At 33.8% G+C, this 144,179-nt stretch overlaps 9 protein-coding genes and 1 long non-coding RNA gene across 15 annotated transcripts; 6 read left to right on the top strand and 4 right to left on the bottom strand.

Moving 5' to 3' along the window:
- The first annotated feature begins 3,870 nt into the window (after positions 1 to 3,870).
- On the top strand, positions 3,871 to 6,074 carry LOC130613119 (uncharacterized). Its single transcript, XM_057434445.1, has 4 exons — positions 3,871 to 5,285; positions 5,371 to 5,509; positions 5,597 to 5,830; positions 5,931 to 6,074. Exons 1-4 carry the CDS (start codon positions 4,174 to 4,176, stop codon positions 6,015 to 6,017), a joined length of 1,572 nt encoding a protein of 523 aa, XP_057290428.1. The 5' UTR covers positions 3,871 to 4,173; the 3' UTR covers positions 6,018 to 6,074.
- Positions 6,075 to 13,777: 7,703 nt separating this feature from the next.
- Positions 13,778 to 15,758, bottom strand: LOC130612443 (synaptic vesicle 2-related protein-like). The gene has a single exon (XM_057433755.1). The coding sequence runs from the start codon at positions 15,287 to 15,289 to the stop codon at positions 13,952 to 13,954; it is 1,338 nt and encodes a 445-aa protein (XP_057289738.1). The 5' UTR covers positions 15,290 to 15,758; the 3' UTR covers positions 13,778 to 13,951.
- A 12,861-nt stretch (positions 15,759 to 28,619) lies between these two features.
- LOC130612540 (uncharacterized) lies at positions 28,620 to 39,512 on the top strand. The gene is made up of 2 exons (XR_008975485.1): positions 28,620 to 28,982; positions 29,363 to 39,512. It is a non-coding gene; the product is annotated as an uncharacterized LOC130612540 (long non-coding RNA).
- Positions 37,276 to 60,082, bottom strand: LOC130612533 (coiled-coil domain-containing protein 171-like). 3 transcript variants are annotated; one of them, XM_057433852.1, is made up of 28 exons: positions 59,930 to 60,082; positions 59,257 to 59,317; positions 58,687 to 58,763; positions 57,372 to 57,546; positions 56,384 to 56,585; positions 55,974 to 56,014; positions 55,650 to 55,744; positions 53,791 to 53,883; positions 53,452 to 53,546; positions 51,494 to 51,698; positions 51,280 to 51,388; positions 50,667 to 50,761; positions 49,948 to 50,037; positions 48,973 to 49,134; positions 48,211 to 48,249; positions 47,860 to 48,018; positions 47,245 to 47,349; positions 46,632 to 46,739; positions 45,625 to 46,123; positions 45,179 to 45,298; positions 43,484 to 43,677; positions 42,980 to 43,174; positions 42,515 to 42,666; positions 41,951 to 42,136; positions 40,905 to 41,091; positions 40,462 to 40,647; positions 40,208 to 40,272; positions 37,276 to 37,397 (listed from the first exon to the last, which is right to left on the bottom strand). In XM_057433852.1, exons 1-28 carry the CDS (start codon positions 59,972 to 59,974, stop codon positions 37,367 to 37,369), a joined length of 3,771 nt encoding a protein of 1,256 aa, XP_057289835.1. In that variant the 5' UTR covers positions 59,975 to 60,082; the 3' UTR covers positions 37,276 to 37,366. The 3 variants fall into 3 exon arrangements, with proteins under 3 accessions (XP_057289835.1, XP_057289836.1, XP_057289837.1); XM_057433853.1 differs by having other exon boundaries at positions 58,687 to 58,758; positions 59,930 to 60,051; XM_057433854.1 differs by lacking the exons at positions 37,276 to 37,397; positions 40,208 to 40,272; positions 40,462 to 40,647; positions 40,905 to 41,091; positions 41,951 to 42,136 and having other exon boundaries at positions 42,531 to 42,666; positions 42,879 to 43,174.
- An 861-nt stretch (positions 60,083 to 60,943) lies between these two features.
- LOC130612534 (hexosaminidase D-like) lies at positions 60,944 to 65,735 on the bottom strand. Its single transcript, XM_057433855.1, has one exon. The coding sequence runs from the start codon at positions 63,459 to 63,461 to the stop codon at positions 62,016 to 62,018; it is 1,446 nt and encodes a 481-aa protein (XP_057289838.1). The 5' UTR covers positions 63,462 to 65,735; the 3' UTR covers positions 60,944 to 62,015.
- Positions 65,736 to 67,686: 1,951 nt separating this feature from the next.
- On the top strand, positions 67,687 to 79,099 carry LOC130612535 (cytosolic sulfotransferase 3-like). 3 transcript variants are annotated; one of them, XM_057433858.1, is made up of 3 exons: positions 67,749 to 67,820; positions 71,555 to 71,632; positions 77,944 to 79,099. In XM_057433858.1, the coding sequence occupies exon 3, from the start codon at positions 77,949 to 77,951 to the stop codon at positions 78,825 to 78,827; it is 879 nt and encodes a 292-aa protein (XP_057289841.1). In that variant the 5' UTR covers positions 67,749 to 67,820; positions 71,555 to 71,632; positions 77,944 to 77,948; the 3' UTR covers positions 78,828 to 79,099. The 3 variants fall into 3 exon arrangements, with proteins under 3 accessions (XP_057289840.1, XP_057289839.1, XP_057289841.1); XM_057433857.1 differs by lacking the exon at positions 71,555 to 71,632 and having other exon boundaries at positions 67,687 to 67,779; XM_057433856.1 differs by lacking the exon at positions 71,555 to 71,632 and having other exon boundaries at positions 67,688 to 67,820.
- Positions 79,100 to 79,230: 131 nt separating this feature from the next.
- On the top strand, positions 79,231 to 82,794 carry LOC130612537 (sulfotransferase 1C1-like). 2 transcript variants are annotated; one of them, XM_057433860.1, is made up of 2 exons: positions 79,231 to 81,874; positions 82,067 to 82,794. In XM_057433860.1, the coding sequence occupies exons 1-2, from the start codon at positions 81,787 to 81,789 to the stop codon at positions 82,663 to 82,665; spliced, it is 687 nt and encodes a 228-aa protein (XP_057289843.1). In that variant the 5' UTR covers positions 79,231 to 81,786; the 3' UTR covers positions 82,666 to 82,794. The 2 variants fall into 2 exon arrangements, with proteins under 2 accessions (XP_057289843.1, XP_057289842.1); XM_057433859.1 differs by having other exon boundaries at positions 79,231 to 82,794.
- Positions 82,795 to 89,505: 6,711 nt separating this feature from the next.
- LOC130612538 (uncharacterized) lies at positions 89,506 to 91,228 on the bottom strand. Its single transcript, XM_057433861.1, has 4 exons — positions 90,647 to 91,228; positions 90,450 to 90,527; positions 90,190 to 90,363; positions 89,506 to 90,093 (listed from the first exon to the last, which is right to left on the bottom strand). The coding sequence occupies exons 1-4, from the start codon at positions 90,851 to 90,853 to the stop codon at positions 89,872 to 89,874; spliced, it is 681 nt and encodes a 226-aa protein (XP_057289844.1). The 5' UTR covers positions 90,854 to 91,228; the 3' UTR covers positions 89,506 to 89,871.
- Positions 91,229 to 97,461: 6,233 nt separating this feature from the next.
- LOC130612539 (uncharacterized) lies at positions 97,462 to 98,469 on the top strand. The gene is made up of 2 exons (XM_057433862.1): positions 97,462 to 97,533; positions 97,801 to 98,469. Exon 2 carries the CDS (start codon positions 97,849 to 97,851, stop codon positions 98,410 to 98,412), a length of 564 nt encoding a protein of 187 aa, XP_057289845.1. The 5' UTR covers positions 97,462 to 97,533; positions 97,801 to 97,848; the 3' UTR covers positions 98,413 to 98,469.
- Positions 98,470 to 102,129: 3,660 nt separating this feature from the next.
- On the top strand, positions 102,130 to 104,137 carry LOC130613103 (uncharacterized). Its single transcript, XM_057434430.1, has one exon. It carries the CDS (start codon positions 102,345 to 102,347, stop codon positions 103,455 to 103,457), a length of 1,113 nt encoding a protein of 370 aa, XP_057290413.1. The 5' UTR covers positions 102,130 to 102,344; the 3' UTR covers positions 103,458 to 104,137.
- Positions 104,138 to 144,179: the final 40,042 nt, after the last annotated feature.

Raw genomic sequence — 144,179 nt, forward strand, 5'->3', positions numbered from 1 at the left:
ATCATCACGTTTTCTAGCCATATGCAAATATGAAACAAACCAATTTCCAGATTTTGCAAGCTAACGTAGATTTTAAGGCAGCATCGCGCTAAAGCCAGCTATCTGTAGCTAGCCTTATTTATTCTCATTATTTTAAGGTTTGGTATATTATTATTTATTTTTATGTAGGGGTTGTGGCTCTCTTCTAGCTAGCTCTTCTGGCTGAAGAGTAAAAGAACCTTAATGCAGTTTTTGGCTAGCTACAACAAAATTTTTAATCAATATTTCTTATTCTAAATGCAGTTAGTAGGTAGCGACAACTTTTCTTTGTGTCATGAAAACTTTCTCCGCAAAATAGAATTGCTAAGTGATTTTTTTAGCTGTACAGGGTACCGACAGTCCGTTTTCCCTTGTTCTTAATTTAAACCGAAGTGCAATAAAGTTTTTTTGAAAAGGGTATTACGCCTAAACGCATTGATGACACAGTTTACCTGTACTAAGCGCTTAATCCAATGTTAACGATGGTTGTTTCCTGAGTTTCTGTTTAGCCGAAGTAACCATAAAGTTTTTTTTCAAAAAAGGGTATATTATGTTTACATGGATATGTGACATTGTTTGCCTGTACTAATCCTCAGTCCAGAGTAATATTTATTTTTGAACTTTTAGAGGTAACGTTATTTGAAAAATAAAAAAGGTTGGCCAACTGTTTTTGTTATAACAGGGTAGCAACGATTTGTAAACAGTGTTTTTATTTCAGCTAAAGTTGTGAAATTTTGTTTTTTTGAAGAATATATTACACTGGAAAGACCATAACATTGTGCGCCTATTTTTTGTTTAAAATATATTACACCGGAAACACCATAATGTTCTGCGCCTCACTCAATTTATGAAATACTTATACTAAAGCGCTTCACCTGAATGTGTGACACAGTTTACAGTTCTTAATTGCTGTAGTTCCCAATAAAAACACAAACTTGGAGTAGAAAATTTATTTTAATTTTGTAAGAATAAACTGAGGATAATTTGGCGGAATCGGGTGAGGATGCTAGGCTGGAGAGAAGATATTGTCTCAAGCTCACGTGCGTGTTCCCAATAAATTCGCTCTTCTCTACTACATCCCAGAGCTCTTCTCCTAGTAGTGTTTTATGGCTTAACTAATCTCTTAATCACATCCGGAGCTCCTCTCCTGTGATTCCATTTCCTCTATCATACCTCACAAGAACCTACTCTTTATGAGCTCTAGCTTCTTATGCATTTCAGACCTGTTATTAACCTCTTGGTGCCCCACCTCTGCCTGTCAGCGCCGCATCCCCCTGCTGTTATTTCCCCAGTCATCTGTCCTGTTCGCGTGGGGTACCGTCTTTCATCTCCTCGCACCTGTACTTAATGCACCATACTCTTCCAGGGGTACACGCACATCTCTACACTTTGTGGCTGCCCAGGGCAGCCCAGCACCCCCAAATTCCCCAAATGAAAATTCATTATCTATGAGGTAATATTGTTGAAGAGAACTGGGACGAGATAATTCAACATGCCATAACAGGCTTAAGAAATTGACATGAAAAAAGAAACTACATGCAAGTGCCTATAAATTAGCCTTTTACAATTATATAAAGACATTATAACGCAATTATCAGAAATTGACATCCCCCAACTTAGTTACCGCATCAAGGTGAGCCATGTTGCCACTCTACTTATGCAAAGCGCTATTAGATAAATGGATATATCTTCTGTAACAGTCACTGGACCACCTGCCAAGTGTTTTTATGGCTGAGTCAGGAATGCCACACGAAGCTGCTGTAGAGGCCCCACCAATACGGAAACTATGGGTATTTAAATGCAAACTATCATTTAGACTAACGAACAAAAATGCTGAGACGTACTTCCGGGTAATAAAATCTCCATTTGATAAAACGAACACGAAGCTGAAATAACAGGTAATTTCTTAAAGCTTTTACTGGGCAAAATTTTTGTTCAATCATTGCAAGAAGAATTGTGGCACCTTTCCTAAATGGATCTGTTTTGGATGCCTTGATGGTTAGCTTTACGATTGTTGCCGAGGAAGAAAATTCAATGTCTGAAGGTGACAGGTGAATTTTAGGATCAAAAATATTTTTCGATGGTGTAACAAATTCGGATACACGCAAAAACCCAAAAAACGCAACAAGGATGAGAGCAGACCATAATACTTTGTCATGACAAGTAAATTTAGATTCACGAATAAATTTTAACATTTCGTGCAGATGAACAGGTGTAATAGGCAATCTCGTAGTACGGGAATGTAGATGGCATCTGCGGATACCTCGCATAACGTAAAATAATATAGCCATTAAAGATATGTTTTCTTTATAGCCTTGCATCTTGCTATGATATTGTATGCCAGACAAATAGACTTTTATGGTTGAGAATTTAACGCGATCTGCCATGTACGACAAAAAAAATTGTAAAGTTAACTCTTTAAGAGGAAACATAGGTACCATGACGTTTTTACAAAATTGTTGGAATGCTCGGATACCAGAACGATAAGTTAGTCTTGTGTTTGGTGAAGTGGAAGAATACAAGTAATAATTCACAGACTTTTCAATAGATTCCAAACAGATGAAGGAATGGCTGCGGGACAGAGAAAGTAAATCTGCATAAATATTAGAACGACCTGGGACATGACAAAGCAACAGATTTCTGTTACGTTGAGTGGTAAAAAAGAATAAGTGACGGATTAATGTCATTATATCTTTGTATTTGCACGAGCCTGTGTGCCAGATTTGCACAATAGCTTCATTGTCTGTGCCTAACACCACATCGTTGTCTGTCCAACCTTCTCCCCAACAAAACGTAGCTATAACGATGGCTAACAATTCAAGGAAACTGATGCTATATGTGCGCTTAGATTGAAAGGGCAATGAGAACCACTGGCCATTATAGTATCCCCCTAGTTTTACTCCTGAGGCATCAGTGGACAGGTCAACTTTGCTAGACAAAGTGGTGTTTGTGTGAAATAAAGCGACCCCATTCCACGATGGTGAGAATTCAAGCCACCATTCTATGTCTTTCCTAGCCTCTGCACTAATGTCGATGTAACCTATCCACTTTGGTGGACAGGTCAATCAAACGTCGAAGAAAAATTCTGACACTCTTGACTACTTTGCAAGCGAAAGAAAGTGACCCTATTAATGATAACAAATCCCTTTTTTGCAGTTTTTTCTGCCGTGCCATTTCCACAACTCTGACATGAGATTGCAAAATTTCTGATAAGGTAATCTTAGAACTAGATTGATGGTGTCAATTTCAATAGTGAGATAAGTGATTACTAGTACTGGTCGAATAATTTTTTCTTCTGCCAGAGAGACACCGATACCAAATAATGAAAATACATGGACAATGGCATCAACAACATATTAGCATTGAGATTTATTGCAGTGGACTGTGATAAAGTCGTCAAGATAGTGTTGTAAATTAGTAACAAGTATAATAACAATTCAAATCCATGTTAGAAGATCCGCAAAGTTGTTAAAAATGAAGGGTAAGGATCTTCCATCAAAAGAGAGAACCACATCATAATAATACCTGTTTTTCCATAGGTACCCCAATTGATGCCAATCATTAGTCCAGTCGTTAAGTGTTTTGACCTGGAAAAAAATGATATAGAGCTGAAACTTGGCACACTTACTCCATTTTATATGTAGATTACCAGAAAAAAAAGCCCCATCGATAGCATTTGTAGAAAATGAGATATGCGCCATTTTTAAAAATGGTGGATTTCCAAATTTTTCAGAAAACGAAAGCTGGTAAATTCGAAAACTAATTAAACTATTGAAAAGAACTTTCGATTTGGAACAAAAAATATTATTACATCGACTTACAAAAATCATTAATTGTGGGGGGGGGGGGGGTTAGGTAATTTCACAAGTTTAGAATTTATCGAATTCTAGTTTCGAATGTTTCGTTTATTTAGTGATTAAGATAGTTGGTAAAAGACTGTGCACGTAGAAAACGGAAGAATTGATAGATAAGAATAGAATATAAAAGAATAGTTTTTTAAATAGAAAACTGAAAAGTATAGACGTCTTCATAGATTGGCTACGACAAAGAAATCCGTTTGTTTATGAAGACACAAATCTTCATTCGCTTTCTTTGGGCTTGACGTCTGATGAAAATGATGGTATCAACTGTGAAATTGCTGAAGAGATCGGAAAAATGATACAAGCAAAGTTGGACAACCTTTCAATAGTTGAATGCACAATCAAGCGGAAGGACCAGGTTAAGCCCATCATTACCTTGCAATCCAAAGTCCAATTGAATAAAGAATCTGTCATTGTCAATCCAACGATGCTGTTCACACGATTGGTAGCCATAGCGCAAAGGGAAAAAGAAGACATCGAAGAATTTTTTGCTTTCGAACTAACACAAGAGCCAATGTCCCTCTTTAAACATGGCTTAATGAGAAAACCTGACAAGCCCTCATTACGTAAAGCTGTGATGAAAGATGATGAAGCAGTGGGAAAAAATCAATTACAAATTGATCCTTATTTCGTAGTCGATGGCGGAGCGCTATTGCATAGAGTCCGTTGGATCAAAAATTCTACTTTTGATGAACTATCCCAAGTTTACGTTAGTTACGTTCGACGGCACTATAAATCTTGCACCATTGTCTTTGATGGATATGATGGTCCTAGCACGAAATCAAATGAGCACATGCGACGAACAGGTGGTGGAAAACGATGCCCCAATATTGATGTTGTTGGTTTTAACAAAGTATCTTTTACCCAAGAAAGTTTTCTGAATAACAAAGATAACAAAACACGTTTCATCAGGCATATCAGCATAAAACTTCAGCAAGACGGGCAAACAGTGAAGATTTGTGAAGGTGATGCTGATACAACAATCGTCTCAACAGCACTAAAAGAAGCCGAAACAAACAACAAAAAAGCCGTTGTAACAGTTGCCGATGATACCGATGTCGCAATGATGCTTCTATACCATTGGCAAGAACATCATGGAGATGTTTACTTCTTTCAAGAGAGGTTGGATAAAGCCTGGAACATGAAAGTTGTCTGTCAGAAATGGAACCCTATCCGACAGCATATTCTTTTTGTACATTCGTTTTCCGGCTGTGATACAACATCGGCACCTTTTGGAAAGGGAAAAAATAACTTGCTGTCATTGGTCACAAAGAACAAAACATTGCAGATTGTCTCAGACACAATGGGTGATGTTTGGGCAGACAACAGAGATGTCGAAGAAGCTGCCATCAAAGCGTTTCAAATCATTTATGGTGGTAACGACTTGACTGATTTATGCAAACTTAGGTGAGTTTCTTATATAATATAACATTTATTCACAATACAAAAAGGTTCTCTTCATTTAGTATAATCTCAAAGTGCATTTTTGCAGATACCGGAAATATCTCGATATGTGTTGGAAAGGAAAAATTGATCCTGAAAAGATGCCACCTACGGAAAGTGCTGCTATTCTACACGGTTTTCGAGTTCATCTACAGATAATGAATTGGAAGATATTAGAGGAAGAAGAGGTATAAATTTTAAACCACACAAGTGTCCAAGCAATGTCAGTTAAAGTAGCAATTTCTCAATTTTTATAACAATCTATTGTCTTATAGCTTAAGCAAATTGATCCAAGCAAATGGGGCTGGAAAATTGAAAATTCTCAAATGATGCCAATAAAGACAGATAAACAAGTCGCCCCTGATAGCCTCCTAAAAATCATTAAATGCAACTGCAAGGCTACTTCGAAGTCACCCTGTTCAACAAATTTGTGTTCATGCAGAAAACATGGTCTGAGCTGTATGCAGTCTTGTGGAGAATGTCACGGTGAAACATGTGAAAATAAAGAGGTCCGCTCTCTATAATTCTTCATTTTTAAAGGCAAATCTCTTATAAGGAGTCAGTTCAGCAAAAAAGCCAGCCTTTATCTTATTAATCACTTTTTTTTAGGTATTCGATGGTGATAGTAACGTCGAAGATGATTTGGAAGATAAAGAAGAGAATAGAAACATTTTTGATATATTTGATGCATTTTGATTTTACATAATTTGTATACAAATATTTACTTTTTTAAGATGAAAACTATTAAAGAAAGTCCATGACCTTAAAAATATTGATTTTTGAGAGTTGGGTTGATAATACTTTTGTTCTAAATTGACTGGTTCTCGAATTGACCAACTTTCGTTTTCTCGAAAATTTGGAAATCCACCATTTTTAAAAATGGCGCATATCTCATTTTCTACAAATGCTATCGATGGGGCTTTTTTTTCTGGTAATCTACATATTAAAAGGAGTAAGTGTGCCAAGTTTCAGCTCTATATCATCTTTTTCCAGGTCAGTGTGTTTTTTTTACTTTAACGACTGGACTACATCTGCGTGTACGGGGCATAAACGAAAGGCGTGTTTTATGTCTAATTTAGCCATGTAGCAGTTCGGGCCTAAAGATTTTGAGATTAACTGCTTCATCAAATGATGAGTATTGTACAGAGAAGTCTTTCTTGCTTATCCTGTCTTTGACAGAGAAACCTCTGGGGGGAGATAGGTCAAGAACTACCCGGACAGTGCTATCTTTTTTAGGTGCTGCGCCCAAAGGAGAACAGTGGAGGTTATCCAACGGCTTAAAGTCAAATGGTCCTACAGTGTGGCCTATGTTTAATTCCTTTAAAATTGGCTCATTAACCAAATTCTCATAAGTAAAACCAGATTTGTTATTTCTTGTAGCCGAGGTTAAGGGATTGTTCTGGCTGCATCCTAACCTAAATCCGTAGGTAAAACCTGATATAATGAAATCTACAAGATCCTTGTTGGGGTGGGATAACAAAAACTTATTTAGAACCCAAACCTTAACCGGTGGGTGCACAAATGAGGATATGGGGAAAAAATAGTTGGGACCAAGCTTAGAGGACCTGGATGGGCAAAAGATAACGGAATAAATCTTCTGACAGAAGTGGCAACAGTGGGTAAAGGAACAGTTTTGTCGGCAAGGAAGTGCTTTGTTGAAGGAAAAGCAAGCAGGTCTGTCTGGTGGCCATGATTTGCTTGGGACATTCCAAAACTGTGTTGATGATTCTGCTGGACCGGTGGATTCATTGAGGCATTGCGCGGCAAAGTGCCCAGAGCCCTGACACCTAAAGCACCTGCCTAACATGGATGGAAGTGACTTTGTGAACCACGATGATGGCTGAGCACCCCTAAGATTCATTAAGCAAAGTGTCGTGAACTACGTCCCATCTGCCGCCAGCAGGGTTGTTGGCCAGTTGCATACGATGCAGTTGATCATATTCGTACACAGAAGAGAAGACATATTGTGAAGCAAACTGAGTTATTACGGTTTCATACATCAACATTTGATGTACAAGATTGGGTTGAAAACAAACTACACACCTCAAATAATTTGTCCATGCTGACACCCAAGAGTTAAAATATTTCACCCACCCTTTCCCACTGGTCTTCTGGGCTAACGAAATCCTAGGAGTACCCTCCATATTACTAATGTTAATGTGAAATTCCCCACTCTCACCCATCATGGGAAGAGAAGCACAGGAAGACGCAGCAGAAGGTGGCAGAAGAGAATCAAAATTAATGTACTCTCCTTTCTTAATCTTTTCTACAAGATGTTTGGGGATTGGAGGCAAACTAACAGTGGCATACATGTCAGAGTTAGAAATCTTAGTACCTGCATAGAATGTAGCCCCAATGCGAGCAGTTTCGGTTACGTCTTGAAAATCAATCTCCGTCATTATTTTTTTTTTTGGTAAGTGATGCCTGCGCACCGGCAAACGAAAACAAAGATGGCGCTTTGGCAGTGGGCAATGGCGTTTGGCTTGACGGCTGAACTTTGTCAGGTTTTATAATTTGTTTTAACTCATGCCTTAAAAATGTTTTCATGTTGTTTGAAAATTTATGAAGTTAATATGAGTGTTCTTAGGTTTGATAATCCTCCTATGTTCTGTTCTTAATGTAGTGCTGGCTTTCTTCTGCCATTTCATCACTGCTTTCCATGAGGTCTTGTCCCTTGCCAATTTGGGGAATAGTATTGTCAAGGCTAGCTTCTGGACGGTCATAATTTGGCAAAGTGCTTGGACCTTGTCCATCAAGATGATCAGAATGAAATTTTTAAAATAAGGCTTGTGCCATAGTCATTTTTGATAGTCCTTCAACTGGCATGTTGTGTGAATTAGAAGTTAGGGATTCTTTACCGAGTTTGCCCAATTCCTCCACTATTCGCATTTGAGGCTGCCTCACAACATCAACAGGCTGAAAAAGTTTTTTCTTAGCGCTTCCTTGATTATTTTCCTTTGTAGACATAATTGCTGCAACACAGGATGAAGGGTAGCAATGTCCAAATACGAAAATTATTTCAGTTAAGCAAGTTATTGCTACTACTGGTGATAAACTAAATCAGAGTAACTCTCTCCTATTTATAGGGGGCCCCTAGATTGTTGATTGGCTAACTTAAAACCACCTAATATGGCCGGACTATACCCAAACCTTTAGCCCCCTACTTTAAAGTATCAACAACAAGAAAGTTGCTTCAAGTTATGACACATGGCTTTGATTTGGTTAATTGAGACAAAGATGCCTTGGGTGAGCAAGACAACCTTGTGTACCCTTAATGATGCATCTGCATAGCAACTATCAAGTATTGGGAACTGCAATTAAAATGAGCTAAACTGTGTTTAGCTCCATTTATCAATCGCTCTTCAAGGCGTTCAACGCCAGGTAACTCAGTTACTTGTGGTTTAAGCGTTTCGACTCAGGTCCCCCGGCAAATCTAAATATTAATACCACGGAATCGCATTTTGGATTTAGTCTGTGTTGTTAATTCTATAACAATGAACGTAGTCTTAACCTTTAACTTGTAGGATCCAAATATCTTGGATATCTTAAACTTGATAACGATGTTAGTTATGTCACAGGTATAATAAAACATTTCCAAAATATCGCTACACCTCAAGCAATGATTTTTAATAAATGGATATGCTAAATCGTCTTTATTTCTTTCTTATAAATGCAAACTGTAGTGCAGTATTGTTAAAGTATTATTTTCACAAACCACTTTTTGTATATGTGTACTACATAAAATATTTTGCAAGTTCAAGATAATACCATGGGATAATACATTTATTTCAAATAACAGAATAGCATTGTAGAAGTTCTGTAAAAAACAGGCTACTGGCGACTTAGGTATAGGGAACAAAATCGCACACGAACAAGAATCCGAAATCTTTTAGCCTGCAAAGGCTTTTCATTTACTTTTTTTTCCTTATCGCCTTTCAGGATTAGTTATTATTTATCAACTGCTTCGTTTTTTGAAAGTTGTGAGGGGTATATTACTCAATTTATTGTTAGCATTTGGTTTTATAATATTTATTAATTGCTCTTCTTTTCCGTCTTTCATCGTGCAATCGCTATTGAGTTTATTTATTTGTTTATTCGTTGCTCATCGTTCTCTTTTTCCCTTCACATAACCGTGCTATCATTACAGATAGGGTCATGATGCAATCGGTGGTATCAAAAAACGCGCCAAAAATTGATTACGAAAAATTAAGCAAAGAAGCAGCGTGAAACAAAAGCAAAACAAATAGAGCTACTGTCAAAATTGCAAACAATGTGAAACTGAGAAATAAACTGAGCCGTTGAACACTTAAAACTATAGAAATAACCTGCTCTTTGTGCGTTCTTTTAGCAGTAGTGATACGATATGATATTTTTACTTCGTTGAAACATTTGACGTGCTAACTACAACTACAAAACTACAGCACCTTTGACTTTGAAGGAAGCTTAGTAACCTGCACATACGCATAGATAAAATATTATTTCTTCTCGTTGAAGCTCGCCCCGTTTTTGTTTCATCAAGTCGCTAATAATAACTTCACAATACACGAGATCTTTTCATGGCATTTCATCTATTTTTTGCAGACAATTGTGTACACAACTTGAGGTTACGCAAAGACACCAATGATTTTCAGTCTATTTACAATGTGTCAAATATGAGGGACGATGACACGTTATTACGCTTCTGTGCTAATGTACTTATTTTAATGGTATAATATTCTTAACATCTGTTTAATGCTTATGCATCTGGTTTAAACTGTTATCGGTCAAAATTAAACCAAATCCATATTCTACCTTAAACGTATTAATTTTTGCGCGTATTAAGTTTCGTAAATCGAAAAATTTAACCTATTTCGCGTGTACTTAATTTCGCAATTTTCCATTTTTGATATTCCTAAGAAAGACGATAAAACACAAAGAATTAAAGCAGATGTGTAATTTCATGGAAATATTCTTAATATTTTCTTTGGGTGTATGATTAAATCACTAAAATACATAGTGATGTTGAAAGTCATTTCTGTAGTTTATTTTCTTTTATAAAGTCCAACCCAGGCAGTAAAACAATCAAGGGAACAGTATATATGTCAAATTTCGCGATTTTTTAATTTTTAAAACTTTTCGCGTGTATTTTTGTTCGAATTGTGCTTCCTTGTTGAGGTTACATTTTTTTAACGACTTATTGATGGTCCAATTATGTTTTATGTTCGTCAAGTCTCTCAAAGGTTTTGATGCGTTGGTGATTTTGAAAGTGGATAATAAGAACCATGCTATGTCATTTCCAGTTCTGTGAAATCTTTTTTGACGCCTTGAACTTTTGGATAATGCCTCTATCTCTTAAGTTACTGGTTTAAAGCTTACCTCCCACTTGAAAGCAAGTTGGCTTCATATGAAAGAGCTTGGAAAGTTGTCTAGGAATCTTCATTATTATCTCTCATGATATCTAATGATTTTGAGGTCTGTGTATAGATCACTGTTATTTTAGTAAGTATGTCTTTCTTAAATTACAGACTGCAATTTAACACCAAACATTATACTTTTATCGCAGCCTCTATTACATGGGTTCAAACTCAAACGCTAAAATGACTTTTGAGTTAACGTAGGTTAGACAAAAAAGGTGGAAACTGGTAGTAAATTTAAATATATTTTGTAACTTCAGATGTTCTCTGCTTTCGCTACTACAGCTTACTTTTTCTGGTCAATCGATCTACAGTTAGCTCCCGGTATTTCGAACCTCAAAGTGACTGAGAAAAATAGTTCGACAAAGACCCCATTAAGTCGAATTTAGTCAAAGTTAGATAATTGTCCAAGTTAAGGCCATATTTTAAGTCTCGAGTAAAAAGTTGCAGTTATTCAAAAAAAGTAGCCTAAAGGTTCCAAAAAATGGGTCGAGTTAAAAAATATTCAAGTTATCCGAGGTTTCGAGGTTGAATGTTGTAAGGATAGTTTAAGGGACACAACGGAATGGTCTGACATGATGAAAGTCCGATTTATTCAGTTACTTGGAGTTAACTGTAGTTTGCCTCTATATGTAAGAAGATAAGCATTGAATCGATAGCACAGTCGGTAGAACAATCGCTTGCCAAGCGACAGAACGTGGGTTTAAGTTCCACTCACTCCATCATCTTTGCAGAACTTGGGAAGATAATGTGTAATCCTTACTTATACCAATAAAAATAGCAAAACAAAAGTATAGTAAGAATGTAGCAAAAACGTTTGATGTATTGTTTGAAGCCAGAGCAAAATAAATGCAGAAAAAGATGGTACTAAGAAGTTAAAAACAATTTGCTTTGATAAAAATAAAAATAAAAATAGAGACCCCCGGTAAATTCGATTCCTTCTTTTTACATGGATCATTATTGGTAAAAATTATTAAGTTCATGTCATCAAGGCCGACGGCTGAATGATGGATGAAAAACGAATTTGGCGTTTCACAAGTCATCCAACATTATTAAATGTTTTGCTCCCATTTATTCTAATTTTCATGGAAACGGACAACGTATGGAAAAAAGGAACAATTCTAATTAATGAAAATGGATTCTGATAATAAAAAAGCTCATTGGTGTAAAAGGGACTGGATAAAAAGAAGCAGTGAAAGGTTACCATTGCGAAGTTAAAATTAGAAGATTAGAATGGGCAAGACAGATTTCATATACATATTAAGTCAGATTTCTGACACAATCTGACAGGACTAATCCGATGAAATATGCAAACGATTTCTGCTCACCCTTCGTTATCTTGCTACAGTTGAATCACCAAACATACGAATGTTACAATCAAGCATTCGAAAAACACCCCATTGTGTATGTTTGCAATTAACGCAGTGCTAAAAGGTCAAATGATGCATCAAACTACCGTAATTATCTGAATTAGCGCTCCCTTCAAATTAGTGCCCCCTTAACAGCTGAAAAATCCAATTAGCGCCCCGGCTTAAATTAACGCCCCCTTAATATCTGGAAAGGAAAAAAACGGTCACTCAGACGCCTAAATCTGATTTTTAATAGAGGGACGTTTATTACAGGGAGACATTGAAAAGGAAAGGTGTTTTTTACAGGAGTTACGGTAGAAGAAGACATATATCTTTAGTCAGATTTGTTTTGTTTTCTAAAATAACAAACGCGTACCGTAATAATGCTCTCGACAGTTCAGGCTGAAGAATATTTGCCATTGTTGTATTTCGTTTTTCTTTTAAAATCATCTAAGTGATACGGTACTTTATATTTGTTTTTTTATTAGCGCCCGGCTTGAATTAGCCCCCCCCCCCCCCCCTTAAATAAGCGGCCCGTCTGAAAGGACGAATATTAAATTAGCACACCGGCGCTAATTCAGATAACTACGGTACATACCAAACGGGTCCAACACAATTTTTTGATGTTGGATGAAAACAATGTTGGATAAAGTTTAATCAAGAACAAACTATATCCAACAGCATCTAGCTTGATTTTTTTCTTCTTTTTTTATGTTTCAAAATTTTTGAGTAAACGCAAACCTATACAACATTTCATCCAAACTTTTCATTGTTGGATGCGTTTTTTTATTTTTTTTTTGTATTAGAACAACTTTATAAGAACACGACCCTCAGCGAAAAAGTAACAGGTTCAGTTTGTTAAAAACATTGTTTCTACAGCTAAAGGAATACACATTTGAATTTTAACAGAAATCAGAACTTCTTTAAAACAAATTCCCTAAATAAGAATAAAAGAGGCTTAATTATGACGTTTTGTTCTTACTGTTAGGACCAAATAAGAACATACAGGGCAAAAAAACGCTCGTGAAATAAGAATACCTGTAACAATACGTCCTTAACTTCATTAGAACTAAGAACTAGTGGCTGGTTTCTTTCAAGCTTTCTTGTCCATTACTTGTCTCTAACACACCTTCTGAAAATTTTAATCTATGTTATATATACTTCTTTAATTAAATCCTTGACAAAAAAAAAACAATTCTGGTAGAGTTCTTAAAACCTTTTTTCACTTTTAATGCCTTGTTTTAATGTTCTCACATAACGTGAGAACATAAATTTTTGCGAAAAATCAAATTTGCCAAGAGTTTGAGAACATTTTTTTATTATTATTCTAAGTTTGCGTTGTAAGAAATTGATTTTTTTTTTAGTCCACCCTCATTTTAAGAAAATTTCTGCACAAAATTAAATCCACGTGAAATGTAACAAAAGCGAGGTTGGGTTGCAAAAATTGAATCCACAAAAAAATGTACGGTTGGTTTATTAGCTCTCAAAAATCTTTGCTACCAGAAAATCCTGCAAATCGCTTCATTCGCAAAACTTTATAGATATCACAAATTTTCGATTTGCTTACGCATTAGTTGGCAAGTCCTAATCTCAAATTTGAATTTCCCTAAAAAAGGGGACTTGGTGACATTTCTCCATTTACAGGGTTTTTTCAGGGGCTTTCGTGTAGTAGACCCAAAATAAGGAATAATTTTGGTAAAATTGACAAAAAAAATTCTCTTGAGGTATTTATATTTGCTTTGAAAAGAAACACTCTTGAAAAACACTATGATAATTTGTAACTGGAAATTACTAAACTACTTTTTATTTCCAAAGAGTTAATTTCGCGACTAAAATGTCAGTTTGCGGTAATTTCTGTTTGCAGGAATTTCTGTCATTAAAGTAATCGTCACGATTTCTGCGAAGCAACATTCTTCTCTCTGATCAAAATAATAGCACTACTCAACATGTTGATCGCAATGAAAACAAATATGGTTCCTGTAAATGATACGTGCACCAAATATTGAACTAAAAGAGGAACAAATATCAATGCCCAACGCCCAGTTCCGCTGCATAGTCCCAACAATGTGGCCCTATAGCTTGTGGGACTGCTTGCTGCGCTATATAACCAAACTATTTGAAGTGATGATGTTGCTGTCCCTCTCAAGATAAACATAACAAACGTTCTTACATAAATGGAAGTGTAAAACTTCCACAAGACAAGCAAACCTACTGAAATTATCGCGAAAGCAGAAAGGAAGGCTGTTTTATGAGACACTTTGTCCACGACCAACATAAAAACCAGCAAGCCAGGTACTTCACCAAACACAACAAACATGTTCTGTAGATATTCCCTATCTGTTAGGCTGCGGCAGGTACCCGTCTCTTTGTGATATCCTGATTTCTCTTCCAGCTCTGTGTTTAAAAGGACGACACCGAAATATGTTACCATAACAAAAACAAAAAGAAATATCAGCAGTAAACTATTTCCTCTGTCTTTTTTAACAAACACTTTCGATAAGCTTCCTCTATCCTTGACGCGTTTGCGGAATACTATGTTTTTTGGAACACGCATTTTGTGTTCCAGTGATATCACACGTAAAACTTTCATAATTTTGTCAACAGCCCCAATGTTTTCCAAGTAATGCACTGATTCAGGAAGCCAGATGAACAAAGGGAATGTAAATGCAATTGGTGTTGCAGCAAGGAAAACAAATACTCTCCATCCGAATCTATTCATCACTGCATAGGCAAGAAATGCAACGTAAAAGTTCCCGAAGGCGAAGAAGAACTGTATACCAAGCATAACCTTTCCTTGATAGCGTCTGCTGATCAATTCAGTAACATAAATTGGCGATAATATGATACTGCCAAGGCCAATTCCAACAAAGAAACGCATCGCCATGAACCATGCAAAGTTATATGTCATTGTAGTAAGCAAACCAAAATAAAAAATAACAGCTGTTCCAAGAATCGAAAAAGGTTTCCGACCTAACTTATCAGCAAGTTTACCCCAAAATATTGCACCACTAGCCATACCAATAAATACGCTGGCTGAAGTCATGGCAGCCTGAAAGGAGGTCAAGTTCCACTTACATTTTAGTTGAGGAGCTAACAATGATATCAATGTTATCTCTATGCCATCAAGAAACCAAAGAAAGCCAACCACAACTGTAAGTTTTAATGAAAAGCTTCCGTAGCCAAAATAGTCAATAACTTCTATTAAGGATGTTTCTCCTCTCTCCATATTGTCTGTTTAAAGCTTAAAACCTTCAAAACTAAAAAAGAAAAGAAGATGATTTCCTAATTTTCTCAACAATTTCCTTCTATTAAACAGTTGGGACAATAAAAGTAGCTAAGAAATATTCAAAGCTTAAAAAAACAGTTTAGCAGGGGATCAGTTATCTTAAATTCCATGTTTCGTAAATAAAAAGTAATAAACACAAATAGAAAGAGAAATCTTAATGACTTAATTTCAGTCTGATTCCCAAAAAAGTTATTTTGTCACGTTGCAAATGGAATTAAAGGAAATATTTTTTTTTTCGAAACTTGAGTGACCATACCCATGTTCCCACTACATGCTGTTACACCCATCTAATAGCTTGATGTCGATACATAACTCCATATAAGTAGAAGATACGCGTGTTTTTTTGAGGCCACCAGTGAGAAGAAACTTATTCAATTCGGTACAACTTAGACAAGATCTCAATCTAAAACATTTCACAATTGTCTGCCACTGTAACATATGAAAAACCTCAAATGGCCTACTAGTTGTATTCGTTACAGACTACCTGTTTTGAATTTGTACCATGATCAATTTAAGAAAAACCAACCTTTTCATATATTGACCATTCTAATTTTCTTTTATTTATTCACCAACTGATCAAATTAGGTATATAAAATTACACATTTTTTGATAGTTATATAAATTGGCTTTTAAAATAATTCATTCACATTTGGAAAAAAATCGCAAATAAGTGCGAGAATTCAAAATTTCAAGTTTCAACTAATTTTTAGGTTAATTTTAAATATTCAATTTTCTTTAAATAGTTGAAAAAATAATAAATATATCACTGGTATAAAAACATAAAAAATAACAAAGTTTTACTTATTGCTAAAACTTTTAAAAAAAACTTTTGGCAAACTTTTTGTTTCTGCAATTAGAAATTACATAAATCCCTCAGAAGGCACTAAAAATTAGTATATTAGAATTTCTTTATTCAAAACCTCTTTCCTATCAAAATGAGCTCAAACTGCAACGATCGGAAATAAATAAAAAATCCTATCTACATTATATCATTGAAGCAGTATGTAACGGGCTCGGCTGAAAATACAGAATTTACCTAAACTTGTTAAAAATTGTTACAACTAATCTAAAACAGGAAAGAATTAGCCATTCCAGTTTTTTCTATGTTCTTTGTGTTTTGATGGTCCTTCGATGTGTTTTCTGTGCTCGTCATTTTACTTGTCACGACGGGAAGTTGTGTCGTCATATGGACAACACGACTTCTTCCCGACCACTTCCTCTCTTTGTCTTACTACTTTTTTTTCTTTTTTAGTACGGCTACTTCTGATGGCACTAACACGGTTAAATGACCAACATTTATAAGTCCCCGATATAGACAGGTTTGACTGTAATTAATCCTTGTTGATTATTATTATCGCTAAGAGTTAGCCTGTATCATACCACTTGACAAGTGTTACCTGTTGTTCTTATGTTTTTAATGTTCCAAAAGTTTAGGAGTTTTGGCTGGTTTGGCTGGTTTTGTGTAGGTAAAAATGATAGTTTTAAACAATAGTTTGGGGAAAGTTATGGCAGAGTTTGATTAGCTTAGGAAACACGTAAAGATTGGGAATACTTTTTATTGCACTTGTAAATTTTTTTCATCACTTTTTAGTCCTGTAACCACAATTTTAATATTGGGGGGCATATATAGAAAAATTAGTTAGTTATATGAATTCACTTTATATAGTGGCTACTCGAGGCGCCGCTATGGTGGGTGGCGAGTGGAAAATATTTAAAATTGACATCTCTAGATTGGCGGAAAATGCCCTTCTAGACGTCAACGATCTCATGGCTCAAAGTTGAAAATCACGATGGAATGTTTCGATATTTTTGTTATCTAGAAAAGCTGCATTGGTTAACTGGCATCAAAATTTAGATAACAATTTCCATCAGTAATCAAAAGATAGAAAGAGATACATCTTTACATTACACGACTACAATAATATAAAAAAATGATAAGAACACACTAGAAATTTTTAAAAGTGCTAGCACTTTTTAGAAAGTTTACATCGCATTTGGACTTTTTAAAATGTGCTGCCACCCCCTTAAAGCATTCAGTGGTTTTGACCATGGGTAGAACATTGTTTTATGTTTTTTATTTCTCTCTGTCTTTCTGTCTCTTCCTTTCTTTTCTTTCTTTTTTTTATAAAAGGAAAATTAGCACAGCCTCCCTCCCCAGCGGTTACGCACTGCTCTTTTTGTAAACACTGCTTGTGTCATACAGGCTTTTTTTGTAACGAATATTGCGTTTTGTTTTAACATGAATATTCTTAACTTTTGAGCAAAAATCATCTCGTTATAATTCTTAGTATATTCTTAACAAAGTTAATAAAATTTCAATCTTAAGATAAGCCTATTTCTAGGATATTCTTAACTTTTTGCATTCTCGTCCCCAGAGCTGTTGGGCTAGAGAATGGATTTTTTGTCTAATTTCATCTTGAATATTCTTACAGAGTATATTCTTACAAGACACATGTAGTTATCAGAAAAAGTACTGCCACTAACGCAAGGAAAATCGACTTATAGTTATATATTTTCTATGTACCTGACTTGAGTATCTGGCGGTACATTTACAGAAAAACAAAACAATCAACAATACAAATCGTGCAAAAAAATTTCTTTTGACATGGGCGATAAATTACGCACTTACGCCTAGAAAAGCGTTTACTTATAGGAATAGTTGCAAGTTTTGCGGGAAATTTCAATTTGTTAAGCTTTTATAAAAGGTTTACGGGCTTGCTGATAACACTACCGCAGTTTTCTTCTTGCCCCTGCTATTTTTAACTACTCTAGCTGCACCTATTGATACATGGAATCACATATTTCTAGATTCTAGAGATAGAAAAATGTATGTTCTGGCGCAGTCGCACATCACGCGCACGCACATCTCGCACACGCCACACTCACTCCCCAACAAATCCCCGATCATCCAATACCATGCTGTGCTTAGTCATACAATTCAAAAGTCTCTATTATACCGTCCTTAGTCATGCATAACGATGTAAAGTCCCTAGTATGCTGTGTTTAGTCATGCATATCAATGCTGCAAATGAGTAAAAAGAGTTCTGGCGCACCTAGAGGTAAATCCCCCTGCATACTGCTGACGTCATCAAAAATCAACGCATGCGCAGTAGCTGTGTTAGTTTTTGACCACTATGAAATCCTCCGACAAAATAAAATCCATTCAATAAATGGACACACACACTGTGAAACAATTACGTGATGTCGCGAAAAGCCGTGGACTTACGGGGTATTACAGGCTACGTAAGGCTGAACTGATTACTCTATTAAAGAAGGTACCACAGAGGCCACCTAGAAGAGCTGGGTAACGAAAAACAGTGAGACCTGTGACTATTGTACCAACGCCGAACCAAGATGTTGGAATGGTATAACTGGTTAGTTGATGCTGTTCCCCAACCAATAAAAGAGGGAGTTAAAAGAACTTCTGCAGCCTTCAAGCGTAAGGTGATGAATCTCTATGATAGCGCAAATAACATCATCGCGAAACCTACACTTAATGCTGAGGTCGAACAGGAGGCCGAGAAAGACTATCTTCCAGATATTCAAAATCTATATGATCAGCCGGAGCAAGATTTTACACTCCATGAACATATGCATGCGCTCCACAAGGCCTTTCGAAGTTTTCGAATTCCTGGTATAGAAGGACCGACGTCAATGGGTATTTAAAATCTAGGTTGAGGAGCAGGTAGAGGAAATGGGATCGGCACAGCTGCCCCCGTGGATAATGTGGAGGAAGAAAATATTACCAAACTCGGAGGAGGCTAACGACGAGTACATTGAGGTGAAGAAGGCCTTCAATAGTAATATGACAGAAATCTTCCAGGGTAGCGACGTAGACGACATGCTGGATAGGTTGTTTGCTCAAGTCAAGACACACGTGGAACATCCGGCACTACCTCAGAGCAGAATCACAATTGGTCAAATTCTACACCTTGATGTAGATTTCCATAAGCTGCGGTTAAAAAGGGGTTCATCATATATAGAACACCAAAAATTTATAGCTGCAAAAAAGGCCATCATCAAGCCAAAAAATGATGACGAGGAGTGTTTCAAGTGGGCTGTTATAGCATGCTTATATCATGAAGAGATTTGAAAAGATGTACAAAGAATCACTAAGCTGAGACCCTACATAAATCTCTATAATTAGGAAGATATAGAATTCAAAACAACTATTAAGGATATATCCAAGTTTGAAAAGAATGACATGGACATTGCGGTGAATGTCCTATACATAACGGGGAAGAAGATCAATATCCTGCGGCGATCTGAGTACAATATTAAGCGTATCAAGCAGGTGAACCTGCCGCTTATCACAGATGGTTCAAAGACCCACTTTACAGCCGTAAAAAGTCTATCTAGACTCCTAGGTAGTGAGACTTCAAAGAGCACAAAATCAATGCATTTTTGCCTGAACTGCAACTATATGGCAAATGGTACTTTGAATTGTTGATGACGGAGTTTATAACACTTAGGGCCCAGCTATATGCTTACGAGAGTCTTACAAAAGAGGGTGGTGACAGAAATGCGAAGGGTGTAACTCTTTACACCCTTCGCATTTCTGTCACCGCCCTGTGTGACCAAGAAGAACATCACTTTTGACGACTATAGGCGATGCTTGGAGGAGGGCGTAAACATCTACAAAAGCCAGGTGTTAATTCAGAAAAAACCCATCAAATCTACACCCAAGAGGTGAGCAAGTTAGCGTTTAACAGGGCAGATGACAAGGCTTGTACAACCTGACCAGATAACGACGCTGGCCTGTGGCCATTGCCGCCGGTCCGGCACTTGAGAATAACTAAATAGACATATGCCTACTAATTGCTGTAATACTACCCTATACCCTGACAGCGTTTTGTTTTTTTTCGTAACAGCCGTTCAATAAAGAGAATGAGTCAGCCTGCTACCATATTTGATGAAGCCCCTGCAGAAATTTTGGTGACATTGATAGCGTTGATGATTTACGTAAGGACATTAAAGAGTACCCTATTATCCGAGATGCCATGACAGACCACGGGATCCTTGTGTACTGCACCATTGGTAGATGTCTGGCTCAAATTTTGGTGGCAGAGCATACCACGAGGCATATGAGCAAAAAAGAGGATGAGGCGGAGACCAAAGAGAACAAAGATGAGCAGCGGGTGTAGTGTTATTATCAATCAGCAACAACCTGCGGAAAAGTTGTTGAAGTAAACAAAAAGCACCCTGGAAGAGTTGCCCAGGGGCACCAGTTAGCGGCACTAATGAGGGAGAGGAAGCTTGGAATAGCTCCACCAAAGAAAGAAGCCATGACCTTTAGGGAGTTCGTGAGATTCTTTGAGAGGGATCTAAACACCCCCGAAGCTATACTCAAAGGGATAAAAGAGACTATGGAGATCCTTGAGGATCAATGCCTCACTATCCATCTTGTAGTAAAAAAGAAGTAATTTGTTATAAGTTTTTAGACTTATAACAAACTAACTAACCAAGTCATCACCAAGAAGAACGAGGGTCGTGTTGCTGCTGGCAAGAGACTTGCGGAATGGAACCGAAAGAAGAAGGCCGATTTACAGAAGAAAAAATGCAAAGGTTCTTCACCAGGTAATCAAGAACCTGTTGCAGGTCCTCACAAGTCGATGGACAATGTCTGCATGTACGGTGTATGGACTTTGCCCGTCCTTGTCATAGGAGTTGGTATATGGTACAAGTTTGGTAGAAGCAAAAATGAAACTCACAAGTCCACCCCTGAACCTCAGAAAGACAAAGCGCAGCCACAGATTAAAATGTTCAAAATGTTATAATATAAATGACTACAAGCAACGTAACACTAAAAGAGAAGGAGATCCTGGATATGCTCTATAAGACCGTTTTAGGAGGCTAAAAATTATTCAAAATGCAAACTCTATCTCCCCTTGAACCATTTCAAGATCAAGTGTAACAGTCAACAGTGAATCAACAGTGCAAGGAATGCCTTGCTGCTAACAAGGCGTCAAGGGAACGCACAAGGTGCCCTTTTCAAAGGGTGAGATGCCATTGTAAAGACTGTAAGGGAGGTGGGATTTGCCCGCATCATCGTCAAAGATACAATGCAAGGAATGTGGCGGTGGTGATATCACTAATGTTAATCACCCCAACAACCAGCCTCTATATGAAAATAATTAGCTAAGGGCAACACTACGGGCTCATGTTGAAGCCCAGTTTTCTGAAAGTATGACCTGGGAAGATTATAGGTTCTTACATATTCATCACAAGGTACCATATAGGTATCAGGCAAGTCTCCGACGCTTGCCGATGTTGCTAGGGTATTATACCAACACCGATATGTCCCGGAATAGGCTTGTAAAATACAAATGGAGAAGGAATGCTCAAAATGCAAATAGCATCTTTCCCTGAACAATTTCAGGACGAGCGGGATAGTCAAACAAAAAGTTGCATAGATTGCCTGGATGAGGCGAAGGGGAAGCGGAGTGTCAAAAAACAAGTACCGTAATATATACGACGAAGTAGACCCTCTTAATATTGGCAGGGAAATTAGAGGGTTTAGACAGGATGAAGATTACCTACTTCTCTATACCCTGTTTACATGCGACATTATAGCTCAGTACGCTGAACTGTTACCCATCGGAACACCCTTCGAGTCATACCATATCAGCCCGCAGAAGGCACGGCGCATCAAAAGGTACCACAAGGCATTGCGATGCCTACAGGGAAAATTTACATATTCTCCTCTACCCCTTGAATATCATACTCGAAATACTAAGTTCTGCCCTGACTGCCGGGGGGTCTTTGGTGAACAATCACGGCGGTGTATGGATTTGTTCTGCCTGTGCCGCGATATACCCTAAAATAAGTAATAAATGGTCCTACCAAAAAATGTTAGATGTAGTAAAAGACTCCCATACGGCAATCTTCACGGGCCCGACATCATGCGAAAAAACACAACGTGTCCTGGATCTTATGGAAATTGAATACAGACACCAATATCACAACATACTGATATTATGCCCTACCCTGCAATGGAATAAGACATACCCTAAAAGGGCCTCGCTCTGGAAGGATACTTATGTGTTTTTGATAGACCCTAAGGAACAACTCTTTAAATCGATACAAAAATAGTCCTCGTTACTAGTAGGTGAGGAGAGTTTGTTTGTCATCGACGACTGTATAGCCGACGAGAGCCTTGACAAGCGGCGACATTCCCTACTTGAATTAGCTATTTCAAGTAAGCATAAGAAGCATAGTTTATGGCTCTTAACACAGTCTTATACTGCTTTGCCCAAAAATTTGAGACGACAGAAAAAAGCCCTGTTTATGTGGTATCCAAACGAACAGTCGGATATGAGGATGATCGACGAAGAGACGAACATGATCCCCGACCGGGATGATATCAAAGCTGAGTTTAAAAAGTCGAGACACGTGTATCTATGCGTCTATACATGCGTCTGGTCACTCGAGAATCTAAGATTCTCGAGTGAACAGACACAATTTTGAAACCCTCTGGCCTACGTTGATATATTAGAATTGTTTTCCCAGCTTTCGCTATTCAACTCCGTGCCCGCAGGAGCCATTGAAACCCTGCTGTCTAGCAACCATAATCAGCCTCTATTCAAGTGTGCTGACCTGGGGAGGTTTTTAGGCATCGGCGATATAAAGGCACAATACAGAGACGTGAAAACCATACCTCGCCGTGATATCATGAGGGGTGCGGCAGCCGCACCCCTTAAAAAAGGCCAAAATGAACATGATCCCTTATGACATTAGACGATGCATCGGAGATCGTTCGTCGTTCCAGGAAAGCAAAGGCTGTAAGGGTCATCAGATGGCTGGCCCAGCAGGTGTTCAAAAACTACAAGATGAACTTGAGAAGCAGCGGCAAGCCCTCGAGGACATAAATATTGACATCGCCATTCTCGAGAACGATCTAGACGATAGTGATAACCAACTCATGGCGTTGGGGGATGAGATTGATGAGCTCCAGGACCAAGTAAGAATATTACAGCAACGTACCGTGCCTAACCTCGAAGATCCCGGAAAAGGTTGTGATCCAGAAGAACAACAACGATCCTTTTCCATACCTTGCCATTTGTGGCCAATAAGCTTGTTGACTACCCCAAAGGTGAGATTGTTGTACTAGCAGAGATCCCGAATTCTATTGTGCACTACAAATGGCTTCGGGAACGTGGATGTATTGAAGTCCACCCCGAGCGTGTGATACATTTCAGGCTTGGTGAACACTATAGACATGAACGTCTCCTGGAGCTCGCGGAATGATATGACTTAAACGTGGACTAATTTTACTACTCTTGTGGCTAGTAAAATTATCATTTCTGACCAGTTTGGCTGTATGTTAAAAGCCAGTGAACTATCAAAAAGGTGGAAGCCTATGTAAAAAAAATCAATTTACAATGAACTACAATATACAAGTACCCGTACTACGCTGTTGCATCAAGCCAGCGTGTGTGACTGGTTGTCCTACCTGCCTGGACAATTTTAGGTATTGAGATGGATTATACTACGAAGGATTTGAACACCCTACTGACGAAGAGCTTTTGAATAGGGTAGCATCAGGGGAAAAATCATGGGGGACATTTGCGACAAGTGAGATCGACGAGAATCTAGAGGATGACATTAAACGTCTATGGTTGCATATTGTTGATATTAAAGAGAAAAACTATAGCGCAATCTGTTATCAGGTCATCAAGGATAAGGAGTTGAAACTATCGGATTTGGCCAATATATCAACAATAGGCGACATACTCAACTTTCCGATACCAGATAGACGCTTGGTCGATATTGATTTGGAAAATGAACCAAATGTCATCAAAGGTATCGTCTATGGATACCCGTTTTATACCCTACATCCTTTGGATTATTTAAAGGATCCTAATGAAGATGATGATGATAACGAGGATGAAGTAGATCTGGATGCTCTAGAGGAACGAATGAAGAACTATTACCACTCCTTGATAACATTCGGAGGTACCTGAACATCTTCAGGAATAAGCATCAATTCCTCCAACACGAAGCTTCTTTCAAGCCTATCTTTCAAATAGTACAAAATACGGCTATCTGCTACTATACGATCCAACCTGTAAGTATGTTTGCTGTAAAAGGCGTCAGTTGCACATCTTTTAGAGTCGTCATGCTCCTCCTCCGGCTGTAGCAAATAGAGGTACAGCCCATCTTCGGGTAAAGCCTTTTCCTCATGATATTGCTGACTTTTCGCGAGCGGTACTTCATCCAGTTTGATCGCCCTGTTAGGTTTCATGCTAATCATGGCAGTCTTTGTATTGTTGAGATTTTGTACGATAGCGGATAGGTTTTTCACCCAAACACTATTAGTATCCTCAGAGACCAACTCTTGTGCATGCGGGGTTTGAAGAGTCTCTCAGCAAGTACCTTGTTGCAGCTTTCTACAATGGCCCGGTGGCCCGTTTAATCTCGACACCTTTACCCTCTAACAATTTTGTTACATTTGACTTGAATTCAGAACCATTATCACATTGACAAATCTTAGGGTAACTCAGGGGTCCTGCTTTATAAATTTCCTTGATCATGTCTGCGACCTCGCTTTCTTTTTTGGTATGCAATGGTCTAGCTACCTTGTATCTTGAAGCCACATCTACCCCTGTCAATATGTACTTGTAGGTGTTACCATATACCCTATCGTTGGGTATATACAGTAGATCAAATTGATGCATCTCATTGGGTGTCGTAATGGAAGAATGGGGGTAATTGATACGTTTCGGGACCTTGATGTGTCTCAACCATAGCAGTTGCCTACTCAGCCAATGAGTAACCTTCTTTTTTGAATAGACCGCTCTCCTTCGCGAGCAGTTTGGTGGCCTTGCGTCCGGTCCACAGATGTTCTGGCATGTAGTGAATTTGACCTAACTTCTCCGCCTCTTCTTCAGTAACAATATGTAATGCTTCTAACATGTCTTTATTACATGTTAAAAACGTTCTTACAAATACATGTACGCCACACATCCTAGCAAAGACAAGGATCTGACAGTGCACCTGAGTTCCCCATCTTTTTAATTAGGAGAAGGCGTATAGTAATCAGAAAATTTCCGGACCTTATCATTCAATGCAATGTAGTACTTGTACATATCATCTTCAAGCTCCCTTAGGCTCTTACCAGCCTTTATTTGCAATTCCTTTTGCTTACTAAACCAGTCTATTTTAGCCTGTCGGTCCCGTACCCATTGGGACTGGGCGTTTTGTAGTTTCTCCATAGCTTGGTCGTGCCTTTTCCTCTCCGCATCTCCATCTCCTGAGAGCTTAGAAAACAAGAAGTTCGTGCCGCTGAATGGTAGTGCGTTGATTGCTGCGCTTGCAACAAGAGCAGCGACAGTTGCCATTTTATTAGTACAATATATTCAACTGCACATCCTGAAGCAAGTACACATACCACCTGAAATCCTCACTTCCGTCGGCTTTCTTGGTTATATGGAGGGTAATTCCGTCTGATAACTGTTGTAAAGGTCTCCAACTACCATGTATAGTATGATCAGGAGAGGCTCGGAAATCGATAAGCAACACATATCTCTCGTTAAAAAATTGGCCTATTGTGACATTACTATCATCACTGCTGAAAAGGTGGACGATGTGTTCCATGTGGTTTTTGGGAAACATGGCATACATGTTGTTGTTGTTGTGGGGGTTGTTCAGGAGACTGTATAGGAGGCGTAGCGGCCTAGGTGGTGTAGGGGTATACTATGCCTAGTGGGCGTAGTATACTTAGGAGGTTTAGGGGGTATGGCATGTTTGGTAGTTATGGCATGTTTGGGAGGTGTAATATGCTTAGGGTGCATGGTATGTATAGTGGGTATAGTATGCTTGGGAGGTGTAGTATGTATAAGGGGTGTTTTGACAGCCCTCTGTATGCTTCACAATAGGCTTCACACTATTTACATCAACTTGAACCCCCACAGTTACGTCGGCGGGTGCTATGAGGATATTGTTGTTGTACCCCGCAATTTTACAGATACGCAGGTTCATATCAGAAGGCAGCATGTACACGCTTGGCATGATGGTGAAGTTAACGGGAGTCCGTGCATATTGCAACACTTTTTGGAGTTGCGTAATGTCATTGCCCACGTTTTCGTCCTTACTCACCATGGCTTCAAATTTTTGTAAGAAAATCTGGCTTGCTGTGTAGTTGTCAGCACCAGACCCGATTAAGGATGCCTCAGCCCCTGCCTTAGAACCAAGCAACAAGACCCCGTAAACCCTTATACTTTCACTTAGCTTGGTCAGACCTTCCGACGTCAGACCTTGGAAGGTTGGAATCACCATAAACCTGAGGCAACCATGAACCATTGATGAGTGATGACATGACAGCCTTGAATTTGTACAAATCATTAGGGTTAGCACCATACTCGCGGCATACTTGCGGACATCCAGAGGTTGAGTAGGGATTTTTGTACTGAGCAAAGCCATCGTCATACGGCATGGGTACCTTCATCGTGGTAAGGATGCGGCGCATGTGGTAATAGACATGGAATTTGAAGATCGAGTTGACAAGGGGTACGGAATCCGTCATGTGTTTAGCAGAGATGCCCAAGGCCGTAGTTGCGCAATGGGTAGCGAAATTAACCTAGATATTCCAGTAGTCCAAGGCCTGCCCTGTCTAACCCACTCAGACTCGCGGAATCAAAGCTGAATTCCATCGTTGATCTTATCTCGAAGGCTGTAGAAAATGAGGTTATGAAATCAGTCTAATTATACAAGAGAAGCAAAAATATATGCTATTGAAGGAACAGATGAAGCAGCGGCTTAACCGTATTGTTGATGCCATCAATGTACAGGAGCGTGCTTATGTAGTTGCGAAAGGTCGGGAGGAAGGGAGAAATGACGTTTTAAAAAAACTTCAGTGTGTACAGTATGCAAGTGCTACGTAGAATCACCACCTGCTTACAGCCCTTAATTTTGTATGTTTTATAGGCCTTGTAAAACATATGTTTTTTTTAATCCTCACTCAGCAACCATTCTTTTTTGAAGTCCTTATACCGACATTCCACAACATGTACCTGATGGTAGTAGTTTTTACCTTGTACATACACCGATGATAGTGCCAGGATGGCACTGACTTGGCATGGCTCATCATAGGGTACTGGCATACCGTGGAATTTAGTCGTTATCGTGTCCTTGTAGTATTTAAGCTTGGCTTTCACGTAACGGTCCTTTTCCACAGGCTCCGTCGTCAATTGCTCAGAAATTAACTCTTCGATTTTGTTCCAGATTTGACGATACTTTGCATGTTGTCACGCTTGTCCCGCGTTTTGAACTTGCTTGGCATAAGCCTTAGTAAACAGGCATGATATTCAACGGCTTTGTTGCACATGTTCTGCGTCTTTAAATGATCCGGAATAAACCATAGTATCTCATGGTCCTTTAGGAAAGCCTCGTTACACATGTCCTGTGTCTTGAAGTGGTATGGTACCCAACCTAGCATGTCTGGCATCTCTCCTACAGCCTTGTTGCACATGTCTTGAGTTTTGAATTGATCTGGTACACGCATGAGCGCCCAGGCCATTTTCTCAACAGCTTTGTTGCACATCTCTTGCGTCTTGAATTGACTCATCCTTATTATTAGTGCTTCCACATATACTCACCTTGAAGGGTTGACGTTTGTTCACATCTTTACCTCTATGTGCGCCAGAACTCTTTTTACTCATTTGCAGCATTGACATGCATGACTAAACACAGCATACTAGGGACTTTACCTCGTTATGCATGACTAAGCACGGTATAATAGGGACTTTACCTTGACCTGTATGACTAAGCACAGCATGGTATTGGATGATCGGGGATTTGTTGGGGTTTGACTGTAGCGTGTGCGAGGTGTGCGTGCGCGTGATGTGCGACTGTCCCAAAACATACATTTCTCTACCTCTATTCTACAATGCTACAGCGGATCTAGCGTACGTCAGAACCGGCAAGCGACTGACATCTTTTCAAACCTTAGGAATGTAGATAAGTGAAAAATAAAACAAAACGCCGGTCAACCAGCAACCGATATTACGGCATTTTGTTCGGCCCCGGACCTGACGCGCGTGTGGCGTTCGAATTTACGTGGTCTGTGTACTAGGTTGTGGATGGCGTATATTTGTCTTCTGCCTTTCGCCGTTTCTGCCGATGTAAGTAAAAAAGCGACTGGAATTCGTATATTTTTTGTTGATTTGATTGGTCAAAACGGTTGATTTGGCTGTTCTGATTGGTTGTTGGGTTGTGACTGACATTCCTAATTTCAAGGTCAGCCGAAAGCAGTATTACTTCTGCGCGAGTATAAAATTGTGTAAACATAGAAGAACTGATACCGGTTGTGTTATCTTGCGGACCCGTCAGTGGCCAAGAACTCTCCCACCTTGATTAAGGTTATATGTTCGCCCTTGATTTTATTCTTTGTTCAAACATGGCTGCAGAGAGCATGTTTGAGCTGGTCCGTCTAGCTATGCAAAAGAATGATTTGTGTTATATACAAGATATATATTTGAAATATTGTAATAAAATAAGGAATCTTCCTTCCTTCTCAAACGAAGATATATTGAACTCAATCAATAACAACAACATATTGAGAAATTTTTGATGCTGAAGTTTATCTTCCAAAGATTTTATGAAAAGACCTTAACAAGTGTGCAGTAGCCATGTGGTAAGGGTGTTAAGTTTTTACTTGTTTTTTGTGTCATAGCTAGCTCTATTAGGTAACAATGGATATTTTTTTAATCATTTAATTATTCAGCTGGCTCCAATTGCTCTTTTATTTAAATTAGCTAGCTATCAGCTGTCTGCACGTCACACAGTGATTATGGGAACAATAAAAGATCATTAAATTTATACAATAGATCTTGTCAGCTAATATTTTGATAAGAAGATTTGCTAAATTAAACCAAACTCAAATGTAAACAAACTTCAGTCGCTCTCCATCACAGTGCTTGCTAGCCTTTGATTTGTTAAATAAAAGTTTAAAGATGGGAGCTATATAGCTATAGCTTTGACAAAGCTCTTGATCAAGACTTATGTTTTATTTAGCTCTGAAAGTACTGGAAATTGCTTGTACAGTTCTGCTTCCATCCTGCTTGTTGGTGACAATTCGTTTGTTGAGGATCTCAGAATTTTAACGTCATTGGAGTTGTTTCTGTGTTCTGAATATTACAGTAGGCACCCTGTTTTGTTGTCGTTATTTGAAGAACACAAAGGTAAGGTATTTAAATCTGTTGATAGCATTTTGCGAATGGTAACATCTTTTGAAGCTCTTGATGCTTCAGGTTCTTCGTGCTCTAATAAGTTGGTAAAAAATGAAGCCATTGGCAACTGTAAAAATCAAAAGTGGTGTAGCTTACTTTGCATATTTGCTTTGTCGTCAGTGTCATTGGCCAACATAAATATATATTTTCCGGATTGTGGTGACTCAAGGGATAAAATTTTATTTAATTGTATAATCAGTCCATGAAATCCCACTCCTTCTTTAAGGACATTGAAATTTCTATTTTGTTTACAAAGTTTTAATGTTGACTCAAGTAATCACCTTTAAGCCTAATCATTTTGTTCCCATAATTTTTGTGCCTAACGGTACAAAGCGAAAGTTACCGCACATCACAAAAAAAAAAAAAATGTCTTGTGTGCCTACCAAAAAAATTTCAGTTCAGTCAAAGCTCAGTTTTTGGACTGATAAATGTAGTGACACTTTAATTTTTCCAAGAGTTATGCCATTAATAAATGTTCATAAACCTGTTGTGTCAAATCCTTTAACCATCACACCAAGTTTAGGCAGCAATAGTCTCATTTTTGAATCCTCACATACAATTTGTCATCCACCTGTCCAATCCCATGTTGCAACAACAAGCATTGTCACACAACAGATTTCACAATCAACTGTAATTGTAACATGCCAGACAGTTTATTACCTGTGAATAGATTTGATGTGTCATTGTACCGTGAAAAAATGAGAACTTTGAAAAATGACACTTCAGCAATTCAAGACCTCATTAAAAACGTTTTTAAACCAAATAACAATTATGTGTTCCCAAAAACTAAAAGATGCTTTCGTTTTGAATGGTTAAACAAATTTCCTTGGTTGTGTTATTCACCAGCAGTTGATGGTGCATATTGTCTTCCGTGTGTTTTATTTGGAGAGAAATTTCCAACCAAAACCAACAAAATTAAAAAACTGTTTTCTGAGTCATTTAGATATTGGCCAGATGCCAATGCTCATTTACTAGCTTTATAAGTAATTATTTTGGTAAGTCCCAACCAATTGACATTCTTGTTGATTGTAACAGGAGAAAAAAAATTGCTGAAAATAGAAAAAAGCTTGTCCCTATTGTTCAAGCAATAATCTATTCTGGTAGGCAGGGCCAGGCATTAAGAGGTCATTGAGATGACTCCCAGTATCATGGTGAAGTAGGGGAGTTTTCTTGTGGAAGGGTGGGGAATTTTGTGGAATTGTTGAATTTTAGGGTGCAAGGTGGAGACACTATTCTTGCTGAGCATTTGAAAAACAGCCCTAAAAATGCAACCTATATCTCCAAAACAACACAAAATGAGTTAATAAGTTGTTGTGGTGAATTTATTTTGGATAAATTAGTTTCTGAGATAAAAAACAATGTGTTTTATTCTATTCTTGCTGATGAAGCCTCTGATTCATCTCACAAAGAGCAAATGTCTTTAGTCCTGCGTTTTGTGGATGATTCATTTAACATTAAAGAGGAATTCATCCAGTTTATCCATTGTGATGAAGGACTTTCTGGTAAAGACTTACAGTCTGTTTTATGCAAGTGTTTAGAACATTTGAAGTTGGACATAAAAGATTGTAGGGGTCAAGCATATGACGGTGCAGGTGCTGTGGCTGTCAGGAGCTTTATGGCAACTTTTAACTACCTATTACGTTATTTTATTTCGTTTTATATCACCTCCACGCACTTTACCCCCGGGTTTAGCTTGCTCCTGCTAATAGTACCCGGTTTATTGGAGCGCTAGCTGACTGTACTTGTCTGGCACACTAAATAATATATAATGTTATTGAATGTTGCCTAGGCAAGCTGATGAGCCCTGATATCGGGCGAAACAGTCTGATAATATATAATTCCTACCGTTGTTTTTATTATCCCCTAACTTTATACAACAAATACATTTTCCAAAATTAACGCAAAAGAGTGGTTTTACACGTTAAAGAGTAAGAGGAGATTGGATTTTAATTTAGCCTGTTAACGCTTTAGAATGCCGTAAAAAGCAAAAACTTTGCTTTGCTTTTGCTACGCAAACGGCTGCGCTTTTTTGCTTCGCAAAATTTGTGACTGACATAAAATAAATTCTATATCCGCCCTGTTAAATAAGTTACACTTTATATAGCCTATATAAAGCCTATATAATAAATATAAAGCCTATATAAAGTGTAACTTATTTACAGCGAAAAAACAATAGTAATAAATTATTATCTAAAATATAAAAAAATCACCAACACAAACACATCTCATGTATCCATAAACAAAAACAATCCTTTGCTTCATCACGGAAAAAATTGTGGTTGATTTTATTCACCACATGGAAAACTACATTAAAAGAATGATTTATCTATACAACAAACCTAGTAAAAGTGGATCGCATATGCAGTTATAATTATGCATCTTTTGTTAACATTATTCAATCACTATTTAATTGGCCAATTAAAGTTTTAAGTCATCTGGAACAATGCAATAACGTAATTCTTATGGGAATTTGCATATTATTAGCATGCGATAAGAGTTACATTTTTTTGACGTGAACAGTTCCCTTATTCTTCGCGTTTTATGTTCTTTGCATGTTATTTGTGAGCGTAGTTAACTAAGCTTTCTTCGAAGATATCAAATTCAGTTTCTCTCAAACGAAAAATTTAAATTTATTTCATAGTAAACCCTGCATTACAATGAACCAATGACACAAAGTCGGCGTGGTCGCAACTTAGTCTCTTCAGTAATTTAAGAAAAAATTATATTTTTTCAGGTGAGTGAGGCCAATCCAGCTCAAAACAAGTGATTTTTCAATATTTACCATCACGTGACCAACACCACTTGATCTTTCTTCATGTATTACCTAAAATTTTTGTTCTAATAATAAAAAATTGCTGTGGTTAAATAAGAATTAATTTTTAAATAAAAATAACGTTATTATTCGCATTGATGTGAGCTTGGCTTCACGCCACGTTATAGTATACACATAGCTGTTAATTCTTTTACTTGGCAATACACAGTTAACTCCCGGTACCTCAAACCTGTAAAGCCTAGTTCTTACCAACGCGTTTATTATTAAACAGATATTTATTACTATTCTCATGAATGAGTTTATTTTCATCTAATTAATTATGCAGTAAGATGATGCGTTCACACGAACTTAATTTCGGAACAAAAGTTAAGATTTGTGAGTATCGATATGGACAGCGCGGAGATTTTAGAATTGGGTTATCTTTTTTTAAGTATAATAAAAACTAAATTTAAAAAATAAATTAAACATTAAACCTTGTTCGTACTCTAGTTCTTCATTTATCGCCAAGTGTTCTCTTTCTGTCTTTTTTTATATTCATTGTCAGCTTTATCATGGGGACAGGGGTAGAGTCTCACCAGCTCAGACAGTGCTTCCTCTGCTAATATTCCATTTTAGATTTCATTACGTATTATTATTTTCGTGTTTTGTCACTGTCGTTCTTTCATTTTTTCACGCAATGCTCTCATGATGGCCACTCTCACTTTGAGCATTGGCGGTAAAAAGAGAAGATTTCCTTGACGTAGAATAAACTCATGCTAAACGCATGATTTTTATATCGAAACCTTTTGGATATTAAAGCTTAGTTCCCACCAATGCGCTTTTTGATAAACATATTCCGCCCCCCTGACGTTTTTTTTTTCAAAACTTTCTAATGCTATGTTTCATGGCTACAATACTTACTGAGTTTCAATAATTATCTATCTAAGACACGTGCATGCCAAATTTTTAGGTCCCATACCTCTCAGAGGCTTTAATATTGGCTATTACACGAAACTACCCCTAAAAATCTTTGTGAAAACATTCTAGTAGTGAAAATATAATAAATCTTGTTAGGATTATCCTTAGAACTTGAAACTTAAAGCACAACTTTGTTTTACCAAGAAGAATCAATTTGCAAGTTTTAGACACGTGATTAATCCGATTTCCCGATTTTTGCGGATATTACCCCTAAAAAAATCCCGGATTATCGGGCACTGTTTTGACACTTTTTCATGCAATCTATGTAAAAACCGGAAAATATGTAAAATAACACTTATTTAGCTTTCAGAAACTACAAACAGAATGTAAATTCGCTCTAGAACAGAAGTAATTTAATTTTAAGCAGATAATAGCATTTTAAACAAATTTCAAGCTTTCGATGACGTCACAGAAAATGTGCTGACGCAAGCAAAAATTTGCTGCCGTTATTTTGTTCCTTTTTTTATATACTATAAGTGTATTAAGTTAATTTCAATTTGGACAAGACTGAAAGTTATTAAGGGTGCGGGTAACCAAATTTCTGAAAGTTGATAGGGAACAATTATGATGTCGAAAGGTAGCCTAGAATAAACTCGCTTGTTCATGATATGATAATATCTAAATTATTTAATGACAATGACTTAACAGAAAAGTAGTAATCTTCTTAAAGCGGATTAGACCAAGATAGGTGAGCAATGTTTTTGATACTGCGGTTAGCACCCACTAAATTAAACACTGGATAACTCGAACTTTCATTATCTAGAAATGTTTTCTTGGGTCCATTGAACTTTCGTCAATGCTTTCCTAACTCAGATTAACTTAAATCTCGGATAACTTAAACATTCGTTAACTCGACTAATTTTCCGTCCTCCCTGAGTTTAATTTATTCGGATAACTCGAACTTTTTACTCGAGAAAAGGAAATGAAAGACTAGCAACTGTCAGATATTAATTCTTATTAACTCCTGTAGATAGATCGTGTTGCCTATCAAGAAAAATTAACAAGGCACTTGCCAAGAACATCAAAATTCACCTTTTCCTAGTAACTGTTCTCCAACCACCTAAAAAAAAACGTTAACTCGAACTATAATCTCATTTTAGACTAAATTTGACTTACAGGAGCTTCGTTTAATTCGAATATTCGTTACGTCGAACTTTTTTCCCCGGTCCCTTAACTATTCAGTCCGGAGTTTTTCGAACATATTATGACGTACTCTGTATGGAAAGTTATTAGGCAAAGGGGGAATCCTTCCCAGTCCTAATATTTTTTGATAGGGAATACAGTTGCCTGTCAAGAAGACAAACACAACAAAAAGCGAAATGTTCATCATCATCATTCTCGCCTTAACGTCCGTTTTCCATGCTAGCATGGGTTGGACGTTGTTCGACATGATAATATCTATATTTTTCAATAATCTGCTTTGCCTCTTTTGTTCAAGGCACACACGCTTGTAGAATTATTAATAAAGGCGATAAAATGTTTTGATAACAGAAATTAAACATCCTGTTCTCTTCGGCTAATACAGATTTTTGCCGGCTCGCGATTTTTTTTGTCATCCAAGTTAATTATGATTAATAACTTTAGTTTTAAAATGTAGCGACAGGAATGGCGACATGGTTTTGGAAGTGGAGCATATTTAATATTTAAACTTCAGTGTCCATAATCTCACTTCGTATCCATGTATCCCTTAAGACTTTTATAAGCTGTCTCTTCATAGAGTAAAAAAAATGAAGAAATAAGCATCAAATTTAGTCGGTTATCTGAACTCTTAAAAATTATTGCTGATGTCAGCATGACATCTTTTCAGATTTTTGTAAGCCGTTACGTGGATTATTTCACAATTCCGACATGTTTGGATGTGCGACTAACCAACGTAAATAGATTGACGATTTTTCCAAATTTGAATAATTGCTCAAAAAACTTCTGATATGACCATATTTTTTTCAAGAATTGTTTATTGTGGACTGTTTTTCTTTTTTCACAAGCATACCTTGTACCTTTTGTAATAAAATGCAATTACACAGCTGTCGTTGTAAAAAGCACACAAAATAATGATCCTACGAAGGACGAATTTCTGAGGACCGGTGGACCCGTGAATTCTTCCACGGACTAACGTATAATCTCTATCTCTGTTATAACAAGACGTATGATATACGTAAACAACCTCGCGAATAAAGTTTACAAAAAGCTATCTATTAAATTGTGATTTCTGTTACAAAGTTAGACATGACATATTTTGCTATTCAGATGGGCAATAACATTTCTTGTGGACTACGCAGTTATTTTTCGAAATTGATTTGTGAGATCTTCTTGAACGGAAAATTCCTCGAAATTTCAATTTTCGTTGGGTCAGTCTGGGGTAAACTGACTGACAGAAAGAAGAAAGCGAGAACGAGAAATTCTTTTCGCTACAAAAAGAATTTCGTTCTCGTAATTATTTATATATGGTGGAGCGTCTTCGTTTTTCTCTTACGTATTGTTGTGAAAATTTTATTTTTCGCAGACTACTTTCCAGGCATTTGGGGGGAGACCTTAATTCTGCCTATATTCACTTTTGAAAACTTTGGTGGAAACACCTTTACTTTACCAGTTAGTTAAATAAAGCTTGTGAACACTAATCTTATCTTTTTAAAAAATAAACAATATGCAGGCGCTGCATAAACTATCTCGCTATTGAAAATGCACAACTATGAAACATCCACAATGCACCCAATTTTACAATTTCTGCTAACAAAAAATACAGCCTATCATTCATGGTTGAAAGTCGCGCGATTGAAACGTTTATGAGCTTAAACTCCATTTAGGTGACAAAGAATCAAAATTTTGATGTCACTATCATATTCAACATACTTTTTTTGTTAACTGTGCCAAATTTTGTCGAAAGTAGAGTTTTTTAATTTTCGAACAAATTTTGGCCTAAAATGACATTTAGGTGACAAAAAATCAAAATTTTAATGTCACCATGTTCAGCATACTTTTTTTGTTAACTTTGCCAAGTTTTGTCTGAAATAGTTTTAATTTTTGGACCAATTTGGCCTAAAATGACGTTAAGTGACAAAAATCAACATTATGGTGTCACTATTATGTTCAGCATACTTTTTTTGTTAACTGTGCCAAGTTTTGTCGAAAACAAATACCAAATTTGGCCTGAAACGTCATTTAGATGACTTCCAAGTACTTAGAGAGTTTAGGTACGAAATTTAAATCTGTGACGTTGCAATTGATTATTTCGGACATGGTTAGTTACGAGTTAGTAAAAAGAAAAAAAAAGAAAAAATAGTTACCAAGATGAGATTCGAACACACGACTACTCCCGTGCCGGTGCTCAGAGAGGCAAAAATTTCCATTCTTGTAGGACACATTTGCGTTTTAATACAAGCTCACGAGCTTGTAATAACCCTCGTCTGTCTTTTCGTACATATTGAAAGTAAAAATAAGTAATAACGTGATTTATGTTGGGCGATATGGTTTTTGATTTCCCTTGAAAAAGCTTTTCCGCGGGCGAACAAAATTTGGGATGAGGCTGAATGTACAGTTTCCGTAAAATGAAATTCACGTGTTTTCTCCGTTACCCTAGTTAGTGTGTTAGAATAGTTAGTGTACCTTACTTCTGCTTTAATCGCCTTTGTCGTTGAACGAAACTAATGTCTTTTAGAACAAGGACTGGGAGATAACTTCAGGCTAGCTGTTACCTACAAGTTGCTTTGTTTTTAAAACTTTAAACCCAGCATTGCTTTTAAGATGTTACTCATATAAAAAGTGTGTAGGAAAGGCTGAGACGCAACGGATGTTATAATATCTAGAACATTCTCAGCGGCCATTACTGGCGAGTTTTGAATAGATAAAAAAAACTTTGGGCCGAGGAAAATTTTTTCCCACGAAGTTTAAGTAGGAGTCATGCCTTAAAAAAGCATTGCGCGTTGTTCGTTTAACTTATCAAACGCAGCTGGGAAAAGACAACAAAATAATGATTGAGAATGCTATAAATTAATTGTAATAAATTAAAAAGCCAATTATTTACACGTTAAAACAACAACAAATTCATAAACCTATAAAAGATCAGGAAACAAAATGTTCTTCATCGCGGTGACTAAAAAATAACAACAATCATTTTAACACATATGCAGGAGTGTACCTAATAAGTATAATACACATCATTGAATCAAGCGGTACAGATTGGTTATAAAAATCGACTGTTAAAATCAAAACGGTTTCATGATTTTGATGTAACATCAATCCCTAAGGTTTTTCACAACACTCCAGCAGTCAAACTATACACAAGTTAATGAAAATTAAACTCTGTACATAAATTTAAACTTTATTACACAAGTACAATTTTATACCATGATGAGGTAGACAGTCTCAGACATGCAAAAAACATGGTGACCACAGAAAATTTATATTTAAATTCCAGGACATTCCAGGACAAAAATGTTTGATATTCCAGGACAATTCCGGGAGAAATTGCTAACCTTAAAAATCACAAGCCTAATAAAACCTTGACGCAATGCAAGTATTTGTGGACCGCTGGAAGCCAAATATGTTGCAGGATTTTACAAAACTAGTTGTTAATTAAACCTTTTGTCCTTGTCACCCGTACAGCGGTTCTTTGGGTCCTTGATATGCAGGCCTTAAGGTTGCCCAAATATTTTCGCAGAAGGTAATGCATTTTCCCATTTGGAAAATATAATTGATTTATGCTAGAATTCAATGAAAATAGTTAGCCTTGATCAGAGAAGTAGCGATGAAAACAAGTGATTGGGAGTAACAATACAAAAAGGAGGATAAAGGAAAGTGAGTGAGAGTGTACTGAACCCTTTTTAACGGTTACCTTGAAGTAGCAACATCAAAACTTATCATTTTCCATTCTGGTAATATAGCCAATTTATTGTTGAGGTTACAGTAAGTGAAGTGTCTATCTGGACTAACTTTACCTCACCACGTTCTACGATATTTCTCCATGAGATGAAAAGTTTTTACACACTTTCGCTGTAAAGCTCAATATGTTAATCCTCATCTGGAGGGTTAGTTTTCACCGACTGATAGCCTTGTGGTAGAGCGTTCGCTTTCAGTGCGGGAGGTCTTGGGTTCAAACCCTGGCCGAGTCATGCCAGAGACTATAAAAGTGTGAATCTATCCTTTCTGCTTAGCGTTCAGCATGAGAATAGGATTGATATCTTAGGCGGTTGTCTAGTTGAGCGATTGTTGTGCTTCCACGACTTTCGTAGCTCAAATGGGAGCTTTAAATGCGCTAGGACCCCCTTCGCAGGACCCTCGTTGATAGCAGTACCAATAGGAACTGAAGAGGCTATCCTGGGTAAATAATAGTAATAATAATAATAATAATGTCTTAAATTTTGAGGAATTAGCACTTTATTCATATCTTTGAAAGAAAATTCACTGAAAAATATACCTTAAGGTCATCCAGTAAATTAGGTATAGAGCAAAGTACACCTTTCTGTCTTTTTGGTCTGTAAACAAAGTTTTGACCACGTGGGAAAGTATTTTCAACCATTTTGATGGGTTTAGCACAAATATTATACAAATAAATTGGTTAAACACAATGCAACTTTATTTTCAGGTACATGCACATAAAAAATTGATTTCTCGGACCTTTCCTAATCTTAACAAAATTTGAACGCTATTATGTTAATTTTGTAAAATTTTGAAACTAAAAGAAAAACTTGGATTCAATCCAAAAATAAATTTTTCTTCTCCATAGGCGAAGCTAAAAAAGAAAGTTCTAGAAGTTCCTTAAGAGACATCGGTCTCTAAACACTTAGAATTTTACTAACATCGCATTCATTGATTATGGAAAACGTATAAAAATTAATTAAAAATTATGCTTAATGATGTAAAATAAAGAAGTTTAGGGGCTGATCACATGAGGCGAGCCGGTTCGGTTAGATAGATGTGCATATTTTACATGGCTAGCCTCACAAATATCAAGGGGTATACCCTGTCTATTATTTCCAGGAGGGGCCATGGCTTAGATGGAGAGTCCTAGAGTATTTAATGCTCATTTTGAGCTACGCAGACCCAATTAGTAGGGCCCACGCTCTACTAGACAACTCCCGGCAACATCCAACGGCCCACACAGTGTGCCATCTCCCCAATTTCCCTCACATGGCTTGGGTTAACCCGGGGCTATGGTAACATTCACTCGCCCATGTTGAATCGCCGTCAAGAGGAATCGAACCCCGGTCTCCCGCACAGAGTACGAAAGCTATAACCACTAATCTACGGCGCCATAAACTAATCTACGGCGCCATTTTAAGTTAAGCCAAGATCTCGCTTCTATTAAAAGACTTCTCATAAAAAGTGAATTGCGATCGCATGAGAAACGAGCCAGGCCGGTTTACCGAGATCCCGCTTTGTTGAACCAAGTTCTTGGTTAGATGGAGTGGAAATTTCTCATGTGATTGCTCCAGCCCGGCTAACCGGGCTGATTTTTTAGCTCGTGCGCATCCCTAAACTTTTAAAAGATCAATGTGGAGTCACGTGATTTAATTTCAGCCAGCTTAGCCGGACTGAGTTTTCCTCATGTGATGACACGAAATTATCAGCCCGCCTAACTGAGCCAGCCCACTTAACTGGGCTGGCTCGCCACATGTGATCAGCCCCTTAGAAACCAGTAGCTAAAAGTGTAAACTGAGAAATTCCCTTCTGCAACGTTTATAAAAAGATTTAAATATTTGGAATATCAAACATTTTTCTTAACACGATTACTTTCCAGAACAATTCCAGGACATCTTAAATTTTTTGTCAAAATTCTAGGAATTCCAGGAATTTCCAGGACAAGTTAATTTTTCCAGGATTTCCCAGGACGGTGGTCACCATGAAAAAAAGGTCGTCACACATCGTGTTTCCCATAAAAAGGACGCTAACAAACTAACTCACGTTAAAGGCATGAAATTGTCAGTTTTCTCAACCAAAATGCTACCAGAGCTGCGTATCATATTTGGCTACAAAAAAAATAAAAATTTATTAAGCATATAACGTCAATAAAATTCTTGGATAAACTTTACTTAGAAATTTATTGACTTCGAAGATACGATGAATTAAATCCTCGCATTTTCTAGTTTTCCCCGACCTGAACAAGTTTTCTCAAAATCTATATTTACGTTTAATGGCAAACATAAATATTTACGCACTGTAGCCACGTCTTCCTGACAAGCAGCTGCAATTTGATTCTTCAATTTTTGTATTCTACTTTTATGTGTGGAGACATCTTCATGAAGGGCTGCGATTTTGTATTGCATGACTTGTTTTTCTGTCCGCAGGTTGGAGATTTGCTGAAGCGCATCTCGTTGAACATCAAGAAATATCTGCACTGTATTCTAAATTATTATGTGGTCATGTTAATATATCGTAAATGTAGTAAAGTTCCCAGGGCTTCTTGGTTGTTCAGCAGAAGACCCTATGCAGTTTGCATTAAAAATCAATTTTTCTTTTAACAGGCGGAAAAGACCGGCCAATCGAAATACTTAAAATTCTACTTAGAAGAGAACAGTCTATAGCTTTGGAGATATTTTTAACATGATTAGACAAAATACGTTTGCTAACACTTAAAGAACACTTAAATCAATTTTTTTACCTGGCAGATTGTAAGTTCTGGAGTTAAGGTGATCCCATCAACAGCTAGCAACTCGTTTGGTGTGATCAACACAGGTAAAACACAATCTAACTTGCTTCGGTGTGATTCAGAGAAAGCTATCTGTTGTTTACTCTCGTATAAAGCTGCTGACACATTACGAAGGTAACTTGACAAAACCTCTCTTTCCCTGGAAAGAATTGATACATTAGATAGCGAGTTATCCGAAACAGAGTATGAGGCTAAACACATCAATACAGGCGATTCTCATTGAAGCGAAACGCAGCGAATCCAGCGAAGAGCGTCTAAAGCCATAATGTTTACATTTCGCTGGCAGAGAATAATTTCTGCAATTACCAATCAAATTTTAATCTAGCACATGCATTAACTTTACAAGATGTAAAAACAAAATAACTAGAAAACATTTTTATAATAATATTTCTAGCGCAAAAACAATTTGCAAGGAAACGCTAAATGGAAATTGTTTTTGCTACATTTCGCGAAAGAAAAAAATATTTGCGTTTGTTTTGCTTTGATGGAAATGCGTTTTAGGATAGCATGCGAATTTACAGCTTATTCGCAATCTGGAAAAACAGGAGTTTACAGTGGACTAACACGCTTCATCTCAAACCTAGCCTGATCTGAAGCAACTATTTTAGCCCCTTTTCGGATTTTTAACCTATATGTCCTTTCTGATTTCATTTCCCATCTAAACCAAATTCCCTGGTCCATTACGAGTTCGAAATAGGGAGTCGTCCACTGTATATTTGAAAATAATTGAAGATAGCGTGCGAATAGGTGCAGTCTATTTGAAAAGGGATGATAAAACTCAGTGCTGAATCAAGAATCGATGGCAGGCCTCTTGGCCGCCTTACAGAAGTTTTTTTTTATGAGGACTTACAGCTGAATTCCTTATATACATTATAGCTATAAACAGAGAATTCAGGATATGCACATTTTAAAGGATGTTGATTATACTTCATGATCTTTTAAAAAAATTCTTCCAACATTTTTCTTTCTTTTTTCTTTAAAATAAATTATGAACGTACCTGTCGTGGCGAGTAATTTCACTTTGTTTATTCTCCGCAAGTTTCTGCATACTTTCTTTCTCCTTCTGAAGCTTCAGAAAGTTCTCCTGAAGATTGCGAATATGTTCTTCTTTCTGTTTCACTTCTATTTCTCTTTCGCTCAGTTTTTGATCTGTTTTTTCGTTTAAGTTCTCATACTTTCCAATTCTAAATAATATAGGAGTAGTTGAATAACAAAAGTGGAACGATAAACGAAAGGTAAAGGGGCAAAAGAACTAAAGCTCACAGAAAAAAACCCATTAAATAAGGTATAAAGTCATCCCCTCTAATTCAATGTTTGTCACGTCGGCAACTAATAGTCGACGGGTACCTTTATGAACCTATGTTGAAGCTAATCACGCCGGCATTGGATCCGAAAATTGCCAGCTGCCGAAGTGTATTAAATCGGCTATAAGTTGTATTTGTTTCCAGTAGTTCCGAGGTCAGGCAAGATGAATAATCTGACATTTATTAAAAAAAAGAGAAAATGAGGACTTTCCAAATTATAAATGATTTAACGAATTTCAAATTTTTTAAAAAAAGAACCTGTCATCCATTTTTTCAATCTCGACTTTTTGGTTCTCCAAAAAATCTTGAAGCTCTTCCTCTCTTTTTAAAGCATTGTTAAGGTCTGTACACACTTGGTCAAATTTCTCTTCGCTAATCATCGACTTTAATTGACTCTTGCAGTCGTGCAACTAAATAAGAAAAAGCAGAAGTAGCAGAAGTAGCATTGCATACAGAAAATGGCAAACAGCCTATGGCACTGCTAAGTATTGGCGAAGAAAAATGGAGTCATACAACACAGAAAAGTCAGTCTCAGTCATTTTGATGTAAAAAGTCAAAATACTCCAAAGTACTCAAATTCTTCTTGAGTCGTCAGGGGCACATTCGAATAGTTTCTATTTACCTGCGTTACCAAAATGCAATCTGCTGGGCAGTATTCTCGTTTTTCTTCGCATTTTCTTTCAAGACATAGAAAATATAATAAAAAACCATAACAATTCTCACCTTTTGTCGCATTCGCTTCACTTCAACCTGCATGGACTTGACGTACTCACGTTCTCTGTTTAGTTCGACTTGAAACTTGTCCCGTTCTTCTTGACTGCAATCATAGCTGACTTTCAATGATCTCCGATCCAATTCGCTTTCATGAAGTCTCTCGGTAAATTTCAGAACAGATTCACGCATAGCTGATATCACTTCCTAGAAAAAGAGAAGGTGTTATTTGCAGTTTTCTAAACGAAGAGACAAAGGGAAGCAACAATACACTTTAAGTGAGTTTAAGTGGAGACTGGAACCCGAAACCCTATGACTACAAGTCGAATATGACTACAAACCGAATGTGCTACCACACCATCTGCGATTAAATATTATAAGTCAAATCTACTTAATATCATGATCGAGGGAAATTGCGAAAACCCCTAACTTTATATGTGAAAGTTTTTCAGGGTTGTCTATAATAATAGAGCAGGAAATCACAATAATCGATGCAATTGTTTATTGAAGGCCTACCACGGAAGAAATATAAATACTCTGATGTTTCCCTTGTAGAAGAATGCTCTTTAAACCATTCCCAAGTCGTTGTACTAACAAGTTGCTGGAGATGTTGCCGTCCAGTGTAAATGCTGAAGAGTTTGCAAACATTTCTTTCATAACATCCACATACGTCGTATAATAATTCCACACTGAGTGATCAGTAAACTCATCTAAAATTTCAAAACCAAAACAAATGAGCCAAGTAAATAAATCATTGCATAAAAATAATCAATAATACAGTATATAATATAGTAATATATTTCACCAAAAATAAGGAATTATTTAACAACTCAGAAATTTAAAATGGATGCTTAGTATTTTCAGTTCTACAAATTTTTTTGATCGTCTTTGAAACATCACAGTAATTTTTTGCTCCTTTTTTTTAACCCAGATTTTATGTGTGAGCAAATTATGTTTAATATTTTAGAAATTAGCAATAAGTATTTTATCCATTGTATAAAAAGTGCTTATAAACCAGCTTCACGCTTAGGTTTATACACTGCCAGGAGTGTCACTCATCAGTCATTTTACTGACCAGCAGGACCACAAATACTCGATTAGGCCTCCAGGGGACTTTTTTGTCTAAAATTATTTTAAGGAAGCGGTTAATAAATAGATAATTTGTAAGTTTAACATTCAAAAATACTTTAATGCTCAGCAGATGCTATCGCACAATGCTGAAAAAAATATTATTATATATTGGAAATATATTTTAAGTTTTGTACTCACTCGTTTATACATTTTACGAGCTTTTCTGCAATACACGAGAAATAAGGAACGAAGAATAGTTGACGATATATTTCGAGAACAAGTGCGATAACTAGTTTTTACCATATAAACCAAGAATAAATCATTGTATTGGTATACTCGGTAGATGATTATTTAATTGTAGTCATGGTTCCTGAAAATTCTTTGCTCAACAGCGAATAAAGTTTTTTCAAGATAATGTGATGTAAATATAAATTCACGATCAATTTACTTAGTTTAAATTAACGCAAGTCTCCTTCAACGTGTTAGCTATCACGGGTGGACTAAACATTCTCAACGGTGGAGTGCACAGGCTCCTTCGTGACAATTTAATGAGCAATAAGAACAAAAGAAAAATTGAACGGTAAATATTGATGTTCTTTTCATAAAAATTATGTCAAATCAGGTTTTTTATGCTCTCGTTTATATATTTGGCGAGCCATTAGGCGAGTGAAATATACGAGCACTAAAAAACAAAAAAAATGACGATATTTTGGGAGAACAAGGGCGATAAGTTGGTTATCATATAATCTGAGAATAAATCATTGTAATTTTTTATACTGAAGAGACGGCTGTTCACAAGTTATTTGTTCAACAGCGAACAAAGACTTAATCACATGATAATATCACGTGATTAAGTCATTTGATTTACTTGTTGCAGATAATTGTTCCGTACAGATAATTGAATTAAAGAAAGAACTCTAAATTCACAGTTAAACTCATTTATTCTCAGCGACTGAGAGCTACTGACACCTTAATGTATTTCTGGTGAATAACGTGAACAACCAATCATGAAAAATATACGCTTTTGTAGGATTGAAAAATCAATAAAAATTACTTTCTTTCTTGGTAGAAAATAAAAATATAGCCTTATTGCGTATAAACGAGCCAATCAAAATGCGAGAAAAAAAGAAGAACACTCACTTTGCATATCTTTCTCACGCATTAAAAATTTCGGTATTTTTTGGCGAGCTATTTTACAGAACGGCGAACCATGCAACCATTGGAACAATTTACTATTCTGTTTATCTTCTTTGCTGACATCTAAAATGAATCATAAAGAGAAATTAAGTCCTCGCCAAATCGAACTTTAGATCATGCTTTTTTTTACAACAAAACAGCTATCTTCAAAAAAACTATTTTTTATCAGGCAAATTCACTCTTCAATAAATACATCATAAGTTACTATATTACAAATTTGGATTCGCTAAATTTTTCAATCGGTCGCACAATTTTTTTTTTTGCTTTGCTTCTCGCCAAAATTAAATTCCCACAAAATCTAGCAAATTCGTGATTAATTTTCGCAAAAAGTTTACCCCTTAAGGTAACAAAAATTCCCAGGCTTACAGCTTGTATGAAGATACACTTACGCATAAAATTTTCATCCTTTTTTGTGTTACAATAATACAAAGAGACACATTCTTCCTTCTCTACTTTCTTTCGGCGAACAATTTTCGTAAACAAACCGATCCTTGCAAATCTTTTACTCGCTAAAACAAGTATAACAAACACGCGAAATCGAAAAATCCCACTTGACTTCTCCTGACTGTAACCTTTTCTATGAATTGCAGAATGTTCCATTCCTTGAGACAGCGTTACACTTAATTCGCAAATGTCTGTTTTAAATGTCGTCAAACTAGTCAACATTCTCCACACGATCTGTTTTTCAACCCGCAATGATTGACAGCGCAACAACAAAGCCCACAATGCACCGGTGATTATGTTTGTATTGATTTTTAGATATTTGTTCTCTAGTTCCATCTTATGGATGATCTTTCGCATCCCGTGATTCTGTGCGCCGGCTTCCTGAATCCTCCTATACATGTTTTCTGTTTCATTTAACGCATTCTGTTTATATTTTTCTTCCAACTAAAAAGCACAGAGAAACATGGTAAGAAATAAGATGAAGGTAGTATTGAATGCTAAGGGACGAAACTATATACTGTAAGTTAACCAATAGGCTTATCGTTGTTAATTTGCAACACGTTAATAGCTATTTCTATGCTGAGCGTCAAACCCAGCCTGGTGTATGTAAGCTGGTGGCTCCTATACAATTTATGACATTTTTCTATAAAATACAAAAAGTAAAAGCAGTTATTCACAATTAACCGCATCAAAAGCAGTTTGGAGTTGTTGTCTGTAAGAATCAGTTTTTTAAAAAAAATGACTGACTGAAAAACGTTTGAATGAAATACTTTATGAGATATACCACCAACTGAACATAGATAGCTTTTAAATCACGTCCACAGTTGGTATTTCCCAAGGCACATGCCAAAATGATAAAACTTCAACTTATCTAGAGGTAGCTTCAACTTATATAGAGGTTTACATCAGCAATTGGGTGCCCAAGTGACAAAAATTGACTTAACAAGGCTACCTGTTGCAAATCCGCATTAAGTTGTGAAACATATTTTCGATGAGCTTCTTCCATTGCTTTTTTTTCTCGTAACCAAAGTTGCTGACTATCTACCAAACTTTTCTCAGTCTAAAAATTCGAACGCTATAAATAATGTCCATAAAGACAAATTTAATGTAGTTAGTTTCACACAAATTACTCCTTTTATATGAGAAAATGATGGAATAAATTTAGGGACAATTTTTTTCTATTTCAGGAAAACTAAACCTCAACAAGTTTTTAACCAATCAGGAAAAAACATAGGCTTTTTGCACGCTATTTCAACCGATCAGACCAAAGATATAGGCCTTTAGCCAATCACAGAAAATATAAGCTTTTTGCACTATAAAAAAAGATTACGCTTGTTTCTGGTTGGATAATAAAAATACAGCACTTCGTGCAGGTTAACCAACTACAAAGCGGGACACACATATTTCACACACACAAATGACTTAAAAAGTCAAAATCCTGAAAGTTTTCTCAAGAACTGGTATCCGAGAAGAGTAGAAAAACAATCTAAAACTGCATCTAATACTGAACAAGTTATATGTTGATGCAATCAAAAACATTAGTGTTATTCACAGATCATACACACCTTTGATAAAACATCAGAATTTAGCGATTGCAATTTTTTTATTCCTTCTTTAGATTTAACTAATTCTCTTTTGGTATGTTCCAATTCCTTTTGAACTTCTACAAGCTAGAAGAACAACAAATGTATTAATTATTATTGATAACCTAGATTAACAAACATTTTATGGCCGCATACTTTTACAAATGAGTGATTCTTCATTTGCGGGATTTATTTATGTAAATTGGGTCTTAATTTCTTTTACAAAAGTGCAAATATAAGACTCTGCAGAAACTGGCAATAATTAATTCCCTTCAGGTCAGGGACGATTATTTGGTCAGTTTAGGGGCACTTATACCTCTAGATGTACATATTCGGCATTTAGTGCCTAGTAATTTATTTTCTAAGGAATTTTTTACTTGCTTTTTCTTATATTATTTTTATATTTGCAACTGCATTCCCCTATTTTCATACTCAATATAAGAAATCAGGGGAAGGTGACAAAAGTACAATGTTTTGCAATGGTTATGTGATATTTAATAATCTGAGGTATTGACAGTAAAACTGTATATGAATAATAATGAAACACAAAATATCCTCTCTAACGATGGTGCTGATTCATTGAAACACAAACCATACCTTTTGCGACGTCATTTTCCAGTTATACAAATCATCTCTTAAACGATTTATAATGATATCTTTTAATTCGTTCATAGAAAATTTCATTGGAGATGGTGACGGTTGTATGGAACCAGTCATAAGAAGCTCATAAGCAACTTGCAGCGTTGAGAATGCACTCTAAAAAATTAACACATCATTATTCACCTAGGGAGATTGTTATTTACAACATAACCTAAAAAACTTATATGAAATGAGCAAAACTGAATAAATATGGCTCTATGAAAAAGGTATAAGATATCTTTTAGTTTTGTGTTAGAATACGTGAAGTGCTTCTATTTTTATTTTTCTTTATCTTTTTTAGAATATTACCTGGTCATTTTGTTCTCTATCAAGTTTTACAGCGATAATCTAAACAAAAAGAAATTTTTAACAAGTTTAACATGTGGAAAATGGTACATTATAAGGTTTGTGTTCTTTAAGAAAGTCGTCTGTCTGTCCGTTCAAAATGTGTGTTCCATAGCTTTACTTTGGACGGTACTAACAAGTGGACAAAAATGCACGAAATACTGATGCAGAAAATATGTAAAACAGGTGAAAATCTAATGACCAGTGGAAGTGGATTCTTCCACGGTTAACGACACGTGTTATAGTATTTACTGAAAAACTAGAAGACAGTTAGTTCTGGACAATGCTAGTCAAAATGTGTGAAACATACAGATCAAGTTGTTCTCGTACCAAATTTACTAAATAATCTAGACAGCTTTAAATTCAAAAAAGCAAACATGTCAATTTTATGTAAAAACAAACCAAATTAAGACAAATGTAAGCATTTTGACTGTCCCTGTACAAGTATGCTTTGATCGGTTTTTTTTTCTCAACTTTTGTTGCTATGAGCACAGCTATTTAAAAGAATGGCATACAAATTAATGGCAGTCTGCTAACTAAATTCAATTCACAAAGAAAACACAACAGAATTTGTACAGTGAACAGGACTGTGCAAAAGGCTTGAAATTGAGTTTGAGACAAAAACACCTGTCGCGATAATTTGTGCTTATATTCAATGACGTTGCTTTGTATAATCATGCTTTTTGTGTAAGTCATAGGACTATCATATATTATTAATAAGATCACCTCCTCGTTGAGTTGTGTAATTCTATCATTTCTCTTCTCCAATAATCCCTTCATATGCTTCTCATCATCTTCTAACTTTCTCAGTCTTTCTTCCAGTCCAGCACATTTCTTTTGACATTTCAGTAGTTCAGTTTGTGCATCTGTTACAAGTTTTTCAGCCTCCTAAACAATACGCACAATATTTGTAAACACACTTGTTGATAGAGACTGACAACGCTAATAATTATTCAGATTTGAAATGGAAATTGCCACCCGCACTATAAAAATATCAGCGCTGGAGCAAAACTTATCGTCTCAAATAGGTTAACAATTATTAATGTTCAAAAAGGAAGCAGAAAGGTAAAATGCAACAATAACATGTTAAAAGTTGATGTTCAGTCAAATCTACATAACATACATATTTTAAACCATTATTATTCCATTTAACAAAATAGTGTTGCTAATGGGTAATTTTATCAATAAATGCATATGCATAAAAACAATCCACTGAACGAGATATTACAATTACATTATTATCTCATTTTTAGCTTGTGAGAGTACAAGTTTTTTTTAAAGCATGACATTACAAGCATCCGTAGGCTGAAATTTGGTCATTTTTTAGGCATATGCTAAGCATTATATAAAGCGTAAGAAAGTGTTGTGAAGTTATGTTTTTTGTTTCGTGAGCAGTTTTTATCTTTATTCTTCATATCTGAATTAATCAGTGTGTAGTGAGATTTAAGTTGTAATTACTGATGTTCAAAATTCAAATGCAATATTTTTTTTCAAATAAGCATATTTTGAGCCTGATCATGTATTCTTCATAAGAATATTCCAATAAATCTTTTTGCCATTAAGCATAACCTAAAGCATCCTTAAGCCCCATTTCAGGATCTTAATTGCTTACAAAAAAAAATGTGTACTCGGGAGTGCGTTCATTTGAAGGCATAATTATTTAAGTGCACCTCAATTTTATTTCAGGTTAAAAAAACATACCTGGAGTGCTCTATCTCTGTTCCATTCTATCTCCCGACGTGTTTCACATTCATGTTTTACCTTTTCCAAGCTAGCATGGGCCAGCACAATCTAAGCAAATAAAGCATGTACTGGAGTAAAAACAGCTCTTAACATTATTTATAAGTATTTATAACCAATCACTAAACGTAAAATGGTCAAAAATGTCAACAGGTTTTTTTCTTTTTCAGGGTCACAGATTTAAGAGTAATAATTTCAGGAAAAATTGGAGTTTCTTGAAGTGTCATTTTGTGTACATAGTTTTGGGTGAAAAAAAATTATACTGGTAAAAATATCATATAATTCCGACACGCTGGTGTAATTTTCGTATGGTACAAAACTTTTGCAAAAATTATGACACATGCAATTTTTACAGTTCCGATTTATAGCCGGTTCTCATGTAAATCGAACCTAAGTATCAAGGCTTTTATAACATTATAAATCGAATAAGCTTTTTGCAAAACGTGATAATAAGACTTAATTGGAAAGAATGTCAGGACAAAAAAAATTAGATTTTAGGAGGAATTAATAATTTTTGGTCCACATTTTAGCTGTCATTTTTTAGCTTATTTTAGGCGGTGCAACCAACCTGTTATAAGAGATAGGAAACTCTTTCATGTTAAAAATTGTAATCCCAATTCACACACCATTACAACATACATGCAAAAGCAAACATCTATCTACTTGTTTCAATCACCTACCTGTTTTTCCTTATCTGCTAACTTATTTTGATAGTCTTCAAGAATTTGACGAATCTGCTCAATAAGACCAGAGAAATTCCAAGCATCATTCTTATCTAGTCACAAAACATTGTAGTAAGAGAGTAGTTCTGCTTTAAAGTGGTAAATTTAGTAACTGGCTTTAAAGTTACTAAAGATTAATTAGGAGTTGCTGGAGAAACTGAACCTATCTTTCTGCTTCAACCGTTATCTTATGTATATATAACAATCTTGATACATATTACAATAAAATCTTTTCAGATCAAAATATTTTGCAAAATGACAGAATGACAGTTCTTAATTTTCAAATGCCACATCACACACTAAGTGGACTAAAAAAACATTAAAACCTTGATATAGATGTATAGTAAATAAATAGTAAAAAAAATAGTAAATAAAAACGATTTTTTTGCCAATGTTTAAACTTTCCCTAAACAATATTTAAAATGATAATTGAATGCACTATGTCAATTACAAGAAATCAATAAAAAATAAGGCCAGGATTTTAAAAATAACCAGGATTTTAAAAATAACCATTAGTTTTAACTTAAAAAAACCCTCAATTTATTTCTCCCCTTCAATATAAAAATCACACCTGGAGATTTCGCAACTTCTGATATAACTTGATAGTTGTTTAGTAAAAACCTTAGCTCTTTTATGACATCACCTTTGCGTGATTCTAGGTTGACCAGTTTTGTTCTCATCTAAAAAATGACAGAAATAAATAAATTCTTGTTGCAAAAAACACAAACAAGGGTTTTAACTCCGCGTTAACGACCACACAATTCAAAGTATCAATCTAAAATCACCTGCTCCTGTTGTTTTTGTAACTTGTCTACCTCCTGCTTATAATTTAATATGTCTGCAGACAATGTTGAAATCAGATCAGTTTTTTCTGTGATTTCATTTTTATTTGCATTCTTTATGTCAGATATCTCTTTTTTCATTTGATTATGCTCTGCATTTAACTGTGTAAATATCTCTCTTTCTTTCATCAAAACATTTTCCATATCTCTGAAAAAAAAGTCACAATTAGGAATAAATGTTTTTAGTCAATGTTTTTGCTTTAAACAGGTTTCAATTAAACTTCACAGCAAGTCGTCCAGTCAAGTTAAAAAAACTAAAAGTAAAGAATAAAACTTTGATAAGTAACTAGCTGTATGAATTACAATTTTCATTTAATTCATAAAAGAAAAAATAAATTAGTATTTTGCAGTAAAAGTAAGAACTTTGAGCCGTAACAATACGTTACTTTGCAGAAGACTTTTTAAAGAGGTCAAATATTGTGAAAAGATTCGTACTTATGATTATGTAAATATATGTTTTGCTATACGGTTATACTTTTATAAAGTAAATGGGCATACTCACATAATTACATCTTACTTGTAAAGTACAGTCCTAGCTTCTGTTTTAGCAAAATTTTAGCGTAACGGCAAACTTTAGGAAAACAATGCATGAGAAATAGGGATGTAACCAATGAGTTTTAAGCTGTGAACAAACATAGTCACGCGCACAAGAGTGTATTACAATATAGAAACAAAAAAGCCCTGTGGCTTAAAGATTTCCGCCATTAGCAATAATCTGAAAAAGTACTGAACTTTGAAGAGGACTGAGTAATATAGGGGAACAAAATCATTGAATATGCTAAAAGTATAAAATTCAATTTTTGATTATTATTGTAACTGTAAATCATAGCTAACTCAATTCACATAAACTTCATTTCTCTATAAGAACAATTTTAAAGGAAAAGTAATAAACCTGAAAATTGATGAACAATAAAAACAAAATAAGAACAACAGCAAGGCTGAAAATTTATCTATTTTCTCTTTTTCTCTTAAAAACAACTTTGAAATTATCTTTAAGGTGGCAGCAATTTTTTTTACATAATCAGTTACGAAAAGTTATTTTCAGACTACATATTCTATTTTTTTTTTTCCTAAAAAGCACTTGTCACGATTTTATAGCTAATACATTATCTTTCACCAGAAATATTCGGCCTTGACAATTCCTCTTTAAATTAAAATTCATGAATAATTAGTTCTGCTGAATATAGCATCAGTCTACATGCTTGCAAAATTGTACAGAAGGAAGTGACATAATTATTAAAGGGAAAGGTCAATAACATCAAAGATGGCGCATGATAAGACAATATTTATTATGCTACACTGCACGAGCTTTAACTTTCGATAGCATAAAAGCTTTAAAATAAAGTATTGTTCATTGCATAATAAAACAATTTGTTGCACTGTTAGGATTCTTATTGACTTAAAACTCATTTTAGCTTGTTCTCAGAAATCCTCGTTCTCTCAAAACGAGGATTTAAGCTTTAGCCTGAATAAGTTTCGGGCATCCAGCCTAGCTGTGCTGTCTTTATCTATCTCTCTATCTCTCTATCTCCTCAGGCGATTTTAAAGACTTGCGGAAATCAAAGAAGACCTAACCTAAAGTTTCAAGGGTTGCTAGTTAAAACTTATGGACTTCCACAAATGAAATTTCTTGGGTCATTTTAAAGAAATTGAGAATCACCAACGATCAATCAGCAACAATATCCTTTTATTGCCCTTGAATATAAACACACTTATTGCTACTATATGTCGATATATGAAATATCATCTACATTTAAGTTTGCAAATATCTAGTCTCCTTTGTAGATAGTATTGGTCATTATCTCTATAAACTTTACAACCAAAAAATGCATTTTTAGGTTTGTGGGTGGATATCAGGAACTCTAAATTCAACAACACAGCATCAATCACAATACACTCACCTGCACTTCTTGTTTACATTGTCCAGATTTGTCTTACATTCATTGTAGCGAGCAGTTTCAACACCAAATAAATTTTCTGTATCTCGAACTTTTAACTATACAAACAAAACAAATTCGTATTTACAAAAGCACGAAATACTGGTTGTACAATTTTATTATATATTTAGGACTGTCATGAACCCAATGTACTACAAGGACAATGTATAAGGTACACAGAAATTTCTTTCTGCAAATATTTATATTTAAAGGCTTTAATGGTTTTCTTTTTCTAGAAAATAAAGATATTCAAGGTCTAAACGATCACCTAGTCTGATTGTAACCCCTAATTAATGAGCTTACCTGAGTAACTTCCATGTGAAATTTAGTTTCCAAGTGAGCAGCTCGTTCAGCTTCCATGTTACTTTCCAGCAACTTAACCTTTTCCTGCAAACCCTAGGAAAAAAAGCTTATTACTACGCCTGGATTATTATTATGTTTATGCAAGACTTGTAGAGTTTGTGCCTGACATATATAACAAAATGATAGCTAAATTTTATTTGCTAAAACAGAAAAAATATGTTTAAAAAATTGAACAGCATCAGCAACACTGTCAAAATGTTGTTTATAAAAACAAAAATGGTTGACAAGAGACAGTCAGTGAAGACACTTAATCTTAGTGAAGCTTTCTTTTTACTATTTTGTACCCAAATGAGCTTATTAGTGATATTTTATCTTAAGACAGCTGCCTATTAGATTTCTAGTATATTTTTGAACGTTTTAGTGAATATTCCAATCGAACTTAAAACAGGAAACGACCAAAAACGAGCAGAAACAACCAGAAACCAGCAGTTAACAAACAATATTACCTGTGCTCATCAGAGTAAATTAGCACTGCAATATTAATTTTCACAGATGATATCTTCAAAATCCCAGGTCGTTTTAAATTTGACCGAAAGCTTCGTTTTCATGTAACTAACTGCACGATTTTCTCGCGACGATCCGAAAAAAGTTTTGTGTGGAAGAAAAAAGAAAGAAAAACGTGTCTTGACATTTAAAAATTATTCATGAAGAAACTTCTAAATTTGTTTAGTTTTTGTTCAATATGAAATAGTTGTTGCTTGCGATATGCATGATCATGCCATTTTTAGTTGTCTATTTAAACCGGTAATAGGGCAGGAATGTTGAAGATATCATACAAGCTCGACTCCAGTCTGAGACATCAATGCAATGGCTTCCCAGACAATAACAAAAATTGAATAAAACTTGGGTGCATAATCGAGCATTTTGGTAATCTTTTTTAGCCTGTCATATAGCCATTTGCTCTTGTATTTTGGTTGTATTTTTGGCTTTTTAATCGTTTTCTGCTCGTTTAATGCTTGTTTCTGGTCGTTTACTGCTCATTTCTGCTTCTTTCCTGGTCGTTTAAGGTCGTTTCCTGTTTTAGTAAGTACGTATTCCAATGTATTATGCCAGTACAAACATTACAGACAGGGAAAATTTTTTTCCCTAATTTAGGCTAAATATTGGGACCAAATTATGGACTGGAGGACCACCTTTGAGATTTTTTTTACATGTATTACATTTTTTAAATGTTGAAGTTATGTTAAAGCTGTTAAAGCCTTGTATTTTGGAAGATGTTAGTATTTTTTTAAATGTTTGCAAAACTATCCGAACCCTATTAAACTTTTAATATAAACCCTTTGGGTAAAAGGATTTAATAAGACCTCGAAGTAAAAAGTGATAGGAACTTTACTTAACCCCATTTGGTCCAAGATTTTTCGACAATACAATGTTTCCTGACTTTTGGGTAAAATCCAAAAAAATGGAAATCAGATTAAGGACATTTCCCTTCATAAAATCAAGTTGTGTTGTAAGTTTCAAGTTCAGAAGTTATTATAATTTCCTGATTATAAGAATTTTACAGAAATTTTTAAGGGTCGTTTGGAGTAATGGCCAATATCTAACGCTTTAAGAGGTATTGGACTTTAAAATTTGGCCTGCAAGTGTCTAATTGATGAATATTACAACTTAGTTGATATAATAGCTAGGAAACATAGTAAAAAAGAGTTATTAAAATCCTCCCTCCCCCTTTCCCCATACCAAATAATGCTTACAAGAGCTACTTATTGAGTCTTCTTTTACAAAGCTTTTCACAAGATTATATCCTGAAAATAGCTTAGTGCTTAATTTGCTGTGATCTTCCTTAGTGTTAAACTTACCTTTAACTCTTCTATAAGCTCTTCTTCTTTTTTATTGCTGTATTCACTATCTTTTGTCAGCTTTCGAATGGTGTCAACGTGGCTACGCTGTTGACCTAAAGTTGGAAATTGGTAAGTATCTACAATTATTTAAATGTTTTTCATATTGCTCAAGGGTAATTTTCACTTTATGACAAATTCTCAAGAGTGATTGTTTTTTGAATTAATTCTTATCTAATTAAAAAACACTGTGCAAAGGGCAAAAGAACAAATGTTTTAAATTGCAAAATACTCAGGATTCACTGGATGTCACTACGAAAAATCTAAGTGAGGTTAAAAACGTACCTTCAAGCAAAGAGTATTTTTCTTCTAGTTCATCATATTTTCTATAACAGCAAAAAAATTTTTTTTAAAAAAAAAGAACAAATAATAAAGATAAAGGACTATACAAATAGTAAATAATGACCAGAGACTACTTTCTCCCTTTCGTTTCATTCAATCCAATAAAACAAACTTGTTTTAAAGTTTTCCTCCCACTTCAAAAAAGCAATTAAATTGATTCAAAGTTTTATAACCTACTGATAAAAATAACATTTTAATGCTTTTTTATTCTTTTATGATGTTAAATGTAAAAGTTTTGGAATTTTAGGGGTCTAAGTAAATGCATGTTCTCAGTATTTTAAACAAAGTAAGACACACTCTTTGTTACAATTTTTGTGTACCTTTTGTAAAGTCATAACGAAAAACGTTCATACTTTCTCCAAGTCAAAAGTTGACTTTCAGTAGACAGTTTCTCTTCGTATAAAATTTCATTTTCCCTTTTCAATTCAACACGAGCAGCTTCATTAATTGTTAGTTGATCGGACCAATCACGGTGCATTCTATCTAGCTTCTCTTTCTGCTCTGTCGTCAACCTTTCTACAGTTGCTAATTCCGTACTGTACTTCAATACTTCATCTAAAGAAGATGTAATGATATAAATATTTTATATCAATTCAAGAAGACAAGAAAAATAACCTTTGTTTGGAAGAATAGGACGTATATTAAAGCCTAAATTAAAGTTTTCCATCTGGGGTAATTCCTGTTAAGCAGGTGTGCAAATCAGAGTTAATTTTTAACGCCAAATAGACACGATAATGACTCCTTAGAGCAGCAATTTTAACTTATATTTGCATAGGCTAAATATCAAAATGTTTGCTATTTTAACACGAGTTAGCACAAACACACTTTTGTATAGATTGAAAATATTATATGTGTGCACACTACATGTATACAACTTCAAAACGGCAGACAAGTTCATTTATTTTTATTTTTTCCTACATTTTTCTAGAAGGTTTTTCTAGAAGGTTGTGATATCCACCACATTGCCCTTTACAAAATTGATGGAGCAAATATTTTGATTTTTTTGTTTTTTAATTTTTTTCTTTTTTTAAAGTTGCCTCATAAAAATTTATAATAATATAATACTTCATAAAAAATAAATTAATCCACATTAATTTTACCTGTAATGGAAACGTTTTTCGTCCTAAAAACTTAATATGAACGAACAAAATTAACATGATTTATCACCAGATGGAAACCAAGCCAATAAAAACGGCAAAACTAAACAAGGTCTTTTCTAGTAAGTGAAATACATATTAAAAAAAATAAATTTAAAAAATTAAACTTTTATTTCTGTTGCAGCTTTTTTGCAACACATGTACAATACAAATAAATTGTCTAAAAAAATACAAATAATATTACCTTGAAGATTGTCAATGTCATTCTGCAGCTTCAGTTTTTCTGTTTCACTTTTCCGTTTTTCCTGACTGCTTTCTTTTCGAACCAAAGTGAGTTCATAATCCAATTTTTGGCGTAATAGTTCATTTTTCTCGAAAGATGATCGTAACTTTGAAATTTGCTCGTGTAGTTTTGACACCTATAGTAATTTAGCAAGAATTCCTGTGGTTTATAATTCATGAGGAATAGATTGAATTGTAGAACAACTTCTAGTTCTTTTTTGTTTAATAATACCAATACAAAAAAATTTATAACATCAACCTGAGTATGAAAATTTTTATAACAATTATTATAACTTATAATAAATTATTCAAAACTTGTCACATTTTTCTTGTGACCTGCTATGTCGCTGTTTTGCTAATCATCTATTTATCAAAAACCTTGAATATCAGTTTCCTTAAAATTGTATTACAAAATGTAACGATTCAATAGCGGTTAAAAATAACATCTTTTAATCAATAAGAATAATTGAACATAGGAATGGAACACTAGTTTGTGTAGAAAAAAAGTTCTCATAATTAAAAATGGAGTAAGGAACAACTTCAAAAAAAAGGATATCAGAAGCGATATATTTTTTTTATTAATGTCCAGAAAGATTAGTAAAAAATCTGGAACCAACTTATAATGAAGATGGTACATTTTTGATTCACGCAAAGTGTAAAAAATGTGGACAGAGAGAGGCATAAAAAAATGTAACTAAATATGGATTACAGGGTTCCAGTTGAATGCTTAAGTTTCATTTCCAATGTAGAGATAGACACTGCTGTATTTGGTATCTGGTCTCATAGCAGTATTGATATTTCTTTTGAAACATTGAGGTAATGTGGGTTGAAGGCTGTACAGCTCTTCATATTGGTAGGAAAGAAAACCTTTTACCAAGTTCGCAGATTTAATAGAACTGAATAACAAAAATGGAGCGCATATAACAATAACAATTGCAGTTGGCGCTTATCCATTTTGAATGTGTGAAGTACGAATTCCATACGGAAGTTAGCACATGTGTTAACTTATTTTTACGTGTGGGTTTTAGACTGAGCAGACTCGCACAATGTAATTGACACAATTCTAAAAAGACTGGCCTGAAATAGCGTTGCATTTGAAGCCCTGTTATTGTAGTTAAAGACATTTTAAAAAAAAAAGTTATGTGGAGAATTTTCTTATTTTTTTAAAACCTGATCGTTGACCAAGTTAAAAAAGGAGCGTTTCTAAAATTTTAATGTAGAATTGATAGCAATCTTGGTAGTGAGGTGTCTTAAGGAATTAAGATAGAAATACTTACATCATTGTTGTGTACACTATTTTTCTGTGCCAGAGAAAGTTCCAAATCAGACAACCTTTGTCTCAATGCAATCTTTTCTATGAAAAGTATCAACATCACATTAAAACTTTTTGCAAAAAAGTTTTTTTAAAAAAGTTACATATATTTAAGTCTTAATAAGCCTACAACTCACACTGAGATAAATTTTGCGTAGGAAAACATTCCCTTGTAAGTAAAAAATGATTTTATATGTTTAATATTCATAAAACATTTCCTGCTGAGACAAAAGGAAAGCGAAGGAATAATTTTTTTTACATTAAAGTAGTCACTGCATCAGGTGCTATAAAATGACAATGAGCAAACTTTAACCCTATTTCTCTTCAACTATTTGGTGACTCTTCAATGTTGAGGGGTGGGCTGATTTTCCCACCCCACAACTCCACACCTTCCTGCTTTCGTTTTGTAATTTCTAAAGTTGTTGTTCATAAATATGAAACCCCCCACATGTGTTGTCCAGGCTTAAGTAACAACTTGGTCATGAATAGGGTTATTTATAAGCATTGTTTACTGATTTACACACTACTTACTCACCATTGTGTTCAAGATCATCTTCTGGAGGATTTGACCCCTTCTCAGACTTTTTACTCACAGACTAAGGTAAAAGAGTATTAAAGTCAACTTTAGCAAACATCTTTAAATACATACTTAATCCTATTATATACTCCGCAAACTGCTTTTCCTAACATAATTTATTTTTATGGTAAAGAAAACAAATTCTGTTTCTTTTCTATATTTGGTTTCCATCATAATATTCTGGAATTTCAGAGAAAGTCAAATTTGTGGTAAAATTAACATTTTTTATTTTATGACAAAAGAAAAATTATAGTACAGTAATGCATACATATAAACTTAGCCAGCAACATAAAACTTGTGTATTGATGAAGATAAGAATAAAAACACTTTAATATTCTTGTATTCTTGTCATTAAAATCTACCAATGCAAAATGCCATATTATCCAAACAGGGGCCTACATTTGCAATTATTTGAAGACTTCTCAAAATTTAAAAAGGGTGCCATGTTATTTTTTAAATTGAATTCGAAATTGCCTAAATGAAACTACTTTTGGTTAGCATTTCATAATAACAAAAACTTAAATTTGGATTTGCATGTTATTTTTTTATGTAGATAACCTTTAGAATTTAGTAGGTAAAAAGTAAAAGAAGGTTTAGATCATAAAGAGTTCTTGAGAAAAACTTTACATACTTTTCTTTGATTATTTTCTTCTGTCAGCAGATCTTCATAATTCATAATTCAGAACGTCCTGCATCAGTGTAAAAAATCTGATTATTTTTATTACTGAAATATACATGTAATGATCTTCAGAATTTTCTGAAAATAACTTTGCAATTCACTCAGAAAGTGCACTTCTTACAGAAACCAATTTACAGTTTATCAAAAAATTTAAATGCAAGATATTACAAAGAGGCTGTACAGATAGGTACACCTAGCAATAACCATTAGCAAAGCCAGCTTACTAAAAAATATAAATATAAATATAAATAAATATATAAATATAAAAGAATGAAAAGACTGAACCACTAGCTTGTTTTATAATGATATTTTTTATTTAGTTGCTTAGATTTCGTTAAATTTACCATCTTTCTTAACAATATAGCATTCCGTACAAAAACACAAGTATTAAATATGGGAAATGATAGCATACAGTGTCGTAAAACATTACAAAAAGCTCTTTTAATTAAGTTTTTCAAATATTTTTGTATACCTAAATTTATTTGAAGTTCCGACTATATATAAATGCAACGTTTAAAACTTCATTTTGTTAAAAACATCTTTTTTAAAAGTGATGTTTAAAATTCATCAAGTTAAGTATAATTTGATTTGCAACATTTCATGAAGTTAAAAACATTCAAATGAAAATTTGAAAACTTGCCTCCTCTGCTGGTCAATGTTGTCATAAAATAAAGCTGATAGGACGAAATACTGTTTAAGAAAAACAGTTACATAAATGTAAAAACTGTTTTATTGGCTTAAAAAAAGAGATAAAAATCTAGAAACATTGGGAGATTGAGGTCACTAAAATTAACTGGTAATGAGAGGATTTATGATGAAAAGGACCTCGCATAAAAAAGTTGTTACAGAAAATAAAAAGTTATTTAACTTTTACAATTTTTTAAAAACCTTTTTTAGTTTTTAAGATATGTAATACTTAATGTTGGAAATATGGAAAATTGTGATGTCATAAATAATGGCTTTGAGAAAATGCTGACATTGCAATTTTTCCTCCAATTAAAGATAAGATCAATAATAAACATCCAAATTTTTCTAATGTCTAAATATCAATGGTAGTCCACGCTGCAAAAATATTACATGTGTACCTTCCCAAGATATTATAAAATATATATGCCAACCAACTTATTCATACATCATCAATAAAGAAAACATGGGATGCGAAAATAGAATCTTTAAAGCTAAATTATCTTAAGAGCAAAAAGAGAACTTAAAATACCAAGGCTTGATAAGTAACTTTTTATTCTCTAACATTTTAAAAAAAACAATTCTTTGTGTTTGTACTTTGTACTTTTAACACAAAAATTTTCGGGTATAATGCTCAGTTAGCAAGATATACATAAAATTTACATTATTCCAATACAAACTATTAAAAACTTTCCATGATGGAAGGGACTGGTGTTTAGCTTTTTTTATCAAAGGCAAGGCTGTAAAAATGATGGAGAATATATGTGAGCAAAGCCAGAAAAAAAAGTTCCAAAAATCCTATTATTAATTGAACAACATCTCTCTTTTTTGTAAGCTAGTGCATCATCAAATCCTAAAACTAAACAATCACCATAGTAGTATATATCGAAAAATGTAACTTAAAGTTTCAAATTGACTCATCACATATTTAAAATTACAGCATTTTTTAATGTCTGGTGTAAGTATATTTTTTGTCATATATAATACACTTGTATACGTTGTTATGTCACAGATAAAGTTATAAGCAACTTGAAGCATATATCAAACAAGGTCCAAGTAGGATGAAAAACTTCAGATTCAATTAGTTTTTAATCAGTACTCATGACAGTACTGGATTAAAAACTAATTGAATCTTTAACATCAGGGTTTTATTGACAGTAGACTTCGTTTTGTTCATTATAATATTTTACTTTTCCATTGAAGAAATAAATTAATTTACGATGCCCTGGCTTATACAGAAGCATTAACAGTGTATAAAATAATACAGACTTTCCTAACTTTAATACCCTGTCATGTTAGTTTAAAAAACAGAATGCACAATAAATTTACTTAAGAGTAAAGGCTATAAAAAATTCTATTGACTACAACATACACTTTCGACAGACTGAACTTTTGTTAAGAGATCCATTGCTTTTTTTAATTTAGAATCCACTTTAACTTTGACAAATTCCTGAATGGTTTCTTCATAAAAATGATATGATAAGCATTCAAGCAAGGGACTTCGAATTGCTTCATAACTGCTTATTGATCGGTTGAGAAGAGAGGATATGTACTCCAAATGTCCATAATTTATCTTTTTAACTACATCAACATGCCATGAATCAATCCACCCATCAAGACGCTCCTGAGCTGCCATGATTTGATGCTTCACAAGTTCTAGCTGAGACATGTAAATAACCAGTTCAGACCCTGGAAAATTACCACAAGTAATGTCATAACGAGTGTTTATATTATTGAATGGGATTAGACTTAAATACCCGATTTGTTTAGACACATTTTCGTGCAGTTGTTTTGTAAAACGCTTTTCTTTAAAAATCTGCAAACACAATGCAAGACAGGGAAGAGCAATAGGAAGAATTTCACATAAGGTAGCAAAATGATCATAACGGGACCAGCCAGTGACTGCAAGGCCTTTAATTTTGTTTTTAATGTTCGAGTCTAAGCTTTCAATTAAAGATAACCATGATAGATGGTTGTTAACATGATGTTGTATGGGAACCATATCACACACAGGCCCAGATGAGCCTTTGAATGAGCTAGCAATCCATATTTCATCAAAAACATCACCGTAGCGACCCCACATGTTTGATGGAAATTGGTTGGTCAAGTCATCAACATAAGACCAAACCATTGGAATAACGGTAGGTCCTAACATTTCTAAGTCTGGTACAGAAAATTCGCGAAACATATCATCCCAAATAATTATTTTTATTGCAGGGTACTTTGCCTCAATCACTTTTATTAATGGCATCATGTGGCTCAAAAACAGTTTTGCATTTGATTGTTGAGTTTCCAAGCATTCTTTACAGAGCCCCAAACAGAATACTTCATCCCCACCTATATGTAAATATTCCAAGTCATTGTGTTCCTGCATGTATTGATCAACAATTTTTTCAATTAATGGCAAAGAATCTTTATGTGTGGGACAAAGTGACATTGGATTCATAGTTGCCTCACGTAAATATCGAAATTCCTGGTGCTTCAAGATAAATTCCACATGGCCAAACGATTGCAATAAAGGTACATACACCATCCCTTCTGCTTTGGTCACTTCCTGTAGTGATCTCAAATCATCAGTTGTATAAGCGTAAGGCTTAGAAAGCATCGATAAGGACTCACGGAATGGAAACATATCTTCATATTCTATTAGTATGCCAGTAGCACCCCATTGTCGAAATAGCGGTATCAATTTCAGCAGGTAACTTATTTTTGGTGGTGCACCTTTTAAATCTATGTGCACAATCCGATGTGTTACTGCTGCTGTTTCTTCAATTTTTTCATCTATATTTTCTGCATCCATCCTATCAATATCATAAGGTTAAATTTGTAAGACTGTAATCAGGATTTTTGTGCCATCATTCAAGGGAATATTTCCTTGTCACTTAAGAGTTAAATTTTAAAGTTCCAACTGCTACATTTCTCACTTATTTGATAATTCAGGGCTGTCAGAGTAAAAAAAACATGCAATTTTGAGGTGCAAAGTAAAGCAAACAATAATTTGTTCTTTTTAAAAACAAGAAATTAACGATTGGCTTTGTTAAACTGCCAATTCATAAGTTATAGGTTTTATTTAGTGTTCATGGAGTCTCTTTGATGGTGTGTATACATATAGGTGAATATTTATCATAGCACATCCGTATTTCATTCTCAACACCATCCGGAAAAACTATCTGAGTTCATCACTAACATATTGCTGCACGTAGTGTAGTGGGTTCTTCTGCGGCTCCCAGTTCTGGGGACCACGGATCGAATCCTGCTCACTGCTTGGCAGATGTTAGTGATGAACAAAGTAGTTCTTCTTCAATATGACTTACACGCATTCTAATCGCCCGTCATGATCAGAGGTCTGATCAGGGTAAAACATTCTCTGTTGAGAATGAAATACTGATGTGCTATGATAAATATTCACCTATATATAAAAATATTCGATTCACAATTTTATCATTTTCTTTGCAAAGTGATTCGCAAAAATAACATTTAGATTCGCAAATTGCGAACTGCTAATTCGAACTCTGTTTATGTTTAAAACAATGGACATGTTCATGCATTTTAGTATTAAACTGCTAATAACACCTAAACAACAGATGTAAAGTAAAATCAAAGAATTTTGTTCAAAACAAAAAAAAATATTAATATCACCTATTTGAAAAATCGCAGGGAAAATCCAGTTGACTGACCCATTTTTGTGAAGACTTCAGGACCCAATATGACATATTTTCAATGGTGGTCAGTAGATATCTAGCCAGTCAGAGTAAATATCTAATTATTTTACAGCACCTTAATTAGTTAAATTAGGTCATTTATGGTTTAGCTAGGCAATTAAAAACTTACCAATGTAATTATGCTGAAATTACTGTAAATCACAGAACAGCAACATGGATCAAATGCACCTTCGTCATAAATTGCCTGACCAAATATTGTTAATATATTTGAACTACATATTCACAACTTATCAGCCAACCCAAATGGGTGGTTTTGTTGCTTCAAATAATGGAACTTAGCACAGAAATTATTAAATTGTGTAATCTAAATACATGATTGTGAAGGCCACAATTGTTAAAAAAATAAGTATCGTGGGCTATCGTGGTTTGTGCATAACATGGAATAAACACGAACCAAGATGTTAACAAACCTTTCCACAGTACTGTAGGTAGATGACCTATATAGGACACCACAGCCTAATTATTTGCTTACTCTGACTGTCACCATCCTGTTATGGCTTATTTTAAACATAATAAAACTAACTCCTACCTGTGCACATATCACAGTTACCCTGGATCAATGGGATCCAGGTAGAATTTTATTAGTGAAGGTACAATTTCTCTACTACACTGGTCAATATTTTTATGTTTCATTATGCAAATGTTTGGCTTGAAAATTGTCCGTCTGAATTTAAGCCGATCTATTATAAGGTGATATGTTGATGATATATTTGTTGTATTTGAATCACGTGAGCATGTTCAAAATTTTTATCTATATATTAATACGCCTTGTGTGTGTGTGCGCACGATGAGGCCAACTGAGAAAGCCAAAGAAAGGTAGGTGTGTTGTTTAGTTTATCTGGTAAAGAGATAAGTTTAGGTGTGTAACGATTTTTTAACCGTTTTAACTTTCAGAGCTCAACTTTTCCTTTAAATTTTTAGTTCCTTGTTGCATTTTGAGCTTAAACGCGTTTTCTTTAGACACAATTTTTATAAGAATCTATAATGTAAATAACAAAACTGTTGTTGTAGAGTGACTTCCAGCTAAACTTTCCCTTAAATATGAAGTTAAAGGTTTCCTCCCGAGCAAAAACAAGCTGTGCTTAATAGGTAAGTAAAATATAGTTAATAAAGAAAAAAACATTCCTTTTTACTAAAAATGTTGTTTTTGAAAGATATAGCTAAGGAATTAAAAAATACCACACTTCCACATAACCATGGGCTTCGCGTCCGCCATTGCTGAGTGTTTTGAAACGAAAAAGCAAATGCGATATATCTTGTGTCGTCATCACGAGATTTAACACAGACCAGATTGTCACACGGAAAGTGAAGAAAATTTAATTTAAAGACTGCCGAACTAAACTAAGTAAAAAAATTATTTTTCCCCCGCTGCAAACGAGCAGACACGTCGGTTAATCTAGGGAAAAAGCACCGCTCTTCCTTTTACCACATCAACTTGTTTTAAGAAAAAGTCAAAAACTTAAAATAAATTGCTCAGTTTGGGGTTGTGAGTGACAACTCCATCCAAGAAGAAGACACCCCCCCCCCACCTAATCTTTTTTAATATCCCCAAAAGACAACACAATAGCAAACGCGTAGATTGTAAGACTGCAAAGAGTAATCCTTGTATTTGCATAATATATCAGATTTTAGGTGTAATAAAAAGATTCCCTAAAAATTAGTTGAAGGCTAAATGCCCATGAAATACAAAGATAAAAAAATTGAAGAAACGCCGACTACGCGTGTTAAACTGGAAAGAAAGAAGGTATGTAGTAGTTTTATACTAACCACATAGCTTTTTTGTCATGAGTCGCGAAACCACTGTTTCAGGTTGTTCGCGAACTTTTATCGAGTAGCTCACATATTGTCAACGGTTGTGAATTAGAAAATGTGGATATATATCTGGAGTTATTGAGAATAATATCTCGATGCAAGCTGATGCGACAGATAAAAGTATACAAACGTTGAAATCCGTTATTATAAATACCCAAATTGCTGGCAGTTAGTAACACAACATCACAACAACAACATAAATCGCGATCAAGTGTTTACTTTCATTTCTATTTTTGTCTTTCTGCTCAGTTCTCTAAAAAGTTATTAATACCTCCTTTTACTTTTAGGCCAAGAAGAAGACAAAGGAAGGTTAATACGTCCCTTGTTATAAAACTTCTTTTTCGCGCTACTCGAAAAGATTTGTTGCAGAAAAAGTGAAAAAGTACAAATGTTATGAATTTTTTACGGAACATCGCTATTGCATCGTATTAACGAGCTTTGACAAAAATGTAGTAGAGGACAAAATGGCGAGGGGAAGTAGAAAATGAAAGGAATTCTTAGCACCAACAGAACGACCTGAGAGAAGTTAAACTATAGAACGTTCCTTAAAGTATTCGCGAATGTAAATATAGTTAAGCATGTACACATTTGTTATAGTAATATGTTTTATAAAAATATTAGAGTTGGATTTCAGGTTAAAATTAGTAGATCTATTGTGTCTATTAAAAAAGAATGATGACCAGCCTAGAATTTAGTATTCTTGTAAAAAGCTTGTAAGTTGTATGTTGTAGTTCATTTGTAAATATTCCTATTCGCCGTCGGTATTAATTTCGTGCACCCATGTGAAATTCCTTTTATTTACGTAATCTCCGTCTTTGTATCCGGTGTAACTACCGTCTAGAGAAGGAAATTCTTCTCTTATTCGCTTGACAACACAAGCTGGAATCACACGAAGCAAAAAGCAAATGTCAAAGTATAACTACTATTAATCGTCTCCCGAAGAAGGAAGGCCGATTTTCCCTGTCGTACATTCCCACTAATGCCGTTTATTTCGTTAGGACGATAGGAAGAAAACGATCGTGCTCCGTTATGCACCGTTTATTTAAGATAGTAAAAATAAATATTATTTCACAAAATAAGTCACAATAAGACACTAATCACTAACTGAATGTATTTACCGCCTAATTCCCATAACACGGTTGTATCCATTCCTCTACAGCATTTACACTCCTTACAAGTACTCATTTTGATGCAAACACCACATTCGTACCAGATACAATTAATTTTGTTCTGTCAGTGACTCACTCGATTCCGTTTCCGGCTCGTCCATATGGTGTGAAGTACTTGAACAGAGTTGTCTTTCATATTGAAAACCCAAAAATGTATTTTTATCCATACTCATGCTCGTGTTGATATACTTATTAATTTCCTTAAAAATTGGTTTTGCTTCTGCATGCTTTTAGAATTCACTTTATAATACAGGGAAAGGTGGGTGGGGTAAGTGAAAAGTCTGCATAATCTTTACTACAATTTTCGTTCTGGTCAGTAGCTTATCTCGTGATGACGTTTATTGCTGATGTGAGCATTTTTTGCCGTTTTCATAATGCCCGCCTGACTAGGGTTTGGAGAGGGAGCTAAACAGCAGTACTAAGTCAATTTCTTTTCCAATGGTACTTCTTTAATCTGTAAGTATAGTGAAAAACATTGTTATTTTGTCGAATTACATGTTGTTGTGGATTATTTTAGGGCAACTTATTTTTGCTCGGGAGGTAACCTTTAAATATGTTTTGTCTTTAGCCTGAACATACTTAACATTTTTTTGTAAGAATATACTCTAAACAATGCGTCAGAATATCCTAAGAATATGTCTAAGCTTGGTTGTTTGTTTTAATATAAAAATTTGTATGACTGAACCTTTTTCTCTCCAAAGCAATGGGCAAGTACACCAGGGAAAGTTAAGAACATGAAGGCCAAAACGAAAAAAACAAACACTATTCTTATAAAATACAGCGTGTATATAATAGAGAAGAGTTTATATTAAAAAGAGAAAGTATTTTTTTGTTGTTACTGTTTTTAATGCTACAAAGTGGTTGATGTCGTTATAATAAACCTTAATGTAAACAAAGTTAAATCAGTGTTTACATCTGTTACGTTACCGTTTAAAATAATATTTGATTCTTCAATTCGAAAACACTGTATTGTTATCATGCACTGCACGTTTGCGCATTGGAAAGGTTGCTGTATGCAATAGACTAAATAGCTAATTTGCAATGATGCATTAGAATCTGTATGTTGTGGAAACTTTGCAATAACCTTATTTGTGTGACCTAACAATTTTTTCTGATGTCTGGTATACCATTTTCCCTGGTGTATTTCGGGCATGGCAAAGCAAGTATATATTTCTAGCAGATTTGTTAGCCAGCTTCGATTTTGTTAAACCTTTTGCATTTTTATTTGTTGCTGGACCTGCTTTTATTTTTAAGCGTTCTGTTTCAGCGGGTACAAATATAATGCAGATTGCGAGCAACTTTAATCCCAGGGCTTTTTCTTCTCTTTTTTTTATTATTATTTTTTTAATGCTGCAGGAAGTTGAGTTTAGATCTAACACAGTCTAGATCAGATTGGAAGAGGGTCATTAATATACCCCGTCCAACCCATGCTAGCATGGAAAACGGACGTTAAGCCGAGAATGATGATGATGACTGCACATGTTTTTTTTTTGGACGTTTTGTTCAAGTGGTTATAAACAAGAATAATACAAATTGTGACTTTTAAAAATTCATTTTACTGTGTTGTATGTTTTTGTTTGGTATCCCTTACATTGGTTTAATGAGAGATTTAGTGGATTCTCCCACGGGTATTGTATGCAGATGATTTGGTTCTCATAGCAGAGTCGATGGAAGAATTAGTTGAAAAGTTTGAGAAGTGGAAGAAAGGACTAGAAGAGAAAGGGCTGAAGGTAAACACAGCAAAGTCTAAAGTCATGATAAGTAGCATTGCAGCCAAGTGTGACCTTGTAGTTGGAAAGTGGCCTTGTGGAGTTTGCAGGAAAGGGGTTGGTAGTAACTCAATTTTTTGTCAGACTTGCAAGCATTGGGTACATAAGAAGTGCGCTAGTATTAGTGGAAGGTTAACAGCTGACATACAGTTTGTATGCAAGCGTTGCAAAGGTGAGATTATAGAGAATGAAGTATTTCCAGCTTTAATGATGTACAACAGTGGCTCGTTAGAGATAGTTAAGAACTTCTGTTACTTAGGTGATATGTTGGGCAGTGAAGGGGGTGTTGGAAGAAGTGTTACTTGCAGGATAGGTTCTGCTTGGAAAAAGTTTAGAGAGTTACTTCCTTTATTGACTAGCAGAGTCCTGTCAATTGAGGTAAAAGGTAGGTTGTATGAGGCCTGTGTAAGAAGTGTTATGTTGTACGGTAGTGAGACATGGGCAGTGAAGCAGGAAGATCTTACCGTTTAGAAAGGAACGATATGAGAATGGTTAGGTGGATGTGTAATGCCAGTCTGAGAGACAGAAAGAGTTCAGATGAGCTAAGAAGCAGGCTAAGTCTCCGTAGAATTAAAGATGTTATCCAGATAAGAAGATTGAATTGGCTGGGGCACTTGGAAAGAATGGAGGAGGATAATTGGGTAAGAAAGTGTAGAGACTTGATAGTTCCTGGGGTAAAGCCCAGAGGCAGACCGAGAAAGACTTGCAGGAGGTTATAAGGACAGACTTGATAGAGAGGAAGTAAAGTTTAGATCTAACACAGTCTAGATCAGATTGGAAGAGGGTCATTAATATACCCCGTCCAACCCATGCTAGCATGGAAAACGGACGTTAAGCCGAGAATGATGATGATGATGATGGGCACGAGAGGCTTGAGGTTGACTCAATACTTTCCTTTATTCTCTACAAAATAGCTTATTATAACTGCGCGTAACTATTGTTAAATAGTGTTAACATAACTATTCCCAATAGCATAATTGCAAATGTTATCAACTCTATCAATGTGACACGAAGAGCCATTGTTTAATATTTTTATTAAACAAAGGTTTTGCGTGGAAACTAAATAGACTAGCGAGAAGGCATTGTTGGTTGCGCGGGTTAAATAAAGCCTTTACGCGATAGAAATTATTTTATTTTAACAAAGATTGAAAAATTTTTTAGATTGCATTTTAAAAGTTTTAAAACGAAAAACGGCGATAGAAATGTAATTTTAGATCGCATTATAAAAGTTTTAAAACGGAAAACGGCGATAGATATTTTTTTTTTAGATCGCATTTTAAAAGTTTTAAAACGAAAAACGGCGATAGAAATGTTTTTTAGATCGCATTTTAAAAGTTTTAAAACGGAAAACGGCGATAGAAATGTAATTTTAGATCGCATTATAAAAGTTTTAAAACGGAAAACGGCGATAGATATTTTTTTTTTAGATCGCATTTTAAATGTTTAAAAACGAAAAACGGCGATAGAAATGTTTTTTTAAATCGCATTTTAAAAGTTTTAAAACGGAAAACGGCGATAGATATTTTTTTAGATCGCATTTTAAAAGTTTTAAAACGAAAAACGGCGATAGAAATGTTTTTTTAGATCGCATTTTAAAAGTTTAAAAACGAAAAACGGCGATAGAAATGTTTTTTTAGATCGCATTTTAAATGTTTAAAAACGAAAAACAGCTATAGAAAAGCTTTTTTAGATCGCATTTTAAAAGTTTTAAAACAAAAAACGGTGATAGAAATTTTTTTTTAGATCGCATTTTAAAAGTTTTAAAACAAAAAACGGCGATAGAAATTTTTTTTTAGATCGCATTTTAAAAGTTTAAAAACGAAAAACTGCAATAGAAATGTTTTTTTAGATCGCATTTTGAAAGTAAGAGCTTGTGATTTTAAATATATCAGATTAAAATCGCGTTACTATAATTAGTTTCGTTGTTAAAAAAAATTAAAATTCAATGGCCGTCGCGTTTAATTTATTGTCGCGCAGAGTATTGTTTTTAAACAATGTTTCTCGCTATGCTTTTGTTTTTAACACGAAGCAATTATTTTCGCGCAATTTGAAAGGAACTCGCTATCCTATTGTTTTTTTTAATGAAAGCAATTATTTTTGCAAGTTGAGCGTACGCGTACGCTTACATCTGGACTGTACTGTAGGATATAAACATAAGTCTTGATCCTTAACTCTTCTGGTTTCTTATCTGTGGTGTCAACGTTATTTTTATTAAGAATATTTTAAAAGAATGTACAAATCAGTTAAAAACTGTTATCAATCTGTGTCCTTTATATAAAAATGAAAACCTAAAAATATATATATAGATATATTTAAAACATAAAATGTACACAAAAATATTAATAAATAAAAAGATGTTTAGACTTCAAAATATTTGAGTTTCCTTGTTAAAGTCCATCTCGGCCAATCGTATCTCTCTAGGTAACAAGTTATAAAGCTTTGCTCCCAAGAAGAAAAAGCCTGACTTCACAAACTCCAGCTTCACCTTAGCCACAACAAGTAGGATATCTTTGTTTCTTGTCGTTTTCCTATGACGTTTTACTTTAAAATAATCAATGCATTTCTTACAAGCTTGATTGCATACCTATAAAGTCATTTTGTATAAAAACTATTTTTAGCCCCATGGTCTTATCGGCTTGTCTTTCAAAATTTTTCACTTTTTCTTTCTGAGTCGATGTCAAGCTCAATTGAACAATAATATCTTAATGCTGATAAAATTATGCTCGTGTAGATTGCAACAGTAGCTTCTGGTGTTAATAACTGTCTCAACCTCTTCAGAAGCTAAAGTTTAGATGTGGTTTTTTAGTTTAACATCAAAGTTCGTTCCAAGGTTAAGGTTTTGGTCGATACAAGTACCGAAATACTTGTATGAATCTGTGCAGTTAATTTTATTTCTGTTGTAAAAAATATCAAGTTTCTTAGGCCCACTAGCGATACGTTTTGCAGTTCCAAGGAGCATGCATTCTGATTTATTCTTCTTTAAATTTATAACTTATTCGTTTGCTTGGAAGTATGATGCAATTCCTTCTAGATCTTCGTTTAACAGTTTCTGCACTTCTTCTGTCGTTTTTGCAGAAACAAACACCACAGTATCATCAGCAAATTCAATAACATTGCAATTGATCAGGCAGTCTTCAAAGTCATTAAAAAATATAAGGAATAAAGTCGGTCCCAGAATTGATCCTTGCAGAATGCCGCATAACAGTGGCTACTGGTCTGATATTTCATTTTGAAATTTTATTACTTGATGACATTCAAAAAGGTATAGCTATAGTTAGCAAACCATTTTTTTTAATTTCCATAATAAGTTGTCATGACCCAACGTATGAAATGCCATGGATAAATCAATAAAAACAGCACCTGATAATAGTCCTTTGTCGCCTGCTTTTCTGATTGTGTCAAAAAGTAAAGTCACTCCATACAAATTCTTTCAACGGAAACGCGATTTTCTTTAGTTTGCCTGCTACTGTGGCAAAAAACATGCAAAAAAGTGTTCCAGTTAGAAGTAGTAGCTATTTTCCTTGACGTGTTCTCCTGTTATAAAAGGAACAAGACGTATGATATACGCAAACAACCTCGCGAATAAAGTTTACAAAAAGCTGTCTATCAAATTGGGATTTTTGTTACGAAGTTAGACACGACATATTTTACTATTCAGATACCAAATAATATTTGTTACACACTTATTTTTCAAAATTGATTTGTGAGACCTTCCTGAACGGAAAATTCCTCGAACTTTTAATTTTCGATGGGTCCGTCTTGGGTGAACCGACTCAAAATTTGCGAAATTCATTAATTCAGTTAATTCAGTTAATTCTGCCTACATTCACTTTTAAAAAGTTTGGTGGAAACACCTTTATTTACTAGTTAGTTAAACAAGTGTTTTGAACACTTGTCTTATCTTTTTAAAAAAGAAAAAAGAAAAAAAAAGTAAAAATAGTTACCAAGATGAGATTCGAACACACGACGACTCCCGTGTCGGTGCTCAGAGAGGCAAAAATTTCCATTCTTGTAGGACACATTTGCGTTTTAATACAAGCTCACGAGCTTGTATTAAATAAATCAGGTATACAAGTACTCTTTCCCGGAAATATATTTTTTGATAGTTTTCCAATATTTCTGTGGGTTGTTCCTGTTTCCGGTTAAAAATTTTTAATGGTAATCATTTCTCGCTTTTCGTATTTGGTATGCACAAGTGTTTCTTAGCTGTTTGTAAGAATCCCAACCGCTACAACTTTTCGATTTCCGGAATTTACAAAGAAGTTGACACGTCATTCATATTCTTCTTAATATCAGCTGACAATCAGGGCATAAAGAACCCTTGACTCGCTTTGTTATAGTGTGTGTTTGTTGAATAACGTTGTCAAAATGGTTCTCAAATACTTCCAAGCGTTGTTTGCATCTTTTGTTTGATAAAACGGTTCGAAATTGCATGACGAAAGATCTGCTTTTAGTGCATTTGGATCATACAGTCTATAATTTCAGCATATTATGGTTCTAGGGCTGATTATGATTTAGTTTTCGTATACAACCAATAAGATCATGATCACTCATTCTTAAAGCAGCTGTTATAGTTTTTGAAATGTTTTTATCGTTACTAGATAAAACTACATCTATCAAAGTACTTGAGTTATTCGTAACCCTTGTAGGACTCGTTATTGTTTTAAACCATTTCTAGCAATGACATTCCTCAATTGCCTGATTTAACAACAAAATTAACGTTTATATCCCCAAGGAGAGTTATCTCTTGACAACATTTGCTTGCCGTATTTAGAACCTTCTCAATATTTTCGTTAAGATCTTTGTGTAGATATTTTGAGGTATCCGGGGGTCTATACACAGTGCTACAATGAAGTTTTTGATACAAATTTCCATCCAAATTGTTTCCAGTTTGTCACTGTCGATTTCTAACTGTTTTCATTTCAAATTGTTTAAAATATACATTCCTACGCCACAACCCACTCCCATTTTTTTGACATCTTTGAACAAATGTATAACCCGGAATATCATAAAGTTTACAATTATCATTCCATCTGTCTAGAGTTATGTGCGTTTCTGACAGCGTAACTATGTCGATATTTTTACAAAATTAGCGATAAACTTCCAATGTTGTTTAATAACCCTCCTTTATTTTGGTGACCATTCATGTTACTAAATTCTGCCACAGCATCAGGTCCAGGACATGTTTTCACATCTCCACACAAAATAGCAGCATAAAAACTAAACATTTCCAGGACATGTGAGTTGTAACAATTGAATTATTTAAACCACTAACAGATTGATATAAAATAAAAAAACACACAAGAGAAACACATAACACGTCCGTCTTGTGTGCCGCCATCTTGAATCTAGTTTGAATTGATGACAGATTTTAGGTCATCAATATACAAAAGAAAAAGGAGGGGCCCTAGCACAGATCTCTACGGCGCTCAGCTGGGTGTCACAGTTAATTTCTAAACTTGCAAGGCAACTTGCAAGTTGCATGATTGTTTATGCTTTTAACAGAGGAAGATCAGGTTTTAAACTGTGTTTTTATTCTTATTATCGGATGTTTGACACGGTAAACCTGTACTAAGCACTTAGCCCAATGTTACGAAGGCCTAAGTTTATTTTTGGAAAAGGGTATTTATACCTATGTGGATGTGCGACTTTGTTTACCTGTACTTTCACAGGGAACATTTTCTGAAAAATAAAAAAAGCTTGGCAAGCTGTTTTTGCTATGGCGTGGTAACAGTGTGTTGTACACTGTTTTTTTTATTTCCGCCAGCGAAGGCCGAAGGAGCCTAAAGCATCGTTTTGACAGATTTTTTTCTGAGAACGATGCTAAAAAGAGTTTTAAGCCAATAAGAATCCTAACAGTGCAACAAATTGTTTTATTATCCAATGAACAACACTTTATTTTAAAGTTTATATGCTATCGAAAGTTAAAGCACGTGCAGTGTAGCATATTGAAGATCGTCTTATAATGTTATTAACGTTAGCCTTTAATAATTACGTCATTTTCTTTTGTACAATTTTGCAAGCACGTAGACTAAAGCTGTATGTAGCAGAACGAATTAATTATTCATGAATTTTAATTTAAAGAGGAATTTGTTCCACTGTTATGTAGCGCGTAGCCTTGTGGTTATGGAGTTCGCTTAGTAATCGCAAGGTTCGTGGTTGGGTCCACAGCGCGGGCATGTTTAGCAAGTGTCTTTACTACAGCTACGGGCCAACCCATGCCATGTGAGGGAAATTGGGTGGGTAATGCCGATGTATACCTAATGTATACATCCCGAACACAGGACCCACATTGATAACAGTGTTTCAAACACTGAAGTGGTTATATCCTGCATAAATATTCGGAATAATAATAATAATAATAATAATTTTTAAATCGTGAATCGTGACAAGTGTGAAATAAGAATTTGTAGTCTGAAAATAACCTTTCGTAACTGATTATGTAAAAAAAATTTGCTGCCACCTTCAAAGGTATTTTCCAAGTTGTGAGAAAATCGATAAATTTTCAGCCTTGCCGTTGTTTTCATTTTGTTTTTGTTGTTTTCATTTTGTTTTTGTTGTTCATCAATTTTCAAGTTTTTTATTTCTCTTTTAAAATTGTTCTCATAGAAAAATGAAGTTTTAAGTTAAAGTTACAATAAGAATAAATTGAATTTTGAAATTTTATAATATTCAATAATTTTGTTCCCCCATATTACTCAGTCCAAGCTCAGTACTTTTTCAGATTATTGCAATGGCGGAAATCTTTAAGCCACGGGGCTTCTTGTTATACTTGAAACATTATAATGTTGTTTGTGTTCACTCAACTTACAACATACTGTATACTTGTACTAGGCGATCCACCTGAATGTGTGGCGCAGTTTACGGTTCTCATTAATTGCTCCACTGGTGTTCAACGCTGGGTAACACTTTTACTTGTGGCCTAACTAGCCGATTTGTGGCCAAACTCAGCGATTTGTGGCCAGTTTCCATGCTAGCCCTTTTAAATAATTATTGATGTGCTTGACAAATCATAACATGCAGATTGCACAAGCTGCAAGGTGTCAACCAGCACTGCATTTTCTAAAAATAAAAATGCGCTGAATCTCCTGGTTAAAAGTGCCATTATTAAACCTATAATAGTTATCGTTCCTAGGCACTTTCTAATATGATCGCATGCAAAAAAAATCGAGAAAGCCTTTTTCAAACTCAGTTTTGTCAACAACCGGTCCCTAGATTCTCAGACTCAGGTCTGGTGTGGTCATGAGTAAAGTGACTGGCGTGTTATAGGTCACACTCCTAAAATTGTGATGGCGTGCAACAAACATCGCACGTCTGAGTTCTATTTAGGAGTGTGATGAAAAATAGTAGGCGTACGATTCCTAAAGACTTTTTAGGAGACAGTCCTCGAAATAATTTTTGGAGAGTCGTGAGTCAAAATGTCCGCAATATTTCCAGTTTGGTCGGTTATGTCCCTAGCTCGTTTCGAACTTTCGTCGCACAAAACGTCCTGGTCCTTATAATCCATGAGGAAGCCTATTTATAGCCAACCTGGCCATCCTAACTAATTCAACGACTCCTGACTTAGTTAAAAGAACTACGTAGACATAAATCTCCATTGCTGAGACCCTTCTTCGTTGGTAACCAGGTCTTACACAAGAAATCCAGCCACGTGGCTCTTAACTAATGTGGAGGTGAACGCCGACGAAAAACAGATGAAGCAAGTCTTCAAAACTGAACTTACAAGCGTAAAAGACATTATATCATGGATTTAATTGTAGATAAAACCTGTTGCGGGTGCTTTCTGTCACGGGGGCTCGATAATGGGGATTTCACTGGTCAGGTAAATCATTTATTTAGTAAGTTACTAATGGTAAAATTTTTATGGCAAAATGGGGAGTTCGCTTCGACAAGCCAACATTCATTCATTTGTGTAACATGCATACCTGAAAATGGTACAAATTCAAATTCTTATTAACTGCAAATAATTTTCATTTTAACATCAAAAGTCAAACTGTTGATTTTCTATTTTGTGCATCGCTGAGAATGGCTGCAATGTTTTCTGCTCTGATATTTTATGCTGCGTCAAGTATTGAGGGATTCCTAAAAAAAGATCTTGTACCCTTTCATTTAGATAGAAGTTTTTATTAGAAGTTAGTATGATTAGAAGCTTTCCCAGAAAATTTTATTCCCAATAATCAGCAAAATATTAAAGTGTCATTTTGGCAAAAAAATTATGTTTATCAATTTACTTTCATATTATCTATGCATTAATATGTTTGAATGCAACTTCCATAACAGGTATAAAATTACTGATGACAGAAAATGTCAACTTTGCTATTACTTAAATATGACATTATAATTTATGCAGCATTGTTAAATCTGAAATTGTGAATGTCTTGACAACAAAAAAAGCTTTTAAAAAGTTTAAAAAGACTTCTTAACCAACTTTTAAACCTCTATATATATATAAGTTCAAAATCTTTTATACCTAGGGTTTTCTTAACTTTTGTATTTTGTTTTTATTTTTTTGGTGAACAACTGGAAATATGTGTTATTACACTCATACCACTTTCTACAACAGCTATGTTTGTGTTGTTATAGCTTTTAGGTTGAATCTAATTAGTTTTAAAAACTCTGTTTCTTTGTTCTAATAATAATAAATATTAACTACCACTATCAATTTGCCATATTCCCAATAGTGAATCGAAATAGAAATATAAAACGCATTCCCCCGGACAATATTGTATATGCAAATACTGCTGTCCATTTATCTTTCATCGTATTTGTGAAGATCTTTCATTGACCGAATTTTGTTATTTTTGTTTCAGTAATAATGATTTCAGTAAAACCTTGCACTGACGAATTTCCAAAGGTAAAAGACCAACAAATTGTAACAGATGGAGTTAACTGTATGATAGCCGGTAATTATTTGTCTCCCATCTATTTGGAAGAAATACGTAATATGGAGTTAAAAGAAACAGACATCTTGTTGGCCACTTATACAAGGTCAGGAACAACAATAACAAGGAGATTGTTGTTGGTAATGATGTATGGACCTGATCGAGTGCTTAACACTGAGAAAAATGAAATGGACGAAATATCTCCTTTTCTAGAATTTCAAGACTTTCAAACAGGATATTTTGGCTACCATTGTGCGAAGAAATTGCAAGATGCTCCACAGCGTTTATTAAAAACGCATTTACCAATTTGGCTAGCACCAAAATCTGAAAAGGCAAAAAAGGTTATTGTTGCACGAGATGTGAAAGATACCTTGGTATCTACGTATTACTTCTATAAGAATGATAGCAACAACCCAAAAGAAATATATAATTCCCTCGAGTTTGAAACATTTTACAAAATGTTTATGTCAGGTGCAATTCTTTACGGAGATTGGTATCAATGGTATAGAGGGTGGCTAGATGCCTCTGATGAAAATACTCTTTTGTTACATTACGAGGATTTCATCAGAAATTTTGAGGAAACAGTTACAAAACTTGCAAAATTTGTTGGTGTAGAAATGACATCTGAATTGATGTCTAAATTAAAAGAAGCAGTTGATTTTAAACGCATGAAAAAAGAATTGAGTGTTCCATCAATGAAAGATTTTGTGCGCAAAGGAGTCATTGGTGACCATCAGAATTACTTAGATGAAGAACAAATCAAGTTTTTGAATGAAAAATGCCAAGAAATTGTTCCTGAACTTTTAAAATGATTATTTTTTATAGAGATTGCTTAATATCCTCTATTAAACATTTTCAAGTGCAATGCTAATTAAATTTGTGCTTGAGAAACAAAGCTGGTTTCTTTCGAAAGAGCTCTCGAAATAAAAAAAATTACAGTTTTTTCAAAGCTAACTGATTGTCCGATTTATACGTAAAATGTACGAGGATGTAAACTGGATATATTTCCAAAAGAGCCTAAGTTGTAAGCATATATGCCATGTCTATAAAATGCTGACGATGCATAATAAAAATACCTCGTTCATCTTATGTTAATTCCTTAGCATGTACATAAAGTTAATAGAATTGTTTAACCAAAAGCTACGAATTTTGACTAAATTCGCGAAAATAAGTACTCGCGAAAAGTTTAAAGAAGCTCAATTCGCGAAATTTAATCCTCGTAAAAAATTTTGAAAAGGGCTTATTCGCGAAAATAAATCCACGCGAAAATTTTAAGTGCAAAATTTTTTTCTTTATCTTCTTTTTCTTTTTTCATAGAATTCTGTAAATCATGTAGAAGTTTTATCTTTTTGTTTTTGCCTCATGCTTGCAGTATACATAAATTAATATTTACAGTCTCTGAAAGAAAGATCGAATGTTTTCGCATTCTGCGGGGGTTTTGAGCAGGATCCGTTTTCCTTTTTTTTTCGGCTGTACATCAAACTGAACGTTGGCATTAACATTCTTTTTAACAAAACTACCTGTTATGACTTAATCTTTCGGTTCACAATAGAGTTCTTGTACCATTTCTTTATAGCGTTGCAACGGCAAATGGCCTTTAATACTGGAATGGTGACCGTCACTTCAGACATTTATTTATTTATTTTCGCGAGGAGAAATTTTTGCGAATTTTGCCCAAATTCGCGAAATTAAATCCTCGCGAAATATTTTCAAATGGGGAATTTGCAAAAATAAATCCTCGCGAAATTTTTGAAAAGCCTTGATTCGCAAAAATCAATCCTCGCGGATTTTCCTTAAAAATCATTTTTTTTTTTTGTTTTTCACCATTTTTTCCAAAGTATAATATCAAAATAGTTAAAAAAAAAACACATTTACCACATATTTTCATAAATAATGCTTCTTTAAAGATTTCATTGCTATTAAAATTTAGTTTCAAGTTGAACAAATAACTTGTAACTTGGTTTGAACTCAAAAAACAAAATCAAGCACTGAAAACATCAACAGTCAAGATCCATCGTCCTCGCCGTGTACACGTAAAGAACGAGGACTCGATCAAATTGTTTTTTCTGGGCTGAAATTTTGTAAAATCAAGACAATTAATTATTTACAGTAACAAATATACTGTTCCAGGGTTTTGTTAAGCAGTCAAAATAAGCGCCAGCGGCTTTGATAGGCAAGAAGCCCCTGCGACGAGGATGAGTTTCATTCATTCCAGGCGCATTTGACATTTATTTGATACCATATTTTGCCTGTTAGGTGAAAGTAAATCCTCGCGAAAGTTTCGAAAACCATTGATTCGCGAAAATAAATCCTCGCGAAATGCAATTTTTTTTAGCTCGCGAAAATACATCCTCGCGAAAATTTGTACACTTAAGATACTACAGCGAATGCATGGTCTTTACAGAAGCCATTTATTACTTCTGACGGTAACCCCACAGTCAATAAAAATTATTTTCTAAATGTTTGTGATTCGCGAAAATAAACCCTCGCGAAAGATAGAGAATGGTCAATTCGCGAAAATATGGCCATGCGAAATACTTGGAAACGACCGATTTGCGAAAATTAATCCTCACGAAATGTACTTTTTTGACCTCGCGAAAATTACTCCTCGCGAAATTTTATCCACTTCAGGTAGTTTACCTATTTGTTACTGTTTGGCCAGAATTTGCAACTCTCTGCACAAAATGCCTAAATTGTGAAACTCACAAGCGTAGCAAATACAAAGGTATATTTATGTTAATTTCATCAGGCCACACCAATACATCACATAAATTAATTACCTTTCTCTTTACCCGGGTTATTGCACTTTAGATTCTCAGGAAATAGGACATGGAAAGCACAAACATGACTAATAGCTGTGACATTTCGAATTTTTTTATTATTTCTAAATAAGTATATAAATATGCTTTTTTCATATTATCTCCAACATCAAATAATTTTAGCACCCAACATTATTCAACAATCTAGCGTTAATTCAACTTGTGTTTAAATTGTATTCTCGTTTAATTTTTACAATTTTTTTTCTTTATAAGGTCCCCCATTATCAAAGCAACAACCATCAGTATTCCTTAAATTATTGAGGGAGGAAGTTTAAATAAAACAGAAAACGAACAAAAGAAAACAAAAACTCCAAGAAACAATTAAAATACAGTGGCCAAGATTAGACGCATGTTCCAAACATCTAAAAGCTAAGACACTCAAATGCTAACATTTAATTTCTAAACTAATGGAATATTAAACTACTTGGTTCATTGAACTTTTAAGAAGTTGATATTGATTTGAATTATGAAACGTTCTACATCAAGGCGGTTTAAGTGCTTACTATATTTAGAATACCACATGTGAAAGCCTTTCCTAGCTTTTGTTGGGTCCGGGTCTTAGGTCCTCCTGTGGGGTCTTAGGTCCTTATTTAGGGTGTTAAGGTCACAGATTTCCGACTACCTTGTTGATCACGATTTTCTAGCCAGTTAAAATTGTAAACAAAAGTTTATATATTGTGTTATGTGACCTTATAAGAAAATTTTAAAAACTATAATCTACATTGCTTGCCATAGACAGACGAAATTGGCGAATTAGTATATAAGACCAGTTATGTAACGTATAAAAATCCACTTGTAGTCAGTAATAAAAATCGATTTTTATATTCTTAGCATGTCAAAAATGCTGCAAATATTTTACGATGTATTCGACTACTCTTTTTCATTATTGTGTTTTTCTGCGAACAGCCAATGTTAATGAAATTTGGAACCTCTTGTTTTGATTTCAGTTATAATGATTTCAGTAGAGCCTTGCACTGACGAGTTTCCAAAGGTGAAAGACCAACAAGTTGTAACAGATGGAGTTAACTGTATGACAGTTGGTAATTATTTGTCTCCCACCTATTTAGAACGAATACGTAATATGGAATTGAAGGAAACAGACATCCTATTGGCCACATTTCCTAGATCAGGGACAACAATAACACGGATATTGTTATTGACAATGATGTATGGACCTGATCAAGTGCTTAAGAGTGATAATAGAAAAATGAACGAAATGTCTCCTTTTATAGAACTGAACGAAGATGAGACAGGATACTATGGCTACGATATTGCAATGGCTTTTCAGGATGTTCCTCAACGCCTATTAAAAACGCATTTACCAATTTGGCTGGCACCTAAGGCAGTCAAGGCAAAAAAGATTATTGTTGCACGAGACGTAAAAGATACCTTGATATCTTACTATCACTTTTATAAGAATGATAGCTCTAATCCAAAGGAAATATACAACACACTTGAGTTTGAAACATTTTACAAAATGTTTGTATCGGGTTCTATCCTTTGGGGAGATTGGTATCAATGGTATAGAGGTTGGTTAGATGCTTCTGATGAGAATACTCTTTTGTTACATTACGAGGATTTAATTAGAAATTTTGAGGTGACAGTTACAAAACTCGCAAAATTTGTTGATGTAGAAATGACGTCTGAATTGATGTCTACATTAAAAGAAGCAGCTGATTTTAAACGCATGAAAAAATATTTGATTAGTTTACATGTTAAGGGTTTTGTTCGTAAAGGAGTCATTGGTGACCATCAGAATTACTTGGACAACGAAAAAATCAAGTTTTTGAATGAAAGATGCCAAGAAATTGTTCCTGAACTTTTAAAATGATTCAGTAAGAAAAACTGAAACGTGTGATTTGTAATAACTTTAGCCGGGAGGTTGCTAATTATTTAAACTAAATTTTTTATACATAATTTATTTTAAGGCCTGTCAAATTAATATTGCTCCATAACAAAATTTTGTTTATGTTGTTTCGTACGTGACTTTAGTTTTAATTGAAAAATCGAGAAACAATTTGTTCTATATTTCTATACATTTAAGAGGAGAAGTATGCGTGGGCACTTTTGGCAAATAAACAGATTTGTTTATATCAAACATGATTTTTGTTTTTTCTTCTTCAGAAAATTATGAAAAGCCAATAATATTGATTTAAACTGATATAATACTTGTGTTGTCAAAAGAAAAATACGTGAAAAAAACATGAAATTTTCTTCTTAAAGTAGAGGCGCACAAAAAACTTTTTTGTGGCAGCCATAAAATAAATTTTAAGCGAGAAAGCAAAAATTAAGGGACTTCTAAATGTTAAAATCTAATAACTATGTGTCATAACTGAATATCCATATTCCTTACAAGCAACATTTTTACAAAGTTTTCATGGCTGTATATGGCAAGAAGATGCAATTTCAAGATGTACCTACCAATAAACATAAAAAAGATCTTTAACTGAAGATAAACCTAAATATTTTACATACAATCGTAGTGCCAGCATTTTTTAACCTTCGTTAATACTTCTTGGAACTTTATAAACATTTGTCATGGCTAAAATGATATTTCTTTTTGTAATTTGGTTTGCTTCTTGACAACATACTTCCACCTTCGAACGATGAAGTTTGTTGTGATGAGATGGCGCCAAATTGAATAAATACACAGACTGGAAACTTTAAACAACAAATCGAACGTGGAACGGTTTCAGCTTTGTTTACAAATCTTTTTTTTCTTTATATTTCCTCACGAATTAGTTCAATAATGGTGATATTCAACTAATAGCATTTTTGATATTTTGATCTTTAATTTTTGCCTCGTTTATTTTTTATGATAAAACAAAGTGATCATGACGCGTTGCCATTGCAATACAGAGAAAGAACTAATATTATTTCTGGATATAACCACCAGTTTGTCAAATATGTAATAATACTGAACTATAAAATAACTCACATCCATAGATGGAAGAAATAATGGTATTTTGTAACATTCCTATGAACAGATGTTTCACGGAACATTTGCGTGGAATAAACTATCACGAATCTGCTTGTCAGTCTTTTTGCGGGAACTTAATTTCGCGGAAATGGCTAAAAAACGTGAGACTTACTCCCCGTAAAATATTTATATTAGTAATAATGTACAGTGTTTAGAATAGCCCACGTGTCGAGTCTACCAATTGAAATGACCCAGTTTAAGAAGTGTGGAAACTTAGGTCATTTATGTTTTTCCGCCTTGCGTAAAATATTTTTGAACAATACATTTTCGGAGAATTTAACCCAATGTTTAGGCGAACACTTCTATTAAGGTCATAAAAATTATCAAAAATAGAAAACCGAAACACGTGACATAAAACAAGCAATTATCACAACATACAGTCATTAGCGGGCGTCATTGGTGCATGTAAAAAATGTACATAACCAACGAGGAGGATTGTATTTTAGAAATCTAACAAAGACTAAATATTTAAACGGCCTCATGGCATTTATGAAGTCAACGGTCAGTGCAATCCGCGGAAAAAAATGTCTAAAGACTTTACCAAACAGTGCAAAAGAATCTGTTCGCTAATTAGAAGCGTCCGACTTTTAAAAAGTTGGCATTAAATTGAATTCTCCAATTGTTTTTTAAGGTGTCCGCTAATTACTTTTTTTCTAGTATTTTTTTTCTTTAACACCTGACAAATATTGAAACACATCGACTTAAGGGATATGGTACAAAGTGTAAAAAGGTAAAAGATGGCTATGAATACATTTTTTCTATGACAATATCAGTGACAGTGCCAACTTTTAACATTGTTTTAATCTCTTCGCACACTTCTTTTGTCCAAATTTTTTAATTAATGTGTACGACTTATTTTCCGTCTAGGTAAAATTATAAGTCCAAAATTTGTTAGAATTCTTGAAAGTGGACAATACCAGCTGTTTCGGAACCGATAACGTCATCATTAAGGCTTCAATCAAACCCTGTAAACTACTAAACTCTTAACCGTAGTTGAAAAACATTATTTCATATACTTTTTGATCAGCGTTTTAAGCTCACAAAAGAAGCAATGACTAAACAGTTTTTATTACTTTTTGCACAGGAATGAGTCATGGCTCAAGTCAAGAATTACCTAGGTGGATTTATACCAAGTTAATTTTTTTTTTAAATAAAAATGGAAATGAATGTTGATTTTTGTGTCAAATGAAGTATCATGAAGTAATTAGAGGAAAAAAATTAAAAAATTCATAATGGCGGCATTATAGACCGCTTTTGTCCATATATTCAGACAAGACCGGGTCGGGCTATAAATTTTGAACAAGAAATCCAATTCAGTTGAAACATAGATCCTTATTGTCTATGCATGAATTAGTACTTAATACAAAAAAAATTTTTAGAAATCTTATTGTCGTTTTTTCATAATTTCAGCCTGCTTAAACTTAGAGAACTGGCCAATGATGAATGAAGTGAGCAAAAGTGGTTATTGGAGTTTAAGGGTCTCTAGTAAAAAGACTAATGAACATCCACTGAAAATTCGAAGTAAAACGGAGCAGCGGTTCTCTTTTTATAGCTCGACCGGTGTTGACAAATTTGGAAAAATAGAAAAACGTAAAAAGGAGAAAAAATAATATTAAAAACTAAGTGTTAAAATCCTCCAACTTCATAAGTATCTCCTTTCTATGCAGTTATCCTGATGTGTTTTTTTTATCATATCTGAAAATTTTACGTCTCTTTTTGGTACAGTGGAATCTCTCTAAAGCGGACAACATTGGTGCAAAAAAGTGTCCGTCTTATATTGGTGTCAGCCTTATAGAAATTGTATACAAAAATCACTTTCAGAGCAAAATTTTGCCGAAAACATGACTTTTTTTGTTTATACGCGTTTGTTCTATTCCTTTTAAATCAAGGAAATGAGACACATAATTTGATTAATGGGAACTTGCATTATTCATACGCTCTAATGTTATACAAACAAAAACAAATACGAACTAACAAACACATTGTATTTTATAATCTACTTGAAGAAACCTTGGATTGAAGTTTGCTTTCTTTTTGTTAATTGGAGTTCCTCCACTTTTTTCGTAACTGATGACAGCATTCTTGATTTGCTCGTCAATAATAGTTTTTTTTTCATGCGTCCACATTACACAGAGCTTTTTACGGAAAAATGTCATTTGGTGCGAAAAAGAGTGCCCATTTTATAAAGTGTCCGCTTTATGTCCATCTTATAGAGATTTTATTGTTAGAGTTTAACCTGAAATCAGTCCGTTCCAAAGAACAATGTTCGTTATATAGAGGTGTCTGCTTTAGACCATGTCCGCTTTAGAGAGATTCTACTGCACTTTCAAGTAGTTTATACGCTTTTGGCGATTTCGGTTACAATCAGCGGTCATGCATTCACCGTTAGTGTTCGTACCTGGAGCAATATTCAAAGTATGAAATACATCAATTGTTGCTTTTTGACGTAGTTAAAATGCGCTATAGCATCATAAACACCAAAAGACAAATTTGTTAAACCAACATGAGGATGTCTTGAAACTCTATTCCAAATCATTCCATTGAAGCTCTCATTAGCGTTCTTTGTCTTGCCGTAAAGACATTTCGAGAACACTGCGTACTGCGATTCTTAAGAGGCTCGACATGTTATCGAATGCACGTATGTTCATAGGTTCAGCCATACTTTTCAAGCTGTTTATGTCCAGCACCAATTGCCCTCATCCCATAAACTGCACGAGCATTTACTTTCTTGTACTTATTACCGCCCTTGTTTTTGTCACCATCTCCCTTAATGAAAAAGTCAATTTCTTTTGGTGTCAAAATTTTGGATTGATAAAGACAAGAGCCACAGTTCAATTGCAATATTCAACTAAGTCTACGTTGTCTGAAAGTTTTAATGATGCAATAGGTAAACAGCTAGGAGAAGCAGTAAAATTAAAAGCGGTACTCAATACCGACAAATCAATGAAACAGTAGCCAAATAGTTCTTCTCCTATCTTCTCAACGGCGAAGGTGGTGGAAGTCTCTTCTGCTGTGGCAACATCAAATTCAATGTCTACAATGTTATCAATGGAGGAGTCTAAAGGTAAAGGTTCATGTGGCTCTTCAGTGTTCAAAGGAATTATATCGGTTGAATTTTCATTAACGCTAGATTGGTTTTGCGACTCAGCATGTCGACCAGGTGTTGTTTCAAGAGATTGTTTTGACTTAATTTTTTCATGCCATTCCTTTTTTTGCCATATCTTCTTTTGCTGTTGGTCTTTGTACACCTTCCTTTTGGTCTCTCCTGTAAATCTTTAGTCATATTTTGAAAAGATAACTAATAGTTTTGAAATTTACAGGTAAAATTTTTGCATTGACTTTGTCTTTCACTCTTCTATCTGCCCTATTTGATTTCTCTCGCTGTAAATTCTGACGTCCTGAAATATACATTCCGTACTCCCGTACACGGAATAACGAACTACGTCATTTCGGAACAAGCCAATACAAGAGGGCGGTAGGGGGATGTTGATAAAACCTATGTTTTGAAAATGTCGATTTTTATTATCACCTGTGTTACTTATGATCCTTATATATTAAGAAGAATCGGAATTGGGTGAAAACTAATCACATTTTCGAAATCTACTATAAATTTTAAATTAAGAACAGGTATTCAGAAAAATTATCATTTTTTTATATTACTTTATTTTTACCTCAAATCCTGGTATAAATACACCTTAAATCGATTACATCTATCACAAGTGTTCTACTTTTAAGCGAATTTTTTTACCATTTGAATGCGTAAAATTCACAATTTTTGATTGCGAAGTTCAACGTGTCCGGTTTTTTTCACGGAAAGTCATTGTATGTACTTAGCACACGGAAGGAAAAAGTTAAGATAGTGAGTGTTCCAAATAGGAAACAGGTGACATCACGGATGTTTATTGTATTTTAAATTTTTTTGAACAACTTATATTCATTGATATTTACACTTTTTCACATTTAGGCCACGATGATTATAATATCGCTCTGCACAATGTATTTCCAAAGGTAAGAAACCGGCAAATTTAACAGATGAAGTAAACTGTATGACAATTGGTAATTATTGTTTCCCACCTATTTGGAACAAATACATAGTATGGAATTGAAAGAAACAGACATCTTGCTGGCCACATTTCCAAGGTCAAGAACATCAATAAAACAGAAGAATGTTTGAGCTGATGAAATGTTTTCCAATGCAAAAAATATCAAATGGACAGAATGTAACCTCCGTAGCAACAAAACAACGAATCCTTCTAGAGGTTCTTCAAGAAGGATTCCTTGCTTGGTTGTTACCTTGCTACTTTGCAGCGTTGCTACGTTGTGACATAACTAGACGCTCCCCAGCGTCTGCTAAATATTTAGTTACCCAGTTTAATTGCTATAAAAAAATAAGGCTCCTAGAGAGTTTTTTAAATAAAACACGGCAATATGCTTGAATTTTTAAAACGAAACAGTGCGATGTGTGCGCTTTGTATGTTTTTTTTAATAATCCTTATCAAAATAATAGAATACTGTATAGGATATGCAGACAGAAACACAAGCTTGTTAATGTGAAGACTAACTTTTGTCTTATGGTAAAGCCACTCAGGACATCAAAAATTATATGCCATAAAATTTCAAAAAAGAAACTTCACTTGACTTATATATTAGTTAACTCTTTTTTTCATAACAGGTTAAAGTATCATTTGTCCATCCGTCACGAAAAAAGGGTTTCGTAATAGCCTCATTAATGTAGGTTTTAATTTTTGTGATTTCGTACATCTCCAATTTTATCTAATTTATTATCAAAATAATTGACACATTATTAGAATCTCGAACGTCTTTCACACTAAAGTAGAACATAATGTTATACAGCCCGTTATCTTGTCGGTGTTAGTTCTAATAATTATGTGTAACCTAGTACATATGATGTCATCCACATAATTGTAGCTTTTGTAAGAAGAATCAAATTGAAAATCAGAAAGAATGAACGAATTCGCTATATTTCAACAACGCAAAATCAATGAATCTAATTAATACCCATCTAATCTCACTACACTCGTCGCTAGTCATGTAAAAAATCAGGGAATTTCTCTGTCGCTACCGCAGGTATTATAATAAATTTAAAGGCGGCTGCTAGGTGGAATCTATTTTTTAATTGGTTGGTCTTATAATAAAAGTTTCTACCTCCTAAGACTTACTGTATAAAAAATTACGAACTTAAAGAATTTTTTTAATAGATTATTGAGAGCAGCCATTGTGCAACATCTGTTTTGTATATAACGCACGCAATGCGAGTCATGCTTTCTGTCAATTTCCTTAACCTGAAATGATTCCAAATAGCTTAAATTATGTATGAAGACCGTTAGTATAGGCGAAAGAAAATTTAAAATCTAGTTTACTGATCATTTATGTCATAAGAAAACCCTTTTTTTTATTCCTCTATAATCACCATGTAAAGTAGAATTTTTACCGTAAACATAACGCTGCGCATTGCAACACTTCTTTATGATTTCAATGGTTAAATTATTTTTTGCACTTTCAAACAGTTGTTTTTTGCGAAAACAATTTTTTCGTATCAAACAAATAGTGCACATAATTTCCATACGCGCAGCTATTATTTTTATCCAATTAAGTCAACGTAATCACATTGGCACTAAAAAACGCGATTATAAGAATTTCAAGCTTCACACAATATTGATCAAACCATTTTCTACTTCCAATAAGGTAATGATATATGATATTAAACATAGGTTCCCACCAATTCAATAATTTATCAGGGTAAAAGCATACTGATAGCATTATTGATATGGTTGGTTCTCCCATCGGAAAAAGATGGGAACAGTCAGGTTTAAGGTGTGTTTTTCAAAATTTATTTCACCAATAATTCAATACGCAACACAATTTTATTTTAGTAAAGGAAAAATTTAAAAAACATAAAAAAAACATAACATAATAAAATAAATAAGATAATTAGTGAATATATGTCTGACAATAGAATTGTGTAGTACAATAACTAGTCAAGTGTATTAATAACTAGTCAAGTGTATTAATAACTAGTCAAGTGTATTTATTCATTTACATTGTATAAGGCGTAATCAACTTTTTTATGTCCCTTAGCTCAATTTTAACTGTCATTCTTCTCATAGTTACGTAGGCTTCATAAGTTAGTCCAAACTTTTGAACGTCTTTTGATGTTGGTTTGCTACCAGAGCAATCCTTTTTCATAGGAAACGTATGAAATGAGCCGCTTTTAATTTGAAACGCTGGTTTTGATAGTCCAGCCTTTTTCTTCAACGTCTAAAGTATTAAATAATAGCAATTAAGCCAAAATAAACAATCAGCAACAACAACAACAATAGCAATAACAACAACAAAAACAAACAATAACATTACCTTAATGGCACCAGAAAGGATGAGGTGAAGCTTAGAAAAACATGGAAAAATTGATTCTAATTTTGTTATCAGGGATGGCCGTTTAAACGAAAACTTTTCATCGCTAGTTACTGAAACTAAGCCAGGCATTAACATCTTTACAATAGCTAGAAATTGGCGCATCATGTCTAAATTCTAAAGATAAGAAGAAAAAACACGCAAGGAAAATATAATAAACAATAAAACAAGGTTAAAGAAGTCGATGGAGAAAAATAACTCACAGTATCTGCATCCAAAGGCACATTAAATATGCTGCATAACTTTACTTGATTGCAACCGCGACCACTGATCACATTCCCCTAAGTACAAGAAAACAACATTTTGAAATACAACACAAACAAAAATAAAAACAATAGCCAAACACAATCTGTTGCATTAGAAAACACAATCAAACGCAAACAAGATCATAAAAACTTACATATTGGCAAGTTATATTTTTGAGAATTGAACTGCATCGATTTAATTGAGTTGTTACAGCATGTTTGATGTTTTTTATTGTCATCAACTCGTAAGGCTTCGTGTTTTTTCCCTCTCCTCTACTTGAAGTTAGAATCATCAAGAGAACTAGAAGAAGCAGAAATGTGAGAATATCAAAACACTCTTTATTTGCTATTAATGTTTGCATTACATTATTTATATATAAGAGTTTAGGATTAGTTTACAGTAGGCAAGGTCACTTCTAGTCATAAGAGTTTCAGTACTAAAAGTTTTTTAATAGTTCCTTAGTGAATTTGGATGAATTAAATCACATTGAGATCATTTTTGTATATGTTAAGAACCCAGTAAACACAAGGCGTTTTGAAAACGTCTTTAAGACGCCCTTTAAAGATGTTGTTGAGACGTTATCTTAAGTCAAAAGACGTCTGGACGAGCTAATGACGAGAAAAGCTGTCCTTTAAGCGTCTTTGTGTTTACTGGGAATCTTGCTTGGTCATTGTACAATAATATTATGACATTATTTATCACATACAATACTTACAACGTTTGACAACTGTTACTAAAATGGAAATAACTTGCACAGAGACAGAAACAATACAAAGAATTACGAAGTACGGGTAGTTGCTGTAATTTCACTGTGTGTTACTTACGCAAAATACTCACAGTCAAAATATACACGTTTAGAATAAAAGCAAAGAAAGAGAGTGAATTTAAACCAATAGGTCAAAAATCATGAATTCGATAAGTTGAGTCTGACCATTAATTTTACATATTTGCTTTTTCAAAGCTCATTATTGCAAAATTTAATTTTTTTATAAAAGAGAGTAAGAAAAATATATAATACGAACCAATGAAGTATGTAAACATGATGATTTCTCTAGTATCTTTCTGCTGTTCCGTTGTTCTTCAAAGCAAGTGTGCATATTTTGGTAAAGGAGTCCCGCTTTTATACTTTTTTTATTTTCATGACTAATTTTGGTTGTTATGGGCGACTTATGAATATGAACTCATGCACCGAGGGTGATTTACATGTAGTGAAATTTCAGTTCCTTTTCATTTCCTTCTTCTGCGTGCTTCCGTCAGAAGTTTTGTAAACTGTACCCATACAATGCATTTCATTGGGTTGCCATAGAAACAAAGATAAACAGAAAGTGCATTGTGGATTTGTTCAACGCAGCGCTTTTGAGTTGATGTCAACAATGCAGTATTAACTTTTTTAGAATTGCCAAAAAATTCCTAGAATTTTAAAAATAGATCATTTCTGGAGAATTTCTTTATTCACATTAAAAATAGAAATGACGTACAATAGTGCATAGCCAGTTGCAAAAGAACCCCCTTGCTTCTAAACATTTCGCAATGAAACAAGGCATAAGCTGATTCTATTAGAATAGATTTATCTTGAAATGGCGAAAAGGAGAAAAGAAGTTATATGTCCGTTATTAGGTTTAATTATAAGAATAAAAACATTATTAAGTTTTCATGAGAGAAATTCTTCTACAATGTCTCACACACAATGAATTGACTTCCTTGAAACAAAATTCAATGAATTTCATTGAAAGTGCCAACAGCATATCGATTTGAAACAAGTAGGAGCAAACATAAGCTCCGATTACAAGTTATCCCACACTTAAGCAAGAATCATGAGTCATTCCTAAAAGTTATTAAAAATATGTCAACAAATATTTTAAGGTCATAAGTTATATTTATACATGCCCATTTCCAATTTTAAGAGGGGAAATTATTTGGTGACTAATAAAAATTCTGTTGGATTTTCTTAATTTTTTCTTTTCAATCATCCCGTTCAAAATATTAGTAGAAAAAATGAATCAATTTTTTTTCAACCGGTAAGCAATCATTTAAATACTACTCGGTAGCCCGTGAATGAATCGACGGGTTCTTTATTTACCGCATTTCGTGTGCCTCAATACCATTTACCATTTTGCATGACAGACAGACATATACGGGTTTTACAATACAGATTATAGTATTGGATACACGCATTCGAAACTTGTCAAACGTTTTAACCGGACTTAAGATTAGGTTATTTGGTCAGATCAAAAATCTTAAACCATACTAACATTTTGCTTATATAGTTTCCTTCAATTTTAACGTTTTTTGTGCCGAGAAGACTCCACTTACTATACAAAACAACAAAAGGTCAACATGATCACCAATATTGGAATATCAAAACTTAAAATGTCTAATGTTATTAGACAAATTATACACATATTAAGAAAATAAAATCCATTTTTTGAACAAAAATTATTCTGGTCCGAAGGATTATCAAGAGAGAATCATCCTTGAATTTTATACAAGTAGTAAAATGACCAGCTTTTCTTAAAAGGAGACCTAAGATACTTAGCCATACCCTTATAATACCTACCTATCCCCTTAAAGTATGTACTTATCTCCCTAAATACCTCCCCATCCCCCTAAAATATCTACCCGTCCCTCCAAAAAATTACCTACCCATCCCTCTAAGATACCTACTTATCCCCTTAAAGTACCTATCCATTTCCCTGATAAATCTGATGAAATATTGTCACAAACATAACTATAGTTAAATATGGGATTAGGTTGCGATTATTCTGCAGTTAGTCATAAATTTTACGCTACACATTTTCAATGAACAACAGTGTCTTAAACTATGCTCCATAAATTTTCTACTAAGTTAGTTCAGATCTAGTATATGACTAGTCATTTAGGAACGCAGCATTAGAACTGCCATGCCTATTATATATATATATATCAATACCTGGAGGAATCAAAGTAAAAAAGTTGATAGAACAAAGTCCTCTTTATTTCTTTATATGTCCACTGACATCTTTATCCTGCAAAAGTAAAAAATGTTAAAGTTAATACATATCTTACCTAACTTAGCGTTACTTAGCAAACATGGAGGCAATTATTTGATACTAAAAATAACTTCTTCAGTCAACAGCACATATCAATTAATGAGAGATCTGCTACAAGACTGTCAGACAATTAGAGAAATCTGACACACATGTACGTGAGGATATGTAATTCATTTTTAAGCTTGTTCTAATAAACCGTGGCGGCTTAGCATTATTATTATCCCTCGCAACGCTGTCATGAAATACAATACCGCAAACAAAAAACAATACAAAATAATTCCCTTCTTTTTATTGCTATAATGACAGAAACTCTTAATGAATTCGTAAATCCTTTCTCGAAGGTTATTATGTGACTGTGTGAGCAAAGTTCACGAACTTATAATCATCTTTACTCTTGTATGCATGCAAATGCTTAAACTCTACATTAAAACCTCTATTACCCTATCTTATGACTTATATTGCAAATCATAGTGCTATCTTGCGGACATAAAAGACGTCGTGCAAAAGTAAGAGTGATGAAAATCTTATGCGACGAATTAGTTATTTGAATACTCACTAAAGTTCAGAGTTGTTCAAGTGACATGTAACAGTCGGAGAGGAGAAAGAGCCAGACGTTAGGATGAAATCCCTAAGGATGTTAAATCTTCACCGTTAGTTATGTACTAAATTTGTATATTAATTAATTTTAACTTTGTGTCAAATTTGCGAAGAAGTAACAAACTTTACTGCTAATATTAATATGCTAGATGTACATGTCATGCAAAAATTTACTTCATCATCATCGTTTATTTTTAATCCGTACGCATCCTACTTTACATATGCTGGCCATCGAGGGCCTAAACAAGAGCGTAATTTCAAGCAAACTGTATGTTTGAGAACTAAAATTTTGTACCATCTTTGTTTTCAATGATGATGCCAGTCTACAAAGCATGTCATTGCATTATCGAAGATAAAACAATCACCTGGCGTTTGGATTTTATGGTCATAATTATTGGAACGGCGGCAGTTTTTCTTTTTTGAAATATGACCGGAAGCGTCGAGTGCTTTGCAGCCGGGAGGTTAAAAGCTTGGCTGTTTTTCCAACACGAAGCCCATATGGATTACATTTAAATCCTTAGTTTCTAACACAACCCTATGATGGAATAGTCTACGTCAGAGTCCGAAGGCCTGAGAATTCAAAAAAAGAGGCATGACCCTAACAAAAATTATTTCCTTTTAGGATTTTGTGCCTAATTAAAAAAGTTCCAAGATCCAATTTCTCTTTGAACATTGACAGGTGAAAGTTGACACATGAACAAAAAATATGTAAAAACATTACAGAAAAAGCCTCTATTATTAAGCCCTTGTTGTGACAAGCTTTATGTATTCTTACAATATATTCCAAGACTTCCAATACATTTAAACTTAAATCTATCTGATAACATTGTGGTGACATAGCTAAGTACCAAGGTTGCTCTGTTTGTTAGGTTTAGTTAGGTATAGTATAGTTAGGTGTTTATTACCTTTAACTAACAACTAACTAACTAACCAGCAACTATAGCTAAAAACATTGACCTAGAAGGTTGACAGTAGGAGTAACACTGCAGTAAATTGTCAAGCATGCATTTCTAGGAGGTGTACCTAGATTTCTTTTAAAAGGTAATACACAGGGGTCTCTTACTAAAAAATGTCTATTATCACGTGTCAGCATAGCGGGGAATAAAAAAGTTAAACCTGGCGGAGTTGTATAAAAACGTTCAATTAATACAGAGCTTCGTTTAATCCGAAGTCACCTAAGAATAGCAATGCATCGCATGATCAACGTGTATGACTTTATAAATAGACCTCAAATTTTTATGGAATAGGCTTAAAGAAATAAATCGCCAGCTCTAATATTTTGAAATATTTTTAGGTTCTACGAAAATATATTTAAGAACAAAACGTTGTAAGTAAAAGAGGTTGAGAACTGTTTAATAAACAGTCAGCAATGGATTCTGTAATGTTCGCTACAAACGCAAGACTGTGATTCCTGGTTTTTATCAGATCTAAAATTTTAAAGTCCTACAAACAATTATGTCAGCTAGTTGTAATTAGCTCAGCGCATTTCAAACTTTGTCAAATATTTGCAACGCGTAGTTTTAAACTCTCAAAAGGTATTAGTGTTAATGACGCCAGTGTTACCATTTTCTGGAGCCTTCGTGGCTCTAGAAAATGGTAATAAAGTTTAAACAGAAAAATTAAAGAAAACTAAGTCTATTTCTGCATTAGCAAAATCTCAAGATAAGTCAAATTTTTCTTTCTACATTTCTAAGAATAAAAATAAGTACGAGAAGTCTGATTGATGATGACATTTTATTTTATTTTAACAGTCACACGCTTAATGTACAGGAATCGTCTGTTCCGTTAAAATTGTTTTAAGATAAATATTATTTATAGTCAACAAGGGGAGGAGTGCATCTGTGCTCCGCGCGGTGGATGTTACCCTTACCAACGGTATATAATTTAAATACCCTTGGGTTTGCCGTTATGTGTTATATGTTTTGTTAAGTATTGTTTTATACGTCCTCTGTGTATTATGTAGTTGTTGAAAATTATATTTAAAAAACTTGTAAGATAATTGTAACAATTTACGTTGATAATGTCTTGTAGTAACAAGACGAAATATCCGTTAAAATAAAATAAAAACAATGTCATCATCAATCAAACTTCTCGTACTTATTTTTATCGTGAAGTCATATGCTCGAATTAATATATTTTACTTCAAATTATGCTAGCATCAATTTTTCTACAATTAAAGTATATTTAGAAAAGAAAAAATCGTGTTCATTGTCGTATATATTGATTGTCCTTGTTGTTATTTCTGCAACCTTTTACCATAGTTCAAGATTCTATTCCATCTTAACATCGGAGAAGCAGTTTCATCTAAATGATGTACATCTGATAGACTTTCTTGACTTTTTTCGACGGGAACATTACCATTAAATCTACTATTAATTTTCATTTTAATAACATTCAGCAATTTCCTGGCGTATTTTAAGAGATTCTTTTCTGTTTCTGGGATATCTCCTTGCAGAGTTTCATCATTAGTGTAGCGTTGCGTATACACAGGCTGTGATGCTTGCACAATCGTTAAAAACAACACGATCAACACAAAACGAGTCATTGTTGCAGTTAATTGGATTTGATCTGAAAGTTGTTTAAATAAGAACTAAACTGTGACCCCTGCTGTTTTATCAACATGCACCCGTGGTGACCGCATCATCAGCATTCTGGAGAAATTAATAAAAATAGGAACTGCGTAGATTTCCAGCTGCTGTTCAGAGCATAGCAACAAAGCTAATGATTATACTTTCGAAAGAATGCCCGCCTATCATGTCCTGTATTTCATCATTAAGATTTTCGTTTTATAAAATTTTAATTTTTTATTTTATTTTTAATACAAGGTCAAACTAAATGGGGATGCTAACACGACAAATACGATCACATTAAAAACGCAGCTAACTTTCCATAATAAATGAGATGTTTGCCCTTTTCCTGACAAAATTTACATTTCTTTATTTGAGAGGTTTACGTAAAAATTTCAACATAAGTTACAATCCTGGAATTAATATGTAGGAAAATGGCAATATTTAGCCATGTATGAAATCGCCAGACAATGCTTTGCTGGCTGCAGATGTTTAGGCCTGGTAATCACATCACAGTTTCTGCGGTCTTAGCCTGACAAAAAAATTCATGCAAAAGCCAGAGAAGGTATGGAAAGTAGCCGTGAAAACACAGCAAATAGTACATTTAAGAAAAATTATTTTGGATAGTTTGGAGGGCGTGTGACTTCTTAAAATTTGTTGTTGTTTTTGCTATATTTTTGTTGTGCTTATACCTATTGTAATGAAAAGAGAGAGAGAAACAACATGTTTTTATGAAGTTCTTTTATTCAAAGTAAAATACACTTCTTTCATTACGGGAAATTTACAGCAGACGGCGCAGTCTGATGTGTAAATAATACATTTCAAAGATTTACTTTCGGAAGAAAGCTGTAAGTAGAGCAAAAACAACAACAAAAACAATTTGAAGAAACTTAAAATTTTATTTTACTTTAGAAAGGAAAAAGATCATGATTTAATTAAATAAAACCACTATTGCATGAAACGGAAAATAGAGTATTCACAATCGAATCATTATCCATACGCCCCATGCAGCGAAATTTGAGTTCATACAAGAGAGTTTTAGTTCTTAATTTATTTAGATTTAAGGAACGTGTGGCGCAACAAGTGAATTAAACGAAATCTTCTTCATATTTTAGGCTTTAGTGAAAAGGTGATTGAAGAAGGAGGACGTTCTGCAAGTCAAAATGGCATTGAAGATAACATTGTTCCTTGTCATCGTTGTGACAGTAGCTCATACCTTTTCATGGTCGATCAGAAATTATGACCGGTCTGATCAGCAGTTGAATAATATTGACGACTATTACAAGAGCAATTCTTTAAGAAAAAATGTCATCACAAACTCATTGAGCCATATCAAAAATCTATTTCGAAAACACCACCATAAAGTGCCGCCAAGATCTAACGCATATGACGCTGCTATGGGTGCTACACAAGCAGATGTGAAGCAGTTTTATGGGGATAGCAACTATCAGCCTTCTCTAACAGAAAATGCAAATCGTGGCATTGGATATACATCAAGCAGATCGATGGATTATAACACCAGATTCAACAGTGACAGAAGTACTTTCAAGAAACGAGCGCTAACCACGAATGGTATTTTTAATTACAAAGCTGCGTCAAAATTCAATCACAGGAATGACAACATAAACAAAAAGATGTTCCAGCAGCTACAAAATGATGAAAATCTGCTGCTTCATGAAGCTGGAAGAAATTATGATTATAATGACATTAATATGCTACCTGTGTAAGATTATAAAAAACTGTTGTACAGTTGATTAGCATAGGAATACATTTCATAGCACTTAGTGTTTTGCATCATCTAAAACTTATGTCCAAGTATTGGACATTTTAAATATATGTCCAGTACTTAGACATATGATATTTCTGACGTTTAATGGGGGGTTCAATAAGAGATGTTTAAAAGACGTTATAACTAATGTACAAGAAAAGTATGCAAAATTAGGAGGGAAATTTCTTAAGATTATGGCCAAAATTAAACGAAACATATTTAAGATTGTTTTAACAGTTCAAAGCTACACTTCTTCGCAAGGATCGCACAGAGATCGTTTAACATTAAGTAATTATGTGTACTTTTAGCCATTAGGTGTAGTTGTGTCTTGGATGTTATTTTGCTTACTGCCAAAATAAGGCAATAAACACTGTTTCAATGCTGAAAGCAAATGCGTGTTTTGTAAATCAAGCTAGTTAATCTCATTGTATCACGCATCTACTCTCTTTCTCTTTTATCATTTTGAGCAGGGTGTATTAGACAAACGCAGACTTAAAAATTCCCAACCATCCTGTTTCTTTTGACTTCCCCCGCCCCCCCTTTGCACCGATTATTCCCGTCGAAAAAATATGTCCAGATTATATATGTACTTCATGGGGATTTTAGTTATAAATAGTTTTTGTCATTAAATGTTAAATGAAATCCGAGTCATGCACAGCATGCCTGTGTTTAACTTTGCTGCCGACTGAATTTCCGGATATTTGTCAGATTTTCGAAATATCTACCAGATTCCGTAAGTTTCATTTCAAAATTCATGACTGAATGGCAAATGATGAAAATAAGTTATATCACGATTTCAATACCAGATTCTTTGCTATGTTGCTACCATTTTTTGTTAAAATTATTTCTTCATAAAGAGTCAGTTTTGCCTTCTTTGTGTGTCATTTACTTTATTACTTATTTATTTTCATATTCAGATTTTGTATTTTTTAACTCTTTTGTGACTCATTTAAAACTTAGTTCAGTAGTCACGCTGTGCAAATTCTAGGCTATAAGGATGTGTTCACGTGAGAAAAAAGGCCCGGTTGATCAAGATCTCATCTACTCTGATAAACATTTACTAAAAATAAAACGTGCCTGCCTTAGTTAGAAATTGGTTCTATTTGCAGAGAGAAATTGGCGGTAAGGCGGGATAAACTTTTCCTGGCAACACATCTACCGAGCCAATCTGCATAACCGAGATGTTTTATGCGCTTGCGCAGTCAATTTCTTTGTTATAGAAATAATTTTTAAGTGACCTAGCTCAATTTACCAAGCCATCCCGCCGTCATGTAAACGTCCCTTAAAAAGCGAAATGGTTACATTTCTACAGCGTAAAAAGAGACATTAAAGTGTTCATTGCAAGCCAACGTCACAAAAGAAGTAACAAAGATGATCACAGAAGTTCATCAGACGTCTGATGTTCCGTGTAAGGAATCATGCTGTTCATGACGATAAAATCTTGTAAGTGGGAAATAAATAGAAACGGAGGCGCAGATAGGGAAGATCGTGCCTGATATGACTCTCTGGCAAGTGGGTTGTTCATCCAAATTAATCGAATGACGTTAGTGCGTATAATGATAAAATAAACAAAAAATAAATAACTCAGTAACAACCCACCGTTAAAATTCTTATCTTGCTCAACTATGTCAGGTAATTTATCCGAGAGAGACCAAGGTGAACATTTATAGGAGCTACTCAAGAATTGAATATTAGAATCCCAAAAACACCGTGCTCATATAAATGAGACCCCGATAGAGGAGAGCGCTCTCTATTTTAAAAAGTGAGCTTACTGAATAAAATAGTGCTTGTGTTGGAGAATGTGTTTTTATGTGCTGTAAGCCCGCAATGTTTGTTTTGGTTTCCTGTGCTTTGCTCACCAGTTGGGCTCTAGTTAAGACTATCCATTAGCTGTAGCTGGAGAACTCAGTTAGTTCACAAGAAACCTGCATCACGAGGAGCTATTATATATATCTAAGTATATGTGTTCTTGTCCAATCCAGCGCCAACACTTGGAAGAAGTTAATCAATAAAGCTAAAAAAATACATGTAAATTAGATCATAGGACAATTTTTATTTTGTAGTGGTGTCATATTGTGACCACTGTTTATATTTTTATTTTCCCTTTAATTTTCGTACAAATGTTAAAATGCAATCACTATCTATATTATAATACCCATATACGTCTGTCCGTTCGTCCGTTCGTCTTTTTGTCACGCAAAATGGTAGCTTAGCTGCGACGGACGAACCCGTGGATTTTTCCACGGGCTAACGACTAGTTCTTTCAAAATATCTAATGCGCCTAGCAAGAGTCTCATTCGACTGAATACATAGTCAAATTTAAAAATTAACAAAAATTTAAATAATCATAACTTTCCCAGTCTTGCTCGAAATGTTCTCTGAAAGGCGCCGATTCAAATTTTTGGGCGCCCAAACCGGGCGATAGATATTGGACTAAATATAGATTTTGGTACCAAATATATTATGTTTTGAACTTAAAAAGTTCGTAATGATGACTCATTGTATGAAAATATATATTTGCTAAAAAACGTCCTTTAAAAAAGAAAACACATTTTAATCAATTCTAATTCATCTGAATTATTAATAACTTTGAACTTTTAATAAAAAAACATGTGATAAACATATGAGGCAACAATAACGTCTGAACATGAATGAAAAATAACAACAATTAACAAAACAAACCAACCAAATAACAATAAAATGGCAAACACTTCTGTTTGTTTTGAAACAGAAAGATTAACACTAAGATTAGTATAGGGGGGCAAAAGTAAGGCGGAATCTTAATGTTTTTTAATTTGAGATTGTTTATTAAATTATGTGAGCTTTTAAAAGCCCTTCTTTCTATCTTTGTTTTTATTTGAGCAATTTTCCCTTGTAATTTTCGCTTATTTTTGGGTAAACTACTCGCTACAGCTTATATATGTCATAAGATTTTGGCTGACAAACACGTCAATATAGAAAAAAAAGGCTTACTTTACGACAATTTTATGTTTTAATTATTAAAATGCTTTGCTGAAATTAATATTTTATAAATATTCTCTCTGCTACGAGTGTTTTGCGCACTAACTGCTTTTGTTGATCTGTTTGCTGGAAAGTAGTTTTTAAACAACCTAAAACCCTTCTTGTATCTGGTTGAGTTGTTTTTGTTCCCCTTCTGCACTTCAAGTTTAAATGCACCAGGGTTTTTGCAGGACCGTTATCAGATAGAAACTATACAGGAATCTTGAATAATAGTAAAAACTATAAACACAGATGTTACTTTATATTTTTTTCTATTATATTGTTATTTATTTGTCATTTTTAGTTCTACAATTATTTTCGTCTTTACATATTCCTGGAATCGAGTTATTATAATTCACTGCAAATGTTTCCATCATATCACCCGTCACTGTAAAAAAATATAAAATAAATAAAGAATTAAACTATATACATTGTTTATTTTTTATGCTTTGTTGCTCTTGCTCCCGAAATTTTACTATCTTCTTCTTTTTTTTTAAATAACATCTATTAACTTGAAGCAAGAAACACAAATAGTGATATATGAATACACGTGGAAAAAAATATAGACATAATGAATCTAGAATATTTAATACGACCCCCGGTAAATATCTAGATAGCATCTTTTCATTGAAATGAAATAAACTTCGATAAAATGTTCAGTCGGCCCATTCACGTCGTATTCTTTTATTCGCGAGCAGGTGAAAATATTGTAAAGAAAAATATTAGAACACGTCGGTTGAGTCAAAACTTTAAAAATGTATATTTATTAAAATAAGGTGTGATATTCTTTTTCGTTTCTTTTGGCTAAGACATGGCGTTTGATACCACGATTTGAACTGTACAAATTTTTGTGTTTTAAAACGTGCATACCAGATTTTTTTTCAACACGAAATGAAACGAAAAACAAAATGGCGAAAGAAAAGCAAGAGAAATATTTCTGAACCATTTCCAGTAACGGAATGTGTAGACTATCAAAGACTGTTTTCGTTTCCGTTGCCAACCAACCATGGGACGGTAGCCGATATTAACAATAATTTTGGTAATACTGTGTCATTTTTCAAGTCTTTACAACGAAGAAAGTCACTGCCAGCAAATTTTATAAGAAAGAAACCCACATTGCTATTTCGAGGTTTGGACCCTGTCTACGATAATAGAAAAAATTTTCAGCCCAGAGAAGAAAATGTACTGTTAACTCCGTCTACGGAGTCGCAAATATCTACACACAGCGAATGTTGGAATAGGAACCCGGACGATGCATCTTTACAGTCAGTGTCATTACTAACGACTTCGCTCCCAGAAAAGCCTCCAAGGCGTTCAGAAAGAAAACAATTTACTTGTCAAAATAAAGATTGTAGTAAAACCGAAGTTTTGCTCGGTAGAATACAAATGGAGTTTAAATCATGCAAGTATTGCTTCACGCATTACTGTTCGGTAAAATGCAACTTACATAGTTACCATGGCCACCTGAATATTTGTTACTATGGAAAAATAAACTATTATTTAAATAAGACAGAAAGTATTTTAAGAGAGGATGAAAAATACAATCACCATTATTATCAATACTCTTGGAATGGTTATAAAACATCAGATCGAGGGTGTCTATTTTTAGTATTTTTGTCGCCACAAAATCTTTTCGATTTTATTGATCATGAAAAACACGTAAAGCCGTCGTATTCAAGCAGTGTGAAAATTTTGAAAACAACGACTAATTCAGAGTACCAAAGAAACATTTTAAAAGTTGTTAGCGGGTATGATCCGTTGAAAGAATTTTTAATCAATGTAGCTGTTGTTGTTGATAAAGTTATCCCTCTTGAACCTTTACCACGGCTAAGAGACAAATGCTTAAAGAGGTTACTAGTGATTCCAATTACTAGTCCTGCTGTTTCAACAAGTGGAATTTTATTTTCAGAATTGGCAGCTAAGCATGAAGATTTAGTTCAGTCAAGAAATACAAACAAGACAGTGAAGCTAAGCCGAAAATATAGTCGAAGCGAAACATTGTAAATGAGGATTTTGTTGTTTCAATAACAGTCCCAGTGATATTATGTGTACCAGAGTTGGCGAATATGATTTAAGAAATCAACATGTAAATGAAAACTACAAGCAACTCAAATACAGCTTATATGCAGTAGTTGATTTTATTTTTATAAGCAGTTAAAGCCGCCATTTAAGAATGTGTACATCATCTAACTATTCATACTCATGAAAAAAATAAAAAAATAACAAGAGTTAAAAGAATTGAAAAATAAGATTTTAGAAAAAAAAAGGATTCGGTTTGTATCGTTCTGGTTTGAAGTGCTTTCTCAAGTCTCACAGCGACTTTAACTTTTCATTTTGAGTTTTTAAAGATTATTTACAATCAAATTATTCGTTTACAACCAAATTATGCGAACATAATATTTTTCTCCTTTCAATAGAGTAACTTCGAATTATTGTATATATGGCAAATAATTATGTTGAGATAATGAACTTTATTTTCGTGAATGAGTAAGAATTCATTTATAAAATCATTGATAAAATTTAAACCAACATGAGAATTATATTTCTTATCATGTTACTAAAGAAAAGAATGTTTCTGATATAACCCCTTTAATCACACGATGACCTATTTTTTCTTGTTTAGCGCTTCTTCTACAGTGCAAAATATATCGTAATTGAACTCTGCTGAGTGCAATTATTTCTTAATTGCACTCTGTAAGGAGCGCCGATATTTAAAAAAAATATATTATGATGTTAGAAATTCGAACTCAACTCATTATGTTTTTTATTTTTTTTTAAATGGAACAACCTGTTATTGTTAATCATGATTATAAAAAAGCCCATAAAACAATAAGGTAATAAAAAGCTCATAAAACAATAAGGCTCATTAAATCTGAACAAGAGAAATAAAAACATTCGATATAGAAAAGTAATACTTTTGAATTCATACCCATAAATTTTTATTTTCTCGCGTTTTATGATAAGTCAAAAAAAGATATCTTTACAATGAATTGCCGTCCGATTGATGCAATACCATAGGACAAAACCCTTGTTGACTTAAGAGTCTTCTCGAGTAGAAGCTCCATATCAAGAAATACCTTTTTTACTAAATCGTAAGCGTTTTAAGGGCACTTTTTGCATTAGTGCAATTATTGATAACTTATCACCTATAATAAGTAAGCTACTTCCGTGTGCTTGGCAAGGTGGAGATGTTTATTTTTCTTTCTTATGGCACGACGTGAATGCATTAACGGAGGTCTATACCATCTCATTAATAGTAGTTGCATTCTGTCTGTTAAAAGGCTTGTGCGCAGCTTCATTATGGAAAATCTCCGCAGAATCCGATTTTTACAGACATTCGGAATCACGGCTGAACCCGAAAAAAGGTCACGAAGGCTATTCTGATTTGGAATTGATGGCGTGAGGTTTACAGATGTTATCTTTTGATTGTCTTTCTTTATGTTTCCACATGTTGAGACGAATATATCATTACGTTTTCTAGACATGTATAAATCTTAAACAAACCAAAGATTTTACATAGCTACAAACGTAGCCACATGAAGCCAGGCAGCTTTTATTTTTTATTTTTTGAAAGTCTTTATTTTTTTAGTATGTTATTATTTTTTATTTATTTTGGAGTTGTGGTTATCTAGCTAGCTCTTTATCTTGCTCTGGCACAGATATGAAAGTTACAAAATGTTTAACAAAATTCTTATATCAATAATTCCTATGCTGAAATCAGTTAGCTGGAAAATGTAATGACAGGCTGTTTGCTATGTTTTAATTTAAACCAAAGTTGTGATAAAATTTTCTAAGAAGGATATTACTCCTAGGCGCTCACCCCGGTGTTACGATTAATTCTTGAACTTTCACGGGAACTTATTTTGCGAAATAAAGTTTTTTTGTCTATCAGTTTTCGCTATGACGGGGTAACAACAAGTTGTAAACTGTGTTTTTTATCCTCTAGAGTTACGAGAAAGTTATTTTTTTTAAAAAAATTATAAAACATGAAACATTATAATGCTATGTGCGTTTCACTCGATTTACGACATTCATTCTGTGTTGCTTCGAGTTATAGGAAAGAGTTTAATGTTGTTTACTTTATTTTAAAGGTTGGTGTTGGAATTTATGTTCTTGATTCAACTGTACTGGATACAAGGTCGACAAAATCAAAACATGTATTTTGTTCTTTTTCTGTTATAATAGCCGTCGTCTATTCGTGCGTCAAAACCGACTTGTGTTAACCATGCACGATCAGGATCGGAGTTTTATATAAATGACCAATCAGAAACTAAAGCTCTTTATATTCCTTAGCAACGATTTTTACGTTCCCTTAATATCGGTCCGAAACTTGTCAAGCAGATTGAACCAACTCATTGCTGAAGAAAGAAAATTTTCTTAACTGTTTGCTGTATTTTCTTCTATATGTTTTTACATGCTAAGATAAATATATTGTCACCCTTTTTTAGCTATGCACAAATTTTAAACGCATTATTTTTAGGTTTTTAGGCTAGGAACGAAGATTTTGAAGGCTAGATAGTTAGAGCCTTATTTATTACTATTCTGAATAATGTAAGAGTTTTTTATCGTAGCCAACATTTATTTTGGTGTTGAGGCTCTTGCCATTTATATATCTTTGGCTAAAAAGTGAAAGTATAAAAATGCACTTTGGCTACAACAATATTCTTAAGCAATAATTTTTATACTAAATGCAGTTACCTAGGTAGCTGTATATTCTATTATTTTTCTGCAAACTTTTTCTGCAAATGAAATGGCGGAGCGACTGTTTTAGCCGGACGGGTAACGACATGCAGTTTTCTGTGTTTTTATTTAAAGCGAAGTTGCAATGAAGATTTTTAGAAAATGGTAAGACGCCTATACGCCTGTTTAACTATGTTTAACTTACTAAGCACTTAGCCCAGTGTTAACAACAGATTGTTTTTTTGGAAAAGGCTGTTACGCCTATATGCATGTGAAATGTGCCCACCGTGGCAATTATTGTTTCAACTTTCTCGGTAATCACCTCTGTACGGATGTGCAACACTGTTTACGTGGACTAACCGCTCAGCCCTGTGTTAGCAATGGACTGTTTATTGTATTTTTATTTATACAGAGTCTACGAGAAAGTCTTTTTCAAAAGAGTATTATACCTATATGCCTGTACTAAGCGGCAGCCCGGTGTCACGATTAACTCTTTGAACTTTTAAAAAAACTTATTCCACAAAAAAAAAAATATTAACCGATTGTTTTTGCTATGACAACGGTTTGTAATCACTATTTATATTTCAGCTATTGTTGAGGGAACGTTATTTTATGAAAAATATGTTACAGTTCCGATACTATAATGGTGTATTCGCTTCACTTGATTTACGACATACTGTATATCAGTACTAAAGCCCTTCACCTGATTGTGTGCAACAGTTTACGACTACTATTAATTGTTCCACCGGTGTGTTCAAAGCTGTTTACCTGTACTAGGCGTTCAACCTGGTTGCACAAATAATCTTGAGTTTACGCCGAAACTTATTCTGCGAAGTATAATAATATTGGCCGATTGTTTTTGTTATGACGGAGTAAAAACGGTTTGTAGAACTCTGTTTTTATTTCAGCTATTGTTGGGGGAAAGTTATTTTTAAAAAAATATGTTACAGCCGCAACACTGCAATGGTGTATGCGCTGCACTTGATTTACGACATACTGCATACCCGACTAAAGTGCTTCACTTGTTTGTGTGACACAGTGTACGGCTCTTATCAAGCGCTCCACAGAGTGTTTAACGTCGGGTCACACCTTGACTTGCGGCTTACCCCGGCGTTTCGACGCAGGATTTTCCGGCTAGTCTATATTATTATATCTGTCTGTCCGTCTTTCTGTCTGTCACGCAAAATGGTAGCTTAGCCGCGCAAGTAGCGAGACGCACGCAATGTGGTATAAAAAGGACAGGTGAGCCCGTGTATCTTTCCACAAGAAAACGGCTAGTACTCATCAAATATCCCATCTGCGATGAAGTGCTTTTTTATTTTACTGTTGATTATATTGCATGTTAATGATCGCAACACCGACAAGAGTCCCGATGGTGATATCAAGACACTGTAATGGAGTGAGTTCCGGCAAAGTGTGTAGAAAGTAAGACTTTCAAAATCAAGAATCGTGTACTACGCTAACACAGTCAGCACCCTTCGTCTTATTGTATCTAATGACATTGAGCTGATTCCTTGGCCTACAACATCGAAAAAATAGGTCCAAATTTCCTTCTTGTGATAAAACTTTTAGATCTAACAGTAGAAGAATATCTTGTTCAGTCTGTCATGATTCGGTGCATTTGAGCTTGCTGGTTTTAAAACATTCATACGTTTACAACTTCCGAGTAGACACGCATTCCTCTGACGACATGACATGGTCACACTTCTGTCTGTTCAGTTGTCTTTAAGAATCGTCGTGATTTGAACTTATGAACCATTGCATTTTTTATTTCATAGCACATATCCTCCTCCACTTCGTTGGTAAATCTCCGTAAAACGTAACATGGATAGATCCAGTATTATCATACATCACAGTTTTACGATCTTTCAAATTTTTATCATTATGAGTAGCACTTTCTATTTCGGACATGTTTGCAACAACTCCTTTCAAATGAACTCATTTTATAGAGAGCGCATTTGTTAAGAATATCACTAATGGATTTGAAGGTATATTCCAGACTTGTTTTGTCAAACTTTAGTTCATTTTTTCTGACAGATGAATAGCCTGTTACAAGAATATCTTCATTGGAAAATTTAAATTTTTTTCATCACATACTCAGATGAATTTTCTTGAATGATTTTCAACAGTTAACGTTTTTCGGGACTGAAACATACAGCCTGGCGAACATCTTCTGCATGAAAAGTGAAATCAAAATACCTTCTCTTGTTCTTCGAGGTTTTGATGGGTGATAGCCCATTGTTTTAACCACTAACAGTAGACGCTTCTAAAGAAAAGGAATTTACGTTTAGGGGCAATGTTTCGGCAGCAGAGAGGAAGTCCAGACTATTTTGCTGTTTATACAACGTGTCACCTTGCTCCAATTTATATTCTAAGTCGTTGCATGTCCATCGACTTACTGCTTTGAGCGTTGAAAAGCATATATTGAAGAGAGATATGCAAGAGCATTGTATTACCCTAGTATTTCCAAACTTTTCGTGACCCTGGTGAAATGATGCCTTAATACATTTCATAATTGAATAAGACCTGGATTTAACTCTATGTCGCCAGAAGCAAACAGTAAGATTTTTAGCAAAGTATGACAAAAGATATAAAAGAGAAGGCATGTTCGCAGCAACAGTGACATATGAATGCCAAGCAGAACTTCAAATAACAGGCAGTAGAATATATAAAACGTGTAATAATTAACTTACTTTACACACTGCACACAATCCTGGCAGATGCTTTGAAAGTCAGAAAATTCAAGATTGCTCGAGATTTGTGCAGAGCTTTTAAAAAACGTCTCTGAATAATCAGGCAATTATGGGTTAAAGAATGAGAAAATTCGCTATCGTGCGACGGTACTTAAAAAATGTCTTTTACACCCGAACCAACTGCGTGTATGACGCGCATAGTAATAGGTACAGAATACTGAAAATATCAGGAGAGTTGTTAAAACTAAGCGGACATAGAATCTTGCACGCCGCTCATTTTAAAAACTGTGTGTTCCACAGTTAACAATTGAGCTTTTATCGATTGAAGTTCGTGAAAGAAACAAGAAGAGTCCTTATTTAGTTGTATTTTTCTATCAACTAAATCTGGTGGAATCGAATAAGCAGGATTGACACATTGCTGTATAAAATTTATGTCAAAAGGAGTGCAATAATAATTACTGCTGGTGACTTTACCATTGACTTGTTAAATAATAACAAAGATTCATCGTGTAGATATAAAGACATTCTTCTTCTTATTCCCTTTGTCAGCCACGAGAAAATTAAAAACTTTAATTGATTACAAAAGCAGTAACATATCCAAAAAACAATTTAACTTTTACTAAACGAAAAACAAATACATAGAATTTGAAGACCTTCCTTCAAACTTAATTTACAGCTTTGATGATCCCAACAATCAAATTGATATCTTCAACCATTTGTTATGCGATTGCATCAACAATCATACACCTCTTCAAAACTAAGCTAACACGATCAATATCACCCTGAATAAATGATCTACGAATCATCTCTTTGCATCGAGAGTCTGAGACGCTCCATATCCAATCGAACCAAAGTAAGTGTAAATCATACCAGGAATCCAAAACATTTAAGACATGTATTAAAATACAAAAGGACCTTTTCTTCGTAAATCACTCTCATCGAAACATTCAAGTGTGGAATACAGTACATAAGATATTTAATCATCATAATGAATGACTAACATATGAACACTCTGATCTCAATAAGTGCTTTAGCACCCTAACTGCAGGTCTTACGAATAGCGAAAATAGCAGCACTGTTGTTCCTATTCATTGAGACTTCACCATGTAACAATGACGTGTCTTTCTCCCACAATATACGAACTATCACGATGTTAGAAAAGTCATTTTGGGTTTGAAGAATGATTATTTGACTGAAAAAGTTCTCATACCAGCAAATACTTGAAGTCAGTTGTGGAATAATATCACATCTCCACCTGTGAACATCATAAACACTTCCATTAACTCAAATTGTGTTCCAGATGCATGGAGAGTAGCTATATCTAAGACACACCATCCTGTCAATATATCAGATTACCGATCAATCTCCGTACTTCTGATTTTATCAAAGATGTTTGAATGTTTATTTATATACCAATAATGTGATAACATCGAAAACCGAGCGATCTATAAACCGAACACAGTCGGGTTATCAGAAAGACCATTCAATTCTATTATTAAAACTCAGAGACCATATCCAGAAAGGTTTGAACAAAAGTGACTGTTTTAATTGACTATTTAAAGGCATCAGACACGGTCAATCACGAGACATTATTACGAAAGTTGGGTCAGATAAAATATTTATGAAAAATGCAATTAAGTTGATACATACCCATTTATCAGATCGAAAACAATTCGTCCAAGTGGATCATCGCATATATGATATTTCAGCATTTTTATTTAACGTATTATAAGGAGGCATTCTGGGGCTTATGTTTTTCAATTTATTATAGATTTGGTCCAAAATATGGTATGCAAGTCCATACAATATGCTAATAATACAACTCTGTACAATTATTGCAAAAATTTTAATTTGAAAAGTTGCGCACAAAGGTTATAAAATGATTTGTAAAACCTTTCCGAATGGTCAAATCAGCAAGATCTTTTCTTATTAACTTCAACTAAAATGATGCTATTCTCATTTTCTTCCTTGGGTCGACCACACCATCTTTATCGAACAACTGAATATAATGTGCAACATAACGAGTCTATGATAGAACGTGGAACAACGACCGTAATTTTAGGTTTGCATTTCGATTAAATTTTAACCTGGAAAGAACATATCAGAAAGACTACGCAATTATCGCACTGTATGTTGAGAATATTGAAACAATGGAAACGCTTCACACCATTATATGTAAGGAAAACCTTGGCTGAAAGTCTAGTATTGTCGAAATTGAACTTTAATAACGTTGTTTATGGTCAAATTACAAATTAACTTGATAATCAAATGGAAAGAGTTCAAAATGTTGCTGCTTTCTATGTCACTAGGCGTTACGTGACTTTAAATAATGTCATCGATCTGGTTTGGTTACCTGCGCAAGAAAATATTGACTGTTCTACTGTAAAACTGGCACATCATGCAATAAATATTGGAAAAGTTATTTAACTTTACAAATGAAAAGAAAAACTAGAAGCTCACGAGCAGAAAACATAACGAAACTGAAACTCGGTACAAAGAACATATTCGCCGATCAAGCTACAATCTTCAAGAATTATCTAAATAATATTAGAACATGGAGATATTTTCGATGTTTTTGTAAAGAAGAAAATATCTTAGAGACAAATAAATCACTTTCAAAATGTTTAACGAATCAATAGTCTTTATGCAACGTATATATAGAATGTCTGGTATATAATTATTTTGCTCTCAGTGATGTTGGTTTATTTCCTATTTCTCGTCTCCCTTCTTTAACTTGAGGAATATCTCGATTTACTTTTTACAAGTTTGCATTTCTTTTCTTTTTTTTTAACTACTTTCCAAATTTTTTATATTATTCCGTTATCACGTGTCCATGATTGTATTTTCAGTATATATATATACTATAATTTTTACTTTATTTTAACCTTCATGTTTAGGGGGGAGAACCATTTCCTGGAATACTGCAAACCAATTTTATAGTTAATAACAATATAACTAATAATAACGTAAAGTTATTTAAAATCGCAGCTCGATTTGCTAAAAAAGTTTATGGATCGATGTCATTTATCTGTGATGAAACAAAGAACTGCACTGTTGTCAAGGTGATGTTTTGATACTTTTTGTTGTTTCCACGAATTCAATTATATTTTCTTAGAACTCTGTCAAACAACCAACTAGTAAGAATTTTATGACATTCAGTCAGTGACAATTTCTGAGGCATTTCGGACATTAAAATTCGCTTATTCAGGAATTTCAGCAATTCTTACTTAAAGGCATCTATAAATTCAGAATGATGTAGTTATTTGGTGATAATTACGAACAAAGCTGTTGTTGTTAACTTTTTTAATCGCAACGGTGGTCAGTGCATCGAATGAAGGTAAAACATAAAAAAACAGCTGTTTCCAAATTAGGTTATGTTTGTGGAATTTTAAGATGATTCTACGACAAAGTGTTTGTATTCCATCGGCAAATCAGATCAAAAATCTCATAATAGGTTGCCACCTCGAAAAATCTTTTGAAACAATGTGCTAAGATGTGATTTAAGGAAAACAGGCTTTTAACGTTGTTACCTTTTTGCAATGAAATCATGAAGTATTTATCATAGACACGCGATTAAAAATTCTACGATAGAATGAAACAGAAATCAGTCCGAGAGAAGAAACGCTGGAGACGGAAAGCGAGACTATTTCTATTCTTGATAGGCATATTCAAACTCGTTAGTGTCCAATATGGAGGATGGTGGCAAAAGACTGCCATATCTTAATACAACTCTTATTGTAAACTCTGGCATGCTTTTCGTTGGTGATTTTGTGTGACGTCTTTAATCGATAAACAGTTGTTGCGATATCATCGACACAACTGGTTTTAATGTCCATAAATTGACTCTCAAGATATTGACTTGGAGCTAGTGGCATTTTTTGAGTTCTTGTAATTTTATTTTGTTAATATTTTTTAAAACTCTTGCAGATGGTATTGGGTATAGAAGTAATTGAATAAAATTCATTTTATGGCTAACTGGGTCATTTTCTTTTTATTTTCTTTCCTTTGTGTTCGCGTTCTATTCTTTTAAATCTTCTCAAAATATTGCCCATCGATGTTTTCGATGGAATCCTAAGCTCTAGACGGTTGCAAATTGCTGCTCGTGTTAGATTGCAATAAGCGCATGACAATTTACTATTTCTTTTTATACTTAAAAAAAAGCAAAAGTGGCATCAGAAAGTTTAAATTCATAAAAGAATTGAAACCAATTATTTTAATTCTTTTTCTGCTAGGATTTTTGAAATTCCTTACCTGGAATTTTAAAAAAAGCTTAAAGGGGTTTTAAACGGCTATTGTTTTTCAACTTTAAAGTTTTAAACAAAGGTCGAGGTTGCACCGGTAAAGAAGCTTATCAGGACTGAGAACAAACACAACATCAAATGACTGAAAAGTTCCATATATGTACAAAACGTTGTGTTACATTAATTCTTCTAGCCAGACAGCAATAACTCTTTCAGATGTTTCTGGAACGTTAAGAATATAAAATCAGTTTCTACATTGATTTTTTAAAGGTAAGTTTTGTAGAACGAGAGGTTGGTTGCCACGATGAAGTAACGTTTCTTTTCTTGTTTATTCCAATAACTTCGCTGCAGATTTTGATAGGATTTGTCTTTCCTTCCAAAGATAAGTATCGCTAGAATCATATATGAGGTTATAGCGGCTGTACGATATGTATAAGCCGTTCTTTTCCTCATTGTAGCGTATTCTTGAGCATTCACATTGCGTCAAAATTCAAATGAAATTCGAAATACATAAAGGAAGAACCATGGAATTACGGCTGTGTTTTTCAGTGTGTTTTGAACCCTTTGTGATTCTCTTATTTTGTTGTTAATGGAAATAAGGCTAAATTCTTTTCAACATTAAAGTCTGCTTCTCTAAAATGTTTTGATGATTTTTTAGCCACAAGCCGCTATTCACCCACCTCATGAATTGTAAAAACTCGATGATACTGTGGAAGCCAAAAAACGAGTACGTTCCAACACTCATTCCGACGTCCAAAAACAAACAACACAAAACAAATTGAAAAGGTATTGGCAACTAATTGGAAGCAATTTTCCGTGTTTTTAACTACACGAAACATATACTTTCCCAATCTAAAAGCAGAACAGATAAACGTTAGAGATTAGGGATAAAAATAAGAAACAAAAGTTAAAACTAATAATAGATTCTTTTATCGTTTGTTATTATGTTTGTTACATTTCGAAAGTAACGTTTCATAAAAGATGCATTACTTTCTAAATTATAAACGAAAAACTTGGAATTTAATACAAATTCTAAGAAAATTGAAATTTTGATTTTAAGAGTATATAAATCTGTTCTTTCTTTGTTGGGATCGCCAGCTTACAACTCATAAATATTAAGTAGTGAAAATTACCTTTCCTAACTTTTTTTACATTTAAGGTGTTTCAATATTATAATTTGGTATTCTATAATTCCTGTTTCTATCCCTTATCTTTGTTTTAGCTTGAAATACAACATAGAAGGACTCTTGAAGGATTTTCATTACGCGTGCAAGTCTATCAATCTCCTTTTCTAAAATTACTCTAAAGGTGAACCGTCTAAAAGGATGCTAAGATCAATTTCCGTACGTGGAGATATCACCGTCGGTCACCTTTTAGGACGAATATCTCTGTACTATCAATACACGTATCTTGTCTGTGCCTGCGCAAAATTTTCGATCTTTCTTAAATTTATTGAAGAATCTACGGGTTCGAATAATTTGAAAGTCCCAATATCTCAATACGCCAATTCAAATACGAATCCCGCATTGCGAGTCTTTCGTTCAATGAATACAGCCCGATACTCCAGCTTCAGCAGTATGTTGACTATTTCAGCAACACAGGGTAAAGTCAGGCTGTGTGTTGATTTAAAACGAAGTTATGTGTATGTGATTAATTTAGGAAATTCCTTCTGCAAAATAAAATGATTGAGTGATTGTTGTAGCTGGACGCAATAACAGAAGCTTCTGCTTTTAATTAAACCGGTTGCAAGTAAGTCATTATTGAAAAAACACATAATGCGGTAAAGGGCGCATTTCTATAATCACGCCGCATAAATATACGACAGAGTTTATCTTTACTACGCTTTCAACCTGCTGACATTCAAAATTAATTTTTAAACTTAAATAAATTGTAATTTAACTTCTAAAGAGATTCTTCAAGTTATAAAAAATATGACATCGGGATGAAGAAAAAAATATTTTGACATGTTTAAACTAAATACATGTTTTTTTCCATATGCAAAAATAACAATAAAAAACGTTACAATATGTTTGTCATTTGCTTTCTCAGTTGCAAATAACCATACATTTTCTGCAGCAATACTTCAAAGTTCTTGAAGACCATATATATTTGATCATCATATGACAGTTTTCTCTCACATGGTGACTTTAATGGAAAGGTATACAACTGTATTTTGTCAGCTTTTGCCAAACCTTGGATACCTTTGTTTCCAGATTTCCCAAAATGCTAAATCATGGAAAATATATTAAATTTATTGAAACCCAGAAATTTATTAATTTTAATAAAACAGAGAAGACTTATGTTCCAACAACTTCTCACCTCAATGGCTCTATTCAGGTGTTTTATTGTTGTGTGAAAACATGGTGATAAGGCATTAACATCGATCTTAACAAAGCGTTTATTATTTTTTTCTTGCTTCCCGATGGTGGATGTGGTAATAATGAAGCTTTGTAATATGGCTGTAAACTGATGCAATGATGTCGCAGTCTAGAGAAATATAAACGGAACGGACAAAGTGACATGTGTGAGAGAATGAATCTTAAGTACTTCTACATCTAAATTTGCCCACGCTTATTTAATAATTACTGGAAGAAAAACATTTAAAAAAACTTACGTCAATGCTTACAGATGCATCATTAATGGGACATCTACTTTTATATTCGCATTCTCTTTTCGATATAATATTACCCTAAAATCAAAAACGTACATAGTGTTGGTGAAAAAATTTAATAACAACAATAATTCTTTATTTTCATCTTACCATTTCGCAACGAATTGCTTTCACAAGTTCAGTGCAAGATTGTATGTTTTTTTGAATATTTCCGTACAATTCATCAGAAGAAAGCTTTTTGTGCATAATTGCTTTCCTTCCCACAAACACTGGTTGTATCATCACGACGTAGGTAGTTAATCCTAAAATATAAGACAAGCTTTGGTCAAAACTGAATTGAAGCAGAAAAATGTAAATTTTTGATAAATCAATTAGGCATTACCTAAAATAACAGTAACAATGATTTTGTCCATTTTTTAACTCTCTGTCAATTAGAATCTTGTCTTCTGCCAGCAACTGGTAAGACGTGTGGTATAAACTTCACATTGAAGGGGTGTATTTATAGTGTCACATTTTGAGTTCATATAAACAAAATATGGTGTATTCTGAGAACTTTTGTGTTGTAGGTAGATGTGATACATTTTTATAATTTAGTTTCCCCTGTATAACCCTGCTGAGTGGGATTGTTTTCATTTTTTTTCATTTTCCTCTTTTTTGGTGATAAAAGCCATTGCTTAGAAATCAATTCAGTTTAATCCCTCTACGAAAAATCTTGCACACTTTTCACAGAAATTCCTTCTTGTATTTCCTGGGAAAATGCCCTGCCTCATTACATATATTTTGTTAATTGCTTTACTTAGTTTACAGAAAGCGGAAGAGAAATTACAAATTTTGAATTTACACTATAATGCACTTAATTAGTCAAGATTTAATGTTCTGCAACTTTCGTGATTTTACCTTCAAAAACATAAGTTCTGGCCGAGACATTGTTGTCCAGAACTCCACGAAATAACATGTAGTTCGTAAAAACTTAAAAATAAGTTAAGTTCGGTACATCTCAACAACAACAGAATGATGATTTAAATAATCTTCGTAATAAAAAACTAAATTATGAGCGTTGGTATTTTGAAATATAATATAATATTAAGGTACAAACAACTGATATAAAAATGTTAGCAATAATTCTAACGCATTTCAATTTTTCATGCAATGGTAAAAAACTCGAAAAAAACAAAATCAACGGCCGCAATGTGTGTCCAATTACTAGGATAAGCCTGCAATAACAAAATTAGTTTCCAAAATAAAACGCTTTGATTGTGTGACACATTCATGTCATATTGCATTCGTTTTCTTTAATTAGCTGTAAGTCAATTTACAAACAATTGCGTTTATTGAAAAGTATAACCTACAGTAATACATTTTCTGATTTATTTTGTTTAAAATGTTGACATGCAACAATTTCTTCGAAAACAAAGAAAAGCTGATGAATTTCATGGGAAAATAAATTTATCCCACTCGAAAATAATTAAGGTCTGCAAATTCAAACTTTCGTCACAGTCCAAAAACAAAGAACTTAATAATGTTGCTTAATACATGAGCAAGGGTTTTTTTCTACAGCATTTTAGGTTACTGCATTCGTAGGGAGGGGAAGAGTTATGTTGAATTTTCATTTAGAATTATCCCATTCCCTGTTATTGTTTAATTTATCGTTCGCGTGTTACGTGTTTGATTTTCTACTGTCGTGTGTCATGTATGGTTTTGCAATTGTAATTAGTTGTACTTTAAAGAAAATTAAAAATTGATTATTTCTATTATTTTAATAAAGTTATTGGAAGAATTGGATCGAGTTTTCATAATTCCAAAATATGAGTCAACAATGCTACTCCATTTTATTGTTTTATTATCAAGTTAAACAAACGTTTGTGGTGCAACAGTCAGTGTTTTTGCGCATAAATGGCTCCTCAAATTAAGAGAAAATACTCCGCTCTCCACAAAAATTTCATCATAATAATTTACCCTAAATTGCCTCGATTTTTAAGAATATCTGGTGCATTAAAGAAACCCACAGTCACTGGCACCGATAGCTTAATATTATATACCTTGTGGTGCATTTGTTTTATAACTTTAGAGATGATAAGCAGATATTAAAAGGTCTCTTGTAATGTTCGTCTTTATTTAGTGGGGTGTGTGAAATCTACCTTAGCGGAATATTTCTAACTGAATTTTATACTTAGCATCAGCGCAGCTTAAGAATTCTTAATTTGCTGCAAGCATTAATACGACAACTTTGACATGTTCTGCTTGTGAGAAAGGACTTTAAATTATGCAGTCTTGTTCCAATATTTTTTTGCTACGATTGCAGTTTTTAATTTTTTAAAAATTGCTTTATTATCTGCATTAGTTTCTTAATTTTTTTCTTATTTTTATTTAATGGAATAAAAAGTAAGAGATAAGATTTTAATTTATTTTTTGGATGTCTTTTCTTAGAATATTAAGGTAATATTCGGAAAAATGTATGCATACTGAATATCATACATATCTTTACATAATTGAATTTATATTGATTCTCATTGCGCTGTGTTCCGTTGCTTTTATTTTGCATATTGCCACTTTAAATCACGCGAATGTGAGTTAACTTCCACATAGTAGTAGCTACATCAGCAAACATCTTACATTTTACTTCCCATGTCATACATAAGAATTGCAGTTGAAATCTTGCAGAGTTTTATTCAACTAATTTGGTTTTCATCATTTCATATTCTTCTTTGTTTTCCTGACGAAATCTAGTGAAAATATATTTTTTTTAATTTTCACATAAGTTTATCTTGTTTGTTTAGTCTAATGTGGATATATCAACGTAACAAATACTACTATTTCTAATACAAGTTTAATTTTTGAGCTTCTGTGGCATATTGAAGAATTCTAGATGATAATATCCAAAAGAAAACCGAGGGCATGCATTACTTCTATCAATATAAGAAGTAGGGAGATCCTGAATCAGAATAAATGTAATAAAAATTGACTAAATACTGTTTGTCTTTCTTCCCTTCTTTGAACTTCCAATGTCACTTTTACTTTCTGTAAGGTAAAAAATAGAAACATTATAGGAAAATATAATTATTGGAGTTTTCTATCAACAATAACAACAACTAATTAACTCTTAAATACAGATTTCCTCTAAACACTACAAAGAAATCATCTCCACAGCGTATAAAGAGATTATTTCAAAAGGATTAGAAAGAATAGATACCTAAACAAACAAAAAACGTTTTTACAGATAAGAAGAAAAGAAAAGTAAAAACGATGCATGACCATACCATAAAAATATTTTCTTTTTACTTATTGCAACCATCTAGTATGTCAGCATTCTTAGAAACACTTCCAAAATAAATTCGGAGGAACTGAAACGGTAGCACTATAAATAATCAACTACCATCATGTTTCTTCATCACACATCTCAGCAAGCAGGAAAAGGAAGACGATAATTTTTTATATAAGCAAATCTACGTTAAAAATGCACAGAATAATCATTATTGTTACAGGTACCAACCATTAGCAATTTTTTTATATAAAATTACGTTTTACAGCAACAACAATCATATTTTCATTTATTTTTAGCGGTAATTTATGGTGTATTTTTGGTAGAACCAGCAGCAGTGCTGAATAGACTAACTAATGATGAATTGTATGGAAATATTCAGAAAAGCGTGCAATCTTGCTATAAATTGGTGAAAGAATTTCGTTGTCGCATGGTAAACAAATACGCTTGGATAATTCTTGTTACTAATAATTTGTACATCTCTACCATATTCTGGTTTTTTTTCACTTTCAGGGTGATATTATATCAAAGAGAGGATGCAAGTATGACATCAAATGTCCAATAACAGATTTTTCAATGGACACCATGGACGTAAGACAAGTTACACCCTTCTGTGATATAGTTGTTTGTAAAAGCTCCAGAGTTTCAGATTTCTGAAAACATCAAAGATGGAGAAAAATGTAAAATCAAAGCACAAAGAAGAATAGGAAAACGTCAGATTTTTTTCATAATTGTCATTATTTCTTTTTTTAATTTTGTTCTCTTAGGGCAAGGAAGGACTAAATAAATTTTCTGCTAAATTACAAAGCTTTATTGAAACCATCTCTACAATGGAAAAGAATAAAATAAACAAGAAACGTTTTGTTGAGATCAACATGGATCTATTGTCTCCGTGTTTCCATGAGACAATGTCAAATTTGTACTCGGCCATGACGGTGAGAAATAGTTTTAAAATATCTTCTTCGGCTACATCGGTTATAACAATCACAAGTCTCTAGTACACTTAACAAAACTTTGTATTTTTAGCATCTTGAAATATCTGAAGTAAGAAATGTTGAGGGATTGACCAAAATTACAAAAGATATTTTACCTGATTTCCTTGGAAGTTCAGCATGTGGAAAAATGTCGGATGATGAGCAAGAATTTGCTGTTTTGAAGAGTTTCGAGATATTTCTACAAAAGATGTATGGCAAATTGCAATTGATGAAGATGTATTAACAAGTTAACGTCATACTTGTAAAATTTTCTACCGCCTTTATTGTTTAACAACATTAACTGTATTATAATTTAGAGAATGTATAAAATATTACCATGCTATGTTTTCCGTTATTACTGTGTATAGCTGCTTACCATTCATCGGTACCTCTCTCTTTCTATAGTAAACATTCTTTACACAATGTTATCAAAGTTATTTAAAAGAACTTGCATTTAGACACATTTTTCGCAATTCTAATGCTCTAATTTTTTTAAAATATATATTATGGTGTGTTAGATCCACCTCAGAGCATAAAAATTGGATTATTTCACATTGATCCACTTTGAAATCAGAAATTGCGCGGTTTTTTAAAGAATGCAATGATTATGCTAGAGATTATGATTTCGCTAGAGCGCATCATAATTTCTTTGTATGCCGGAAATGCCTAAGTTAGTGTCTTGTGGATAAATAAACGTTAAGCAAGAAAGTAATCAATTTTAACAGTAAGAACGCTGAGAATAATATTTTTATAGACCTATTTTTTAAGAAAAAACAGCCGTAGCGTAGTTACTTGGTGTATACATATACCACCACCAATTCCTGACTGACGTGTTACTTACAAAATACTGCAGTAATCGTAATCTTGGAATTTATGATTAATCTAAATCTTGATAGTTAGCTGGGATTAGATGAGGATAGAACTCCAACTCTTCCCTCTACCATTGGCTTTGTTCTGTTGGACTCTTTGACATCGTCAACTGACTTCTTGAACACGTGACATTTTAATTTCCTTTGAATGCGAAATTTTTATAACTATAAATTGTGGCTTGATGTACAAATCAGAAATGTTTAATGGAAGATCCTAGCTGTAAACCGGTCTTTCATTATATATAGTTTCTTTTCAATTCTTGGCAAGTCGTTTTATTTGGAAGAACGAGAGTAAGCAATTTTTAATGTATTAAATTTTAGATTTAGTTAAATTTTAGTTCAGTGTTGAGTTCGCCAATAATTTTGTTTCATCGTGCAATTATGTTCTATTTTTTGGTGAAGGGGAGATGAGGAAGTCAATATGCAATATACTGAAATATTTGATTTCGTATATTTTTATTCTGTGTAGATATACTACAAAATTGAATAATGAAATTTTGTGATAATTTTTCATGAAATTTTGAAGCATGTTGTTCACTATCATTTCCAGAAGATCTTTTTTGCCGAACAGATTGATGCGGATGAGTTGTTCCGAAATGGTTTATTTTCGAATATAGTTTAGTGGATGATTATTCCAAAACTCTTCCAAATAATGCATGCATTCCAAAATCTTAAAAAGTGTACACATAAACACTAAACAACTGTTTTACACTAATTAGCCTTCGGAAATGCGTTGATGAAAATCGTGTTCGTGCAGATGACAAACAATAGCAAAAGCGTTCACGAACTGGAATCTAAAAAAATGAGAACGATTATTCGTTTTAACTGTAAGAAGTGCACGATGAAACAAAATATGTTTAATGACCCGACAATGAACTGAAATTTTGCTGCTTAGCGGATCATGATCACTAATTAATAATGTTGCATCAGTTTTATGTACCTAAAATCATCTTTTACGCTACGAGAAGTATTTCATGATCAACTTCTTTCGACTATAAGTGCGTCATTTTTAAAATAAAAGGTAAGGAGGTTATTAAACCATCCTCAAATGCACAAGAAAGTATATTTAATTAATTTTCAAAAAAGTGCCATGCCATAGCAACAAATTCTCAGAAACTCATAGTCGTTCTAAGAATTACTTTTTATTATTATTTTGAATAATACCAAGCATGCTGTTATGCAATGCTGTTGTTCACATTATTGGTTGACTTTGAGTACTCATCACACAAAATACGGATAGTATTCTTATCTCTTCAATGGTCAACTAACAGTGATCTTTTTACTGCTAACTTATGTTCAGGATTCAAATATTGTCCTTGTACAGAAGCAAACTTTGGTGTTACACGATGGTGACGTGCATGTTGTGTAAAAACAATGCCAGTTAAAGTTTTTTGAGGTTTGAGTCTAGTAGATTTTAGCTATTTATAAATATCGGCGATCCTGGAAAAGGACTAATAAGATAACAACACGCCATTTCTAGAGTAAAATACCAAGCATAGACGGTAAGAAATCAAAAGAATAAAATATGAGAGAAGTTTTTCGTAAAAACCATTTACATCATCAGTCTCTATGTACAAATAAATTCTTACATTAAAATTAACCTTCTTTTAAACTCTGAACCATCCATGATTATTCGACTTGGGTGTACTTAAAAGCACGATTAATTACGTAAATTTAAGTAATCCCATTGGAAAAATTGACAATGATCGCTAATCTACCTGCTCACTTAATTCCGGTTTGCGTTGAGGAATAAAGAAAGCCTCAAAAAATTCTCTTTTGCAGAAGTGAGAGGGGCGCAGAATTTTTCAGGTAAACTTGTGAGTGCTAAATTCCTTCAAATGTTTAGAAGATTAGGATTTAAATTAATCAGATATTCTATGATTACGATTATGTAAATAGCACGTCAGTCAGAAATTAGTGGAAATATACATACACCGAATAACTATACAAAAAAATAGAGCATAAGAAATGCAAAAAAGTGTCTAAATATGGCTTCTCTTAATACAACTTCGATAACATGATGGTGCAAATAATGCTTAAAAAATGTCAGTCAGTTTACAATCAAATGCCTACGCATTTGATTGTAAACTGACTTACAGTTAATTACAGAAAGTGAATGCAAAGTAACATGAATGTATCATACAATCAAAAGCTTCTTAATACAGGATTAATCTAGTAATTGGATGCAAACAGTGCTTCATAACTTTTTTGTCAGGGCTGGAGCTGTTGTTCTTTTGAGTTTTTTACCATTGCACGAAAAAATTGAATGCATTAGAATTATTACTTTTTTATATTAGTTGTTCTATACTTTTTGGATATTCCAAAATTACTATTTATATCCTACTTACCATTATTCAACATTCTCAAATAGTTAGAAAATTAATTTCATTGTATCTATGCATGGTCGAGATTATTTTTTGTAGTAGTTCGTCGTATCTTACACATATTTTTCAAAAAGTGTAAAATTTCATCTACAATAAATACAAATGATAAAATATCATCTAACATGTACAATTCGCGCGATAGGAAAACCTGATTTTAAGTTTTTTGTTTATTCCGAAAATACTACACTATATCCTAACTACCATTATCGAACATTTTTTATTTGGTTCGAAAATTATTTTCCCTGTATCTATGTAAGGCTGACATTATTTTGCGTAAAATTCTGTTGTATCAATTCACAACTATAATAAATTTAAGCGGTAAATATGGTCTAAAATGTACAATTTACGCGACGAGAAAACCTGATTTTTACCTCAATTTTTATTAAATAATTTTTTAAATCCTGCATCATTCCGTTGTTTTTGAGATGTATAATTTAGTTTTACTTTTTTACGAACTGTACGTTATTTCGTCGAGATCTGGACATGTCTTGGTCCTCTCTTCTATGTATTTGTAAAATGAAATCGCGAAAGTTGGCGACAATTAACTATGAAGACAACTCTTGGCTAATTAATTGCATTATATTGAAAAATCCAAATTTGTAAATTCTCTTTCGCTTTCTGTAGATTAAGTGAAGCAGTTAATAAAATACATGGATTGAGATGCGTTATCAGGCTTTCAGGGCAGGGCGTTTTTCCAAGAGAACATTTCTGTAAAATGTGTGGAAGGTTTTCATAGAAGGATTACAATGAATTGATGCCTAAATAACAGCGTATTTCTTACTAAAAGAAAGATAAGAAAAAAAACTATCCCACTCAGCATCATTATGCAGGAGAAACTAAATGATAAAAAATGTTTCACATCTACCTACAACACGAAAATTTTCAGAATACACCAAATCTTGTTCAAATGAATAAAACATGTGCCAATATAAATAAACCACTTTAATTTGAAGTTTATTACACGTATCTTACCATTTGCTGTCAGAAGACGAGCTTCCAATTAAAAGATAAGTTAAGAAATAGACAAAATCGTTGTTATTGTTATTTTCGATGCTGCCTAATTGATTGATCAAAAATTTACATTTTTCTGGTTTAATTCAGTTTTGACCAAGGCTTAGTTCTATTTATATTTTAGGATTTACTACCTGTGTCGTGATAGTACAACCAGTGTTCGTAGGGAGGAAATTAAATTTGTATATGAAGGTTTCTTCCAGTGAATTGTACGGAAATATTCGAAAAAGCATACAATTTTGCAACGAACCCGTAAACGGAATTTTTTGCCAAATGGTAAGATAGTAAATAAAGAATTTTTGTCGTTATCGGCTTTTTCGCCACTACTATGTATGTTTTTTAATTTGAGGGTGACGTTATATCGAAAGGAGGATGCGAATATAAAAGTAAATGTCCCATTAAAGATGTATTAGTAAGCATTGACGTAAGTTTTATAAAATGTTTCTCTTCCAGTAATTATTAAACAAGCGTACGCAAATTTAGGTGTAGAAGTACTTAAGATTAATTCTCTCACACATGTCATGATGTCCGTTCCGTTTATATTTCTCTAGACTGCAACATCATTGCATCAGTTTACAGCCATATTACAAAGCTTCATTATTACCACATCCGCCATCGGGAAGCAAGAAAAAAGTAATAAACGCTTTGTTAAGATCGATGTTAATGTCTTGTCACCATGTTTTCACACAACAATAAAACACCTGAATACAGCCATTGAGGTGAGAAGTTGTTGGAACATAAGTGTTCTCTGTTTTGTTGTAAATGATAAATTTCTTAGTTTCAATAAATTTAATAGATTTTTCCATGATTTAGCATTTTGGGAAATCTGGAAACAAAGGTATCCAAGGTTTGGCAAAAGCTAGCAAACTTCATGTGGAAGAAAACTGCCATATGATGATCAACAATATATGGTCTTCAGCAACTTTGCAATATTGCTTCAGAAAATGTATGCTAATTTGCAACTGAATAAGCAAATGTCAAATATGTATTAACAGTTTCTTTGTTGTTATTTTTACATAGGGAATAAAATATGTATTTAATTTGAACGCATCAAAACAATTTTTACTTTATCGCGATGTCATATTATTAATAACTTGAGGAATCTATTTAAAAGTTAAATTACTATGTATTTAAGTTGAAAAATTAATTTTGAGTGTCAGAAGGTCAAAGCGAATATACACGTACCCCCTTTCATGCGTAATGAGACTTCAAAAATTAACCTTCTCGCGACTTCGTTGTCCAGCTGAAACAAACACGCAGCAATTTTGCTTTGCGGACTAAAATTTCAGTAAAATGGCACAATAATAGCCAACTTAAGGAAAAATAGCTTTTCCACACGTTGTGATTTTATGGCAAAAATATTAAAATTGGCCCTGATCTTGTCTTACTTTGCGCAGAGATAGACATGTTACGTGTATTGATAACATAAAATGTATTCGTCACTTATTGCCTTCAAAATGACCGTCGATTTATGAATTTTAATGCGCAATAAAAATCTTTTCAAGAAAATTCGCCTGGCAGTAAGAGTTGTTGCATTTTAGTCCAATAAAAGCATAAGTAATGGAAAAGAAGGTTTTATAAAATAAAAATTTGTCCTGCTAAAATCGTCTGGAAGGTATAAAAACTAACTTTCAACACTAAAGATTCCAACAAACAAAGAACAGACTGCTACCCTCTTAAGATCTAAGTTTAAATTTTCTTAGAATTGAAATTAAATTCCAAGAATTTCGTTTATAATTTACAAAGTAATGCATCTTTTATGAAAAGTCACTTTCGACATGTAACAAATATAATAACAAACCATAAAGGAATATATTACAACTTTAATTTCCGTTATTTTATTTTTGTTTTTTATTAATTGCCATCTAACGACTGCTTTTGAAATCACCATAAATCTTTTTTGCTCTTACATTAGGTGTGTACAAGAGGTGCTTGATGTAGGTAGAAACACAGCAGTTCTCTCTAAAATAGCTGTTAATACCTTTTTGCATGTTTCGCGTTGTTTTGTTTTTAATTGTTGATATTCGGGCATGTTCATAGCATATCAAATAATCTGTGCTATCGAAAAAGAACGAGTCTGTTTCAAAACTGCAGCGGTAAAATCTTTTTATTTTTTAAAAGTAAAATTTTTATTTCTACACGACAACTATTTTTTATTCGTTTTTTCACTTTAAAATAATATTAACTACTTACTACTTATCCTTTCTGATATAAATTTTCTTAGAATACATTATTCTCAGAACTTCTTATAGATACGTCATTGCGAATCCTTTTCTTGCTATTGATTCTTATGTTAAAAAACTTTTAGCATGACTTTCTACACATCGACACGTACATTTGGTTGAAAAGTGTTTTTATCTGCTTGTTTCTTTGCTACTGATGGTAATCAAGATATTTGGTGCTTTTAATGCCATGTCTAATGGTTTGTTCTACTGTAGTAAATACGAATCATTAATGTGCATGAAATTTTATCTTTAATCAGCAATTCTTAAGTGCGAAAGGAAGATCAACATACTCTCTAGCAGAAGCTTAAAATTTTCAAATTGCTAGACAATTAAGAAGGATGTTTTATTTTTAAAAAAATATCTTAATAATGGTGTAGGTAATTGGCTCTTCCTTTAAACGTACAACCAACCAACCAACGAATGTGATTCTTTCAACATTAAAATAATGAAATTCGCAACAACAAAAGTTTTACATTTGATATATATTGTGGAATGAAAATTGCACTCATGTCAATATATTGTGTTACTGGTGTAGACAAAAAAGTATAGCTCATTATCTATGCTGCAATTTCAAACGCCTGCGAAACAAAGTTATGTTTGTTATTAAAAAACTTTAAGTTAGACGTTTTTATAGAAATTTTTGGTGTCATTGCTATTATCTTATCCTTTGAAATTCCTCATCGGCAGTACTGTATCAACCTGCATGTCTTATCACCAAAATACCATTTAAAATAGTTATATAAAAACTAACAAAAACGTCTTTAATAAAGAAGTCTTTTTGGTACACGATATCCTCTAGTCTTACTGCTTAAGAAAACAAGTATTAGGTCATAATAATATATTTAATAAAAAAAGTTAATATTAATTTTTTTTTCGCTTTCATCATGGCACATGCTTGAGAAAGAAACGATGAAGTTTTTTTCTTAAGTCTGGTATAATCTTTTACAAGAATCTTTTCCAAAAGTTACCCTATATCACTATTTAGTTGAACTTTGTTGTAATAGTAACTTCCAATTCTACATGAAGGAGGTAATGCATATTCCAGAATGAACACGATTTATTATAGCACGAGAAGTTTCACACATTTTATCAAGTTCAGATATAATTAACATCTTTCGTAGTGACATACTACGTCAATATACCGTCTAGTTGTACCAAAAAATATTCTTTATCGTAAAGTAAAAATATATATTTTATCTCCTGTCCGTGTAAGCATAACATGGATAATGCGTTAGAAATAATAACAAATACGTTAATAAGTGGTCTTTATCCGTTGCATTTCGCTATACATTTTGAGTAAAAACATTTCAAAGTTCTTGAAAACTGTGTACTTTTGATCATCGTACGACATTTTATTTCCACATGACGATTTTGATGGGAAAGTATGTATTTCATCCCAGTTAATTTTTGCCAAAGTTTTCTTACTTTTAGATTCTGATTTTCCAAAGTTCTAAATAAAAAAAAATTTATAACAGGTAAATTAAAACTGAATTTCATTAAACCCAGGTAAAGCTTTTCATGGCTCGCTTTTTAATTTTTTATACCTTATTAGCCATCTGCAAACTTGATAGTATCTGGTGAAAACATGGTGACATGGCATTAATATTGATCTTAACAAAACGTTTAGTAATCTTTTCATGCTTCTCGATTCTAATCATGGTGTCAATAAAGTGTTGAGTTATGATAGTAAATTGATTCAGCATTTCTGTATCCTGAAAAAAAGAATGAAAAACGACTACATTGATCTTTTGTTGTTATCTTCATTATTTTATTGATTTAAAAAAGAGGAGAAAATGCCTTCAAATACAACGGGACAACGCGGTATCTCTTTTACATTATACAAGTTTATAATGCATGTAATTGCTACAACTGTAAAGAACCGTTGAATAAATTTCTTACATCCATGGCATAGTTTGACATATCTTGGATAGTACACTTGTTATTATACTTGCATCCTCTTTTTGATATAATATCACCCTGGAAAAGCAAGAAAATTTTTTAGATTATTGTTGTAAAATTTAGCCAAAGACATTAGGCTAAACTTATAATATCTTACCATTTGACAACGAATTCTATTCAATGATTTGTAGCAGGACTGTGTGTTCTTCTGAATATCTCCGTACAATTTATCAACAGACATCTTTTTTGTTAAAAGTTTTATGGAATCTTTATGTACCACCGCTGCTTGCACCGCACATATTCCATATGTCAACACTATAAAAAAGCGATATTATAAGTTTAGTTAAACTGTATATCAGAATATCTGATTGACTATATACGAGAGCGTACCTGCAATAATTCTCATTCGGTCCATGCTTTTGCTGAATTACTAGTTAATTTTTCGCCCTCTTCGTTTAAATGCTAAGAGCTGTGATTAAGAAGTTCACATTTTAGTGGAGTATTTATAGTGCGTGAATTTAAATTCTTGCGAAAATATTTTGGTACTATTTCGAAGAATTCTTGCATTGCAAATAGTTGCGATGTGTTGATGCATTCCACAGCAGAATACAGCTTAGCTGGATGCTTCTTTAGTGGTTTCTTTCACTCTTTCTGGTCCATTTAAAAATGTTTCTGCCAAAATACCTCTGTGTCTTCGCCGAATTTTCCCTTCTTTGTTGTGGAAGGAACCCTGGTAAGTCTTTCAGTAAATACCTCTGCTGGTAACACATTCTAAAAATAGTATTAAGAAATATGGGTTTCTTTATACATAGCCTATTTAAATCAGAGGAAGCAAAAAAAGAGATTGAAACGTTCAAATAGATTAGTCATTAAAGTATCATCAGCTATTTTGTACTATGTTCTTTAAAACATTTATGTTTGTTTCTGGCTCATCTAGATGTTTTCTCTTACTTTACTTTCAGAAATTCATACCAGCTGAACTCAGTATTTGTTATTAATATGGGACCTGCATCATCATCATGACATGTGCTAGATTCACATCGACCTTTTCTTTCCAATTTTTAACACAGCACATGGTTTGACACTGTAGTTGGGCTGACAATCCTGGATAAACTTTCTTGTTTCTCTTTGCTCGGGAAAAAAGTTGAATTTGTTTCCAAGTTAACGGCTCTGGTATCGTGCAAATAGGTTTTTTCACTAAAGAAGAGATTACCTTTTGGACTAATTGATAGACAAACTTAGAGATATTTTTGACTTTCACTTTCTGTAATTTCCTATTAGTGTGATTTTACCTGAAAGCATTGACAACAAGAATACTTTCTTTGACATATTCTGTCTCCCTAAAGACGGAGTCCATTTTCTTCGAAATGACAAAAGAATCAATAGAAAGGCGGACGTAAAAATATTTCAAATAGCAAATATTACGACCTCCAAGGGTCAGGAAATAATTGCACAAAAATAGAAGAACGCAAACAGTTAAGTTTAAAAGATTTATAACATATAAGATCCAAAAATTGGAACACCTCTTTCGATTTTAACAAACGTTATTGGTCTGGAATTTTCTGGCACAATATACAATGTTTATAGCGAAGAGTTGGTTCAGCTTTTTTGAGCAAATTTTGTTCTATTTGAATCACTGCATGGAGTGTTTAAAATATTGAGACAATGCCACTTTTTTAGTCATTATAAATAGTATGAGCTCGTGAAAAGCACTACATTAGTTAGGTTAACAGCATTGTAATTGCTGTAGTTGGACATTCTAACACGTCTCGACTACGGAATAATCTACGGCAGGACCCACAAAGGCGACGCAATATAAGAAAAATGGCACAGCAACAATTTTCACAGTATCATCGGTCTAACAAACCAAATAAAACTAATATAGAAATATCCTATACAACTGTTGGTGAGAACAAAATTTGCCGCCTAGTTTTTTAAAAAATTTGATTGAATCAACTAATAAAATATTAAATTATAGCTAATTTATACTTTTTTTAACTATAAGAGAAGGCATATATCGAAAGAAGAGAAATAGCTGCCGTGGTGTTAACATCTCTTGATGTTTCCAATTTTCTTAAGACCTTCATAATTTTCTTTCCATACTCTGCCATATTATTAAGAGGTTATTAAAAAGTTTGACAAAGGCACTACCAAATATACGCTATAATGTCTCTGTATGATGGAAATAATGTTTCCCTTAGGCCTGTATGAAATTCTTGGAAAAGATTATTCTGAGAAAACTTGACATCAAAATTGAAAACATTTTTTTTCCTTTGTACATATTATCGTGTTAAAAATCATGAATGCACTTTGGCGAAATATATTATTTTATTCTTTAACTTACTGCAATGCTATTCAACTCGTAGCGTAAGTATGTGGCAATTTCTTATAATAGAAACATCTTCACCCGCATCCAAATCCATGAACCATCTCCAGCATGAAAACAAATTCACATTGATATGAAAGGTTGTGTCTTAATTTCCACAAACGCATTTTATTTAGTATTATTTGGATTTTCTGCTACTTTATCTGTTTCCTGTTGGATAAAGCATAATGACTTATAAAATTGGAAACCAAATCTTGATAACTTATTCTTAATAATTTAGTAAAAACATACTTGATATACCTGTAATCCGGATGCCAATCTGGATTGCAAATTCTTTTGTGCTATTTTGCACGTTGGACTTTTCTCATGCACAAAAATTGCGTAGTAAAGCTTCTTTCTAATTAGTCAGCTTATTATGAATGCACAGAAAATGCTGAAAGTTTACATGTACTCTCTACATGCAACGTCATATATCACTTGAAAAGTCATTATTACTTTTATTAATTATAAGAAACGGAATGTCATGAGGCACGCCCAGTCAGACCGAAATATTTTTGACATAGCCTAACTTCTCTTTAACTTTAACAAGGCGTAACATCTCGTCCACAGATTTTTTTTCTAAACCCTAAACGCAAGTAAAAAAAACTGTGAATGTGACATGAAATGGTGTGACTATTAAACAAATTATGTAGTAAAAATATGTTATGTGAATGATGTGAACAAATGTTTACCAGTTAACTCAAACGAGTTGCACGAGGCGGTCCAGTAGCTGCCTAGTTTTCCATTTCATTCCCTACCCGATAACCAAGCTGTACAAGAAGTGGTATTGTAAACTACCCTACCTGGTTTACGAGCTAGTACAGTACTTTTTTGGCTTCAATGCAAATAAATAAATTCTAATTGCTTTTAAAATGTATTTTCTATTCTAAAAATTGTGAGTTTACCAAAGCACTCCATCATTGTGTTAACGGAGCACATTTTGTTGCGATTGGTCCACCTTTCAGGTCTTCCAGTGGTGACATATAACGAGCATCTATATTGTATTACTAAAAATACGATAATAATTTTAACGCGGTGCAACCCTAATGGTCAACTTTGTATGAGTTTATATACGCTCATGAGGAAGGAAAGGTTTGTTTTAACCATCAGAAAAATGTGAAAATCTCAGCTTTACGATGGGAAAATGTTATGGAGCTGCTGAAACTATTGAAATAAAATTGGATGAGGAAAGAGCTAATTACAAACTTCTAATCAATGCATTTTAGCAAGTTCATTACAGGTTTTGACGTGCAATCTTGTTCTAGAAAGTCCATGTTAGTACGCATTCTCTTTTTTGATCAACTCTAGTTTACTTGTTGTCCACGCTATCAGTAGTCGTTGATGACATATGTTTCAGCTGATTAATAAAAGTCCAGACTGATCGGTTTTGAAAACAAGGAAATAAAAATTAACGCTGAATGTGTAATGTAACAGAGCTTATGGTTCGATGCTTACGCTTTCCAGAAAAGAAAACATGATAAGTGCATTCCTGTATTTAAGTCTTATAATAGTTAATAGTCGCATCGTACCTTTTTCTGGATTGTGGCAACAAATTTTTATACATCTTAAGTTACATATCTACAATCTTGGACGATTGTTTAGAAAATTTAAAATTGTGCATAACATATATTAAAAGTCACAAATTCTCACACAAAGAATGAGATGAAGAATCAACTTTTCTTCCTCCAATTTCAGTGTCGATAACTCCGAAAAGTGTCTTACAGAACTACACCATCAAAATAGGAGAAATGGAGGGAATGGTAAGGAAGGGACCATCAAAAATCATTTAATGTTTTATTTACCAGGCTTCTTGGTTTCGTTTGACATTTATTTAACAGAGCCATACCTTTGCATGTAATTCTGAAGAAAACAGGCAGGCGTTGGTTTGGCTCTACACACTTTGTCCAACATTGTAGCTATAATCTTTTAATTTAGCTCAAAATTTATTTTACTACACTCCATTTTAACTAATCTATCAATAATGCATGCACCATTAAAAACTAAGTAGTCATAGCTGGAGCATCCATTCTGACAGGGATAACAATTTTCATAATACGTGTAAAATTCTAACAACTTTGCATGCCAGTATTTAACATAGTGACTGTTGTGACGAAGAATTTCTGTAACAGAGCTTCGCCTATCTAATACCATAAAAGATCCGTCTGAGACTATCTATATTTTATGTTTGTTTATAGCTTTTTCTGCTATTGAGAGCACCTTTACTACTTATTTTTTGTCAAACAAGCTAGTCCAATTATTTTCCCTTAAAATAAAGTAAGTAAAGATGATTATATATATTTTTCTGTTTCTGTCTATACTAATAAAATCTTGACTTTCCATCCTTAGCACTTGGCAGAAAGATTTGTTTACATTCACATAATTGCCGCTGCTAGTAATTGTAACTACGATCTAATACGCTTGCAAATAATCTACCACTACCTATTTTTTACATCTTGATGGGAATGAAAATGAAACGGAGATTAAACTGTAGAACTAAATTAACCTCAAAACCCTGGTAGCATTATGTTAGTGTGTGTGATAGACTATACAAACTGGGATATATGTCAGGTTTCTACGGCTCTCAACGAAGGAAGTTTATTTCTCTGGCTATTTTTATCTACAATTTATTGCGTAAGAAATTGAAATAATTCATTAGTTTTTTTTTGTCAGAGCAAAAATGTCCTTGTTTTCACCACGGCAATGGCTGGTTTGCAGTTGATTGCCCTTTAATACCCAATTAAGATCCTTGGTAAAATTATGATGTGTGTTGCCTTTCTAAATAGCCAGGGTAATGTTGTGTTTTCTGTTTAATTAATTTTATATGCCAAGAATTGTTGTTTTGGTCTCAAACATGTTGATGTACTCGGCTTCACTTGCTTAGATATATTCCTTTTTCCGACTTTCTAGTCAATTATAATTATCAATACCAAGAAATTTGATTGTGATTTCTATCGCATTTTAGTCGAAAGTGATGACGTGCTCGGGGAAAGGAAGTGTGGGAAAAAACATGATAGTCACTCTCATTTACTTGCTGTAAACATTTCATGGAAATAATTTTAAAGGCGTTTGTAGGTTGGTCCATTAAACCAATTTTTCACACTAACAAATATAGTATTTGATTTACCTTTAGAACTACATATCTAAATTCGTAGAAATACTCTCATAACTGACTTCTTAGAAAAAAAACTTATTATAAGTTTATATGGTAATAATGTAACTCGATTATGAAATGTTTCTCTTCCTTCATTGCAAAATGGGATCGGCCTTGAAATACCATTGACAAATTATTTTGCGTGTTGTTATGAAGTTGTAATTACTTAAACTGTTTTAAGAACTGAGATATAATGCATTTGATTTCTACTTGTCTTAGCTTCTTTGACCAGTTTAACAGATAGATACGTCGTGCCAAAATATTATTACTTTCTCATACAATGTCAATCATGAAACTTTCTAACAAACAATTAAACAGCATGAAAGTAATGGCACCATGGATGTTGCTTGATAAGAAGTTCATCTTACCTACGAGTTAAATGAATGTACTTTTAGTATATTGTTGAATATTTTTGTTCTTGTTTTTTCGTTCTTATTCAATGCTAGGGTAAACCTAAATTCATGAAACCAAAAAATCTTTTTTGTTAAAACGGTATTGCCAAAGTTTAAAAACCAAACTGTACTGGTCAGAAGACTTATTAAACACTTATCCGACAAGCAGTGTCTTGAAACTGGTTACTTCCTCATAGGAAAACCACCTGTGTAAATTTTACCCAAAAAGAATCGTTGTAAAAAATACTTCGTTTTGGACTTCTACAAGTTGGTTAATAATATATATTGCAAAGTGTTACAAAGATAAATGAATATCTATGTCTGGGATCAGTATTGTGGTAGAGCGTTCAATTTCAGCGCTGGCGCTTGTTTCAAATTATACGAAAAAATGTAAATCTATCCTTCCTGCTTAGCATTCAGCATGACAATAGGATTGATATCTTCAAGCGGAAGATTAAAATGTGCTAGAATCCCCTAGCAAAAACCTTGTTGATAATAGAACAGATGAGGCTTAGGTAATAAATTTTTATAATAATAACACTATTTCAGAGGCATAATTCCTTGTTTGCTATATTTTTGGGGCAGTTATGGTGCTTTTTGTAAAGCATAACGGCCAAGATATATAACTTTATCAACGGCATAGTTTAGTTTGAACAGAACACCTTGCTTCCATCCAACCTATTGGCCAAATGGATTATTCACAATATTTTAACCAGTTATATTGCATACTCGGGATCAAGTGTTTTTTGTTACCCGGCTTATGCAAGAAAACAGATAGTGTGAAAAATCAGATAGTAAAATTGGTGTACAGCTCATTTCACAGTTTTGTATGGGGTCATAATAATGAGATTGCGCAATCAGATTTTAAAAAAAAGAAAACAGTGTCCTAAACTTAATTTTATTGTTTATTTAAACCACCTTATTCTAACTCTAACAATACCAAAGGAGAGAAATACTTAGTGCTTCATTACTATTAAGAAGGCGTAACTTTTTCTAAGCGTTGTTGAGGGTTTGTGAGTATCCCTAGCCGTTCCAATAATAATAATAATAATAATAATAATAGTAATAACCGTCATTGACTTGTGTTAACCACACACAAAATACAAGCCTGCTAGCGCATGGACGAAAAATCCGTCAGGTGGCACAGGGACAAGTTTCCGCGAAAATAAAGGTCTTATCAAGAGTTTTAGATAAATGATCAATCAGAAACTAAAGTCCTTTAGATTTCTTAGCAACAATTTTTACGCTCCTTCGAAAGTAGTTCGAAACTTGGCTCGAAGATTGCAGCAACCTACTACTGGAGAAAGGCAAGTTTCTTAACAATTTGCGTTTTTTTTTTTATTTTGCGATGCTTCTAAGAAAACTAAGCGCATTTTAACAAGATTGCAGTGCCAAAATTGAAACTTTTTTTTGGAAAAGGGTATTACATCTATACGCCTGTGTGACACAGTTTATCTGTACTAAGTGTTAGCTCAGTGTTAAAAACAGATTGTTTCAGCGTTTTTATCTAAAATGGAGTTGTCATAAATGTTTTTCAAAAGGGTATTACACCTATAAACATGTACGACACGGTTTACCTATACCAACCGCTTCGTCCAGTGTTGCAATTATTTTTTTTGAAATTCAAGAAAACTTTTTATTGATTTATTGATTGATTGTTTTTGCTATGTTGGGGGAACAACGGTTTGCAAACTGTATTTTTATTTCGGTTAACGTTGCAATAAAGTTACACCTGAAAAATTATAACGTTGCGTACGTTTTTCTTGATTTACGACATACTGAATGTACAAAAGCGCTCCAACCGGATTTATGGCACAGTTTAGAGATTGATTAAATGCTTTATTAAGTGCTCAAAGCTTAATTATTTGGATTGTTATATTTTAAGAATATATATAACACTTGTGGGTGTTTCAATCGGTTTACGACATACTGCATGCCTGTATTAATGCGCTTCAACTGGATGTGTGGCAAAGTTTACTGCTTGTATTAAGCACTCCACTGAGTGTTTAACACCGTGTCACGCAGTTACATGTGGCTTAAGCCGCCATTTTTAGTTTATGTTTTTTATTTAACCTTTTAGAGTCATTATTATTATCGTTGTTATTAAAATTCCTCATCAGCATTGTCGTCATTATCTGAAATTTCTTACCACCAACCTTTACTAGTATAAAAGTGGTAGGAAAATTGATCAAAACTTTTTTACTAAAAAGTCTTATTAGTACACAATGTTATGTCGTATTTCGAACAAAACAAATGATAAGACACAATAATATAAGTAATAGAAGGTGTTGACAATAATAAACTTTCTTCGCTTCCATCATGATACAGAATGACGCGCCCTAAGGTCTTGTTCTTTACAAAGAGAACCCGGAAATACATTAAAATTTAATTGACTTTTTGTTGCAATACTAACTTACAGTTCTATTTGAAGGAAGTAGCTGATATCGAACAATAAACACGATTTATTATAACATAAGTTTCGCACACTTCCTCAACTCAAATTACCATTTTTTTTGTAGGGAAATTTCTCGTGAATGGTTTATTACGTCTGGTTATACCAAAAACATTTTCTTTATTGTAAACTAAAATACATATTTTATCTCCTGCCCGTATAAAAATAACATCGAAAAGTCGTTAAAAATAATAACAAATACGTTAAAACGTTGTTTTTATCCGTTGCAATTCGCTATACATTTTGAGTAAAAACATTTCAAAGTTCTTAAAGACTGTGTACTTTTGATCATCATACGACATTTTCTTTCCACAAGACGATTTTAATGGAAAAGTATGTATTTCATCCCAGTTAATATTTGCTGAACGTTTTATACTTTTAGCTTCTGATTTTCCAAAATTCTAAATGAAATGAAGTCATAATAGATAATTATAATTACTCAAATTTATCAAACCCAGGGGAACTTAAGAGTTTGTGTTTTATTATCTTTTACCTCATTAGCCACCTGCAAACTTGATAGTATCTGGTGAAAACATGGTGACATGGCATTTATATTGATCTTAACAAAACGTTTGGTAATCTTTTCATGCTTCTCGATTCTAATCATGGTGTCAATGAAGTGTTGAGTTATGATAGTGAATTGATTCAGCATTTCTGTATCCTGAAAAACAGAATTGAAAAATGACTAAATTGATTTTTATTTATTACCTTTATTATTTGTATGACGTAAAAAACAGAAATTGCTTTTTTGTTATTAAAAATTATGGTGCAACAGTATACATGTTTTTATTGCATGTAGTTGCTAATAGTTATTAAAAACATATCTCACATTTATGGCATACATTGACATGTCTTTGATGGTACACTTGTTACTATACTTGCATCCTCTTTTTGATATAATATCACCCTGGAAAAACAATTAAAACTTATTAAATTATTGTTGTATAAGTCAACCATAACCATTACATTTCAATTATAATGTCTTACCATTTGACAACGAATTCTATTCAATGATTTGTAGCAAGACTGTGTGTTCTTCTGAATATCTCCGTACATTTTGTCGACGGACATGTTCCTCGTTAAAAATTTTATAGGAGCTTTATGTACCACTGCTGCTCGCACCCCAAATATGCCATAAATGAACACTATAAAAAGACGAAAATCTAAGTTAAGTTAAACTCTAATTCGAATATGTGATTGACTAAGTACGAAAACGTACCTGCAATGATGATCATTTGGTCCATGATTTGTTTAATTATTAGTTTATTTTTCAGCCTCTTCATGCAATTGCTAAAAATTGTGATGCAGAAATCTCATTTCAGCGGGGTATTTATAGTGCCTCAATTTTAATTTTTATGAAAATGTTTGGGTAATATTTCAAAGAATTCTTGCATTGCAGATCATTACGATGTGTTAAACGCATTTCATAGCAGAGTGAATCTCAGTTGGAAGGCGCTATAGCAGCTTCCTTTCCTATTTATTGCTCCATTTTTCTACGAATTTTTTCTACTTTGCTTTGGAAGAAACCCTGGTAAGTATTTTAGTAAATTACATCCGCTGGCAACACATTCTAAAAATAATGTACATAGCTTATTTAAATCAGAGGAAGCGAAACAAGGATTGGAAAGTTCAAATAAATAAGTAACTAATTTATTATCAGCTATTTTCTTCTTTACTCTTTATCATATCTATTTATGTTTCTTGCTCATTTATATTTATTCCCTTAGTATTATTTTTAGAAATTCATATAAGCTGAATACAGTAATTGTTATTAATGTGGGTCCTGCGTTGTCATCGCACCTGCTGAATACACATCAACATTTTCTCTCCAACCTAAAACACAGCACGATTGATACTGTGGCTGGGGTAACAAGACTGGATAAACCATCTTATACTGTGTTATGAAAAACCGTTACTTCTTGCTTGTGGCAAGAGTTGAATTGGTTTTCAAGTTAAAACAACTTTGATAACTAAGCAACTTTGATAACTAACGAACTTTTTTTCAGTAAAGAAGGAAATGCTGTCGTAACTAATTGATTGACAAGCTTACAGTTTTCATTTGACTTCCGCTTTCTGTAATGAGCCATTGCTAGTGTGACTTTATCTGAGAGCATTGACAACAAGAGTATTTCTTTTGACTTAGTTTTCTTCGAAATGTAGAAAAATCATTTGAAATAGTGAATATTACGATCTGTAAGACTGAGAAAATAATTGAGCTGAAATATTAGAACTAAAAGATGCAAGTTTTAGGAGATTTAAAGTTGATAAGGAGTGAAATCAATTGCGGAAAGATACTAACCACTTTCATTAAATTGGAGTAACTCCTTCGTAATCAACGTTTCCCGTCTGAAACTTGCTGGTACTATATTCAATGAATATCTCGAAAAGTTATTTCGGCATTTTTGAGCAAATTTTGTTCCATATTGATTACTGCATATAGTGCTTAGAAGTCAACAGGAGTAGGGTATGTTTGGTAAAGGTAGATTATTATTTTTCCTTTAGAATTTCCTTTATACTTATATTTCCTTTATACTTATTTTGAAATAAAATTTATCTAAATGTCTAAACCCTCATCAAAATATTCATAAAAGTCAATTGTTCGGCCATTGCAAATATTGTTACCTCATGAAAGACACTACTTCTTCAGATGCATATTTGTTTTGCGGAATAATCCAGGTAGGGTTTCATAAGAGCTACGCAACTCGAGAATAAAGCACAGCAACAATTTGCACACTATGATTGGTCCTAACAAAACTAAATAAAATCTAGTATAGAAATAACCTATAGTTGGTTGTGAGAACGAATTTATTACCTATTCTCAACATATTTCAGAGGGATCAACTATTTAAATATTGAATAATACCTAATTAATACTATTTCTGTTGCAGGAAAGATAAGGCATATAAAGAAATAGCAAAAATTGCTGCCATGATGTTAACATCCGTTAAGGTTGCTGGTTTGTTAGGACCTAAATCATTGTCTTTCCATACTCTATTATATTAATATGCTTCTTTAATGGCATAGAAAGTCCTGTTTTGACATACCCTGCATTGTCAATTTGTATATATTATAATTTTAAAAAGTTTGACAAGGCCACTATACAACGCTATAATGTCTATGCATGGTGGAAATAATGCTTTATTTTAAAGTTAGTTAAAAATTCTTAGAAATAATTATTCTGAGAAAACTTGAAATAGGAAGTGAAACCCTTAAGAATTTTATTTCCCTTATTAACTTACATATTGGCACAATATATTATCATTATTATTTTGGAATTCACGCGGTAGATGTTTTCTTCTTTAAATTAAACTTCTGCAATGCTTTCTAACATGTTGTGTAAATATGTGCTAGTTTATTATTCTCAAAACATTTTAGCTACAAGCATCAATATGCATCAACCATGTCCAGCATGCAAATAAAATTATTTGGTATAAACTGAATTTGCTGCAACTTCATCTGTTTACTGTTGGATTAAGGGTAATGGCTTATAAAATAGGAAACCCAATCTTTATAACGGCATTCTTATTACTTTAATACAAAAATATCTGATATTCTGAAAAGAGAGATAAATTATAAGTCACAAATTCTCACACAAGGAACGAGATAACAAATCAACTCCTTTCACCTAATGTCAATGTTAATGATTCCAAAGAGTGACCAACTGAACGGCAACATTGAAAAAGCGGAAAGGAAGGGAATAGTAAAGAAGAAACCCTCAAAAATCATTTCATTTTATATACAGATGGATTCTTGATTTCAATTGATATTTATTTAAAAGAACTATACCTTTGTATAGGATCCTAAAAAATAGGAGACTTTGATTTGGCCCAAAACACCTTGTCTAGCATTGTACCTATCATTTATAATTCAACTCAAAAATTATTTTGCTACGCCATTTTATCTAAGCTGTCAATAATTTATTCACTATTAGAAACCACGTATCAGAGCAAGAGCATTTAACACCCAACCTGACTGGGCTAACAAATGCAATAATATGTACAAACTTATAAGTGCTTTTGCATGGCGGTATTTACCCGTTGTGACAGAAAAATGTCTATAAGATCCATTTTAGACAATCGACATTTTATACTGGCTTATATAAGTTTCTGCTATTGAGAGCACTTTTTTAGTACTTATTCTTTGACAGCAGAGACGCAGCAGAAGTAGTGCCTTCGGTTTCTAGTCATACGGCTTTACAGGTAGTATTTGCGACTCGTTTAGTGCCATCCACTGACCTAGAAACGGTTTATATTGCAGCCAATGAAGTTACAGGAATGCTGTATGTATCTCTTCCGGTTATGTAGCTTACAAAGATCATATTTAAAACAGAATGCTGCTTTAAAAGTTTCCCTTGCAATGTTTGTACCTTTGATCACACATAGCTGCACCCACTGCATACCTTACACAAACTTACCGAATAAAAAAATAGGCTCCCTTGATCGTCGAGCTAGCTCAGTGGTGAAGTCTGGAAACGTTACACCTATAACCAACTTCGTAAACCGTGATATCTGCATGTTTGTTAAAAAAAATTTAATCTGAAATTTTTGACCAATATTTCTGTTGCCATGAGCATGCGAAAAATACTAGGAACAACAGTCATAGTATAAAACTCCCTCGAGTAAAAGTGGAGCTTGCTCGGCAAGGACTTATTTTTGCTGTAGGAATCTTTACAATGCACTGCCTCTTGAATTACAGAAAAATGATAATATTATGAGTTTTAAGAACGCCCTTAAGGAGTATTTCAAGTGATCCCAAATTGATCCATTCATTGAAATGCCCGTTCTGGTTCCTTACTTCAGTATCTTTCTTTTTTTTTTGCCCGTTTGTTTTATATTTACCCGTAGATTTTATCGTATCGCATTTTATAAAAATCGTTCATGAAAAACAGTTTTATCTTGTAAATACTGATGTTCTTATCCTGTATATAAAAATTCCTTAATAAATAAATAAACTACACTGACATAATCGCTGTTGCCAGTGATTATAACTATAATTTCCTAGGCTTGTAAATAACCTACCACTACTTATCACTAAGTTATTTCCATCTTGATAAGAGTGGAAATATTATATCACTTTGTTTAAACTAAATTAATGTCAGAGTCTTCTAAATGTTGTATTACTGAGTGTTGTAGTCTATCGAAACTGGAATACATGGCAAGTTTCTTTCGATCGCAACTTTCGTTTCCCTATGAAATAACGGAAAACAAATAGCACGAGACAAAGAGTACTATGTGAAGTAATTCAATAATGACATTTTGGCTACTCTATGGCTGATTTGCAGCTTATTGTCCTCTAAAACCCAATTAACCCTCGTGGTGCGGCCCGTTTGAAAAAAAAGCCCAACTTCGACACAATTTTTATTCCAACTTCAATTGACTAAAACTTAGAAAAACGAACTAGATGCTTAATCTGGACTTATTTAATAGAGAAAGACCCAAACATTCATTTTTGCGTTCAGAAATTAGCGTCTAGGATTTCGTCGCTTCCCGCCTGCGAGGGAGCTTTTTCCCTGTACGCCCCCGGTCACCCACTTGTCTGTTGACTGTTTGGGTGATTGGTGTCCCGTAACATGACTAACAATCTTAAACTTTTCTGGAGATTTGTTTTGAACGAACTATTGACTTTGAATGCCCCAAATGTTATCAAAGCGCTTTCAGACTCCGCTTTTCTTTTTCAAAGGCAGTGTTTTGGTCTTGCTACTAGATCTAACCAAAACCTGTAAAACGCCAATGGCTTTCCCGTTTATATACGGGATCCGCACTAGCACTTTGTAAAAGCGTGTGTTGCCCCTCTGATATGCAGAGGCAAGAATACCTGTGTCCCTGAGGGATTGCATAAGATAATGACGTTGTGTTTTTTTGTGTGTTTAAGTTTGTATATCAAGAATTGTTAGTTTGGTCTCAAACATGTTAATGTACTCGGCGTTACTCGCTTAGAATTATTTCTCATTCAGTGTTTTGAATTTCTAGTCCGTTATACTTAGCAATACCAGAAATTCAATAGTAATATCTATCGCAATTTTATCTATAGCGATGACGTGTCTGGAGGAAGGAAGTGTGGTAATGACTTTACAGATTACCTGATACAGATTTGGTAAGGAACATGATTTGCTCATTTATTAGCTGTAAGTATTTCATGGAAACAATTTCAAAGGCGTTTGTAGGTTGACACATCAGACTTATTTTTCATACTAACGAATATAGTATTTGATTTACCTATAGAACTATATACCTAAATTCGTAGAAATACACTTACAATAGAATTCTTAGAAAAAACTAATTATAAGTTTCAATAATAATAAACGCAACTCCATTAAGAATGTTTCTCTTCCTTCACTGCATGACATTTACACATTCGTTTGCGTATTGTTGTGAAGTTGTAATTTCTTTCGTGAGGATGAACTGTTGTAAGAATAGATATATATATATATAATGCATTCTTTTGTTCTTAAAGAATTTATATAGGTATACTTCAACTATACTGACTAACCCTGTTAACAATAACTAAGAAAATCTCAGCGCAAACCGGCTTGCCCTTACTATTACATTTATATACACATCTTGAACACATGGTTCCCTAATAGTAATTTCCAACAAAGAGTTGCTGAAATGTAAAAGAGAAAACTTTGGATTACAAAAATACATTTAATTGTTCTCGAGGGGTTACCAATGCTAATGTCACATACATTCACAGGAACGGTTACCAACTTTCTGCATCTGGATCTTTTTATACATGTGATAGCACTTCGTATGCTACTAAACGACAACCTCTTTTGATGTAACAAGCTGCGTCGTTTATTGCTGTTATCTCTGTTTTTTTTACTGATGATTTGCTTACTTCTTTTCTTGGTCTCTTTTACCAGTTTAACAGATAGATACGCCGTGCTAAAAAAAATACTTTTTCATACAATGCCAATCTCATCGACAAATTTTCCAACAAACAATTAAGCCGCATAGAAGTGATGACAATCAGGGGACTTGCAGTTGCTTAAAAAGAAGTTCATCTTCCTAAGTGAACAGATTTCACGCTATTTAACAAACCTTAATAGTTAAGTGTTTCAAAACCTCCTTTACAGGAACCTCGTTGATAGCAGGCTATCATGGGTAAAAAATATTAATAATAATAATTCTGTTACAGATGGCTTTTCCCAACACAGGATGCCTTGTTTCCCACCGCATTTTAAAAAAAAGTAGCCAGGATACATCAATCTATCTACTAAAAGTCCTACATTTAAATTAGTTTAGTTTGAAAGAAGTAATAATTGTTCAAACAATGCAAATAGTATCAGCTCGCGAAAGGCACTCATTCTTCAGATGCACAGTTCAGGGAAGCAGCATTACGGAATAACCCACGTCAGGACCCACATGGCACAACAACAATTTGTACACTATCATCGGGTCTAACAAACCAAATGAAACTAATATAGAATTACCCTATACAACTGCTTGTGGGAACAAACGTTGGCGCTTAGATTTTTAATATATTGAGATTGGATCAACTGATGAAATATTGAATTATAG

This window comes from Hydractinia symbiolongicarpus, chromosome 10 (assembly GCF_029227915.1).
Source record: "Hydractinia symbiolongicarpus strain clone_291-10 chromosome 10, HSymV2.1, whole genome shotgun sequence".
In the NCBI taxonomy this organism is placed as follows: Eukaryota; Metazoa; Cnidaria; class Hydrozoa; order Anthoathecata; family Hydractiniidae; genus Hydractinia; species Hydractinia symbiolongicarpus.

Coding starts and splice junctions, on each gene's coding strand:
- LOC130613119 (XM_057434445.1), top strand. CDS start 4,174: ATGATACAAGCAAAGTTGGACAACCTTTCAATAGTTGAATGCACAATC. Junction 5,286..5,370: donor ACTGATTTATGCAAACTTAG/GTGAGTTTCTTA, acceptor GCATTTTTGCAG/ATACCGGAAATATCTCGATA. Junction 5,510..5,596: donor AGATATTAGAGGAAGAAGAG/GTATAAATTTTA, acceptor ATTGTCTTATAG/CTTAAGCAAATTGATCCAAG.
- LOC130612443 (XM_057433755.1), bottom strand. CDS start 15,289: ATGGAGAGAGGAGAAACATCCTTAATAGAAGTTATTGACTATTTTGGC.
- LOC130612533 (XM_057433852.1), bottom strand. CDS start 59,974: ATGAATTATGAAGATCTGCTGACAGAAGAAAATAATCAAAGAAAA. Junction 49,135..49,947: donor ACAGAGATAGAGCACTCCAG/GTATGTTTTTTT, acceptor CGTATTGTTTAG/GAGGCTGAAAAACTTGTAAC. Junction 46,740..47,244: donor ATTCTGATGTTTTATCAAAG/GTGTGTATGATC, acceptor TCGAATTTTTAG/ACTGAGAAAAGTTTGGTAGA.
- LOC130612534 (XM_057433855.1), bottom strand. CDS start 63,461: ATGGATGCAGAAAATATAGATGAAAAAATTGAAGAAACAGCAGCAGTA.
- LOC130612535 (XM_057433857.1), top strand. CDS start 77,949: ATGATTTCAGTAAAACCTTGCACTGACGAATTTCCAAAGGTAAAAGAC.
- LOC130612537 (XM_057433859.1), top strand. CDS start 81,787: ATGATTTCAGTAGAGCCTTGCACTGACGAGTTTCCAAAGGTGAAAGAC.
- LOC130612538 (XM_057433861.1), bottom strand. CDS start 90,853: ATGCAAACATTAATAGCAAATAAAGAGTGTTTTGATATTCTCACATTT. Junction 90,364..90,449: donor TGCCTTTGGATGCAGATACT/GTGAGTTATTTT, acceptor TCTTATCTTTAG/AATTTAGACATGATGCGCCA. Junction 90,094..90,189: donor TCCTTTCTGGTGCCATTAAG/GTAATGTTATTG, acceptor TTAATACTTTAG/ACGTTGAAGAAAAAGGCTGG.
- LOC130612539 (XM_057433862.1), top strand. CDS start 97,849: ATGGCATTGAAGATAACATTGTTCCTTGTCATCGTTGTGACAGTAGCT.
- LOC130613103 (XM_057434430.1), top strand. CDS start 102,345: ATGAAACGAAAAACAAAATGGCGAAAGAAAAGCAAGAGAAATATTTCT.